The following is a 144179-nucleotide window of genomic DNA, read 5'->3' on the forward strand; positions in this document are numbered from 1 at the left end:
TCAGTGTTCACTCTTGCCATCTCCTGTTTGACCACTTCAAATTTACCTTAATTAATGGACCTAACATTCCAGGTTCCTATGCAATATTGCTCTTACAGCATTGGACTTTACTTCCATCACCAGTCACATCCAAAACTGGGTGTTGTTTTTGCCTTGACTCTGTCTCTTCATTCTTTCTGGAGTTATTTCTCCACTCGTCTCCAGTAGCATATCAGGCAGCTACTGACCTGAGGAGTTCATCTTTCAGTGTCCTATCTTTTTGCCTTTTCATACTGTTCATGGGGTTCTCAAGGCAAGAATACTGAATCAGTTTGACATTCCCTTCTCCAGTGGACCACGTTTTGTCAGAACTCTCCACCATGACCTGTCCATCTTGTGTGACCCTACAGGGCATGGCTCATATTTTCATTGAGTTAGACAGGGCTGTGGTCCATGTGATCAGATTGGTTAGCTTTCTGTGATTGTGGTTTTCATTCTGTCTGCCCTCTGATTGAGAAGGATAAGAAGCTTATAGAAGCTTCCTGATGAGAGATACTGACTGAGGGGGAAACTGGGTCTTGTTCTGATGGACAGAGCATGCTCAGTAAATCTTTAATCAAATTTTCTGTTGATGAGTGGAGATGTGTTCCTTCCCTGTTATTTACCTGGGGCCAGAAACTTAATATCATGGCATCTTGTCCCATCACTTCATAACAAATAGATGGGGAAACAGTGGGAACAGTGACAGACTTTATCTTTGGGGGCTCCAAAATCACTCCAAAATCACAGATGGCAAATGCAGCCATGAAATTAAAAGACGCTTGCTCCTTGGAAGAAAAGTTATGACCAACCTAGACAGCATACTAAAAAGCAGAAACATTACTTTGCCAACAAAGTTCCTTCTAGTCAAAGCTATGGCTTTTCCAGTAGTCATGTTTGGGTGTGAGAGTTGGACTATGAAGAAAGCTGAGCACCAAAGAATTGATGCTTTTGGACTGTGGTGTTGAAGAAGACTCTTGAGAGTCCCTTGGACTACAAGGAGATAAAACCCATCCATCCTAAAGGAAATCAGTCCTGAATATTCGTTGGAAGGACTGATGCTGAAGCTGAGACTCCAGTATTTTGGCCACCTGATTTGAAGAACTGACTCATTGGTAAAAGACCCTGATGCTGGGAAAGTTTGAAGGCAGGATGAGTAGGAGATGACAGAGGATGAGATGGTTGGATGGCATCACCAACTCGATGGACATGAGTTTGAGCAAGTTCCGGGAGTTGGTGATGGACAGGGAAGCCTAGTGTGCTGCAGTCCATGGGGTCACAAGGAGTGGACACAACTGAGTGACTGAACTGAGCTGAACTGCTAATTCTAATTTCAGGGCCAGTTTTGTGTTGCTTTCCTTTGATTAGTCTCTCATTGTGGGTGTGTTTTCTTGCCTCTTTACACACCTGGTAATCTTTTTTTTTTTTTTTTTTCATTTATTTTTATTAGATGGAGGCTAATTACTTTACAATATTGTAGAGGTTTTTGTCATACATTGACATGAATCAGCCATGGATTTACATGTATTCCCCATCCCGATCCCCCCTCCCACCTCCCTCTCTACCCGATCTCTCTGGGTCTTCTCAGTGCACCAGGCCCGAGCACTTGTCTCATGCATCCGACCTGGGCTGGTGATCTGTTTCACCCTAGATAATATACATGTTTCAATGCTGTTCTCTCAAAACATCCCACCCTTGCCTTCTCCCACAGAGTCCAAAAGTCTGTTCTGTACATCTGTGTCTCTTTTTCTGTTTTGCATATAGGGTTATCATTACCATCTTTCTAAATTCCATATATATGTGTTAGTATACTGTAATGGTCTTTATCTTTCTGGCTTACTTCACTCTGTATAATGGGCTCCAGTTTCATCCATCTCATTAGAACTGATTCAAATGAATTCTTTTTAATGGCTGAGTAATATTCCATGGTGTGTATGCACCACAGCTTCCCTAACCATTCGTCTGCTGATGGGCACCTAGGTTGCTTCCATGTCCTGGCTATTATAAACAGAGCTGCAATGAACATTGGGGTGCACGTGTCTCTTTCAGATCTGGTTTCCTCGGTACACAGCTGGTAATCTTGATTGGATGCCGAACATCATGAATGTCACCTTGCTGGGTCATGGAAATTTTGGTATTTTTATTGCTTTCCTTGAGCATTGTTTTAATATGTGGTTAAAACCCAAAAGGAGAAAACTATTTGAAGTAACTCACTTTTATGATTTGTTAGGCAGATTTGCAATTAAGTCTGCCTAGTCTAGGCTAATTATTCCTCTCTACTGAGGCAAGATATTCCTGAGTACTTACCCAAGGCATGAATCATGAGTTTTTCCAGTGTGGCTAGTGGGAACAGAGGTAGTTCCCAGTCCTTCATGATAATGAGTCACTGTTTCCTCTAATTCTCTTGATGGTTCTTTCCCAAATCTGGAGGAAAAGGGGTTTCTTTTCCTAAGAATGTAGGAAATGTATGAATGTATGAAGGGAACCTTCTGTAGCTCCCCAGGTTTTTCTTTCTATGCAACTCTATCCTCTCTGGAACCCTGCCTATGGACTGCAGCTCCTTGGTCTCCCTGGATGCTCAGCTCTGTCTCCTCACCTCAGGGGATTACCTCAGTTACCCCTCCCCACACTACTGTCTAGAAACACTTATAGGAAATAATCTGGAGCAACAGCAATTGTCTGTCTTCCATTTATCAGAGATCTCTGCCCTTTACTGCCTGATGTCCAGTGTTTTGAAAACTGTTGTTTTATGTATTTTGCCACTTGGGGTTTATTGTGGGTGGAAGATAAATCTGGTCCCCGTTACTTCACTCTGTCAGACATCACCAATATTTTGAACTGTATGTCTGTCTGTCACTCTGGGAGGATTTTGCCCTTCAAGGTAGGGGACCATCGTTATATTCAAGATAAGTGTGCCTTTCTTTACACAGTGGGGCTAATGGGCTAGGGTGTGGAAAGAGAGATGGAATGACACTTGAAAGGCATCACTCGTCAGGCTGCTCAAGGGTGAAGAATATTTCCAGGGGTTCTCTGTTCTCTCTACGTGAATCAGGAAGACATCTTATTTAGCATTTGTAAGCCTGAGTGTTTATTCTAGTCCCCACTGAGGTTTGGGGCCTTGGTGAGGACCCATTAGTTAACAAGAGAAGTAAGAATAATTCTCATTAAAGCTGGACATGTGTTGGGAATTAACTTTGAGATGCTAATGTGTCTGAACACCTAAGTGTTTAATAAGTGTTTTCACTTAAAAGTGGTTTGTACACCCCACAATAGGGTTGGCAGTGGCTCCACTTGATATAAGATGAATGTTCTGAGATGGGCAGGCTGATTAATTGGGGATTCTCTACCAAGTATGATTTCTTCAAGGGGAAATCTATGTTCTGCTAGAGAGTAGCTCTCAAGAAAAAGCTACGCTGAAACAGTGCTGTTTGTAAAGTGACTCAGAGCATTTGAGAGCATTCAGAACTCCAGCAGCTCTTTACGTTCTGCCTCCAGGCCCCAAATCCTTGACTACCTCCCATGTCTGCTCCAACTGTTCAGTCCTCCTCACTTCATTATAGCAATGTTAGAAATATAGTGCCATTTGCAGTTTACATCTTCAGCTAACCAGTTACACTAAGATCTTAGAACATTGCATTTAAATTTTTTAGAAGAAGGATAATGCAGTTAGGTTAGAGAGAAAAGAAAATCATGGTGCTAATGCAGACTGTAGAACTCACAGAAACTTATTTGTCTTCACAAAATCCTTTATAATCCTCCCTTCTAAATCCAACATAAAAATGATTCTTTATTTTGTAAAATATTTACATTTTATACTTCTTCATCTGAAAATAATTTTCTAAAGGTAGGTTTTGCCAAAGCCATTTGAGGTCCAGGTTGATGCCAAACACTGGGCATCAACATCATTTGGTGTCTCAGTCATGTGGTCCTGAGACCTCCCTGAAATAGGGGTGCCTTTTGATGGCTGCAGAAAGAGAGCAGATCACAGACTACTTGGCATGCAGTGGGAGCACAAGCAGCCAAATGACTTACAAGGCATCCACTGTGTCCTAACAGGCCTGCAGATTCTCTGCAGACCCTGGAAAAGGGGTGCAGGCTGCTTTTGGAGTAGCTCAGTCTGGAAACCACACCGCTAGCAGTGTGGCGGCTGCTTGATTAAAGAATGAACATTTCACTAGAAATGAAGAAAACAAAAATCAACTATAGATTCTATTTGCTCCTCTGAAGAAACAAAAAAGCATCATTGAACACTATACCAATAGAGAGGGGGTCTTTCTTGTTTGCTGAGAACTTATCAAAATTACTTATTTTTGGCTCATAATTTGGATAATCTCTTTTAGCAGATTAATCTTAATATCTGGATAAGGGAAACTGCCTTCGTGCTGTGAATCATCTACTTTCTTTACATCATTTCTCCACATCCATAATGATGAAGCATTTTATGATTTAAATATATTTTATGCTTGTATTGCAGATCCTGTTCATGATGCCAATTGCCTTGCTGTCCACACTGCACACTGTTCAATGAACCCAGAGTAGGAAAGGCTTAAGTTAAGAGGCTGGAAGAAGATGCAAGGAGCCTTAGCAACTTCAGACACGTTTATTCTCTCCTGGCTGGCATGGCAATCATAACATAGCCTCTCTCCTGGCTGATGCAGCAGCCGTAGCAACAGCCATAACATAACCATAATGTAGCCAAAACATAACCTCATATAACATAACCATGATGCCTCTCCAGTGTTGCCCCAATGCAGCAGCAGCCAGGGCTTTCATGGTAAAGCTTATACAGGCATGTGGCACAAAGAAACCTGTGGTCTAGTGAATACCTCCTGATGTGCATGCACAGAGCTGTAAGTGATCTTACAAATGTAAGCTGTTCAGTTCATTTCAGGGGCTCAGTCATGTCCGACTCTTCACGACTCCATGGACCGCAGCAGGGAGCCCTCCCTGTCCATAACCAACTCCTGGAGTTTACTCAAACTCATCTCCACTGAGTCAGTGATGCCATCCAACCACTTCATCCTCTGTCATCCCCTTCTCCTCCTGCCTTCAATCTTTCCCAGCATCAGGGTCTTTTCCAGTGAGTTGGCTGTTTGCATCAGGTGGGCAAAGTATTGGAGCTTCAGCTTCAGCATCAGTCATTCCAATGAACACTCAGGACTGATTTCCTTTAGGATGGACTAGTTGGATCTCCTTGCAGTCCAAGGGACTCTCAAGAGTCTTCTCCAACACCACAGTTGAAAAGCATCAATTCTTTGATGCTCAGCTTTCTTTATAGTCCAACTTTCACATCCATACATGACTACTGGAAAAACCATAGCCTTGACAAGACAGAACTTGGTTGACAAACCAAGTTGACAAATGTCTCTTCTTTTTAATATACTGTCTAGGTTGGTCATAGCTTTCCTTCCAAGGAGTAAACGTCTTTTAATTTCATAGCTGCAGTCACTATCTGTAACAATTTTAGAGCCCCCAAAAATAAAGTCAGCCACTCTTTCTACTGTTTCCCTCTCTATTTGCCATGAAGTGATGGGACTGGATGCCATGATCTTAGTTTTCTGAATGTTGGGCTTTAAGCCAACTTTTTCACTCTCCTCTTTCACTTTGATCAAGAGTTTCTTTTTTTTTTTTTTCTTTCTTTTTTTTGATCAAGAGTTTCTTTAGTTCTTCTTTACTTTCTGCCATAAGGATGGTGTTATCTGCATATCTGAGGTTATTGATATTCCTCCCAGTTACATAATCATCATTTACAAAATGTGATGTGAAGTAATTAGCCTCCAACTAATAAAAAAATTTAAAAAAAAAAAATGTGAGGCAAGACTGAGAGGCCGTGGTGCAAGAGAGTCTGATGACACCATCTTGGCTAGTTTGCTCTTTCCCTACAATGCTTTAAATATATTTTATGATTCCATATATTGCATCATTAAAACATCATAGCAACCATAAGAAACCTATCTTACAATAAAGAATTGAAATTCAAATATTAAAAATTTTAATAATAGCATTTTAATTTTTATTTTAAAAAGGAGATGTAAATTTTTTTTTTAAATTATAAACACATTTTGGAAAGCAGACAAAAGACTACAAAAAGTGTTGTCTACTTGTGATTGGCTTCATTACCAACTGCATTTGAATTTCTCTTAAAGAAAGAAGGGGTTTCCAGGTGGTGCTAGTGAGAAGGAATCTGCCTGCAATTCAGGAGACTAAGAGATGTGGGTTCTATCCCTGGGTCAGGAAGATCCCCCAGAGAAAGAAGTGGCAACCCACTCCAGAATTCTCACTTGTAAAATCCCATGGACAGAGGGCAGTGCAAAGATGATGAAGGAATAGGATGGGGAGACCACTTTCTCCCCCACAAATTCATCAAAAGATCATTTGGATGTTTAGCAACTTCCACAAAACTACTTCTGGATGCTAGCAGAGGACACCAGGCACCCAGAAAGGCAGCCCAATCTCTTAAAAATGAGATAGGACAAAATATAAAAGACAAAAACAGAAACAAAAGATTTAGGGATACAGACCCATCCTGGGGAGGGAGTAGTGAAGGAAGAGCAGTTTCCACACAGTAGGAAACTCTCTCACAGATTTGTCTGTGGGAGCCCGCCACCAGCAAGTGGGGGCTGGGCAGGGAGGCACAGGTTGCATCATTAGTCCTTAGGGTAAAGGGCCCGCCTGAATGCCCTCAGGACAATCTGAGGGAGCTAATGCGAGATAGCAACCCAAACCATGGGATTGCCTGGGAGACAAAAACAAAAAAAAAAAAAAGACTTTTCCTGCAAAAGGCTCTAATGCTGCATGGTGACCCCTGGTATGCTCACAGAACAAAGGATTGAGCGAATACCAAAGGAGAGCAAGCTGGTGGCAACATAGGTGTGCCTCCCTCCTTGGAGGCACAGAGGCAGGTGAACAACAGCCAGAGCTGGAAAGCAAGGGGCTGCTGCAATCTCAGCCCCAGAGACCACATCTTCCACCAAACTGTGAGCAGGCTGCCAGTTGCTAACCCTGTCTTCCTGGGAATCTGGATGATTCACGTCTGCCAGGAGTGTCACAGCTTGAGATCTGCTCCCCAGAGGAGACACACAGCACACCTGCGACTGCGCTTTCATGGCGCACCCGGGAAACCGAGCGGTGAGGACTGGGGAGGTGAATAAGGATACATGGCCCACCTGAGACAGTGTGCTCACCAAGCACCCAGTCACCTGAGCTGCTTGGACCTAGGTAGGGCCCAAAATGCACAGCCCATCCAGGTCTATGCTCTTTTGGAACACCCAAGATCTGAGCAACTTAGACCTGGGACACCATACACAAAAACAAACTGAAAATGAATAAATTTAAGACCAGAAACTATAAAACTCTTAGAAGAAAACATAGAACACTCTCTGACATAAATCACAGCAAGATCCTCTATGACCCACCACCTTGAGTAATGGAAATAAAAACAAAAATAAACAAATGGGACCTAATTAAACTTAAAAGCTTTTGCACAACGAAGGAAACTATAAGCAAGGTGAAAAGGCAGTCTTCAGAATGCAAGAAAATGACAGCAAATGAAACAACTGACAAAGAATTAATCTCCAAAATACACAAGCAGCTCATGCAGCTCAATACAAGGAAAATGAACAACCCAGTCAAAAAGTGGGCCAAAGAACTAAACAGACATTTCTCCAAAGAAGACATATAAATTTAATAAACAAGTGAAAAGTTGCTTAACATGAATCATTATCAGAGAAATGCAAATCAAAACCACAACGAGGTACCACCTCATGCCAGTCAGAATGGCTGCCATCAAAAAGTCCACAAACTATAAATGCTAAAGAAGATGTGGAGAAAAGGGAACTCTCTTACACTGTTGGTGGGAATGCAAACTAGAACAGCCACTATGGAGAATAGTGTGGAGATTCCTTAAAAATCTGGAAATAGAACTGTCATATGACCCAGCAAACACACTGTTGGACATACACACTGAGTAAACCAAAAGTGAAAGAGATACATGTACCCCAATGTTCACTGTAACACTGTTTTCAATAGCTAGGACGTGGAAGCAACGTAGATGTCCATTGGATAAGGAAGTTGATGTGCATACGCACAATGGAATATTACTGAGCTATAAAAAAGGAATGCATTTGAGTCTGTTCTGATGAGGTGGATGAAACTGGAGCCTATTATACAGAGTGAAGTAAGTCAGAAAAAGAAACACCAGTATAGCATATTAAGGTGTATATATATAGGATTTAGAAAGATGATAATGATGACTCTGTATGCAAGACAGCAAAAGAGACACAGAAGTAAAGAACAGACTTTTGGACTCTATAGGAGAAGGTGAGGGTGGGATGATTTGAAAGAATAGCATTGAAACATGTGTATTACCATATGTAAAATGGATACCAGTGCAAGTCTGGTGCATAAAGCAGGAGACTCAGAGCTGGTGTTCTGGAACAACCCAGAGGGATGGGGTGGGGAGGGAGGTAGGAGGGGGCTTCAGGATGGGGGGACACATGTGCACCCATGGCTGATTCATGTTGATGTACAGCAAAAACCACCACAATATTGTAAAGTAATTAACCTCCAACTATAATTAATGAATTAATTTTTTAAAATCCCATAGACAGAGGAACCTGATGGGCTATAGTCCATGGGATCACAAAGAGACACAACTGAAGTGACTGAGTGTGAGCACAAAGGAAAGACGCACAGAGAAAAGATAAACAGGTTCAGGCAAGTGGGGAATTTCTCTGCTTACTCTTCTAGGTTTTATTTTTCTACTTTTGTTTTGGAAATTTTTGAGATTTTCCCTAAAACTTTTTATCCAAATTGTACTTTATTTTACTTGCACATGGAAACATATCGTCCCTGCTCCTGCCTCTAATGACAAAATTTGAGTAGGAAATGGCTACCTACTCCAGTATTCTAGCCTGGAGAATTCCATGGACAGAGGAGCTTTGCAGGCTACAGTCCATGGAGTCACAAAGAGTCGGACATGACTAAGTGATTGAGCACACAATGAGAAAGTACTTTTTTCTGTTTTCTTTGAATTCACTTACTCAGTTCTTTCTTAATGTGCCAGATACTAATGTGCCAGTGCTAAGCTATAGCATCATATTATACTGAGTCACATACATATAATTACATGAATTATTTTATCTAATCTACACACAAGCCTATGAGGTATTATTATTCCAATTTTACAGGAGACAAAACTAAAGGTGGGTCATTGACTCCAAAGTATTGTTATAATGGCATTAGATATAATCTGTATTGCTAAAGTGGCATTCTAAAGTCTGAAACTTTTCAGGAGAGTGACCAAGATCATGGAGTAGGAAGACTCTGAATTCACCTCCTCCCATGCATACACCAAAATTACAACTTTTACAAAGCCACTTTCAGTGAGAATGCCCTAAAGATTAGCAGAAAAGAAGGAACCACAGTGAGACATGTTGGAGAGGCAGAGACACAGTATAGTTAAGATCCACACACCCTGGTGGGTGGCCACCAAATTAGAGGATAATCAAAATTGCAGAAGTTCTCCCCAAGCAGCAAGAGGTTCAAGCTCCATATTAGGCTCCCCAGTGTTGGGGTCCTGCACCAGGAAGATGAGTCCCCAGAACATTTGGCTCCAAAGGACAGTTGTGCTTGTGTACAGGAGAGTCAGATAGCTATAGGAAACAGATAGTACAACTTTAAATGTCACACATGGCATCTCATACACTGAGTCCCAACACAAAGACAGTCATTTGAAAGGCTCCTAGACCAGATCCAACTGCTGAGACAGAGACACTACCAGAAGACAGGAGGCCACTGGAACTGGGGACATAGACACTGGGAGCAGCATTTGGGGAGCTTGTTTAACCATGAGGACACTTGGTGCTGGTAAGTGCCAGTTTGGAGTTTTCCCACTTGGCTTTTAGTGTTAAAACACAGTCCCACCCTCCAGACAAACTGTACCAGGCCTGGGTCCCACAGGCCCACATCCAGCCATGCCAAGGCCCACGTGGGCCAGAACTAACCCTGGAACCTCCAGGCCCAGCACTAATGTGCCTAGGACCTGGTCCCACCAAACAGCTGGCCAGTACAATGCCCAGGACACCTCAGCTAGTAATATCAGGACTGACATTGCCCACCAGTGACTGTCAGCCTCAAGATGAGGCATGGCCAGGCAGCCAACAAGACTGCAGATCAACCTCACCTACCAGCATACCCATAGTAGTAGCCAGCTCCACCACAAAAGGATGGTGCACACAACCCACAAAGGGAGCATCCCAAAATTATATAGTTCTGGTGACCAGGGGAACAGTGCTACTGAGTCACACACAGGTTGTCTCCTACATAAAAGCACCCATCCAAGGTCAGGAAATGTATCAATCTACCTAATACATACAAATAAACATGGAGAATTAAGCAAAATGAAGCAACAAAAGAATATGTTTCAAACAAAGGGACAAGGTAAAACCCCAGAAGAAAAACTAAGCAAAGTGGAGACAAGCAATCTGTCTAATAAACAGTGAAAGGTAATTATCAACAAAGATACTCAAAGACCTCAGGAGAATAGATGAACACAATGAGAAGTTTAACAAAGAATTACAAAATATAAAGAAGAACCAAACACAGCTAAAGAATATAATAATTGAAATTTTAAAATATACTAGAAGAAATCAATAGTATATTAGATGGTATAGAGGAATGGATCAGAGAACTGAGGACAGAATATTGGAAATCATCCTAGCTGAGTATGAAAAAGAAAAATGATTTTTTTAAAATGAGGACACATTAAGAGATGTTCGGAATAATACCAAACATACTAACATTTGCTTTATAGGGTCCAGAGAAAGAAAAAAGAGAGAAAGGGACAGAAACCTTACTTGATCAATAATAGCTGAAAACATTTACTAACCTGGAAAGGAAACAGACATGCATATCTAAGAAGAAAAGAGAGGCTCAAATGAGATGTACTCAAAGAAGTCCACAGGCTTCCCTTGTGGCTCAGCTGGTAAAGAATCCACCTGCAATGCGGGAGACCTGGATTTGATCCCTGGGTTGGAAAGATCCCCTCGAGAGGGGAATGGCTACCCACTCCAGTGTTCTGATCTGGAGAATTCCATGGACTCTACAGTCCATGAGGTTGCAAAGAGTCGGACACAACTGAGCAATTAACACACACAAAGGAAATTTTAACAAACATACAGGGGAAATTTACATTAACATAATAATAGTAGGGGAATTTAACACTCCACTTACATCAACAGTTTATCAATAAAGGAAAACTGGCCTTAATTGACAGGTTAGACCAAATAGACTTAGTAGATATTCGAATATGTATCTAAATAGATACAGCCCATCCAAAAGCAGCAGAATGCACATTGCTTTCAAGTGGACATAGAATATTTTCTAAGAAAGATTACGTGCCAGGTCATGAAAAAACTCTCAATAAGTATAAAAGATTGAAATCATATCAAGCATTTTTTTATGCTGACAGTGGTGAGACTAGAAATCAACTACAAGGGAAAAAAAATGCAAAAATCACAAACATGTGAATGCTGTGCAGTATTCTACAGAATAACCAATAGTTCACTAGAGAAATCAAAGAAAAAAATTTTTAAAACCTTGACAGGAAAGAAGAAAAACAATGATCAAAAATCTATAAGACAGAACAAAAACTTTTCTTAGAAGGAAGATTTTAGTGATACAAGCCCACCTCAGGTCACAAGAGAAATACAAAATAAGCAACCTAATCTTACACTTAACAAACCAGAGAAAGAAGAAAGCACAAAATCAAAAGTTAGTAGAAGGAGGCTTCCAGTTCAAGATGGTGGAGTAGAAGGATGTGCGCTAATCTCGTTTGAAAGCACCAAAATTGTAACAAACTGTTGAACAACCATCAACAGGAGGATGCTGGAACCCACCAAAAAAAAAGATGTCCCACGCCCAAAGACAAAGAAGAGGTTGCAGTGAGAGAGTAGGAGGGGTGCATCATGATAAAATTAAATCTCATACCCATCAGTCTGTGACCCACAGACTGGAGAACAACCAGGCTTCCCAGCCTGGGAATCTGACAGGGCCAGGGAATCTGGCCTTGAGGGCCAGTGGGATTTGATTATAGGATTTCCAGAGGACTGGGGTAAACAGAGACTCCAGTCTGGAGGGCACTAAATTTTGCCTGCACTAAGACCCAGAGGAGAGGAGCAGGGACCCACAGGAAACTGAACCAAAACTACCCGCTAGTGTTAGAGGGCCTCCTGTGGAGGGGTTGGTTAGCAGGGACTCACTGAGGGACAGTGGCACTAGAAGGTTGCCCTTGGTGTAAACACTCTGGGAGTTCACAATTAACCCTACCATAGAGCTCATACACCCCAGGGCTCTGTCGCTCCAGGCTGAACAACTACTGGGGAGAGAGAGCAACCCCACCCATCATCAGATAATTGGATTAAAATTTTATTGAGCAAGGCCCTGCCCACCAGAGCAAGACCAAGTTTCTCCCATCACCAGTCCCTCCCATCAAGAAGCTTACACAAATCTCTTAGTCTCACCCATCAGAGGGCAGATAGAAGAAATAAGAGGCACAGCCTCACAGTGGCTAACACAAAATCCCTATTACAGAAAGTTAATCATGAGGAAAAAGCAGAAAGTTTTATCCTGATGCAGGGACAAAATAAAACCCCAGAAAAACAACTAAATGAATTGGAGATAGGTAACCTTCCAGAAAAAGAATTCAGAATAATGATAGTGAAGATGATCCAGGATCTCAGGGAAAGAATGGAGGCAAAGGTTGATAAGATTCCAGAAATGTTTACCAAAGACCGATAAGAACTAAAGAACAAGCTGACAGGGATGAATAACACATGAGAAAGAATCAATAGGAAAATAACTGAGGCAGAAGAATGGATAAATGATCTGGAGGACAGAATGGAAGAAATCACTGTCATAGAACAGAATATAGAAAAAAGAACAAAAAGAAGTGAAGACAGCCCAAGAGACGTCTGGGACAATATTAAATGCACCAACATTCACATTATAGGGGTCCCAGAAGGAAAAACAAGAAAGGACTTGAGAAAATATTTGAAGAGATGATAGTTGAAAACTTCCTGAACATGGGCAAGAAAATAGTCCACAAAGTCAGAAAAGCACAGAGTCCTAGGAAGGATAAACCCAAGGAGGAACACACCAAGACACATAGCAACCAAAGTGACAAAAATTAAAAACAGACATAAAATAGTAAAACCAATAATGGAAAAACGACAAATAACATACAAGGGAACTCCCATCAGGCTATCAGCTGATTTCTCAACAGAAATTCTTCAAGTCAGAAGGGAATGGCATGATACATCTAAAGTGATGAAAGGGAAGAACCTACAATCAAGAATATTCTACCCAGCAAGACTCTTCTTCACATTTGATGAAGAAATTAAAAGTTTTCCAGAGAAGCAAAAGTTAAGAGAATTCAGCACCACCAAACCAGGTTTACAACAACTGCTAAAGGAATTTCTCTAGGCAGGAAACACAAGAGGAGAAGACCTACAGAGAGAAAACCCCAAATAATTATCAGTATCGATATCAGTTCAGTTGCTCAGTCATGTCCAACTCTTTGCAGCCCCATGGACTGCAGCACATCAGGCTTCGCCATCCTTCACCATCTCCCCGAGCTTTCTCAAACTCATATCCATTGAGTCAGTGATGCCATTCAACTACCTCATACTCTGTCGTTCCCTTATCTTCCTGCCTTCAATCTTACCCAGCATCAGGGTTTTTTCCCAATAAGTCAGTTCTTCACATAAAGTGGCCAAAGCTTCAGCTGGAGCTTCAGCTTCAGCATCAGTCCTTCCAATGAATATTCAAGACTGATTTCCTATGGGATTGACTGGTTTGATATCCTTGCTATCCAAGGGAATCTCAAGAGTCTTCTCCAACACCACAGTTCAAAAGCATCAATTCTTCAGTGCTCAGCTTTCTTTATAGTCCAACTCTCATATCCATACATGACTACTAGAAAAACCGTAACTTTGACTAGACAGACCTTTGTCAGAAAAGCAATGTCTCTGCTTTTTAATATGTTGTCTAAGTTGGTCTTAGCTTTCCTTCCAAGGAGCAAGAGCCTTTTAATGTCATGGTTGTAGTCACCATCTGCAGTGATTTTGAAGCCCAAGAAAATAAAGTCTATCACTGTTTCCATTGCTTCCCCATCTATTTGCCATGAGTGTTGAGACTAGATGCTATGATCTTTGTTTCCTGAATGCTGAGTTTTAAGCCAGCTTTTCAAGCTCCTCTTTCACTTTCATCAAGATTCCCTTTAATTCCTCTTCACTTTCTGCCATAAGTGTGGTGTCATCTGCGTATCTGAGATTATTGATATTTCTCCCTGCAGTCTTGATTCCAGCTTGTGCTTCACCCAGCACAGCATTTTGCATGATGTATTCTGCATATAAGTTAAATCAACAGGGTGACAATATACAGTTTTGACCTGCTCCTTTCCTGATTTGGAACCAGTCTGTTGTTTCATGTTCAGTTCTAACTGTTGCTTCTTGACCTACATACAGATTTCTCAGGAGGCAGGTAAGGTGGTCTGGTAGTCCCGTCTCTGGAAGAATTTTCCACAATTTGTTGTGATCCAACAGTCAAAGGGTTTAGGGTACTCAATAAAGCAGAAGTAGATGACTTTCTGGAACTCTCTTGCTTTTTCTATGATCCAACAGATGTTGGCAATTTGATCTTGATTCCTCTGTCTTTTCTAAATCCATTTTGAACATCTGGAAGTCTTTGGTTCACATACTTTTGAAGCCTTGCTTGGAGAATTTTGAGCATTACTTTGCCAGCATGTGAAATGAGTGCAATTGTGTGGTAGCTTGACCATTCTTTGGCAGTGCCTTTCTTTGGGATTGGAATGAAAACTGACCTTTTCCAGTCCTGTGGCCACTGCTGAGTTTTTCAAATTTGCTGACATATTGAGTGCAGCACTTTCACAGCATCATCTTTTAGGATTTGAAATAGCTCAACTGGAATTCCAACACCTCCACTAACTTTATTCTTAGTGATGCTTCTTAAAGACCACTTGACTTCGCACTCCAGAATGTCTGGCTCTAGGTGGGTGATCACACCATGGTAGTTTTCTGAGTAATGAAGATCTTTTTTGAATAGTTATTCTGTGTATTCTTGCCACCTCTTCTTATTATCTTCTGCTTTTGTTAGATCTATACATTTTTTGTCCTTTATTGTGCTCATCTTTACCTGAAATGTTCCCTTGGTATTTCTAATTTTCTTGAAGAGGTCTCTAGTCTTTCCCATTCTATTATTTTCCTCTATTTCTTTGCATTGACCACCTAGGAAGGCTTTCTTATCTCTCCTTGCTATTCTTTGGAACTGTGAACTCAGATGGGTCATACAATATAGGATCATACAATACCAATAATTATCATAAATGAAATGCATTATATACACTAACCAAAAGATACAGACTGGCCGGGTGGCTGAAAATACATGCATGTATGCACTTCCACTTACCACACCACTCTTCTTGACCCTGCCATGTTGCATGTAGCTATTTTATATTGTTAGATTAATCATGTTCTCATTATGGCTTGCAATTGTAATTATACTTTATTTTTGTCTTGCTGTTGATTTGAAAACTGACAAACATCTTATTATTATGATTATGTAACTATTATTCACTTAATACCATTGTATCATGATTGGTCAACAGAAAAATAATAAAACTCTATATCACAAAACCTAGGATCTAATAGAAAAACCTGCAATCACTTTTCAAAATCCAGATGCATATCAAAATTATCTTGAAATATTTTGAAAAATGTAAATATTCAGGTGTTGTTTTTTTACTCCAGGGCTCCAGATGTGTATCTAATGAGCAGTCATGTTTAAAAACAACTTGACTATATGATGATCTTTTACTTTTACCTGGTTTGTTTCACTTTATCTATTTCATATTCAGTGCTCACACTTCATTTAGTTTATGGTCTTCAAATTCTCCATCTTTTCATTTTTTTTGATGTTCTTTCTCAAGCCTTATCATGTGTACATATATATATATATGTATAATATATATATATTTTAGAAAATTTATGAATTTTGTCTAACTAAAAAAATTATGACATTTAAAAAAAAGATGAAACACAAAAACATAGCATCGTAATAAGAAAATGAGTTAGAAAGTAAAAATTACAAGCGCAAATAAGATGGGTCCCTTGATCTGGATGTTTTGCCTGAGATCTCTAGACCAAACCTATTTTACAGATAATGAGCCAGAACCAAAAGCTGGGCACTTCTTGCGTTGTTTATTACACATTTCCTGGGTCTTCAGAATGTGGGGCCAGAGCCCCTCAAAGTGAGATCTAGTCTCAAGTACACTACTAACTCACCATGTCGTCTCTCCCTCTAATTGAGTTACAAAAACCACAGTATTATTTATATTGCTTGAACATGTTTTGTTAAACAATAAAATAAAGCTCACAAATTAACATACGGTCAATGATTTATGTCAGTTTCTTAGAAAATAAGTGTTGAGAAAATCTATTTCAAGCATTTTCTTTGACGTGCCAGTTATAACCAATGAAAAAGTTTATTTTTATCACTTTTAAGAAAATTACAAATTGAATTTTGTGCCAGTGAACAACAAGATTTGTATAGGCCATTTTATTGTCTCATAATTGTATTATATTCCACTTTTAAAATAGGACAACATCAGAATACAATTTGTTTTCTCACATTTTGTATTAAAATCTCAAAAATGTCTTTTCAATGTTTAATGCACACTATAGTGTGCCTCACAAAATAAGAGCAAAGAAAACCATCAAATAAGAGAGGCACCTATTATAGATCAATGCAATCCTAAATCATTTGCTTTTTGCTCCTTAAGTGAGATAGAAAAGTGCAATAAATTTTGGAAACTATGTTACATTGTATAAGGTGTCACAAAGTCAAGAAGCTTGGAATAAATTTATTTCCAAAAGTCAATAAAAATTTTTTAAAATAGCACTGCCATTCCTGAATAAACAAATATGGCAAAAAAAAAGGGGGGGTTATTTGTTACATTGTTAAATATTATGCTCAATATACCTTTCTTCATTATCCTAATAACTTTTCAAGAGGAGTACCTTAAAATTTAAAACAATGGGTCTAATTGTTAACCTTAAAAAATACAATAAATAATATTTTACTTGTTACAATACTTCTTTTTCCAGGTTAGCACTTAGATTCATTGCTTTAAATTTTAGAATATTTCACCTGATATTTTATGAAACACTTTTAAATGTAATCAATATACTGTTTAAGCCTAAGTTTTCCCTATGTTCTCCAATTTCTTTTTCATAATGAAAAGAGTTCAGGCCAGTCTTTTCACTTTATTTTTAATACCTAGAACCAAAATGAAGGTATTTTAAAATGAGGGGGAAAGAAGGTTTCACAACCATAATCTAGAGGAAATGTGAATAACAGATGATTCATGTTAAAAATATTCATTGTAACCAGCTAGAAAAAAACCATTGTTTCAAAGAATTATCTGTTCAGCCAGAAAAAAATCACATTTTTTTGGGTTTTTTTAGGCTTTAAATTTCACCATACTTACTCTCTTTTGAATTATTTTATGCCTGTGTTCTCTATTAGTTTCTTTTTTACTTTTCTTTGACTTCTTTTTCTGCACAAGATATCTCTCAAGGCTCATAAGAAGCACTATTATTAAAAAGAATACTAAATGTGGGGTTAAAATTTCTGGATTTAAGACTGAATTTTAAAGGAAAATTACCTTGCCTTACATTTACATCTGCAGTACATTTAGAATTGATATTCGTGTTAGGTAGAGATAAGGATCAAGATTTATTTTTTTTCCCTGTATGTTATGCAAATTGACTCAGCATTACTTTTCAAAAAGTCTACTCTTCCCCTACATTTGTGGTCAATTTTTGTCACAAACTGAATGAGAAAATGTACTTGGCTCTGTTTATGAATTCTTACTCTCTCTATTTGATATATGTCTCTATGCTTGCATCGAGACATAACACTGAAAAGAGTCGTGTCAGACTCTTTGAGACCCCATGGATTGTAGCCTGCCAGGCTCCTCCATCCATGGGATTTTCCAGGCAAGAATATTGGAGTGGGTTGCCATTTCCCTCCCCAGGGGATCTTCCCAACCCAGGGATGGAACCCTGGTCTCCCGCACTGCAGGCAGACCCTTTACCGCCTGAGCCACCAGGGAAGCCCACAAAATCACTGCAGATGGTGATTGCAGCCATGAAATTAAAAGACGCTTACTCCTTGAAAGAAAAGCCATGACCAACCTAGACAGCATATTAAAAAGCAGAGACATTACTTTGCCAACAAAGGTCCATCTAGTCTAGGCTATGGTTTTTTCCAGAAGTCATATATGGATGTGAGAGTTGGACTATAAAGAAAGCTGAGCGCCGAAGAATTGGTGCCTTTGAACTGTGGTGTTGGAGAAGACTCTTGAAAATCCCTTGGACTGCAAGGAGACCCAACCAGTCCATCCTAAAGGAAATCAGTCCTGAATATTCATGGGAAGGACTGATGTTGAAGCTGAAACTCCAATACTTTGGCCACCTGATGTGAAGAACTGACCCATTGAAAAGACCCTGACGCTGGGAAAGATTGAAGGCAGGAGGAGAAGGGAACCACAAATGATGAGATGGTTGGATGGCATCACTGACTCAATGGACATGAGTTTGAGTAAACTCCAGGACTTGGTGATAGACAGGGAGGCCTGGCGTGTTTCAGTCCATGGGGTTGCAAAGAGTCGGACACGACTGAGTGACTGAACTGAACTGAACTGAAATGATTATTATCTTATAATAGGTCTCTGTATCTGATAGTATTAGTGCTCCACCTCTGTTCTTCAAGATTTTCTTAGATATATTTGGCTTTTTATATTTTCATATAAAGTTTAGGACCAACTTGTTGTGTTCCAAGACAAAAAATAGCTTTCAAGGAATTTTATTGAAACTGTGTTGAATATTTAGATCAATGTCGAGAAAAGTGATGTCTTTATTATGGGATATTCCACTATTTATTTCAACCTCTAATTTATCTCCACAATGTTTTGTCATTTTCAGTGTAGAGGGCTTTTACATCTTTTCATTGACTCTATCTCTAGGCATATGATAAAATGTATGTTATTGTAAATAGTGCAATTTCAAGCTTTTCACTTCTGTTTGTTTTTACCTGGTATAATTGTTTCTTTTAAAAATTGATCCAGTATTCAATTTGAATAGTCTATCTACAAAACACTTTAGGTTTTCTTTTTTTACACATACTGTCATAACAACTGCAAATATTTTAGATTCTTTGCCAAGATTTTCAAATGCTAACATTTAACAATGTTTGCTCAATCATTCCCCTTTTAATGTATATATACATATGTTTTTCTGAACCATTTGAGTATAAGATGCAAAACATAATGCCTTTTGGCCCTAAATATGTCACAATAAATTTCTTAAAAATCAAAGGCAGCACAATGATCAAATTCCAGAAAATAACATTGATAAAAATTTTAATAAATATAATACTATCAGCTAAAAAGAAAGTTAGTAGAAGGAAAGATGTAAAAATCCGAGTAGAAGTAAATGAAACAGAGACTTAAAAATCAATAGAAAAAGCTAATGAAACTAAGAGATGTTTCTGTGAAAAGATAAACAAAAAGCAATAAATATTTAGGCTAGACTTATGAAGAAAAAAAAAAGAAAGAAAGAAAGGGAAACAGAGCATCCAAATAAATAAATAAAACTATATTGTCTTTGGGCTTCCCTGGTAGCTCAGTTGGTAAAGAATCTGCCTGCAATGCAGGAGACCTGGGTTCGATCCCTAGGTTTGGAAGATCCCCTGGAGGAAGGCAATGCACACCAGTATTCTTGCCTGGAAAATCCCCATGGACAGAGGAGCCTCATGGTCTATAGTCCATGGGGTCACAAAGAGTTGGACATGACTGACAAAGCACATACTGACTTTAAACTATACTGTAAAGCTACAGTAGTCAAAACAATATGTTACTGGCACAAAAAACAGGCATATAGATCAATGGAACAGACTAGAGAGCCCAGAAATGAACCACACTTAAATGGACAACTAATATATACATGGGAGATAAGAAAACCACTTTAATAAATGCTGTCGGGAAAACTGGGTAAAAGAATTTAATTGAACTACTCTCACACAATATAGAAAGATAAACTCAAAACAGATTAAAGACTTAAATGTAAGACCTAAAACTATAAACTGTTAGAAAAAAATAGGCAGTACACACTTTGACACTGGTCTTAACAGTATTCTATTTTATATGTATATATATGTATATATATGTATATAAACAAGATTCTATTTATATATATTCTATTTTATATATACATATATATATGTTTCTCCATAAACAAGAGAAACAAAATCAAATATAAACAAATTGGACTACATTAAACTAAGAAGGTTTTGCACAGTACAGGAGACTACCAGTAAAACAAAAAAGCCCTCTCTTAAACAGGAGAAGAGTTTTGCAAATGATATATCTGATAAAAAGTTAATATTCAAACTGCATCAAAAATTCATATAGCTCAACATCAAAAAGACAAACAACCCAATTAAAAAGTGGGCAGAAGACTTGAATAGACATTTTTCCAAAGGAGACATACAGATGGCCAACAGGTGTGTGAAAAGGTATTCAACATCACTAATCACCTGGTAAATGTGAATCAAAGCTACAATGAGATATCACCTCATACCTGTTGGAATGCCTGTTATTAAAAAGCAAATAAGTGCTAGCAACAAGAATGTGGAGAAAAGGGAATCCTATTGCACTGTTAGTGAGAACACAAATTGGTACAGTCACTATGGAAAAGATGGTAGAGGTTCCTCAAAAAATTAAAAATAGAACTACTGCACAACCTAGCAATATAACTTCTGGGTATTTATGTGAAAAAAATGAAAACAGTACTTCAAAAAGATATATGTACCTATGTGCTCATTGCAATGTTATTTACAATAGCCAAGGTATGAAAGCAATCTAAGTGCCTATCAACAGAAAAATGGATAAAGAAGATATAGTGTGTGTATGTGTGTGTGTGTGTGTGTGTGTGTGTGTGTGTGTGTGTATAATGGAATATTACTCAATCATACGAAAAGAATGAAATCTTGCCACTTGTGACATGGATGGACATACAGAGTATTATATGAAGTAAAATAAGTCAGACAGAGAAAGACAAATAAAGTGTTATTTTACTTGCTTGTAAGATGTTTAAAAAAAAACTGTAACTAAACAGAAACAGAGTTATAGATACAGACTATAAATATGTGGTTGACTGCTAGAGGGGCGCATTGTGGGGAGAGAAGGAAAATAGGTGCAGGAGGTTAAAAGTGTCCAAATTTCCAGTATCAAAATAAATGAGTTATGGGTATAAAATATACAATGTGGGGATTATAGTAAATAATTATGTAATGTCTTTGTATAGTAACAGATGGTAACCAGACTTATGATGATTACTTTGAAATGTATAGAAATATCAAATCACTATGCTGTGTAACAGGAGCTAACAGTATCCTAGGTCAATTAGACTCAAAAAATATAAACAAATTCATAGGAAAAGATATGTGACCTGTGGTTACCAGGGTTAGGGGATTGGAATTGGACAAAGAGAATCAGGAGGTACAAACTTCCAGTTATAAGATAAATAATTAGTAGGAAAGTAATGTACAATGTGATAAATATAATTAACACTGGTGTATTTACATATGACAGTTGTTAAGAGAGTATATCCTGAGAGTTCTTGTCACAGGGAAAATAATTTCTTCTATTTCTTATATTTTATATCTATATGAGATGATGGATGTTCAATAAACCTGTGGTAATCATTTCATGATGTATTTAAGTCAAATCATTATGCTATCCTCCTTAACCTTATAGAGTACTCTATGTAAATTATATCTCAACAGAACTGGGAGAAAAAAACATAATGGAAAAATAAATAAATAAGTCACAAGGAAGTATGTATAGCACAGAGATGTAGTCAATAATATTATTTGTGTATGAGGCATAATCTACAGAAATATGAAATCACTATTTTGTACAACTGAAGTATAATAATATATACAATAATATAATATTGTAAGCTAATTATATGTTGATTTAAAAAATTGTGATCTTGAATTTTCCAAGAGTCTGATACCATTTTCAATTATATCAGTTCAAAATGAAGTTGTTTTCATTACAAGAAAATAATTATAACTATGTATGATGATGCATGTTAACTAGACTTATTGTCAAGTCCATTTTGAAAAGTACACAAATATTGAATCATGTTTGTACACCTAATACTAATACAGCATTCTATTCGGTTATATCTAAATTTTTAAAAATAAAATATTAAGAGTTATGTTCTAATAAATGAATTTGCATAAGATCAAGTCATAAGAAAACTCTTATGGTTGATCAAATTTCACATTATTAAAGTATTCTTTGTTTGAATAGAATTATGATACTATAACATACTTGTTAAATTATTTTGTTATTTTGCATCACAATTCCCCATACATTTTATAACTAATAAAAATATTTTTAAAGAAAACACCATTACACTTTAATACCTTTAATTACATACTTCCTGCATTTTGAACACAAATGCCTATTTTTTTTATTTTATTTTTTTGCAGTGGTCTGGTACCTAACCGGCAATATCTCCAAAGTATGTTTGTATAATTTGTTTGACTTATCTTTATTTTTTAAATGTTTTATTTATTTTTTCAATTCATTTCATTATTTTAATTGGAGGATAATTACATTGCAGTATTGTGGTGGTTTTTGCTATACATCAATATGAATCAGCCATGGGCACACAGATGTCCCCCCATTCTGAAATCCCCACCCACTTCCCTCCACACCCCATCCTCTAGTTTATCCCAGACATCCGGCTTTGAGTGCCCTACTTCACGCATTGAACTTGCACTAGTCATCTATTTCACATATGGTGATATACATATTTCAATGCTATTCTCTCAAATCATCCCACCCTCACCTTCTCCCATATAATCCAAAAGGCTATTCTTTACATCTGTGTCTCTTTTGCTGCCTTGCATACAGGATTGTTGTTCAGTTCTGTTCTATTTGTCACTTAGACCCAGATAATCACGATGGTGTGATCACTCACCTAGAGACAGACAACCCGGAATATGAAGTCAAGTGGGCCTTAGGAAGTATCACTATGAACAAAGTTAGTGGAGGTGATGGAATTCTAGTTGAGCTATTTCAAATCCTAAAAGATGATGCTGTGAAAGTGCTGCACTCAATATGCCAGCAAATTTGGAAAACTCAGCAGTGGCCACAGGACCAGAAAACATCAGTTTTCATTCCAATCCCAAAGAAAGGCAATCCCAAAGAATGCTCAAACTACCACACAACTGCACTCATCTCACATGCTAGTAAAGTAATGCTCAAAATTCTCTAAGCCAGACTTCAAAAATATGTGAACTGTGAACTTCCAGATGTTCAAGCTGCTTTAGAAAAGGCAGAGGAATCAAGAGCAAATTGTCAACATCCATTGAATCATAGAAAAAGCAAGAGAGTTCCAGAAAAACATTTATTTCTGTTTTATTGACTATGCCAAAGCCTTTGACTGTGTGGATCACAATAAACTGTGGAAAATTCTGAAAGAGATGGGAATACCAGACCACCTGACTTGCCTCTTGAGAAACCTGTATGCAGGTCAGAAAGCAACAGTTAGAACTGGACATGGAACAACAGACTGGTTTCAAATAGGAAAAGGAGTACGTCAAGGCTGTATATTGTCACCCTGCTTATTTAACTTATGCAGAGTACATCATGAGAAATGCTGGGCTGGAGGAAGCACAAGCTGGAATCAAGATTGCCAGGAGAAATATCAATAACCTCAGATATGCAGATGACACCACCCTTATGGCAGAAAGTAAAGAAGAACTATAGAACCTCTTGATGAAAGTGAAAGAGGAGAGTGAAAAAGTTGGCTTAAAGCTCAACATTCAGAAAACTAAGATCATGGCATCTGGTCCCATCATTTCATGGGAAATAGATGGGGAAACAGTAGAAACAGTGGCTGACTTAATTTTTTCGGCTCCAAAATCACTGCAGATGGTGATTGCAGCCGTGAAATTAAAAGACACTTACTCCTTGGAAGTAAAGTTATGACCAACCTAGACAGCATATTAAAAAGCAGAGACATTACTTTGCCAACAAAGGTCTGTCTAGTCAAGGTTATGGTTTTTCCAGTGGTCATGTATGGATGTGAGAGTTGGACTATGAAGAAAGCTGAGCGCTAAAGAATTGATGCTTTTGAACTGTGATGTTGGAGAAGACTCTTGAGAGTCCCTTGGACTGCAAAGAGATCCAACCAGTCCATCCTAAAGCAGATCAGTCCTGGGTGTTCATTGGAAGGACTGTTTTTGAAGCTGAAACTCCAATATTTTGGCCACCTGATGCAAAGAGCTGACTTATTTGAAAAGACCCTGATGTTGGGAAAGATTGAAGGCGGGAGGAGAAGGGGATGACAGAGGATGAGATGGTTAGATGGCATCACCGACTCAATGGACATGAGTTTGTGTAAACTCCGGGAGTTGGTGATAGACAGGGAGGCCTGGCGTGCTGCAGTTCATGTGGTCGCAAAGAGTTGGACATGACTGAGCGACTGAAATGAACTGAACTGAACTGATTTTGGTCATACCCGAATGTTCTAGTGGTTTTCCCTACTTTCGTCAATTTAAGTCTGAATTTTGCAATAAGGAGTTCATGATCTGAGCCACAGTCAGCTCCCAGTCTTGTTTTTCCTGACTGTATAGAGCTTCTCCATCTTTGGCTGCAAAGAATATAATCAGTCTGATTTTGGTATTGACCATCTAGTGATGTCCATGGATAGAGTCTTCTCTTGTGTTGTTGGAAGAGGATCATCATTATCATTTTCCAAAATTCCATAAATATGCCTTAATATACCACTTTGGTGTTTCCCTTTCTGTCTTACTTTACTTTGTATCAGGAAAGAAGTACATCACGGCTAAATATTGACACCCTGCTTATTTAACTTATATGCAGAATATATCATACAAAATGCTGGGCTGGATGAAGCACAAGCTGTAATTAAGATTGCTGGGAGGAATAGCAATAACCTCAGATATGCAGATGACACCACTCTTACTGAAGAAAGCAAAGAAGAACTAAAAAGTCCTTGTAAGAGGGTGAAAGTCTCACATTTTTCGTGAGACTAAAAATGTCGACTTAAAACTCAACATTCAGAAAACTAAGATAATGGTATTCGGTCTCATCACTTCATGGCAAATAGATGGGGAAACAATGGAAGCAGTGACAGACTTTATTTTCATGGGCTCCAAAATCACCAAAGATGGTGACTGTAGCCATGAAATTAAAAGATGTTTGCTTCTTGGAAGAAAAGCTATGACAAATCTAGACAGCATATTTTTTTTTTTTTTAGACAGCATATTAAACAGCAGAGATATCACTTTGCCAAAAAAAAAAAAGTCCATCTAGTCAAAGCTATGGTTTTTCTAGTAGTCATGTATGGATGTGAGAGTTGGACTATAAAGAAAGCTGAGCACCAAGAAATTGAAGCTGTTGAACTGTGGTTTTGGAGAAGACTCTTGAGAGTCCCTTGAACTGCAAAAAGATCCAATCAATCAATCATAAAGGAAATCAGTCCTGAATGTTCACTGGAAGAACTGATGCTGAAGCTGAGACTCCAATACTTTGGCCACCTGATGCAAAGGACTGACTCATTGGAAATGACCCTGATGCTGGGAAATATTGAAAGCAGGAGCAGATGGGGACAGTGGAGGATGGGATTGTTGGATGCCATCACGGACTTGGACATGATTTTGAGTAAGCTCTGGGAGTTGGTGATGGACAGGGAAACCAGGCGTGCTGCAGTCCATTGGATCACAAAGAGTCAGACATGACTGAGTGACTGAACTTCCTCCATATAATAGGCTCCAGTTTCATCCACCTCATTAGAACTGACTCAAATGTGTTCTTTTTCATAGCTGAGTAATATTCCATTGTGTATATGTACCACAACTTCCGTATCCATTCATCTGCCAATTGACATCTAAGTTGCTTCCATGTCCCAGCTATTGTAAACAGTGCTGCGATGAACATTGGGGTAGACACATGTCTCTCAATTCTGGCTTTCTTGGTGTGTACTCTCAGCAGTGGAATTACTGGGTCATCCATCAGTTCTATTTCCAGTTTTTTAAGTAATCTCCACACTGTTTTCCATAGTGACTGTACAAGTTTGCATTCTCACCAACAGTGTAGGAGGGTTCCCTTTTCTCCACACCCTCTCCAATGTTCACTGTTTGTAGACTTCTTGATGCTGGCCATCCTCACTGGTGTGAGATGATACCTCATTGTGGCTTTGATTTGCATTTCTCTAATATGAGTGATGTTGAGCATTTTTTCATGTGTTTATTAGCCATCTATATGTCTTCTTTGAAGAAATGTCTCTTTAGTCCTTTGGCCCACTTTTTGATTGGGTTGTTTGTTTTTCTGGTATTGAGCTGCATGAGTTGCTTATATATTTTGGAGATTAATTCTTTATCAGTTGTTTCACTTGCTATCATTTCTTGCATTCTGAAGGCTGCCTTTCACCTTGTTTAGAGTTTCCTTCATTGTGCAAAAGCTTTTAAATTTAATTAGGTCCCATTTGTTTATTTTTGTTTTTATTTCCATTACTCAAGGTGGTGGGTCATAGAGGATCTTGCTGTGATTTATGTCAGAGAGTGTTCTGCCTATGTTTTCCTCTAAGAGTTTTATAGTTTCCGGTCTTAAATTTATATCTTTAATCCATTTTGAGTTTATTTTTCTGTATGGTGTTAGAAAGTGTTCTAGTTTCATTCTTTTACAGGTGGTTGACCAGTTTTCCCAGCACCACTTGTTAAAGAGATTGCCTGCTCTGCATTGTATATTTTTGCCTCTTTTTGTCAAAGATAAGGTGTCCATAAGTCCATGGATTTATCTCTGGACTTTCTATTTTGTTCCATTGATCAATATTTCTGTCTTTCTTCCAGTACCATAGTCTCTTTATGACTGTAGTTTTGTAGTTATAGTCTGAAGTCATGAAGGTTGATTCCTCCAGTTCCATTTTGCTTTCTTGAGACTGCTTTGACTATTCAAGGTTTTTGTGTTTCCATACAAATTGTGAAATTATTTGTTCTACTTCTGTGAAAAATACCGGTGGTAGCTTGATAGGGATTACATTGAATCTGTAGATTGCTTTGGGTCCTATACTCATTTTCACTATATTCTTTTTTTTTTTTTTTTTTTTTTTTAGTGGAGTGCAGTTTATTATGCTGGCGGGCCCAAGGCAGAGTCTCCTCTTAGCTAAGGACCCTGACCAGTTTTTCTGAAAACCTTTACTATATTGATTCTTACAATCCATGAACAGAGCATATTTCTCCATCTATTTGTGTCATCTTTGATTTCTTTCATCAGTGTTTTCTATATATAGGTCTTTTGTTTCTTTAGGTAAATTTATTCCTAAGTATTTTATTCTTTTTGTTGCAGTGGTGAATGGGATTGTTTCCTTAATTTTTCTTTCTGCTTTTTTGATTGTTACTATATAGGAATGCAAGTGATTTCTGTGTATTAATTTTATATCCTGCAACTTTACTATGTTCATTGATTAGCTCTAGTAATATCTTTAGAATTTTCTATATAGAGGATCATGTCATCTGCAAAAGTGAGAGTTTTACTTTTTCTTTTCCAATCTGGATTCCTTTTATTTCTTTTTCTTCTCTGATTGCTATGGCTAGGACTTCCAAAACCATGTTGAATAGTAGTGGTGAGAGTGGGCACCCTTTGAACACAAATGCCCACATTTTTATTTTGCACTGCATATTATGTAGCTGTTCCAGGTACATTTCTTCTCTATATGGATAAGCTCTGGTGATGTCATTCACCAATTTTCTTTGACTTGTCTGCCCACTAAGGAAGGGGGTTGGATGATCTTTACAGTGTCTCCACAGTGACTTGGATTGAATATCTCCATTTGAGCTCTAGCATGTTAGTTGGGATTATCATAAGACAATTTTCAGATCTACAAAATGCTGTTAGTACATTTGTCTTTCTTGCAAAAGCAGAATTGAATAAGAAAGTGATATTCAGTATGTACAGTATAATTTGTGATATATTAGTGAGTGGAAGGCAATAGTGGAGTTTAGTTAGAGGGAGTGCAAACTCGTTCAGTGTAATATGACCTTCCTCAAGAAGGGTGCCAATTACAGAACAGACCCAACTACTATATCTATATAGAAGGAAGGGCTTTTGTTAGTGGAAGAAGCATAAAGCAAGCAAGTGCTCCTAATGTTTGTTTGCACAGCATTCATTTTCATATGTACAATCACAAGCCTATTTCTGGGACAAGGAAATACATTCATTTTTGTTGCTATTCCTTAGGTGAAAAGCAGAGCTGTGAGTATCTTTTTGAACATAAAGAATTCTGCATTATCTTTAATTCACTTGATAAACAAAAGAGTTTAAATTATAGAGCCTTGCAATTTCATTAAATACCAGTTGATGAATGCCAATTCTTCTGTGAGCTTATCTTCCCCCTCCTTTTTCTGTTAGAATGCCTCTTTAATTTATCCTGTTAGGCTAACCAATGAAAATAAATGACAAAACTGCTTAAGTTAAATTTCTGGAGTCCAATGCTATATATTCCATTTTGTTAGCATGTCATTTCTTCCCTTTAACAGAATTCATAGAATATTTGTGAATAATTTGTTTCACTCTTGTTTTTTAAAAGAGAGAGAGACCTAGCAAGGCAGATTTTCAATAGATTACTGAGCTTCTGAAATTTAATAAGAATTAAACAAGATGATTGTTTAGAAAGTAATACACAAGTCAATGGGTTAAAAATAAATATTTTTGTTAATGATTATAACTGGTTCTACTAGCACCTCCCTGCCAAATGTAATTAGTTTTGGAGTGATTCCAAATGGCTTCCTTTAAGGTTAAAATAATTGCAATGTTATGCCAGCTTTCCAAATTTAAACAATTTATTAGCAATATTAATCTGAATTCAAATGAACTACAAGATAGAGGGTATCTACCAGTTTCCACTTAGGATGAATGTATTTTAAAAGGAGCTATTTACGATTTGGGGTAAATAACCATAACTCTATAGTATTAAAGGATTCGTTTTAGTTCTATTCCCATTTTAAAACTATTTTTGTTTCAGAAGCTCCTTTTTAAAACTCACAGTGAATACACTTAAAATACCGATCTAAAAAATTTCTTTGAGATTATAACTTTAAAAAACATTCTTTCTATTTCCCTTTTTAATACAACAGTGAAATTTTAGAATGCAAAAAGAGACTGAAGACAACACACATGGCAAAGCCAAAAAGAGAGCTTAAAGCCAACATGAATAATGCCACACATAGCTGCAAATATTCTGTAGTTCTAGCTGCAGCTAGATATGAAATTGAAAATGTTTCTATTTCAATTGTTTCCCATGCCCCTAATTTTCTTTTTAAAAAGTGGTTATTATAAAAAATGTACAATCTTTACAGAGGTAGAGAGAATAGCATAAGGAACCCACATGCTCAGCACCCAGGTTCACAAATCGTCAACATCTGTCCAGCCTCATTTCATCTGTTTCCACTCTCCCACCTCAATCCTACATGGTTATTTTGCAGCAAATCTCAGACAACTTATCATCTTATAAGTACATGTGTTAGTATGAATTGCTAAAAGAAAACTCTTAAAAAGTATAATCTAGACAGTTATTACTCTAAAATATTAATGATTTTTAAATATCACCATATATCCAAGCGGTGATTAAATTTCTCTAATAATTATCTTACAAAGGTTTTCAACAGTTGTTTTGCTCAAATCAGAAATTAAACCAAATCAACACATTTAATTTGCTTGAGAAGTCTCTTAAGTCATTTTAGATCTATAGTTCCTCTTACTTCCTTTTGTTTTTTTCTTGCAGTATATTTATTGACATAACTGGGTCATTTTATTTAGAGTTTCCCACGTTCTGGATTGTGCTGATTGTTATGCCAAGGTTATCATTTGACTTGTATTTTTGTTTCCTGTATTTACTATAAACTCTAAGAGGCTAGACCTAGAGGCTTGGTCAGATCAGTCTCTGATTCCCCTCCACCCCCACCCCCCCCCCCCACCTGCCACCCCCCGGCTTGAGTGCTTTGTAAAAGGTTTATTGTACTTCCATCACGAAAATGTCTGCTTTTCTGCTGTGTGACACTAAAGTTGGTTCTGGTGTTGTCAGGCTGATCCATCTTAATCAGCCTTTGAAAATTTTAGCAGCCATTGTGGACCATTGCCCTAGATCCATTATTTCAAAAGAAAGAGAAATGCAACTTTTAAAATACATTTATAAGAAGCAGGCTGTGGGTATGATGTCTGACAAAACTGTGCCATCTCCCTGTAAAGTCTGATCATCACAGGAGTCTTCACTAAGTTGGTAAGCACACAGCATTGGCCAGGACACTGTGCAAAAGCAAGACTTACTGTGGGAGGATGCAAGGATGACCCAGACCCAAAATGGAAAAAGCAACGGTCAAGCCTTCAGCACATGCTGTACTAATTGTAATTTTTAACAATAACATTTGTAGGGGAAAGAATAGAGAAACACCACTGAAATATACCTATCCTTGCTTTCACCCATTTATCCATTGAGGCTCGAGAGTAGTGGGAAAGAATAACCCCACTCCTTGACCCTCAACCTGATCACTGTTGATAACGTTCATTTCCCAACCCTGAAGGAATGGGGAGGAAGGCCAAAATCAGGAGGAAAGAGGTGGGAAGGGCAATTCCAGACTAATAGCTTTGGGTACCTACCATTCACTTGGATTTTAGTCCCCACATTTTTTAAACTAAATTTTGTATGATCTGTGAAAGAATCAAATTTAGTAGCTTTATGAAAAGTTGGGGGTGAGTATGAATTCTTTAGAATCTGGCCTTAACTCATAGTTTAACTTGCCTGCTACATTATAATTGATTTGTAGGAGCAAATATAATGGAGCACTATACTGGCATGTTAGTAAGGGTTTTCTTTGACTCCCTCTCAACTAATCAAGGAAAGTGCTGATCCCCTAGAGATTGTCATGTTGGCCCGATATGTTAAACATGAACTTCATGATGGCAATAGACTCCACACAGGCAAGCCCTTTTGATTCCCAGTGTGATTTTGATAATGTGATAGATGAATGAAAATGTCTTCCGTGGAAGATTATTTGCCTGTGTGTGTGTGTAATTTGTGTCAAAGACTAATGTAGCATGAAAAAAGCAAGAAAGAATTTCAACTGGATTAATAGAAAGATTTATCTCTTCTGTGGTGGCTTTCATTTTTTAAAATTCTTTGCTAAACATTAACTAATCCATCTGGTAATCCAGGGAGGCCAACATGCTGCTACACTTGGTTTTTTTAGAGTTTGGAAAAAGAGATTTAGCTTCCATTTCATGTTTTTGTGCCCTGATTTCTCTCTTTCCCAGTTCTATTTATACATTGGAAGGCTTTAGAAGTCAGAGTCTCCTGATACTTAGTAATTTCTCAAGGGAGGAACAACCATTTTTCTGTGTAAAGATTAATCACTAAAGACATGACTTTAAGTGCTCTGATTCTGTGATAACAAACAGTAAAAGTAAATGCCTATGAAAATAGAAATCCTGATTTATGAGCACTTTTCCTAATAAAAATGAACAATGGATGAGATAGATGCAAAAATGTCAATACAGTAACTATAGCTCTATTGACCTAGAATGTTTTGCAAGTGACATGTGGGCTGTATCGATGAGATTTTCCTTCAAGAGATTTTATAACCCCAGCTATGTCCTTAGATTTTTAAAGAGTAGGTACATACAGCTGATTGTTTTTCAATTGCCAGGTCATGTTTGACTCTTTGCTTTTAAAGGATTCTCAAGACTCTTCTCCAGCATCACACTTAGAAACAATCAATTATTTGGCGCTCAGACTTCTTTATGATCCAACTCTCACATTCATACATGACTACTGAAAAGACTATAGCTTTGACTATAGGGACCTCTAAAGGGAAAATAATGTCTCTGCTTTTTAATACACTGTCTCAGTTCAGTTCAGTACAGTCGCTCAGTCGTGTCTGGCTCTTTGTGGCCCCATGGACTGCAGCATGCCAGACTTCCCTGTTCATCACCAAATCCCGGAGCTTACTCAAACTCATGTCCATTGAGTTGGTGATGCAATCCAACCATCTCATCCTCTGTCTCCCCTTCTCCTCCAACCTTCAATCTTTCCCAGCATCAGGGTTTTTTCAAATGAGTCAGTTCTTCGCATCAGGTGGCCAAAGTATTGGAGTTTCAGCTTCAGCATCAGTCCTTCCAATGAATATTCAGGACTGATTTCCCTTAGGATAGACCGGCTGGATCTCCTTGCAGTACAGGGGACTCTCAAGAGTCTTCTCCAACACCACAGTTCAAAAGCCTCAATTCTTTTATGCTCAACTTTCTTTATAGTTCAACTTCTACATCCATACCTGACTACGGGAAACACAATAGCTTTCACTAGATGGACTTTGTTGGCAAAGTAACAGCCAACCTACACATCATATTAAAAAGCAGAGACATTACTTTGCCAAAAAAGGTCGGACTAGTCAAAGCTATGATTTTTCCAGTAGTCATGAATGGATGTAAGAGTTGGACTATAAAGAAAACTGAGCACAAAAGAATTGAGGCTTTTGAACTGTGTTGTTGGAGAAGACTCTTGAGAGTCCCTTGGACTTCAAGGAGATCCAACCAGTCCATCTTAAGAGAAATCAGTCCTGAATATTCATTGGAAGGACTGATGCTGAAGCTGAAGCTCCAATACTTTGGCCACCTGATGCAAAGAGCTGACTCATTTGAAAAGCCCCTGATGCTGGGAAAGATTGAAGGTGGGAGAAGAAGGGGATGACAGAGCATGAGATGGTTAGATGGCATCACCGACTCAATGGATATGAGTTTGAGTAAGCCCTGGGAGTTGGTGATAGACAGGGAAGCCTGGCATGCTGCAGTCCATGGGGCCACGAAGAGCCAGACACAACTGAGCGACTGAACTGAACTGAGGTTGGTCACAGCTTGCCTTCCAAGAAGCAAGTGTCTTTTAATTTCATGTCCTCAGTCACAATCTGCAGTGCTTTTGGAGCAAAAGAAAATAAAGTCTCACTGTTTCCATTGTTTTTCCAGCTATTTGTCATGAAGTGATAAGACAGGATGCCATGATCTTAGTTTTCCGAATATTGAGGTTTAAGCTAGGTTTTTCACTCTCCTCTTTCACTTTCATCAAGAGGCTCCTTAGTTTTTCTTCACTTTCTGCCATAAGGGTGGTATCATCTGCATATCTGAGGTTACTGATATTTCTCTAAGCAATCTTGATTCCAGTTTGTGTTTCACCCAGCCCTGCATTTTACCTGATGTACTCTGCATATAAGTTAAATAAGCAGGGTGACAATATACAGCCTTGATATACTCCTTTTCCGATTTGGAACCAGTCTGTTGTCCCATGTCCAGTTCTAACTGTTGCTTCTTGACCTGCAGACATCCTGGAATGTGACGTCAAGTGGGCCTTAGGAAGGATCACTGTGAACAAAGCTAGTGGAGGTGATCGAATCCTGGTTGAGCTATTTCAAATCCTAAACAATGATGCTGTGGAAGCACTGCACTCAATATGCCAGCAAATTTGGAAAACTCAGCAGTAGCCACAGGACTGGAAAATGTCAGTTTTCATTCCAACCCCAAAGAAAGGCAATGCCAAACAATGTTCTAGCTACCACACAATTATACTCATCTCACACACTAACAAAGGAATGCTCAAAATTCTCCAAGTCAGGCTTCAACAGTATGTGAACCATGAACTTCCAAGGATCAGGATGGGGAATACATGTAAATCCATGGCTGATTCATGTCAATGTATGACAAAAACCACTACAATATTGTAAAGTAATTAGCCTCCAACTAATAAAAATAAATGAAAAAAAAAAAAAAACAAATGTTCAAACTAGATTTAGAAAAGGCAGAGGAACCAGAGACCAAATTGCCAACATCCATTGGATCATTGAAAAAGCAAGAGAGTTCCAGAAAAGCATCTACCTGTACTTTATTGACTACACCAGAGCCTTTGACTGTGTGGATCATAACAAACTGTAGAAAATTCTTAAAGAAATGGGAATACCATACCACCATACCTGCCTCCTGAGAAATACACTGTCTAGGTTAGTCATAGCTTTTCTTCCAAGGAGCAAGTGTCTTTTAATTTCTTCACTGCAGTTACCATCTACAGTGATTTGGGAGCCCAAGAAAATTAGATCTGCCACTGTTTCCATTTTTCCCCATCTCTTTGCCATGAAGTGATGGAACTGGAGGGCATGATCTTAGTTTTCTGAATGTTGAGTTTTAAGCCAGCTTTTTCACTCTTCTTTCACCTTCATCAAAAGGCTCTTTAGTTCTTCACTTTCTGCCATTACAGTGGTATCATCTGCATATCTGAGATTGTTGATATTTCTCCTGACAATCTTGATTCCAGCTTGTAATTCATCCAGCCAGGCATTTCATAGGACTTCCCTGGTAGCTCAGCTGGTTTTTAAAAAATCCACTTGTAATGCAGGAGACCCTGGTTCTAAATTACCGGGGTCAGGAAGATCCCCTGTAGAAGAGATAGGCTACCCCTACAGTATTCTTGGGTTTCTCTGGTGTCTAAGATGGTAAAGAATCCACCTGCAATGCTGGAGACCTGGGTTCAATTCCTGGGTTGGGAAGACATGTAGTACCCTACATATAATTTAAATGAGCGGTGTAACAATATACAGCCTTGAGGTACTCCCTTCCCAGTTTTGAACCAGTCCATTGTTCCATGTCCAGTTGTAACAGTTGTTTCTTGACCTGCATACAGGTTTCTCAGAAGGCAGGTAAGGTGCTCTGGTATTCCCACCTCTTTAAGAATTTTCCACAGTTTATTGTAATCCACACAGTCAAAGGCTTTATCAAGGTCAATGAGGAAGAAGTAAATGTTTTTCTGAAACTCTTGCTTTTTCTATGATCCAACGGATAATGGCAGTTTGATCTCTGGTTCCTCTGCCTTTTCTAAATCCAGCCAGCACATCTGGAAGTTCTTGCTTCACATACTGTTGAAGCCTAGCTTGAAGAATTTTGAGCATTACCTTGCTAGCATGTGAAATGAGTGCAATTGTGTGGTAGTTTGAACATGCTTTGGCATTGCCCTTCTTTGGTATTGGAATGAAAACTGACCATTTCCAGCCCTGTGGCCATTCCTGAGTTTTCCAAATTTACTGGCATATTGGATTGAGCACTTTAACAGCATCATCTTTCAGGCTGCAGGAATAGGGAACTGGGGTTGGGGGTCCCCCTCCTGGGCTCACCCCAGGGTTCATCATGCACACCCATGCATGCACTCCCCAGTAGCCAGGCCCCTGGCAGGTAAGAAGAACCCTTCCCCACATCAGAGCAGGGAAAGGCGGGATGAGTATGTGTGTGCTTAGTTGCTCAGTCCTGCTCAACTCTTTGTGACACCATGGACGGTAGCCAACCAGGCTACTCTGTCCATGGGGGTTCTCCAGGCAAGAATACTGGAGTGGGTAACCTATCCCTTTGGTAGGGGGTCTTCCCCACCGAAGGGTCAAACCTGGGTCTCACATCTGTATTGGCAAGCAGGTTGTTTGCACTAGTGCCACCTGGGAAGCCTCCATGGCAGTGAGTAAAATGCATCTGGAATAAGTATGTATGTATCAGCTCAGTTCAGTACCTCTGTCGTGTCTGACTCTTTGCAACCCCATGGACTGCAGCATGCCAGGCTTTCCTGTCCATCACCAACTCCTAGAGCTTCCTCACACTCATGTGCATTGAGTCAGTAATGCCATCCAACCATATAGTCCTCTGTCATCCCCTTCTCTTCCCGCCTTCAATCTTTCCCAGCATCAGGATCTTTTCCAATGAGTTAGTTCTTCACATCAGTTGGCCAGTGTATTGGAACTTCAGTTTCATCATCCGTCCTTCCAATGAATATTCAGGACTGATTTCCTTTTGGGTTGACATCTCCTTGCAGTCCAAGGGACTCCCAAGAGTCTTCTCCAACACCACAGTTCAAAAGTACCACAGTTTGGTGCTCAGCTTTCTTTATAGTCCAACTCTCACATCCATACATGACTACTGGAAAAACCACAGCTTTGACAAGATGGACCTTTGTTGGCAAAATAATGTCTCTGCTTTTTAATATGCTGTCTAGGTTGGTCATAGCTTCTCTTCCAATGAACAAGCGTCTTAATTTCATGGCTGCAGTCACCAATTGTAGTGATTTTGGAACAACCCCCCCAAAATAGTCTCTAACTGTTTCCATTGTTTCCCCATCTATTTGCCATGAAGTGATGGGACCAGATGACATGATCTTAGTTTTCTGAATGTTGAGTTTTAATCCAGGTTTTTCACTCTCCTCTTTCACTTTCATCAAGAGGCTCTTTAATTCCTCTTTGCTTTCTGCCATAAGGATGGTGTCATCTGCTTATCTGAGGTTATTGATATGTCTCCTGGAAATCTTGATTCCAGCTTGTGCTTCATCCACCCCAGCATTTCACACGATGTGCTCTGCACATAAGTTAAATAAGCAGGGTGACAATATACAACCTTGACATACTCCTTTCCCAGTTTAAAACCAGTCTGTTGCTCCATGTCCAGTTCTAACTGTTGCTTTTTGAACTGCATACAGATTTCTCAGGAGGCAAGTAAGGTGGTCTGGTATTCCCATCTCTTGAAGAATTTTCTGCAGTTTTTTGTGATCCACACAGTCAAAGGCTTTGGTGTAGTCAATAAAGCAGAAGTAGATGTTTTTCTGAAACTCTCGTGCTTTTTCAATTATTCAACGGATGTTGGCAATTTGATGTCTGGTTCCTCTCCCTTTTCTAAATCCAGTTTGAACATCTGGAAGTTCATGGTTCACTTACTGTTGAAGCCTGGCTTGGAGAATTTTGAGGATTCCTTAGCTAGTGTGTGAGATGAGTGCAATTGTGTGGTAGTTTGAACATTATTTGGCATTGCCTTTCTTCGGGATTGGAATGAAAACTGACCTTTTCCAGTCCTGTGGCCACTGCTGAGCTTTCCAAATTTGCTGGCATATTGAGTGCAGTGCTTCCACAGCATCATCACTTAGGATTTGAAATAGCTCAACTGGGATTCCATCACCTCCACTAGCTTTGTTCACAGTGATCCTTCCTAAGGCCCACTTGACTTCACATTCGAGGATGTCTGGCTGTAAGTGAGTGATCACACCATGGTGGTGATCTGGGTCATGAAGATCTTTTTTGTGAGTTCTGTGTATTCTTGCCACCTCTTCTTAAAACCTTCTGCTTCCGTTAGGTCCATACCGTTTCTGTCCTTTCTTGTGCCTGTCTTTGCATGTAATGTTCCCTTAGTATCTCTAGTTTTCTTGAACACATCTCTAATCTTTCCCATTCTATTTTTTCCCCTTATTTATTTGCACTGATCACTGAGGAAGTCTTTCTTACCTCTCCTTGCTATTCTTTGGAACTCGGCATTCAAATGGATACATCTTTCCTTTTCTCCTTTGCCTTTTGCTTCTCTTCTTTTCTCAGTTATTTGTGAGGCCTACCAAGACAACCATTTTGCTTGCCTTTTTGCATTTCTCTTTCTTGGGGATGGTCTTGATCACTGCCTCCTGTACAATGTCATGAGCCTCCATCCATAGTTCCTCTGGCAGTGTATCTGATCTAATCTTTGAATCTATTTGCCATTTCCACTGTATAATCATAAGAGATTTGATTTAGGTCATACCTGAATGGTCTAGTAGTTTTCCCTACTTTCTTCAATTAATTTGACTTTCTTCAATTTAAGTCTGAATTTAAGGAGTTCATGATCAGAGCCACAGTCAGCTCATAGTTTGTTTTTGTGGACTGTATAGAGCTTCTTCATCTTGGCTGCAAAAAATATAATCTATCTGGTTTCAGTATTGATTATCTTGTGATGTCCATGTGTAGAGTTCTCTTGTGTTCTTGGAAGAGGGTGTTTGCTATGACCAGTGTGTTTTCTGGGAAAAACCATGTTATCCTTTGCCCTGCTTCATTTTGTACTCCAAGGCCAAATTTGCCAGTAAATATGTATAGTTGTATTGAAAAAGTGAAAGTGTTAGTTGCTCAGCTGTGTTTCACTCTTTGTGACCCCATGGTCTGTAGCCCACCAGGCTGCTCAATCCATTGAGTTCTCAGGCAAGAATACTGGATTGGGTAGTTGTTACCTTCTCCAGGGGATCTTATATTTGTATTAGATTCTTCCCTGAGAGTTCAGTTGGTAAAGAATCTGCCTGCAGTGCAGAAGACCCTGATTCAATTCCTGAGTTGGTTAGATCTACTGAAGTGGGATAGGCTATCCATGTCAGTATTCTTGGGCTTCCCTTGTAGTTCAGTTGGTAAGGAATCTGCCTGCAACCCGGGAGACCTGGGTTCAATCCCTGGGTTAGGAAGACCCCCAGGAGAAGGGAACAGCTACCCACTCCAGTATTCTGGCCTGGGGAATTCAATGGACTGTATGGTCCATGGGGTCACAAATAGTCGGACGTGACTGAGTGACTTTCACTTTCACCTTTCTTTTCTTTCATATGGATAATGAGGAGTGAATGGTAACCCACTCCAATATTCTACCTGGAGAACCCCAGGGACTGAGGAACCTGGTCAGCTACAGTTCATGGGGTTGCACATGAACTGCTTCAGGCACAACTGAAGCAACTTATCACGTGCAGCATATATATATATATAATATATATGAAGCATTTACTTATATAAATATTAATATTTGTGTAAATGTTAGCTTAATATTTATATAAATTTTAAGAATTTATATAAATATATTATGTTAAAATAATATATAGTATTAATTTATATAAATATTAACTGTTACTATTTATATAAATACTAACATAAATATTATTTATGTGTATTTACATAGTGTGTGTCAGGTGTTGATTCATACTGTGAAGTAGTCAGGAAAGGCCATGAATATTAGGTAATATTTGAGCAATGGCATGAAGGAAGTAAGGGAACGAGCCATGTGGCTACCTGGGGAAGAACATCTCAGACGAAAAGCGAGTGGCAGAGCCATGAGGAAAGTGTACATAGAACAACAAGGAGGCTGACTTGGCTGGAACAAGGTAAGGCAAAATAGAGCCATTTTAAATGATATCAGAGGTGAGGGAGCATTTGTCCACGTGTGTGTATCTGTGCATGTGTATGTATAAGATCAAACCCCTGTCCTTTTTGTTTTGTTGAGTTTTATTAATGAAGCCTGGGGTATTTTTCAAAGATTATTATTTACTCTGCACAACTGTACATAATATATAACTACAGTCAGCTTTATAGCAGAGATAATGTGACCCCATGCATCTGACCCATGGTTGATCAAACCCTCTTAATGACATAACAAAGAGATGACTGATTTGTCACAAAAAAATTTTCAATATGTTTGTTGGCCATCTTCATGTCTTCTTTAGAGAAATATTTGTTTAGGTCTTCCACCCACTTTTTGATTGAGCTGTTTGTTTTTCTGGTATGGAGCTTCATGAAGTGAAAGTGAAAGTCGCTCGGTCATGTCCGACTCTTTGCCACCCCTGTGATGATACAGTTCATGGAATTCTCCAGGCCAGAATACTGGAGTAGGTAGCTGTTCCTTTCAGGGGATCTTCCCAACCTGGGGATCAAACCCAGGTCTCCTGCACTAAAGGCAGATTCTTTACCAGCTGAGCCTCAAGGGAAGCCCATCAAGCTTCATGAGCTGTTTGTAAATTTTGAAGATTAATCCTTCATCATTTTTTTCATTTGCAATTATTTTCTCCCATTCAAAGTGTTGTCTTTTCATCTTGTTTATATTTTCCTCTGCTTTTAACTTTAATTAGGCCCCACTTATTTATTTTTGCTTTTATTTCCATTACTCTAGGAGGTGGGTCAAAGAAAATCTTACAATGATTTATGTCAAAGAGTGTTCTGCATATGTTTTCCTCTAAGAGTTTTACAGTTTCTGGCCTTACATTTTAGTTCTTTAATCCATTCTGAGTTTATTTTTGTGTATGGTGTTAGGAAGTATTCTAATTTCATTCTTTTACATGTAGCTGTCCAGTTTTCCCAGCACCACTTATTGAAGAGGCTCTCTTTTCTCCATTATATATTCTTGCTTCCTTTGTCAAAGATAAAGTGCCTATAGGTGGGTTGGTTTACCTCTGTGCCTTCTATCTTATTCCATTGATGTATATTTCTGCTTTTGTGCCGGTGCCTACTGTCTTTATGACTGTAGCTTTGCAGTATAATTTGAAGTCAGAAAGGTTGATTCTTCCATCTCTTTTTCTTTCTTAAGATTGCTTTGGCTATTTAGGGTTTTTTTGTGTTTCCATACACATTTTAAAATTGTTTGTTCTAGTTCTGTGAAAACTGCCATTGGTAATATGACAGGGATTACATTGATACCGTAGATTCCTCAAACCTCTGTCTTTTTAAGCCTCATTTATTCTGTTCTCTCCTGCCATGTTTCTTTCCACTTGACTTCTCTGTTGAAAGTCAAGCAGTTCTGTCAGGGGCAAGAGGCCATGGAAGATGGATACTAGGGGAAAAGAATTCAGATTCTGCAGATGTTTCTGGGTGTGTTTGCAGAGATGGGATGGGGATCGATAGGAAAAATAGACTTTGAGTCAATTAAGAGCCTACAAGACATGTAAATCTTTTCTTTACTGATGTTGGTTTTGGTGCATTTTTATGTTTGCAATCTTGTCCCTTTTTCAACTTACAAACATCTTGTTCTGCCATTCTACCTTGCTATGAGTCAGGGAAGTGAGTGACTGAATATTCTATCCTGCTATGATTGTCTTTAATGCTTCATTTCTTCACATATATTTAAACTACATATTATAAAGCTACAGAGCAAGACATTTAAGAAATAAAACCCCAATTAAAATAAAATCCCTGATGCATGAGACAAGTGCTCGGGCCTGGTACACTGGGAAGACCCAGAGGAATCGGGTGGAGAGGGAGGTGGGAGGGGGGATCGGGATGGGGAATAAGTGTAAATCTATGGCTGATTCATATCAATGTATGACAAAACCCACTGAAATGTTGTGAAGTAATTAGCCTCCAACTAATAAAAAAATTTAAAAAAATTAAAAATAAAAAATAAATAAATAAATAAAATAAAATCCCTGGTGCATTATCTTTCCCTTCCCTAAATTCCACCCTCCCAGGACAGGATAGAATATTTGCTCTTGTATATTTTTACAGTTAATAAAGCAAACACAAACTGTGTATGTTTAAGAAGTAAATTGAATTAGATACTATTCAGGTTGCAGAGTAATTCACGACACTTCAACATCAGGAGGATTTGTATAAATACATGATGCATAGCATAGATTTAGGGGTGTTTTTTGCAACATTAAAAAAATTATTGAATTCAGTTCATCCAACAGTTTTTCTGTTGAACACCTATAGCTCATGTCTTTTTATGTGACACTTCAAATCACAACATTGCATCACAAAGAAGAAAAAGATGAAACAAGGAGTGGATTTAGAAATCCATGGTTGTAACAATCCTGAAAGGAAATAGGTCCAGTAGAGTGTACATCAAGTGACCAATGATGTTGGCTATTGAGTAGTATCCCTACTAAAAAGCTATGGAGCCATGGGCATAGCTGTGTTATCCACACCACAGCTTCATCTCCTTGAATGTTACCCTAGAGGGCTTTCCTTATGGACCCAGCCAGATATTTCTCATGACTACCTGTAAACTAGCCATGGCTGAGTAGTGCTATGAGAAGCGACTTAACTAAATGTAGAAACAAAAGCATCTCTGGTATCTTAGTATTGTATTATTGCTGCCATCTGGGTCCAAACACAGAAATATTGTTGTTTTTATTTGTTTGACAGAGCATAGATTTTTTAATTTGTCAAAGTTTTGTCCATAGTTGAGGAAAAAGAGTCAAAATTCAGAATTCAAGGTTTTGTTATCCTAGGGAAATAATCACAAGATGAAGCTAGACATAAAGTGTCCTTGTCTGTTTTCTCAAAGCCTAAGAAACTTTGGCTTGAGTGGTAGTTTATTATTTGTCAGGAAAAAACGTCAGTTTGTATCTCAGAGAAATGTGGCCCTTGTTACCTAATGTAGAATTTGGTCCATCCTATGCCTCTCCATCATCTCCTCCTACTCCTCACAACCCTGTGCACTCAAGCTGAATTAATTTTACATGATGGAGAGATCAATTTATAAATTCACCATTGAAATAATTCCTTTGTCAATAATGATTTTTAAATGATTTTTAAATGAACTAATTTTCTCTCAACACTGTGATTAGGATAATCACTCTGTTTGAATGTATACAGTAGAATTAAAGGATATTTAAGCAGTGAAGGTTAATTATTCTATTTTCTTCTATGAATAGTTAGTGTTTATATCCCAGTAGGATATCAGGCTAAAATGCACTTGGGTTTTCCTTTATGACTCTTGCATATTCACATTGAACTAGGTATACTGGTAATAATACCTAGTAATACCTGTAATAAATAATAATACCTGTAATAAATAGAGACATTAATCAGGAAAATAGCCACTTACATTTTGATTATTTAAGAGAATTAATGCCAAAATCTATTTTTTTCTTTCATTTATTTATATTAGTTGGAGGCTAATTACTTTATAATATTGTAGTGGTTTTTGCCATACATTGATATGAATCAGTCATGGATTTACATGTGTTCCCCGTCCTGAACCCACCTCCCACCTCCCTCCCCATCCCATCCCTCTGGGTCATCCCAGTGCACCAGCCCTGAGCACTTGTCTCATGCATCCAACCTGAACTGGCGATCTGTTTCACACTTGATAATATACATGTTTCAATGCTATTCTCTCAGATCATCCCACCCTCGCCTTCTCCTACTGAGTCCAGAAGTCTGTTCTATACATCTGTGTCTCTTTTTCTGTCCTGCATATAAGGTTATCATTACCATCTTTTTAAATTCCATATATATGCATTAGTATACTGTATTGGTGTTTTTCTTTCTGGCTTACTTCACTCTGTATAAGGGGCTCCAGTTTCATCCATCTCATTAGAAACTGATTCAAATGTATTCTTTTTAATGGCTGAGTAATATTCCATTGTGTATATGTACCACAGCTTGCTTATCCATTCTTCTGCTGATGGGCATCTAGGTTGCTTCCATGTCCTGGCTATTATAAACAGTGCTGCGATGAACATTGGGGTGCACGTATCTCTTTCAGATCTGGTTTCCCCAGTGTGTATGCCCAGAAGTGGGATTGCTGGGTCATATGGCAGTTCTATTTCCAGTTTTTTAAGGAATCTCCACACTGTTCTCCATAGTGGCTGTACTAGTTTGCATTCCCACCAACAGTGTAAGAGGGTTCCCTTTTCTCCACACCCTCTCCAGCATTTATTGCTTGTAGACTTTTGGATAGTAGCCATTCTGACTGGCATGTAATGGTACCTCAGTGAGGTTTTGATTTGCATTTCTCTGATAAAGAGTGATGTTGAGCATCTTTTCATGTGTTTGTTAGCCATCTGTATGTCTTCTTTGGAGAAATGTCTGTTTAGTTCTTTGGCTCACTTTTTGATTGGGTCATTTATTTTTCTGGAATTGAGCTGCAGGAGTTGCTTGCATATTTTTTAGATTAATTCTTTGTCTGTTTCTTCATTTGCTATTATTTTCTCCCATTCTGAAGGCTGTCTTTTCACCTTGCTTATAGTTTCCTTTGTTGTGTAAAAACTTTTGAGTTTAATTAGGTCCCATTTGTTTATTTTTGCTTTTATTTCCAATATTCTAGAAGGTGGGTCATAGAGGATCCTGCTGTGGTTTATGTCAGAGAGTGTTTTCCCTATGCTTTCCTCTAGGAGTTTTAGAGTTTCTGGTCTTACGTTTAGATCTTTAATCAATTTTGAGTTTATTTTTGTGTATGGTGTCAGAAAGTGTTCTAGTTTCATTCTTTTACAAGTGGTTGACCAGTTTTCCCAGCACCACTTGTTAAAGAGGTTGTCTTTTCTCCATTGTATATTCTTGCCTCCTTTGTCAAAGATAAGGTGTCCATAGGTACATAGATTTATCTCTGGGTTTTCTATTCTGTTTTATTGATCTGTATTTCCGTCTTTGTGCCAGTACCATACTGTCTTGATGACTGTGGCTTTGTAGTAGAGCCTGAAGTCAGGCAGGTTGATTCCTCCAGTTCCATTCTTCTTTCTCAAGATTACTTTGGCTATTCGAGGTTTTTTGTATTTCCATACAAATTGTGAAATTCTTTGGTCTAGTTCTGTGAAAAATACTGTTGGTAGCTTGATAAGGATTGCATTGAATCTGTAGATTGCTTTGGGTAGTATACTCATTTTGACAATATTGATTCTTCCAATCCATGACCACGGTATGTTTCTCCATCTATTTGTGTCCTCTTTTATTTCTTTCATCAGTGTTTTATAGTTTTCTATGTATAGGTCTTTTGTTTCTTCAGGTAGATATACTCCTAAGTATTTTATTCTTTTTTGTTGCAATGGTGAATTGTATTGTTTCCTTAATTTCTCTTTCTCTTTTCTCATTGTTAGTGTATAGGAGTTCAAGGGATTTCTGTGTGTTAATTTTATATCCTGCAACTTTATTATATTCATTGATTAGCTCTGGTAAGTTTCTGGTAGAGTCTTTAGGGTTTTCTATGTAGGGGATCATGGCATCTGCAAACAGTGAGAGTTTTACTTCTTCTTTTCCAATCTGGATTCCTTTTATTTCTTTTTCTGCTCTGATTGCTGTGGCCAAAACTTCCAAAACTATGTTGAATAGTAGTGGTGAGAGTGGGCACCCTTGCCTTGTTCCTGACTTTAGGGGAAATGCTTTCAGTTTTTCACCATTGAGGGTGATGCTTGCTGTGGGTTTGTCATATATAGCTTTTATTATGTTGAGGTATGTTCCTTCTATGCCTGATTTCTGGAGAGTTTTTATCATGAATGGATATTGAATTTTGTCAAAGGCTTTTTCTGCATCTATTGAGATAATCATATGGTTTTTATCTTTCAATTTGTTAATGTGGTGTATTACATTGATTGATTTGCAGATATTAAAGAATCCTTGCATTCCTGGGATAAAGCCCACTTGGTCATGATGTATGATCTTTTTAATATGTAGTTGGATTCTGTTTGCTAGAATTTTGTTAAGGAGTTTTGCATCTATGTTCACCAGTGATATTGGCCTGTAGTTTTCTTTTTTTGTGGCATCTTTGTCTGGTTTTGGCATTAGGGTGATGGTGTCCTCATAGAATGAGTTCAGAAGTTTACCTTCTTCTGCAATTTTTTGGAAGAGTTTGAGTAAGAAAGGTGTTAGCTCTTCTCTAAATTTTTGGTAGAATTCAGCTGTGAAGCCATCTGATCCTGGGCTATTGTATGCTGGAAGATTTTTGATTACAGTTTTGATTTCCGTGCTTGTGATGGGTCTGTTAAGATCTTCTATCTCTTCCTGGTTCAGTTTTGGAAAGTTATACTTTTCTAAGAATTTGTCCATTTCTTCCAAGTTGTCCATTTTATTGGCATAGAGCTGCTGGTAGTAGTCTCTTATGATCCTTTGTATTTCTGTGTTGTCTGTTGTGGTCTCTCCATTTTCATTTCTAATTTTGCTGATTTGACTCTTCTCCTTTTTTTTCTTGATGAGTCTGGCTAACAGTTTGTCAATTTTATTTATCTTTTCAAAAAACCAACTTTTAGCTTTGTTGATTTTTGCTATGGTCTCTTTAGTTTCTTTTGCATTTATTTCTGCCCTAATTTTTAAGATTTCTTTCCTTCTACTAACCCTGGGTTCTTCATTTCTTCCTTCTCTAGTTGCTTTAGGTGTACAGTCAGGTTATTTGACTTTTTTCTTGTTTCTTGAGGTAAGCCTGTGTGGCTATGAACCTTCCCCTTAGCACTGCTTTTACAGTGTCCCATAAGTTTTGGGTTGTGTTTTCATTTTCATTCATTTCTATGCATATTTTGATTTTTTTTTTATTTCTTCTGTGATTGGTTGGTTATTCAGAAGTGTTATGTAGCCTCCATATGTTGGAATTTTTTAATAGTTTTTTTCCTGTAATTGAGATCTAATCTTACTACATTGTGGTCAGAAAAGATGCTTGGAATGATTTCAATTTTTTTTTTTTTTTTTTTTGAAATTTACCAAGGCTAGATTTATGGCCCATGATGTGATCTATTCTGTAGAAGGTTCCGTGTGCACTTGAGAAAAAGGTGAAATTGATTGTTTTGGGGTGAAATGTCCTATAGATATCAATTAGGTCTAGCTGGTCCATTGTGTCCTTTAAAGTTTGTGCTTCCTTGTTAATTTTCTGTTTAGTTGATCTATCTATTGGTGTGAGTGGGGTATTAAAATCTCCCACTATTACTGTGTTATTGTTAATTTCCCCCTTCATTCCTGTTAGCATTTGCCTTACATATTGCGGTGCTCCTATGTTGGGTGCATATATATTTATAATTGTTATATCTTCTTCTTGGATTGATCCTTTGATCATTGTGTAGTGTCCTTCTTTGTCTCTTTTCACAGCCTTTATTTTGAAGTCTATTTTATCTGATATAAGTATTGCGACTCCTGCTTTCTTTTGGTCTCCGTTTGTGTGGAATATTTTTTTCCAGCCCTTCACTTTCAGTCTGTATGTGTCCCTTGCTTTGAGGTGGGTCTCTTGTAGACAGCATATGCAGGGGTCTTGCTTTTGTATCCATTCAGCCAGTCTTTGTCTTTTGGTTGGGGCATTCAACCCATTTATATTTATGGTAATTATTGATAAGAATGGTCCCGTTGCCATCTGCTTTGTTGTTTTGGGTTCACATTTATACAACCTTTCTGCATTTCCTGTCTAGAAAAGATCCTTTAGCATTTGTTGAAGAGCTGGTTTTGTGGTGCTGAATTCTCTCAGCTTTTGCTTATCTGTAAAGCTTTTGAATTCTCCTTCATATCTGAATGGGATCCTTGCTTGGTATAGTAATCTGGGTTGTAGGTTATTCTCTTTCATTACTTTAGGTATGTCCTGCCCTTCCCTTCTGGCCTGAAGAGTTTCTATTGAAAGATCAGCTGTTATCCTTATGGAAATCCCCTGTGTGTTATTTGTTGTTTTTCCTTTGCTGCTTTTAATATTTGTTCTTTGTGTTTGATCTTTATTAATTTGATTAATATGTGTCTTGGGGTGTTTCGCCTTGGGTTTATCCTGTTTGGGACTCTCTGGGTTTCTTGGACTTCTGTGACTATTTCCTTCCCCATTTTAGGGAAGTTGTCAGCTATTATCTCCTCGAGTATTTTCTCATGGCCTTTCTTTTTGTCTTCTTCTTCTGGGACTCCTATGATTTGAATGTTGGGGCGTTTCACATTGTCCCAGAGGTCCCTGAAGTTGTCCTCATTTCTTTTGGTTCTTTTTTCTTTTTTCCTCTCTGCTTCATTTATTTCCACCATTTTATCTTCTACCTCACTTATCCTATCTTCTGCCTCCATTATTCTTCTGTTGGTTCCCTCCAGAGTGTTTTTGATCTCATTTATTGCATTATTCATTATTAATTGACTCTTTTTTATTTCTTCTAGGTCCTTGTTAAACATTTCTTGTATCTTCTCAATCCTTGTGTCCAGGCTATTTATCTGCAACTCCATTTTGTCACTGAAATAACGCAAAAGATACCTTACAGAAAAACAGAGATTATCAAACAAACCTCTGTCTTTCTCTCAACATACCCACATCCCAGCAAAAAGTAAAAATAGAATTTGAGCCACTATTAGTTATCTTACTACTGTGTAATAAATTATCACACACTTGGGTTACAACAATCTACATTTATTACCTCACAGTTTCTGTAGGTTAGAAGTCCAGACATTGGCTTAGTTGGATCCTCTGCAAGGCTACAACCAAGGTGTTGGCCAGGGCTGGGTTCTCATCTACAGGCTTGACTGGAGTTTGATCCACTTCCAAACTCATTCAGTTCTTGGTAGAATTCATCTCCTTGTATCTTTAGGATGGGATCCCTGGCTTCTTGCTAGCTATCAGCTAGGAGTCACTCTCAGCTCCTAGAGGAACTGTAGCTCATGGTCCTTGCTACATGGCCCTCTCCATAGGCCTTCTCACAGCAGACAGCTTACTTCCTCAAAACCTGAAAGGGAGAAAGTCTCTAGTACCTGTCAGCTAGCAAGATGGAGAGGTTGTAATCACAGGAGTGATTTCCTCAGCTTTGCCATAACCTAATGGCTAAAATCAAGTTCAGCTCCCATGCCATGGAAGGAAATTGCACAAAGACATCAATCACAGGAGACAAGAACCATGGGGCCACCTTAGAACCTGTCTACCAAGCTACTGTGAAATGATTACTTCATTATATCTCATCTCATTCCAAAACAGATGTGGACTAAATTATGGATATACAGTACAGTACAGAGACCACTGCACTGATATAGATGAGCAGTAAACCAAAAGGCATTTTGCATCTAGCTCAGCTATATCTAAGGTCAAGTGATTTTGCGGTGCATATAACACTTTGTAATACATTTACCAATCCCAAAAAGAACAATCATGAAATTTGGGGGAATAAGCATCATGTCTTAGTACAGCAACCCTGAATACTCATTGGAAGGATGGATGATGAAGCTGAAGCTCTGATATTTTAGCCACCTGATGTGAACAGTCGACTTATTGGGAAAGACCCTGATGCTGGGAAAGGTTGAAGGTAAAAGGTGAAGAGGATGACAGAGGATGAGATGATTGGATGGCATCACTGACTTAATGGACATGAGTTTGAGCAAACTCTGGGAGAGAGTGAAGGACAGGGAAGCCTGGCATGCTGCAGTTCATGGGGTTGCAAAGAGTTGGACATGACTTAGTGACTGAACAACAGCAACAACTTAGTATACAAAATAGAAAATAAAGTTGGACTTAGAGAATGAAGATTGTTTTGGATGGTGAATGGCACTATACCAATGCCAATCATTTTTTTTCCTCTAGATCACATTTCACCTTTCATTTTCTACTCTCCCCAGACACCATGCTCCCCATCCTCCTCCTGACCTCCTGACCTTATTACATGAAAATCCTCTGCATGCTGGCCATTTACTGCCTGTGCGAGCATATTCTGTGTTGAGACCACAGCGATCATTGATAGATGTGCTGGCCATATACCACCATGTTCTGTCCATCTCTGACCACCAGTGAGTGCCCTGGGCATGGTCATTGTCACTCTGTGTCTCTGGCCTCAGTGTTACCACAGTCTCACCTGGGTCAGCCTCTTCTCACTACTCTGAACTGACTCCTAGTTCTGCCACCTGTTTACTTATGATAACTTTCTGCTACATTCTCAGTTCATTTTCCAGATCTGTATCTGCGACTAACTTTGGTACTTAGGTTGTGTTCTAAAGCTTAAATTTGTGTTTACATTATTTTAACAGTGTTTTAAAATGAGCTTACTTATTTATTTGACATGGTGTTAAAAAATATATAGAATTAAGATTTGTACATTACCTTAAAATGAAACATGTTTAAAGGACCATTCCTATTGCTAATGCTTTATCTCAACTATTTTTATATCTCAGATACATTTATGTTATTTCTTTTTTATATAGGATACAAATTGTGAGTCACATTCTGTCATTATAATTTTATTTGATCTCACTTTAAATTTATGACCACCTGCCTCAAGTGGGCCCTTGGACCTGCCATGTGATCCTACTCATTTCTTTGCCAATTCACTGTCTCATTTAATAGATAATTATTTCACACCTCCATCTCTCACTTCAAACTTCCAATTCCTCCTTCCACATTACTCTTAGCTGATGACTGTGCTTTCTATTTCTCTGAGAAAATAGAAAATACAAAAACCGACCATACACATACATCTCCCAACTTACCCTGTGTAGACTCTGCCTTCTCTCCTTTTGATGTGGGCAAACTGTCCACGTTCTTCCATTTTACACCAGACCCTTTCCCCTGTTATCTACTCAGAAATATCATTTCAGCAATTGCCACTCTTTCTATGGCATCACCCATTTTTCTCACGCTACTGAATTATTTTCTCAGTCATTCTTACTCAATACTCAGTTATTTTTGTGCATAATCATTGCATAGTCATGCTGTAATATCTCCCATCTAAAAATTCTCCCTTGCTCCCACATGTCCCTACAGCCAGTACCTCAAACCTCTTCTCTTTCCTCACACACCTGTCCTCTGTTCTCTCTGAATCCTCTCTTGTCAGTCTTCCAACTGCATCACTTCAGCCCATTTCAGATCTTGTCAAAGTGTCCAGTGATTTCCCCATTTTCTAACCTACTGGTCAACTGTAAGTCCTCATCTTACTAGACCTATGCAATATTTGACAGAAGTGCTGCCCCTTCTTCTCTCCTTGGCTGTACTCCCTCTTAGTTCTCTCCTCACCTCATGGTCCACTTCCAGTTTCCTTTACTGGCTCCTCTTCTTTTCTGTTTCCTGTAAATGTTGGAGTACTCCAAGTGCCATCCTTAGAATTCCTCTCTATCGACATTCTTTTGATCCTATTCAGTCTCCTGGCTTTAAATAACACCTATACACTTTCAAATACAAAATTATATCTCTGGCTTGAATTTTTCCTTGAACTACACATTTATATGACCAAATAACTTCCTGACATGTCTGAACAGGTATCTAAAGAACATCTCACACACAACATGTCCAGAACAAATGTTCTGATTCCTACTATCATCAAACCAAGCTTTTGGAAACTCCATAAATAATAAGCTCATTATTTTAGTTCCTTAGGCCAAAAATTTGCCATCATCTATACTCCTATTTCTCTTACACCCATATCTTACTGAAAGGTTGTTGCTGGATCACAAAAGACACCAGTATTCTTGGCCTCCAGAGGAGAACTCAATCCAGGGCCAGGGATGAGGCTTGATGGCTCAGAGCTTTTGTGTAATAGAGTTTTATTAAAGTATAAAAGAGATAGAGAATGCTTCTGACATAGACATCAGAAGAGGGCAGAAAAAGTACCCCCTTGCTAGTGTTAACAATGGAGTTATATGCCTTTTAATTAGTTATTACAATGAATCAAAAGAATGTCTGGAGGTTGTAAAGATCTTACTAGACCCACTCCCATAATTTACATTTTAAGATAACAGGATTAGCCAGAATGTTTTTAGGAAGGAGAAATTATCCTCAAGCAGGATACATTGTTGTTATATAATCCTTAGTACAGAGTTTAAGCTGAGTCTTCTGTTGTGTAATCATCAGTTCCAGGCTTAAAGATAACAACGTTTTACGTGACTAAGACTAAGGAATGTAGAGGGAAAAAAACATTTGTCCTTTTCTCCTCCTTGAGAATTCCAGAGCCCTCTCTCCTTGGAGACCCCCAGATTTCTTATCAACCTGCCTAGGAGTTGACTTTCTCACTCTCCAAGAGTAAATTCCATTGGCTCTACCTTTAAATATGTTCAGAATACATACAGACCTGACTACTTCTTTCCACTTCTCAGACTACTGCTACTGCTGCTAAGTCACTTCAGTCGTGTCTGACTCTGCAATCCCATCCCTGGGATTCTCCAGGCAAGAACACTGCCTACCAGGCTCCTCTGTTCATGGGATTTTCCAGACAAGAGTACTGGAGTGCCTTCTCCGTCTCAGACTACTATCCAGGTCCAAATCATTGTAAAATCCCCCTGACTACTCTCTGCTCTTCCACCATTGCCCCTGGTAACCTACATTCCACACAGAATCAGGGACCTCCTTTTATACAATGTTAGTCAAGTGATGTCACTCTTCTGCTCTAGTCTCTACAAAGGTTTCATCTCATTCAGAGTAAATGAGATGTCCTCCCAGAGGCTTCATGTCCTGCCACTCTTCCCCATTACCATCATGTTCCAGCTTCTTCTAAAACACTCTTCCCCCAGATAGCTATGTGACTTCCTCACTTACTCCAGACCTCTCTCAAATATCATCTTATCACAAGTACCTTCCTAGACTGATGGGTAAAAAACAGCACTCCCCAACCTTGCCACCATCTTCCTTAACTTTCTATCTTTTTGCATAGTATCAATTGGCACCTGATATGTTATACATTTATGTGTTTATTTCTGCCTTCCTCCACTAGAATATAGCCTCCATAAGAGTAGACCTTTATGTTCAGCACTAGAACAAATAGTACCAAGAACATAGCAGCCACTCCATTAATATTTGAAAAATGAAGGAATTTAGTAACATGTTACATTTGAAAGAATATGCCCTTCAAGAACAATAACAAAAATAAACATCAATTGTGCCAAGTCCTTTGCTGGCATGAGGAAACAAAGCTGTAAATTATGTGTCTCTGATGTGAAATTGCTTTGGGTCAGGTTGGAAGGCAGGATATAGAAATAAAGTAATAATTCAGAATGTAGGGGTGCAGAGAAAATTACCAAATAAGTGACATAGGCAGACTCTGCTTGGTTCAGGCTAGAAATTAATCTTCTCCATCAGTGAAATTGTACTTATCCAGTGCCAGGCACTGAGCTGGGAGGGTTTTGATATGGAAGGATTTTATTATTAAAAGGTCATATGAGCTTGCCCCTAGTAAAATTTAAATGAGTCGGGACTAGAGAAATAGCATTTCAGACAGGAAAAGGAAGTGAGCAAAGGCATGAAATTGAAAATGTGTGTGATGTGTTTGGATAAAAATGAGGCCACCGGTTACTCCGGGTTTTGCATATGAAAGTAAGAGATGATGGAGTTGGAAATGTGGGGACTATGAATAAAAGGCTAAGAGGTAGAGACTACACTTCTCATCTAATAGGTTCCTATTGAGAGGGAAGCAGATTCTCTCTTCAGGCTTTCATTGCATCCTGCACACACTTTAATCTCTGCAATTCCCTCTATCACATCAGAAATGATAAGAATGGAGGGTCACATACATGTGTAAGTTTAAATGAGATCAACCCTCCACTCAACTACAGCCTTCCCTAGCCTGGGAACCGTGCTTTTCCTGCAGGTTGGTTGGCCGTTTGTTTTTGCACCACTGCCTAGCACAGTGACAACACCTTAGGAGGTGCTCAGGAAATGTTAGCTGAATGAATGGATGAAGGAATGAGTCTCAATAAGTGTTTGTTCATTCAAATTGAAAGCATCTGAGAACGCTTTGCCTGCAGACTATCTTTTTTATTTAAAATATAGTAAACAAACACACATATACAGCAAAAATAAAATTGAGATACCTTTCAAATTAGCAATATAACAAGAATCTCAGGTTATCTTAGCAGATAAGTGAAGACAAAACCTGTGAGAATTCATCTTCAGCTTAGTGCAGTATGAGTACCATAGTAGGCATTCCCCTTACATTTGCATGAACCATACTGAAAATTGCCCACACAGTCTTTGGAGGTTTTTAATAAAAAACAATGGTTGTGATGGCAATGGCCCAGCTGTTTCATTGCCTGACACACAGCCTTGTCCATAGTAGGTGCTTAGTAAAAGTCAGTGGAATGAAATGGGTAAGAGTGAAAAGAAGTGAATTCCATAAGTTTCCTGTATCTCAGTCTTCCTGACATTTAAGCAGAGCCCCCTGTGCAGGGGAGACTGCAATGACTGAAACAGCCCAGTTGTTTCGGAGAAGGAGGATTCCACTTTTCACTAGGAGGTCTTCAGAGAGGGACTCAGAGCTCAATTAGTACTTAGTACTCATTTGGGTGGTAACTAGCTTCTGCATCTGCTCCCTTAGAAGTAAGAGGCAGATAGAATTGAGGCAGAAGGAAAACTGGGAAGGGACACTTCCTAGGAACATAAAAAGATATTTTGGGAATGAGAGTGAGGAGTCAGGTCAGATGGTGAGTAGGACAGAAACCCAATCTGAGTGCCTGTAAGCCAGGGGCTAGGCTATCCCTTACACTGTGCTGAGCAGAGTTCAAATGCAGAGCTCGGCAAAGTGTCAACTAACTTTCCTACATGTGCTCCTTATTCATCTAGGCAGCTGGACACATTTATCATCATCTTCCCTCCCCTCGATGGACCATTATGTTCTCTGCAGAGTGATTTATTGTCAGGGTGAAAATCCCAGGAAATTGCCTTCACACAAAAAATCTTCTCCTTGGCCTCAAACCAGTCAATAACTCCCCAGCCCCAGGAGACACTTTTTTTTTCCTACTCTTAGTATTTTTTTAAGTGATTTGTTTGATCATACACAATATATGTTATCTCAGAGTTTCTGCTGCCATCTTCAACTTTGGGACTGCTTCAACCTTCCTGTGAATGTCCTTGTAAATCAGTCTCATTCTTTTCCATTCTTTCTAAATTCTACATTTGAATGCTTAATGGAATTTGTTTCTTCTTTTTTTTTTTTTTTTTTTTTTTTTGAAGGAGTAGAGAAGGCAATGGCACCCACTCCAGTACTCTTGCCTGGAAAATCCCATCTACGGAGGAGCCTGGTAGGCTGCAGTCCATGGGGTTGCGAAGAGCCGGACATGACTGAGGGACTTCACTTTCACTTTTCACTTTTATGCATTGGAGAAGGAAATGGCAACCCACCCCAGTCTTCTTGCCTGGAGAATCCCAGGGATGGGGTCGCACAGAGTCGGACACGACTGAAGTGACTTAGCAGTAGCAGTAGCAGAGATTCCTAAGACGATTCTAGAAATCTCCCCCTCCATTCAATTCAAACATTTCTTGATGGTATCACTTTACAGTTGTTTCCTTAAGAGACTGTGTTGGTCCCAGGAGGACTGTTCAGAGCCTGAGGCCACCCTGGGATGGAAGGATCAGAGGAGAGTGGCCAGAGCAACGTCAGGGATCCAGGTGCAGGAGTCCACAGGAAGAAGATGATGAAGAAAAAAAGGGATGAAATTCTGGAATTGGACATTTCAGGAAGTGGAAAGGGTGTGAACAAACCTGGGGAATGACTTCAGGGAGGGAAATTTGTATGAATCACAAAGAGTTGCACAGTCTGACTTGAGCCCAGAAGGCACTCTTAAAAATAAAAAAGAAAAAATTTTAATCAGAAATTTTATTTTTTTAAAAAGGTTTATTTATTTGCCTGTGTTAGGTCTTATTTACAACATGCAAGCTCTTAGTTGTGGCATATGGGCTCTAGTTTCCTAATTTGGGATTGAACCTGGGACCTCTTCATCAGGAGTACAGAATCTTAGCCACTGGACTACCAGAAAAGTCCCCAGAAATTTTATTTTATAAAAAAAATTTTTAACAGCCAGCTCTCTTTATTTGTGGTGGTTATGTTCTATAAAACCAAAGCAAACACTGAGTTACTAAATATTGAAACATTGCTTCTAGGAAAACACGTCTGTATTTCACATGTATACATGCATTTCTCACATAGATTACAAGCTAAAATCCTAAAACAACTCATCCTGGTAAAATCTGCTTTCTTTATCTCACAAAAGGAAACATGATGCAACTATGTCAAAAATTTTCATTTTTTAAGTGAAAATGAGACAAATCAGAAATTTTAAAGTATCTATAAACTCACAGGAGAATTATTTTTAATTTGGCAAAGATTTAATGAACATCCACCCACCAGGGTCCCATCTACTGCAAGGTCCCTGCCTTGTTTCTTCTGTTCTTCCCGTCCCAGTGGGATGCTAACTATGAGTAAGTTACTTTACCGCTGAAGATTCTCATTTCCCCAGCTATAAAATGACGGAAATGGACAATTGCTGGGTCAAGTCCCTTCTAGTTCTTCAGTAAATTGATTTTATCATCACCATTTTCTATCCTAGAAAAATCACAGAAAGTGTAAAAAACCTGTTGGAAATGCCTTACTGCATTGGAGACAGATGTAACTTATCATCAAATCCTTAGTGTTTCAACTTACTCGTAAAGATACTGCCTGAAGTCTCTATAAAAGTGAGATGAACATGATGGACACACTTTCCTGGGGAGAACATACTACCAAAAACAAATCCCCAGAAAGTATTGCTAAAAATTAGTTGCACAAAATATAGGGGAAAACTGCAATTGGTACATTATTTCTGAATCTTCATACAAATTATATGATTTTATATCTGTGAATTTTTTCACACTTTGAAATGTTGATGATAATATCTGCAAACTTTTGTCCAGTTTGTGGAACAAACTGGAAAATTCTTCAAGAGATGGGAATGACAGACCACCTTGCCTGTCTCCTGGGAAATCTGTATGTAGGTCAAGAAGCAACAGTTAGAACTGGACATGGAACAACAGACTGGTTCCAAATTGGAAAAGGAGTACATCAAGGCTGTATATTGTCAAGCTACTTATTTAATTTATATGCAGAGCACATCACAGAGAATGCCAGGCTGGACAGAACACAAGCTGGAATCAAGATTGCCAGGAGAAATATCAACAACCTCAGATACGCAGATGACACCACCCTTATGGCAGAAAGTGAAGAACTGAAGAGCCTCTTGATGAAAGTGAAAGAGGAGAGTGAAAAACCTGGTTTAAAGGTCAACTTTCAAAAAAAAGAAGATCATGGCATCCAGTCCCATCACTTCATGGCAAATAGATGGGGAAACAATGGAAACAGTGACAGACTTTATTTCCTTGAGCTCCAAAATCACTACAGATGGTGACTGCAGCCATGAAATTAAAAGACGCTTGCTCCTTGGAAGAAAAGATGTGACCAATTTAGACAGCATATTAAAAAGCAGAGACATTACTTTGCCATCAAAGGTCCATCTAGTCAAAGCTATGGTTTTCCCAGTAGTCATGTATGGATGTGAGAGTTTGACTATAAAGAAAGCTGAGAGCCAAAGAACTGAAGCTTTTGAACAGTGGTGTTGGAGAAGATCCTTGAGAGTTCCTTGGACTACAAGGAAGTCAAACCAGTCAATCCTAAAAGAAATAAGTCCTGAATATTCATTGGAAGGACTGATACTGAAGTTGAAACTCCAATATTTTGGCCACCTGATGCAAAGAACTGACTCATTTGAAAAGACCTTGACTCTGGGAAAGATTGAAAGCAGGTGAAGAAGGGGACGACAGAGGATGAGATGGTTGGATGGCATCACCGACTCAATGGACATGAGTTTGAGCAAGCTCTGGGAGTTGGTGAAGAACAGGGAAGCCTGGTGTGCTGCAGCCCATGGGGTTGCAAAGAGTCGGACCCAACTGAGGAACTGAACTGAACTGATTCAGCCTGGGGCCTCGGCCTGGTTCCTCTGCCAGGAACTCTCTACTCTAGGGTTATTCCTTCAAGTCTCTGCTGAATTACTCACTTCACAAGAGGCCTTCTCTAAGCACCCTGTGTAAAATTCAAGCAACCTCCACATACCGTGAAGCCCTGCAATCTAGAGACCCTTTGTCAGGCTCTTACTTTTTCCCCTATAATGCTTGCCACATTTTTAACATACTAAATAATTTACTGATTTGTTTGTTATGACTCTTGAAACCCATTTAGTATGTGAGCTCCACAGAAGCAGGGAATGTTTCTCTATTTGACTCATTGCTGTGTCCCAGAGAACACAGAACAGCTCTGGCACATACAAGGCTCCACCTCCAAGTGACTTGAGTGAGAGATGATGATTGGCCCTGCCTGGACTGAGAGAAGCATCAGGGGGCAGGGAAGGAGATTTGTAAAACAATTCACACCACGTGCCACTAGTGGTAAAGTATCTGCCTGCCAATGCAGGAGACACAAGAGATGGGGATTCAATCCCAGGGTCAGGAATGTCTACTGGAGTAGAAAATGGCACCCCACTCCAGTATTCTTGCCTGGAAAATTCCAACCGTGGAGAAGCCTGGCAGACTGCAGTTCATGGGACTTCAAAGAATCAGAAACGACTGAGCGACTGAGGACAGGACACACTAGGTAATTAAGAGGATTTTGTGGTGGTGGTTTCATTGCTAAGTCGTGTCCATCTCTTGCAACACCATGGACTGTAGCCTGCCAGACTCCTCTGTCTATGGGATTCTCCAGGCAAGAATACTGGAGTGGGTTATCATTTCCTTCTCCAGGGGATCTTCCCAACCCAGGAATCAAACCTAGGTCTCCTGCATTGCAGGCAGATTCTTTACTGACTGAGCTATGCTGGAAGAAGATTTTGTTCAGCTACAGCCCTTAACACAGTCTTTCTTGAATTCTAGTTTTATTTGTTCATATGTACATCAGTTTTTAAGTCTGTGGGAGTATTCATCTTTTTGCCCCAAAGTTCCTTCACTCTTTACATATAGTGGGTGTTTGCAAAACATTTATTGAAATGAACCAAAATAAGTTTGGGCTCCAAAATCACAGTGATGATGACTGCAGCCATGAAATTAAAAGACATTAGCTCCTTGGGAGAAAAGCTATGACAAACTTAGGCAGCATATTAAAAGCAGAGACATCACTTTTTCGACAAAGGTCCACATAGTCAAAGCTAAGGTTTTTCCTGTAGTCGTGTATGGATGTGAGAGTTGGACCGTGAAGAAGGCTTGAGCACCGGAGAACTGATACTGCTGAATTGTGGCACCGGAGAAGACTCTAGTACTCAATTGACAAAATAGCCACATGTTCCAGTTATAAAGAATGATTTCTCTTGCTTTAGCTTTTGAGATATGCTGTCACTCTCAAACATGGGGCCATTTTAAAGGATTTTCAGGAGTAATCTTCACTACATGTGATTTTTGCTTTCTGTGCTGATTGTAGCATCTAACACCCATATGACTATATGGTGGTCTCTAAGAACCATGGCATTCCAAGTACAGCCACAAAGAAGATTACCCCTCGCTGAAGATTAAAACTCAAGATATATTTAATGACTATATATTCTGTTGCAGCTGAAGGAATAGATGGGCATTCGTGAGATTTTCTAAGGGAATAATGATTTCTTACAATGAAAATGATAACCCATTGCTCTCATATATACTAGAAACAGGAAAGCAGAAAATTAGTTCAAAATATGGCAAGAAGGATTATTTCAGATAATTTGTCAGATTTTGAGATGGTTCCTTTCTCAAAAGATTTTATGTGGAAACTTTTATTTTTAACCTCATTCTGTCTGTGATAGTTTATTACCAGTTTTTCTCAGTGTATTCTGAATACTGAGGATTTACTAAAAATAGGGATTCTGTCATTAAATACCTTGCATATTATTTGAGAACTGTTGATTTAGACATATTAAAGAAGGGTATTTGTACAAACTTGTAATGACCCCTTCAGTGCATTGTTCAAATTTTTTCTAACTTATGTTATCCCTTCAAGAATAACAACAGTCAAACAAATCTTCACAGAATTATCCCTTTAACATCACTGCCTACATAAGTATATCTTTGGAGCTTTTTATTTTAAAGGTATGGAGAGTTTCTAACCCAGTAGTGAAGAACCCACCTGCCAATACAGGAGCTGCAGATTCAATTCTTGGGTCCAGAAGATCACATGGAGTAGGACATGACAACCCATTCCAGTTTCCCTACCTGGGAAATCTCATGGACAGAGGAGCCTGGTTGGGTACAGTCCATGGAGTTGCAAGAGTCAGACATGACTTAGTGACTAAACAACAACCAGTTGACAGTAAATAGAAAATATTTTGGGAGGAAGGGCAAATTTTCATGTGGTTGACTGTTGATTGAAAAAGAGACACAAAGTAAATAGGGAAGGACAACAGCACAAAATGGGACATTTTATTGTCACTTTAAAAATTAATCAATGTCAACATTGTTGCCTCATGTGAGGTTAGTTAACTTAATGTACAATATATAAATATAGCTGTCATTTTGCTGTACATGAGAAACTAACACAACTTTGTAAATCAACTATACTTCAATGAGAAGAAAAAAGTAAAGCACTATACTCAAGAGTCCTTGCTCTTGAGGGGACTCTACATATTCTTTCAATATTATTGTCAAAATCCATAACAGAGGTTTGTTCTTCACAGAGAGAATTGTTAGAAAATAACTTTGTACTGGTGAGTAAGTTGGGGCAAGATAGGTGGTTCGCTAGAAAATGTGTACATCTCCCTTGAATGAATGAAGCCCAGAAGACTTACTGAGCTAGAACCCAGGCTCTGTTGGGTCCTTTGTCCCTGCAACTCACTAAGGTTCTGAGCTTGACGTGACTGGAAGGTGGCTGCTATGGCTTAGAGTATTTTTACATTGTCCTCAGAGAGAGTGTTCCATGCAACGCTGTGTAGGAGAGTTACAAGACTGACTGGGCACTTCCCTGAGACTCCCAAGAGTTTTACTTGCTTGTTGATAAATGTTTGTATTTCCAGCTGTATTTTTTCAGTGTTATATCCCCTCTGGCTCCAAACATAAGTGGCCACTAGTGTTCAAAAAGTACCCAGAAATCCTCAAGCAACCAAAATGGCTTCAGTCAATTTCCAACACCAGGCCTTTGGCATTTGATATTAAAAAGTGACCCAATGTAAGAAATACTTTTATTTTCAGCCTTCCTGGATCTTTAAAAAATTCTAGTCATTCAAATCTATCACAGTCCCTTTTGATATTAGTAACTCGACCAGTGGATTCTAATCACCTACACACTGATACTATATATAGATAAGACATAATAAGTTGCTTTTAACAAGGACATTTTTTAGGCAACAAATTAATGCCAAATGCTACTGAAAACTAATTTTACCGTGTGTTTTTAACCAAACCATTTGTTTTTGCATTTTGAAGGAAATTTCTAGGAAAAAGCCAGCTCCCTATTAGTGGGATCATTGGGTTGAGTTTTTACTGTCTTTACTACATTTTTGGGCTTCCCTGGTGGCTGGGATAGTGAAGAATCTGCCTGAAATATGAGGGACCAGGATTCAATCCCTGGGTTGGGGAGGAACCCCTGGAGAAGGAAATGACAACCCACTTCAGCACTTTTGCTTGGAAAATTCTATGGACAGAGGAGCCTGAGGTCTGGTGAGCTACAGTCCCTGGGGTTGCAAAGAGTCCAACACAACTGAGCAACTACGTTTTCAAGCCTCATGATGCATATATATCATGCAAGCCTCATGATATATCTATATATATATATGTATGTATAGTCTCTTCTTTCTTAGATATGCTTTAAAGACTTAGGTGAACACCATTTGATGGAAAGCAGTCCCTTTATGGATGCAACTTCCATGTCCTGATGCATGTGCATGTGAATATTTGCTAAGCTAAGCTCACATGAATACAAGTATTTGGTAAAATTTTTAAATACAGAGCTTCTTTTTCTATCCATTGCTGCATTCTGTTAGTCAATTCAAACTGTCCTATTAAATGATCAGTTCAGTCGCTCAGTTATGTACAACTCTTTGCAACCCCATGGACTGCAGCACACCAGGCCTCCCTGTCCATCACCAATTCCCGGAGCCTGCTCAAACTTATGTCCATCAAGTAGGTGACACCATCCAACCAGCTCATCCTCTGTCCCCTCTTCTTCTCCTGCCTTCAATCTTTTCCAGAATCAGGGTCTTTTTCAATGAGTCAGATCTTCACATCAGGTGGCCAAACTATTGGAGTTTCAGCTTCAGCATCAGTCCTTCCAAACAATATTCAGGACTTATTTCCTTTACGATTGACTGGTTGGATCTCCTTGCAGTCCAAGGGACTCTCAAGAGTCCTCAAACACCACAGTTCAAAAGCATCAATTCTTTGGCTCTCAGCTTTATTTATAGTCAACTCTCACAGCCATACATGACTAATGGAAAAACCATGGCTTTGTCTATATGGACCTTTGTCAGTAAAGTAATGTCTCTCCTTTTTAATATGCTGTCTAGGTTGATCATAGTTTTTCTTCCAAGGAGCAAGCATCTTTTAATTTCATGGCTGCAGCCACCATCTGCATTGACTTTGGAGCCCAAAGAAATAAAGTTTGTCACTGTTTCCATTGTTTCCCTGTCTCTTTACCATGAAGTGATGGGACCAGATGCCATGGTCTTAATTTTCTGAATGTTGAGTTTTAAGCCAATTTTTTCACTCTCTTCTCTCACTTTCATCAGGAGGCTTCCTAGTTCTTCTTCGCTTTCTGCCGTAAGTATGGTGTCATCTGCATATCTGAGGTTATTGATATTTCTCCCAGATACCTTGATTCCAGCTTGTGCTTCATCCAGCCCAGCATTTCACATGATGCACTCTGCATATAAGTTAAATAAGCAGGGTGACAATACACAGCCTTGACATACTCCTTTCCCAATTTGGAACCAGTCTGCTGCTCCATGTCCAGTTCTAACTGTTGCTTCTTGACCTGCATACAAATTTCTCAAGAGGCAGGTCAGGTTTTCTGCTATTCCCCTCTCTTTCAGAATTTTCCACAGTTTGTTGTGATCCACACAGCAAAGTCTTTGGCATAGTCAATAAAACAGAAGTAGATTTTCTCTGAAACTCTCTTGTGTTTTTGATAATACAACGGATATTGGCAATTTGATCTCTGGTTCCTCTTTCCTTTCTAAATCCACTTGAACATCTGGAAGTCCATGGTTCATGTACTGTTGAAGCCTCACATACTGTTGGAGAATTTTGAGTATTACTTTGCTAGCTTGTGAAATGAGTGCAATTGTGCAATAGTTTGAACATCCTTGGGCATTGCCTTTCTTTGGATTTGGAATGAAAACTGACCTTTTCCAGTCCTGTGGCCATTGTTGAGTTTCCCAAATTTGCTGGCATATTGAGTGCAGCATTTTCACAGCATCATCTTTTAGGATTCAAAATAGCTCAACTGGAATTCCATCACCTCCACTGGTTTTGTTCATAGTGATGCTTCCTAAGGCTCACTTGACTTCACAAACCAGGATGTCTGGCTCTAGGTGAGTAATCACATCATCATGGTTATCTGAGTCATGAAGATATTTTAAATAGGATATTTAAATTTTTATTTTTAATATTTTAAAGATATTTTTAATATCTTTTATTTTAAATGATATTTATTTAAATGATAAATTTAAATGAGAAATGAAGATATTTTAAGTGATAGAGGTCAACTTTTTAAATGTATATTTAATTATATAGAAAGTGAACTATTCTTTTACGTGAGTTATCTGTGAAAGTAGCTTTTTAAATACCTCTTAAAAAACAAAATAATCCATCATACTTTAGCCATATGTCTAAGAAACAGGAAACCGGATTCTGTCCAAGGAGATTCAACATATTTTGATGATAGAATATATTTTGCCTTGCATAAATCTGGCGTGATAACAGGAATCAAACCTGTTAATAGACGCTCCTCCGAAGCTGTAATATAATTAAATCTTTCACTTCTTTTTAGTTATTAAAACAGAAGCTTAGTGAATTTATTGTTACTTTTATATGTCATGAAGTAAGCCAGAAATTTCTCACCATATTTGTTTGATAAAATATCATGAACATTTGACTCTCTTTAGAATATAGAATTCTAAAATAATTGAATCTTCACCAAGTGAGTGAAATTATATAGATTGTATTAGGTTTCTTTTCCTTATTGATTTCATATTACAGAGCAAAGGCACCATCTTCTAGGTGACAATCAATAATAAGTGATAGAAGAATGAGATAGTATGTCTTGTAATTTTATAAACACACTGATTTTAATCTACCTTCAATTGTCTTTCATTGATGCCTCTTGGGGAAGAAAGTTCAGCCTTGGAAAAGCAAGTTTCAAATTGACTGGGAGAAGACCAAAGTATATAAATCTACTTTTGTCTCCCAGATATTTCAGTACTTCATTTAAATTTTATCATTACATTTCAGAGTTTACAAAATTTATCAAATGAATTGCCAACTTGAGCCAAGTAGTGCATGGGCTGGCAGCCATGCTGTTTGATGTCCTGTAACAACAGTTTTCTCCTCCAGTTCAACTTTCTTCTGTTGTTTTCAGAGGAAAGAAAAAACTAACTGGGTCATCTGGTCGACCATGTCTACATTTGAGAAACAGATATGGTCTGTGTTCAAGTCATAGGAGATCTGTCCTGTTCCTTCTGTGGCATAATACTATGGCAGTTCAAACCTCAATGAGAGACACAGCCAAATACAAAATCATTAAGAGAAAAGGCAGAAGTGACTGCACTTTCAGAATCAGCTTTTAACTTTTATTACTTCCCTGGTTGCTTACATGGTAAAGAATCTGTCTGCAATGTAGGAGATCCAAGTTCAGTTCTGGGGTCAGGAAAATCCTCTGGAGAAGTGAATGGCAACCAGCTCCAGTATTCTTGCCTAGAGAATTCCATGGACAGAGAAGCCTGGCGGGTTATAGTTCATGGGATCACAGTAAGTTGGACACGACTGAGGGACTTTCAGTTCACCATAAGACTGCCCCTCAGATATTCCTGCCCCACATTGCTTCCTGTGTCTGTGTACATGTCTGTGTCCACTTGTATCTGTATGAGCATCTTTGTTTCCTCACCTATGCCCAGTAAGGAAGCTGAGCTCAGAGTAAAAGAAGAAGGGACAGGCAGGAGCTCCCAGGTTACACTTCAGCTATCTTTTCTAGCACTGAATAAAACTACTGTTCTTCCATTAGTGGCTTAGCAGATGTGTGGCTGTGCAGAAGCTGAGTGACTTGGCCTACATTAAGTCACCATGGAGACTCTTCTCAGGTGTTGGGAGAAGGTATTTACCTCTTTGCACCTCAGGAGGAAGCTTTTCTGTATCTTCCCAAGGCAGAAAAGAAGACTCAAGCTAGTAATAGCTGCCATGGAGAATGCTTTGATATTCCACCTCTGTTTTCACAAGTATATTGTAAGATAGGCTACATCAGATATCAACACCTTTCTTTTTAGCTGATCATCCAGCTAAAGCACGAAAAAAGGAATTTTCTTGAAGTCATGCAGTTGCTTATGGGTAAAATAATATATGCTGTTAGTAGCTATATTATTAGGTATTTTAATTCTAATCTCTATTCCCTTTCCTAGTTAATTAGAATAAGCCAGTTTTTTTTTTTAACTCTTTTCCTAAAAATTAAATTAGTCTTCTAGGAAATTAAAGTGCTTCCTTTGGAAAATATCCCCAAATCCCTACTTGAAAAATGAAAAAAAAATTTCCTAACTTCCCATTTTCTGCTTGGCATGTTCACTCATGTTTTAAAGAAGTACCTTCTGACATATTTTAAATCTAACTAAGCTGGTTGAAGAGGAGGGAGGACAAATAGTAGCATGGACAATTAAAGTTTAGGTTAAAGAATCATTTGTGAATATTATTGTTTTAAAAATTATCTTCATAGAAGTTAGATAGATTGCCCTGAGCTTAAGTGAAATGTTTTTTATTTTTGTTTTTTATTTTATTTTTTAGTTGGAAGATGATTGCTTTACAATATTATGTTGGTTTCTGCTGTACAACAATGCAAATTAGCTATAATTACATGTACTTGTGTGTGTATAGATATATATATATATATATATATATATATATATATATATATCCCCTCCCTGTTGAGCTTCCTTCCCCAATCCCATCCCACCATTCTATGTCATCATAGAGCACCAGGCTAGGCTCCCTAGCCTAGCTTTATATAGCAGCTTCCCACTAGCTATCTATTTTACACATGATAGTGTATATATGACAACACTATTTTCTCAATTTTTCCCACCCTCTCCTTCCCCTACTGGGTCCACAAGTCCATTCTATTTTGTAGCAATATTTACAATAGCCAGGACATGGAAGCAACCTAGATGTCCATTCACAGATGAATGGATAAAGAAGATGTGGTATATTTAAACAATGGAATATTACTCAATCATAAAAGGAACAAATTTGAGTCAGTTCCCACGTGGTAGATGAGCCTAGAGCCTGTTACACAGACTGAAGTAAGTCAGAAAGAAAAAAATAAATACCACATATTAACCTATATATATGGAACCTATATACCAGCCTCAAAAATGACAGAATGATCTCAATTCATTTCCAAGGCAAGCCACTCAACATCACAGTAAACCAAGTCTGTGCCCCTACCATTGATACTGAAGAAGCTGAAGTTGATCCATTCTGTGAAGACCTAGAAGACCTCCTAGAACTAACAACAAAAAAGGATGTTCTATTTATCATTGGGGATTAGAATGAAAAGTAGGAAATCAAGAGATACCTGGAACAACAGGCAAGTTTGGCCTTGGGGGTAGAAATGGGCAAAGGCTAGCTGAATTCTGCCAAGAGAATGCACTGGTCATAGGAAATATCCTTTTTAAATAGCACAAGAGACAACTTTACACATGGACATCATCAGATGGTCAACACCAAAATCAAATTTGATTACGTTCTTTGTAGCCAAAGATGGAGAAGCTGTATACAGTCAGCAAAAACAAGACCTGGAGCTGATTGTGACTCAGATCATCAGCTTCTCATAGCAAAATTCAGGCTTAAACTTAAGTGAGGAAAATCATTAGGCCAGCCAGATGTGACTTAAATCCCCTATGAATATGCCCTAAATATGCCTTACATCCCCTATGAATGTAGGTGATGAGTAGATTCGAGGGATTAGATCAAGAAAACAGTGTGCCTGAAGAACTATGGACAGAGGTCTGTAATACTGTACAGGAGGCAGTGAACAAAGCCATCACAAAGAAAAAGAAAAGCAAGAAGGAAACGTGGTTATCTGAGGAGGACTTACAAATAGCTAGATGAAGAAGAGAAGCAAAAAGCAAGGGAGAAAGAGAAAGGTATATCCAACTAAATGCATATTTCCAAAGAACAGCATGGAGAGACAAGAAGGCCTTCTTCAATGAACAGTGTATAAAACTAGAAGAAAACAACAGAAGGGGAAAGACTAGAGATCTCTTCAGGAAAATTGGAGACATCAAGGGAACATTTTGCCCAAAGATGGGCACAATAAAAAATGAAGTTGTAGAGATCCAGTAGACACTGAAGAGATCAAGAAGAGATGGAAAGAATACATGGAAGAACTGTACAAAAAAAATCTAAATGAACCAGATTACTATGATGGTGTAGTCAAGTCACCCAGAGCCAGACATTCTAAAGAGTGAAGTCAAGTGGGCCTTAGGAAGCACTGCTGTTAACAAAGCTAGTTATGATGCGATGGAACTCCATTAGAGCTATTCAAAACCCTAAAGGATAATGCCATCAAAGTATTGCATTCAATATGTCAGCAAATCTAGAGGACCCAGCAGTGACCACAGGTCTGGTAAATGTCAATCCTCATCCCAATTCCCAAGAAAGATAGTGCTAAAGAATGTGATAACCACTGGACCATTACACTCATCTCCCATACTAGTAAGGTCATGCTTAAGATCTTCCATGGTAGGCTTCAGCATTATGCAAACCGAGAACTTTCAGATGCCCAGGCTGAGTTGAGAAAAGAAGAACCAGAGTTCAAACTGCCAACATTCACTGGATCACAGAGAAAGTGAGGGTATTCCTTCCCACTGTTTCATTGACTATACCAAACCCTTTGACTGTGTGGATAATAATAAACTGTGGAAAGCTCTTAAAAAGATGAGAATACCAGACCATCTTACCTGTCTCCTGAAAAACCTGTGTGCTGGTCAAGAAGCAACAGTTAGAACTGCACAGAACAACAGATTCATTCAAGATTCAGAAAGGAGTATGACAGGGCTGTCTGCTGTCACCCTGTTTGTTTAATTTATATGCTGAGCACATCATGAGAAATGCCAGGCTGGATAAGTTACAAGCTGGAATCAAGACAGGCAGGAGAAACATCAACAACCTCATTTGTGTGGATGACATCAATCTAATGACAGAAAGCGAAGAGGAACTAAAGAGTCTCTTGATGAGGGTGAAGAAGGAGAGTGAAAGAGAGTGGGCTTAAAACTAAATATTAAGGGGGGGAGGTTCAAAAGAGAAGGGTTATATGTGTACCTATGGCTGATTCATGTTGAGTTTTGACAGAAAACAGCAAAATTCTGTAAAGCAACTATATTTCAATTAAAAATTAATTAAAATTTTTTAAACTAAATATTAAAAAAAAACTAAAATTATGCTTCCAGCCTCATTACTTCATGGCAAATATAGAGGGAAAAGGTGGAAGTAGTGACAGATTTCCTCTTCCTAGGCTCTAAAATAACTATGGATGGTGACTACAGCCAAGAAATCAGAAGAAGTTTGCTTCTTGGCAGGAAAGCTATGACAAACCTAGACAGTGTGTTGAAAAGAAAAGACATTACACTGCTGACGAAGGTCCATATAGTCAAGGATATGGTCTTCCCTGTGGTCATGTATGGTTCTGAGAGCTGGACTGTAAGGAAGGCAGAGGCTGCCAAAGAATTTATGCCTTCAAATGGTGGTGCTGGAGAAGGCTCCTGAGAGTCCCTTGGACAGCAAGGAGATCAAATCAGTCAATCTTAAGGATAATCAACCCCTGAATACTCGTTAGAAGGACTGATACTGAAGCTAAAACTCCAGTATTTTGGCCATCTGATGGGAACAGCCAACTCACTGGAAAAGTCCCTGATGCTGGGAAAGATTGGGGGCAGAAGGAGAAGAAGGCATCAGAGGAGGAGATGGCTGGTTGGCATCACCGATGCAAAGGATGTGAACTTCAGGAAACTTGGGGAGATGGTGAGGGACAGGAAGGCCTGGCATGCTGCTATCCATGAGGTCACAAAGAATCAGACACAACTGGGCAACTGAACAATAACAAATGGAATCTAGAATAATAGCACTGATGAACCTATTTGCAGGGAAGGAATGAAGATGTTTTCAAAATAAAGAGAAACACAGGCCTGCTTCCTGCCTTTTCAGATCAGCACACCCTATAAAAACAGGGAGGGTACCTCTCCTCTCCTGTCAAACCACATACTCTGGAACCCCCCTTTTCTTACTGCCCTTCCTCCCAATGACCTAAAATCACAGAGTAATATAACAACCTGTCTGAGCTGGAGGAATCTTTGGAACCGGCACTGTTGGGCAGAGCTCTGAGCCTTAAGCCTCACTTGTCACATTTTACCTTCTGCCTGGAAAGACCCTCACTTTGAGCCCCTCCTCAATTTTTTCTGCCATGTGAGCATTCACTCACTTAGTTTTCAACCCCAGATTGTCCCCTCCATCAGGAAACCCTCTCCATCCTCTCCCTTTCTCACACCCAGTTTTCTGTCTCACCTGGAACATTTATTCATTTATTGATTTACTCAACAAATGTTTCTAAAAACTCACTAAGTGCCAGGCACTGAGCTAAGCAGAAACCACACACCTCTGAATACAGATGACCAGCTCCTGTCTTCATAGAGCTCAGAGTCTGGTGAAGACATTAGTAAACGTGAGGCCACAGAAAAAAATATAATTACAACTGGGATGAGAGCCAGGAAGGGAATAAGGGCGGTGCCTGGAGACTGCAGCCCCATCTCTGCAATTCCACCAGCAGCAGCACCCTGATCACCTGCTGCAGGGGCTTCAGAACCGAGCAGTGAGGCAGCCGATGGGGCCTCTGCGAGCCTGGGACACGCGCCTCCTACCCACCTACTGGCTCCCGGAGGCATAAGAGCATAAACATGTGCCACCACAGTGAGGAAGGCCTTTGTCAGGCAGCAAGGTGTGACACTGGGACTGTGAGGCAATGACAGAGCCACGATGAGGGCGGTTCACCAATAACCGCGATGAGGCGGGGAGGCAGCTCACTGGGCAACTCACATGATCCAGGGCCGTGGATAGTGAGCTGGTCAGAATTTGTCAATCCCTGCCCTTGTCTTCTTAGGATTAATTAATAGGGGGTGTTACAATCTCTTAAAAGTCTCTCTGGGAAGACACAATAATACTTTTGTGAAACTATTTCCGTTTTTGAAAAAGAGTCCAAAAATGTCAACTCTCTCTAGAAAATAAAAGTGCATATATAAAAAAAGAACATCACTACTAGGCCAAGCGTTCATGGGGAACACTCCACATTCTCTAGGATTTATTCTCAACTTTTTCAGGAAATATTTCCTTTATGTTACAGGATTCTTGGACTCCAAGGAGATCAAACCAGTCAATCCTAGAGGAAATAAGTCCTGAATGTTCATTGGAAGGACTGATGTTGAAGCTGAAACTCCAATACTTTGACCACCTGATGCGAAGAACTGACTTACTGGAAAAGACCCTGATGCTGGGAAAGATTGAAGGTGGGGGGAGAAGGGGACAACAGAGGATGAGATTGTTGGATGGCATCACTGACTCGATGGGCATGAGTTTGAGCAAGCTCTGAGAGTTGATGATGGACAGGGAAGCCTGGCATACTACAGTCCATGGGGTTGCAAAGAGTCAGACATGACTGAGGGACTGAACTGAACTGAACTACAGGATTCTTCTAAGCTCTTATAAGGGTGTTTGTTGTTGGTGGTGGTGGTGTTTTAATTAAGTACTTTAAATTCTTGAATTTAGATGTAGTTTGTAAGCTCAAACTATAAATTTTGAAGACAGCTCAGAGCTTTTAAATAAACTCACTTGCTCTTTTTTCTTTTTTTCAATTTTGGAGGGACATAGAAATGTAGTTCCACAGATGGAGTATCCGTGGACATAACTACATGTGTTGGATCATAGAAAAAGCAAGAGAATTCCAGAAAAACATCTGCTTCACTGACTACACCAAAGCCTTTGACTGTGTGGATCACAACAAATTGTGGAAAATTCTTCAAGACATGGAAATGTCAGACCACCGTACCTGCCTCCTGCCAAACCTATATGCAGGTTAAGAAGCAACAGTTAGAACCAGACATGAAAAAATTGACTGGTTTAAAATTGGGAAAGGAAGTACAGCCACTATGGAGAACAGTGTTGAGATTCCTTTAAAAACTAGAAATAGAATTGCCATATGACCCAGCAATCCCACTGCTGGGCGTACACACCGAGGAAACCAGAACTGAAAGAGACATGTGTACCCCAGTGTTCATCGCAGCACTGTTTACAATAACCAGGGCATGGAAGCAAACTAGATGCCCCTTAGCAGACGAATGGATAAGAAAGCTATGGTACATATACACAATGGAATATTACTCAGCCATTAAAAAGAATGCATTTGAATCAGTTCTAATGAGATGGATGAAACTGGAGCCCATTATACAGAGTGAAGTAAGCCAGAAAGATAAACACCAATACAGTATACTAACGCATATATATGGAATTTAGAAAGATGGTAACAATAACCCTATATGCAAAACAGAAAAAGAGACACAGATGTATAGAACAGAATTTTGGACTCTGTGGGAGAAGGCGAGGGTGGGATGTTCTGAGAGAATAGCATTGAAACAACTATGTTATCAAGTGTGAAACAGATAGCCAGCCCAGGTTGGATGCATGAGACAAGTGCTCAGGGCTGGTGCACTGGGAAGACCCAGAGGGATCAGTTGGGGAGGGAGGTGGGAGAGGGGACCAGGATGGGGAACACATGTAAATCCATGGCTGATTCATGTCAATGTATGGCAGAAACCACTACAATATTGTAAAGTAATTAGCCTCCAACTAATAAAAATAAATGAAAAAAATAATAAAATTGGGAAAGGAGTATGTCACAGCTGTATATTGTCACCCTGCTTATTTAACTTATATGCAGAGTACATTATGTGAAATGCTGGGCTGGATGAAGCACAAGCTGGAATCAAGATATCTGGGAGAAATACCAATAACTTCAGATATGCAGATAACACCACCCTTATGGCAGAAAGCAAAGAAGAACTGAAGAGCCTCTTGATGAAGGTGAAAGAGGAGAGTGAAAAAGCTGGCTTAAAACTCAATATTCAAAAAACTTAGATCATGTCATCTGGTACCATCACTTCATGGCAAATAGATGTGGAAACAATGGAAACAGTGGCAGACTTTATTTTCTTAGGCTCCAAAATCACTGCAGATGGTGACTGCAGCCATGAAATTAAAAGACGCTTGCTCCTTGGAAGAAAAGCTATGACAAACCTAGGCAGCATATTAAAAAGTAGAGTCATTACTTTGCCAGCCAAGGTCCATATAGTCAAAGCCATGGTTTTTCCATTAGTCACGTATGGATGTGAGAGTTGGGCCATACAGAAAGCTGAGTGCCGAAGAATTAATGCTTTTGAACTGTGGTGTTGGAGAAGACTCTTGAGAGTCCCTTGGACTGCAAGGAGATCAAACCAGTCAATTCTAAAGGAAATCAATCCTGAATATTTATTGGAAGGACTGATGGCTGAAGCTGAAGCTCAATACTTTGGCCACCCAATGCGTAGAGCCATTTCTTTAAAAATGACCATGATGCTGGGAAAGATTGAAGGCAGGAGAAGAAAGGGACAACAGAGGATGAAATGGTTGGATGGCATCAGCTACTTGATGGACATGAGTTTGAGCAAGCTCCAGGAGATGGTGAAGTATAGGGATGCCTGGTGTGCCACAGTCCATGGGGTTGTAAATAGTCAGACAGGACTGAGTGACTGAACAACAAGGATAGAAATGTAACATCTTATTGTATCTGAGATAAAAGCTTGTTAATATTAGCTTTTTTTCTTTTTCTTTTTTATTTTAAATCTAAAAGATATAGTTCTTTTCGGTAAAAAATAGCATAATTACTTACAAAACCATTGTTTAAAAGAAACTATCCAAAGCACAATTGTTCAAATGTAATTCCTTTTAGAAATTTTATTACTCTATAGTCAAAAACAAAATTTTTAAAGAAGATTCAGGTAACAAATATCCCAAAATGTTTAAAATCTTTCCTCTTGTGTTCTTAAAGTATTAATAGTTTGTATTAAGTGCTCTTTTTTAAATTTTTTCATTCTTCTGTAATTATTAATTGCAATTAACTATTTTAAATGTTCTTGGGAAATACTTTCAGTGGAAACAGAAAGTTCTATATGGTTTTATTGTTAAACAGTTTTAAACTAGAAAACAAGACCATTCAATATATTAAAGTCTATTTTACATAGGCTTTCCTTTGACTGCAATATATTATAGATACACATGGAAATACAAACTATTTTTTATTGTCCATTGCAACATATTACTAATAATAAATAGACGTTTTTCTCTTACCTAAAAATGATAGGAAAACCCCAACAAATTAATATATACACTATCAGAGAAAGTTCTTCCTCAATTTAATAAATTATTGTAAAGTTTTTATTCCAAAAACAATTGTCATGGAACAAATATTTGCTTACTGGTTAAATTCAAGAGGTACTAAGAACTGGGCTCCAGTGAGCTCCCTCACTAACACCAGATTTCACCATTAGTGTTTAATTTCCTTCATGATGAGCTTTGTTTCTCCTGGTGGGTTTTTGTTTATGCTGCTGCTGTTGCTGTTTAAATTCATTCTCTTTCTGAAAGGACAATAATTCTCCGTGATGTCTTAGTGAGCTTGATCCTACCCAACTGCTTTGCTCTGGCATGAGTTGCCTGGGGGCACAGGGACTCTAAAAGGAGCCAGACCAAGAAACAGGACTGTTGTAGGGTCAGCCCAGAAGGAGAGGTAATGGTCACTGACCATTTTATACAAATAGCAGATGCTTCTGGGATGCAAATGTGTGTCTGGGGCACATGCAAATAGCTCCACAAGCCAGAGGTTTTAGCCTGAGGGCTTTCTCTGATGAATTCAGCACACTGATCAAAAGGTTTACATTGGTCTAATTTATTCATTCCTTCAATAAGAACTTGAAATTAAAGAGATGGTTAAGTAATGACTGCAGTGGAATTAAAACCAGATTAATTGGTCCTCCACTATTATGTGTTTAGGCTTCCCAGATGGCTCAGTGGTAAAGAATCTGCCTGCCAGTGCAGGAGACACAGGAGACACGGGTTCAGTCCCTGGGTCAGGAAGATCCCCTGGAGAAGGAAATGGCAACCTTTCCATTATTCTTGCCTGGGAAATCATATAGACAGGAGAGCGTGGTGGGTTACAGTCCACGGGGTCGCAGAAGAGTTGAACAGGACTTAGCAACTAAAACAATAATGCTTCAAGTTTCAGAGACCAGAACACAGGGAAGTTTTTTGGGCTTGTTGTTTCCAGTTTTCCAGTTCATCCCAGCCTGCAACCTCCTCTTCAATATGGTTTTCATGGTGGCCAAGAGAGTTCTATACATGCCTAGGCAATTGCTGCTCCTGGATTCCTCTTTTTTAATTAACTTTATTTATTTTATTGAAATATAGTTGATTTACAATGCTGTGTTAGTTCCAGGTATATAGCAAAATGATTAAGATATACGTGTATATATATATACATATTTATTCTTTTTTAGATTCTTTTCTATTATATGTTACTATAAGATATTGAGTAGCATTCCCTATAGTATACAGTAGGTCCTTGTTGGTTATCTATAGTGGTGTATACATTTTAATCCCAAACTCCTAATTTATCACCCCTTTCCACTTTGATAACCATAAATTTGTTTTCTTTGTCTGTAAGTCTATTTCTTTTTTGTAAATAAATTCATTTGTATCACTTTTAAAATTCCACATATAAGTGATATATTTGTCTTTGTCTGACTTACTCCACTTAATATGATAATCTCTAGGTCCATCCATGTTGCTGCAGATGACATCATTTCATTCTTTTCTGTGGCTCAGTATTATTGCATTGTATGTATATACCACATCTTCTTTATCCTTTCATCTGTCAATGGGGTGCTTCCATGTCTTGGCTCTTATAATCAGTGCTTCAATGACCATTGGGGCGCATGTATCTTTTCAAACTGTAGTTTTCTCTGGGTATATACTCAGGAGTGGAATTGCTGGATTATATGGTAACTCTATTTTTTTTAGTTTCTAAAGGAACCTCTGTACCTAAATGTAAGACTGGATACTACGAAACTCCTAGAGGATAACATAGGCAGAATACTCTTTGACACGAATTGCAGCAAGATCTTTTTTGACTCACCTTATTTATTTTGAAAATAAAAACAAAAATAAACAAAGCTCAAAATCAAGCAACCCAATAAAAAATGAGTAGAAGTTTAAATAGACATTTTTGCAAAGAAGACATTAAGATGCTTATCATTGCTATTATTATTAGAGAAATGCAAATCAAAACCGCAATGAGGAATCACCTCACACTGGTCAGAATGGCCACCATCCAAAAGTCTAAAAACAATAAATGCTGGAGAAAGTGTGGAAGAAAAAGAAATCCTCCTACACTATTATGGGAATGTAAATTGGTCCTGATCTCATCTTTACGAGACCTGCCCTCTGTCATCAGCACTGATGACTCCAGAGAGACTGTTCTTTCCATATATAATGACAGTTACATCCTTGTAGAGCTAAGGTGTTTACCTCAGCTTAAAAAACAGCCACAGAGGAAGCTAGATGACATCAAGTTTGCACATGTTCACTCTAGCTTATAGTGCTTACTTCCAGATGAAAGCTTGACAGCTCCACATGAAATATTGACTGGAATTTGTTTGGGATTTTAGCAGCAATAATTTACAACGACTTCTTTGTCCAAGTGTCTGTGTTTATTAAGCATAATTACAGTAGTAACTTCCTAGAAATATTTGTTGATCTGCATAAAAGTATTAACTATGTTAAGTAGAATGATTATAGTTAACTTCTTATCTTCTTCCTTTCCCTCTTTTTTATTTAATTTAAAAATGGGAAACGAACTGAGAGTAGATGCCCATCAGCAGATGAATGGATAAGGAAGCTGTGGTACATATACACCATGGAATATTACTCAGCCGTTAAAAAGAATTCATTTGAATCAGTCCTAATGAGATGGATGAAACTGGAGCCCATTATACAGAGTGAAGTAAGCCAGAAAGATAAAGAACATTACAGCATACTAACACATATATATGGAATTTAGAAAGATGGTAACGATAACCCTATATGCAAAACAGAAAAAGAGACACAGAAATACAGAACAGACTTTTGAACTCTGTGGGAGAAGGTGAGGGTGGGATATTTCAAAAGAACAGCATGTATACTATCTATGGTGAAACAGATCACCAGCCCAGGTGGGATGCATGAGGTAAGTGCTCGGGCCTGGTGCACTGGGAAGACCCAGAGGAATCGGGTGGAGAGGGAGGTGGGAGGGGGGATCGGGATGGGGAATACGTGTAAATCTATGGCTGATTCATATCAATGTATGACAAAACCCACTGAAATGTTGTGAAGTAATTACTTCCAACTAATAAAAAAAAAAATAAGATAATAATAAAAAAAATAAATAAATAAAAATAAAAATGGGAAACAAACTGAGAGTAGATTTCAGGGAAACTTATCACACAAAAATGATAATTATGTAAAGAAGATATGTTAATTAGCTTTTCTGTAAAATCCATTTCACTATGTATGTATATATATTAAGTATCATGTTGTATAACTTGAATATACAATTTTATTTTAATATATATAAATAAATGAAAATTTTAAATAATTAAAATAAAATTATAAAGGGAATAATCTCAAGAAATCTGTCTTTCAAAGTATTGATTTAAAAATTATAAAGACATTCAAACATGTGAGATTGCATAATACCACTTAGCTCTGAATACTTAAATTGTACTAACGCTTATCTCTTCTCTTCTTTCCTCTTCCCTTATCTTCTCTTCTCTTCTCAAGTGTCAGCATTCCAAGACATTTCCTTTTGGATACCTGGAAATGACCCTCAATCAAGGAATACAGTCTTTGTTCTGGCAGTTTTCAGTCACATGTCCAGGAGCAAGACATGAAGCTTCTTTAAGCCAAAGTTTTCTCATTTGACTAAATGATCTCTGGAATTGCCTCAACAGACTCTGAAATAATATCATTTTAGAAACGATGTATAAGAATAATCATTTTCTGAAAATCAATTATCAGTAGCCAAAATATTATCAAGAAATCATTACTTTGTATGATTTTGAGCTAGCAGTATAATGAACAAAATCAAATGTTTTAATTATAAATGGATTTCAAAATTGTCAAGCCCTTAAGGACCAAGATCTTAGTAGTTTAATTGAGATATCTCAAAACACTGTTTTCAACTGACTATAGAAACAGTCAGCCCATTATGTGCTTTATAAGTCTAGCACAATTTGAGAAACAGCTTATTATTTTTCAATAAAAGTTATTTGAAAGTATTTTTGATGTTTTAAGAATAAAAATAAGTCAATAATTATAGATATTTTATGTGTGCTGTCTGTTTTCTCTCCATTTTAACCTCAAAAGTATCCCAATATTACCCTCCTCTCAGTTGCACTCAGAAATCTGGATGGAGAATGGGAATGGTTCCTTGGTATTGACCACCTACTTAGCACTGTATAGTTTTTGAGTCAGAATTTCATCAGGAAAATATATGGGAATAATCTTTTATTTTGATGACAAGTGCCAGTTTACGAGTATCCTTTTTGATTAGGCAAACAATTACAAAATTTTTGTTCTCTTATTTTTATCCAGAAGGGTACATATAATTTAACTACTTCTTTTTCCATGTTCCACTCAAATTTCAACTGACTAGAATTTTTTACAAGTGAAGAATTTGGAATGGTTAATGAGAGATGTCAAAATAAGTAATAGATTCTTATTATTCACATACCAGAATAAGATAACTTTTTTTACTTTAGTACTAAAGAAGAAATCCTAAACTAATATAAAACATGAATGAATTGGAATGGGGGAAAAATAGAATTAGCAACGGTAGAAATATCTTGGATAGAAATTTTTAGGATAACTGAGAGTGTTGCTGTATTGTTGCAGTTTAGTCACTCAGTCATGTCTGACTCCTTTGTGACCCCATGGACTGTAGCCCTCCAGGCTCCTCTGTCCATGGGATTTCCCAGGCAAGAATACTGGAACAGGTTGCCATTTCCTTCTCCAGGGTATCTTCCTGACCCAGGGACCAAACTCATGTCTCCTACATTGGCAGTTGGGTTCTTTACCACTGAGTCACCTGCTGCTGCTGCTGCTGCTGCTACTGAGTCGCTTCAGCCGTGTCCAACTCTGTGCAACCCCATAGACGGCAGCTCACCAGGCTCCCCCGTCCCTGGGGTTGGAAACCCCTGACTGAGAATACAGAGAAATCGGATAGTCAGGGAAACAAAGGAAAAACTTAAAGTGACTGTAAACTTAAAAAGAGATGCTCTTTATGAACTTATGAATGCTTGAGAATGAGGAATTCAGAGTGACCTTCTGTTATTTTCTATTATGAGTAAAAATTTCAAATCCTATTTATTAATATAAGATGAAAATTTTTAATCAAATAAAAATCTCAATAAAAATAAAGTTCCATATTTATTTCTTGAGGAATGTTACATACAATATGTGAGATCCATTCTGTTGTGTTCTCTGTGCATGTGAATCTCTGGTGCTTCAGAGTCACTGGAGGATAGAGATGGTTAATTGAGCCTGAATCTAATAGTTGCCAATGTTGTCATCACCAGGTAAGGTTTTTATGCTATCAGAAACTTAATTTAGCAAAAGTAGTAAAAATAGCATTGAAGTAGCTGGTAACCTTGGAAAAGCATTGAAATTTGCCACATGACTACTTTCTGATATAATAAATGAGAAGGTTGGAGTCCCTCAGTGACTTCCAAATAGAGTTGAAGGAACATTGTGGACTGTTGGGCCATGACAGTTTTTACTGACTTGTGGCCACATGGAAATTAAATGAAGATAATACAATAAATTTTTCATAAAACTAAATCTAGATGGTTTTTAAATCTTGAAATTATGTAGGTTCTGTTTTGTTGCTGTTAGGAAATCCTATCTTTTGTGAAATGATAATAAAGGTCAATGGTAGTTTTATTTATAATATTTTACTTTACAAAATTAAAGCTTCCTGATAGCTAATTATTTATATCCTTACTTAACACCCCTCTGACAGTCTCCCACAGTGTTTTTTAAAAACCTAAAATTCAGCCTCTGTATGGCAAAAACCACTACAATATTGTAAAGTAATTAGCCTCCAACTAATAAAAATAAATGGGGGAAAAAAAAACTAAAATTCTGGTGCCACTAAATAAGCAGTGCTGCCTGTCTTTTTCTCCCCCACATTTGAAACATTTGAATGGATCTTTAATGAGAATTTTAGTTCAGTTATCTAAAATATACACAAGCATAATTTAGTAATATAATATGAAGATCCATCAGAAAGGTAAGGACATTTTGAGAAATGCAAAGAAAATGTGACTTTATTCATAATATATACACCATGAAATGGACACTTTCCATTATATTGGTTACTTCAAAATTTAAATCCTACTTGTTTTTTTCAGTTAATATTTCTCATGGCAGATACTGAATATTAACCAGTTTCTTTCCTGACAATATTAATTGGTTGACCATGATACAACTGATTTTTACATTTAATTTGAAAAACTATGGTTCAATGTTTACAAAATCAGGTTAAATGATTTCTAAGATTTCAACTACCTCTAAATTTCCATTGATTTGTGAGTCAAAATAATGTCATAGAAAATATATGGAAGATTCCCAAAAAAGCATTTGTGCAAAGATTTCCACATTTTGAAACATGACTGCCTAAGTCTGCTTAGTAAGAAGAATGGGTCCAGTAAGGAAAGGTAGATGCACCCCTGGAGTTGGGTGAGTGGGACCAGAAAGGGAGAAGTGCATATGCCATGAGGACAAGCTCTCTAATGAGGGAAAAGGGCAGTGGTCAGGCATGAGTATGTGACCTCCTCTGTGAGGTAGTAAGATGTCTTCAAAAGCAACAGGAGAAGCTTAGGAGTTCACATTGGCAAGAAACATCAAAGAATGTGTGTCAGGAAGAAATGTGGTCTTGATCACAGAGGTGACAAGACCCTGCTCTTCAAGAGGTGATAGTACAAACAGCTTACCATGAGAGTTTACAGTCCATGAGAACAGGAGAAATCAGCTAATATTGTATTGACAATTTAGCAGCTATACACACTCCCCAGTTCTTTGCCTGGTTGTGGAAAGAACAGACAGCTGAGAAAAATCAGCTGAAGATATTCCAAGTGGAGTAGGAGAGCTGACAGAAACTCCTCCGGGCAATCCAGACTCTCAGATGGCAGGGAATGAAAAGCAGCCAGGAGGGCAAGTATGACCCCTCACAAGCATTTCCAGAAGAATGACATCTCCCTGGATGCAGAAAATTTAGGGCAGGCCTGAAGATCAAAGCAAATTCCCCAATCATGAGCTCTAAAGCTGAGAAGTATTTCCTACAGTTTGGAAAGTTTCTGCTTGGATGTAAAGCACAAAGATAATGCTGGAATTTTGGACTTCCCTGGTGGTCCAGTGGTTAAGAATCCACCTGCCAATGCAGGCAACACAGGTGCCATCTCTGGTCCAAGAAGATTCCACATGCCTCGGAGCAACTAAGCCCACGCCCTACAATTACTGAAACCTGTGCGTCCTAGAGCCTTGCTCTGCAACAAGAGAAGCCCCTGAAAGGAGAAACCCAAGAAACACAGCTAGAGAATAACCCCTGCTCCCTGCAACTGGAGAAAACCCATGCATAGCAATAATAGGTAAATAAATAATTTTTTTCCATTTATTGTTATTAGTTGGAGGCTAATTACTTTACAATATTGTAGTGGTTTTTGCCATACATTGACATGAATCAGCCATGGATTTACATGTATTCCCCATCCCGATCCCCCCTCCCACCTCCCTCTCTACCCGATCCCTCTGGGTCTTCCCAGTGCACCAGGCCTGAGCACTTGTAATACTGGAATTTCGTGAGAGCTTACATTCAAAGTCTGCAAGAGAAAAGTTCTGATCCTAGTCTTAAAACATTTGAAACCAGTGATAAGCTGCATGAACTGAAGCTTCAAGAAAACCTAGACACAGACTAATCACAGATGAGTTTGATTCAGTTCTTCAATGTCCTTCAAGAAGGAAAATGATTTCTATAGAGATAAATAGTATTTACCGCAGCCTCTACTATTCTATTACACAAAATGCCTAACATAAAATTGTAAGTTATAGGACACAGAAAGAAGCAAGAAATGTGGCCAGTGGTAAAGAGAAAACAGTCGATAGAAGCAAAAAAGGAAGCTATATATTGCCAGACCAAGATTTTTAAATGACTGTCATAAAAATACCAAAGGATCTAGTGGAAAGAGAGTAAAATGAATGTGAAGAGATGAATAATTTCAGTAAACATAAAAACTATAAAAAAGAAATTTAAGTTGTAGAAATAAGAAATACGGAATTATAAAAATTCACTACATAGGTTTTATAGCATACTGGACACAATAAAGAATGAATAAACATCAAGACAGGACAACAGAAAGTTTTTAAACTGAAACACAAAAGAACAGAGAAAAAAACAGAGCACCTAAGATATTTGGGACAATAAATAATCTAGCATATGTGTAATTGAAGTTTCACAAAGACAGGAGAGTGAGAGAGAGAGAGGAGAAATACTTGTAAAGATAGCAGGTGAGAATTTTCCAAAATTTTTTAAAGGCAGTATCCCAAATATTGAAGAAGTTCAGTGGACCATAAATGATGATGTAACAGCTAAATATCCCTATGGAACAAAACAAATTTTGACCTTTATCTCACACCTTTTATAAAAATTAATTCATGATATGTCATAGAAATAAGCATAAAAAACAAAACCATAAAGCTCTTAGAAGAAAAAAATGACATATCTTTTCCACCACAAACTTTCTTAAACAAGATGCAAAAGTATTAAACACAAGAAAAAATCTACATGAAGAAAGTAATAAGTGACCCATAGACTGAGCATTGTGCACACCAAATAGCAAAGGATTATATCCATTGCATATAATAAACTATGACTCAACAACAAAATATTAACAATTTTAAGAAACTATTAAAAGATTTAAATGGACAAGTCACAATAGAAGTTATATGAATGCACTATGAGTAAATGAAAAGTTCTTTGTTAGTTATCAGAGAAGTGGTAATTAAAAACAAATTATAATTTATACATCTGTGTCTCTTTTTCTGTCCTGAGAGAATAGCATTGAAACATGTATGTTATCAAGTGTTGAAACAGACCGCCAGCCCAGGTTGGATGCATGAGCCAAGTGCTCAGGGCTGGTGCGCTGGGATGACCCAGAGGGATGGGATGGGGAGGGAGGTGGGAGGGGGGTTCAGGATGGGGAACACATGTAAATCCATGGCTGATTCATGTCAATGTATGGCAAAAACCACAATATTGTAAAGTAATTAGCCTCCAACTAATTAAAATAAATGAAAATATATATATATATATATATATAATTTAATACCCACTAGAAGAGCTAAAAATTTTGGAATACAAAAATCACTGCCAGAAATTTAAAATGATACAAGTTAGGCTCAGTTCAATTCAGTCGCTCAGTCAGGTCCAACTCTCTATGACCCCATGGACTGCAGCATGTCAGGACTCCCTGTCCGTCACCAGCTCCCAGAGTCCACTCAAACTCATGTTCATTGAGTCAGTGATGCCATCAAACCATTTCATCCTCTGTCATCCCCTTCTCCTCCCACCTTCAATCTGTCCCAGCAACAGGGTCTTTTCAAATGAGTCACTTCTTCATATCAGGCGGTCAAAGTATTGGAGTTTCAGCTTCTGCATCAGTTCTTCCCATGAATATTCAGGACTGATTTTCTTTAGGATTGACTGGTTGGATCTCCTTGCAGTCCATGGGACTCTCAAGAGTCTTCTCCAACACCACAGTTCAAAAGCATCAATTCTTCCGCACTCAGTTTTCTGTATGGCCCAACTCTCACATCCATACATGACTACTGGAAAAACCATAGCTTTGACAACATGGACCTTTGTTGGCCAAGTAATGTCTCTGCTTTTTAATATGCTGTCTAGGTTGGTCATAGCTTTTCTTCCAAGGAGCAAGCGTCTTTTAATTTCACGGCTGCAGTCACCATCTGTAGTGATTTTGGAGCCCAAAAAAATAAAGTATGCCACTGTTTCCATTGCTTCCCCATCTATTTGCCAATCCCAAAGACAGGCAATGCCATACAATACTCAAACTACCACACAATTGCACTCATCTCATACACTAGAAAAGTAATTCTCAAAATTCTCCAAGCCAGGCTTCAACAGTGTGTGAACTGTGAACTTCCAGATGTTCAAACTGGATAGAAAAGGCAGAGGAACCAGAGATCAAATTACCAACATCCATTGGGTCACCAAAAAAGTAAGAGCGTTCCAGAAAAACTTCTACTTCTCCTTTATTGACAATGCCAAAGCCTTTGACTGTGTGGATCACAATAAACTGTGGAAAATTCTTAAAGAGATGGAAGTACCAGACCACCTGACTTGCATCCTGAGAAACCTGTATGCATGTCAGGAAACAACAGTTAGAACTGGACATGGAACAACAGACTGGTTCCAAATGGGAAAAGGAGTATGTCAAGGCTGTACATTGTCACCCTGCTTATTTAACTTTTATGCAGAGTACATCATGAGAAACACTGTGCTGGATGAAGCACAAGCTGGAATCAAGATATCTGGGTGAAATATCAGTAACCTCAGATATGCAGATGACTCAACCCTTATGGCAGAAAGCGAAGAAGAACTAAAGAGCCTCTTGAGGAAAGTGAAAGAGGAGAGTGAAAAAGTTGGCTTAAAACTCAACATTCTGAAAATTAAGATCATAGCATCTGGTCCCATCACTTCATGGCAAATGGATGGGGAAGCAATAGAAAAGTGGCAGACTTTACTTTGATGGGCTCCAAAATGATAGAATCACTTGGAAAATTGCTTGGCAGCTTTTTAAAAGCTATGTGTGCATCACAGCACTGTTTATAATAGCCAGGACATGGAAGCAACCTAGATGCCCATCAGCAGACGAATGGATAAGGAAGCTGTGGTACATATACACCATGGAATATTACTCAGCCATTAAAAAGAATTCATTTGAATCAGTTCTAATGAGATGGATGAAACTGGAGCCCATTATACAGAGTGAAGTAAGCCAGAAAGATAAAGATCAATACAGTATACTAATGCATATATATGGAATTTAGAAAGATGGTAACGATAACCCTATATGCAAAACAGAAAAAGAGACACAGATGTACAGAACAGACTTCTGGACTCTGTGGGAGAAGGCGAGGGTGGGATGTTTCGAGAGAACAGCACTGAAACATGTGTATTATCTAGGGTGAAACAGATCACCAGCCCAGGTTGGATGCATGAGACAAGTGCTCGGGGCTGGTGCACTGGGAAGACCCAGAGGGATGGGATGGAGAGGGAGGTGGGAGGGGGGATCGGGATGGGGAATACATGTAAATCCATGGCTGATACATGTCAATGTATGACAAAAACCACTACAATATTGTAAAGTAATTAGCCTCCAACTAATAAAAATAAATGGAAAAAAAATAAAAGCTAAGTGTGCATTTATCTTTTGACCTAAAATTTCTACCCCTAGGTATTTTACTCAAGAAAAGTAAAAAACTACATGTCCACAAAATATTTGTACAAGAAACTTCATAGAAGTCTTATTCATAACAGTAAAAAACTGGGAAAAGTCCAGGTATCCATCATTAAGAGGATGGATAAACAGTAGTACCCCTATGTAATGAAATACTACTCAACTATAAAAAGAAGAAAACTATTAATACCAATACATAAAAAATGTTGCAGAATCTCAGAAACATTACACTGAGTTATTGAAGATATATAATACATACTGAATGACTATGTACATACATGGGTATGTGTAACTGACAAATCAAATTCTTATGATCTATTTATTTTATTATATGAAAATAATATTTCAATAAAAAGTGCTTTTAAATCCCTCCAAGAAAGTAAAATATATACTGGGCAGTATTTCACTGCAGAATAAAGTGAGTATCTATAAATCTGAGTGAATGAGGCAAAGATATAATCTAGAAACTATAAAGTTTTATCAAATACTACTCAGGTTTTATTAAGCATGTTAATGATGGGAAAACAGCAAAAATTCTCATTGTTGGAAAAATGAAAAGGAAAAATATCATTTAGCACAGAAAAAATGCTATTCTAGTTCTCTACTCCTGTAAGACAAACTGCCATAAATTTTAGCAATTTGGGAAAAAACAGTGCTTATTATGTTGTGTGCTTTTTGGAGGTCAGAAATCTGACTCAACTGATGGTTCTGGATCAGGGTCTCCAATGAGTTTGTAGTCAAGCTGTTGTGTGAGACTTCATTCGTTTAAAGACTTGATTGGGACTGGAGAATCAGCTTGCATGAAGGTTCACTTATGTGACTGCTGGCTGAGTTATCCGTTCCTTGCAATGGGGGCCTCCGCATAGAATTCTCAAGGTATGCAGCTGGCTTCCGTCAAGAGTAAGTAATACTCAAGGGAGAGCAGAAGCCACAATGTCTTGTATAGCCTAGCCTCAGAGTGTAACACAGGTTTGTTAACCTACTCTTCAGGCTAAGACATAGATTAAAACTCTAGCTTAGAATAGCACATGATAAGGATGGGAAGATTTGACTTCAACTGTTTGCCTCCCTGCTCTTGCTGTGAACTGTTCCAACTCTTTGAGACCTGAACTCAGAGTCATATTAGACATGAAAGATAACTGTATATATCCATTAAGCCCTAGATTGTGAGTTAAAAATGTCATGGTAATTCTAAGAATTAAAGAAAAATTTGAAAAATATTATGAATTCAGATGAGCATAAGTGAAAATAACAAATAATATTTCATACAATATTATTTATATGTGCAATTTTAAGGTAATATTTTGGTTTATTAGTGCAAATGAGTTGATAAATTAGTCTAAGTTAAAAGAAGTCATACTAGGCCCTGGCACTTGTCTCTCTTTCTTCTTTTTGTCTCTGCTGCTGCTGCTAAGCCGCTTCAGTCGTGTCCAACTCTGTGCGACCCCATAGGCAGCAGCCCACCAGGCTCCACCATCCCTGGGATTCTCCAGGCAAGAACACTGGAGTGGTTTGCCATTTCCTTCTCCAATGCATGAAAGTGAAAAGTGAAAGTGAAGTCGCTCAGTCCTGGCCAACTCTTAGCGACCCCATGAACCGCAGCCTACCAGGCTCCTCCCTCCATGGGATTTTCCAGGCAACAGTTCTGGGGTCCGGTGCTATTGTCTTCTCCTTTGCCTCTGCAAAGCTCTTCATTTCTTTTCTAACTTCTTTTGCTTTTAGTGGTTAACAAAGAAGCTTTGGCAGTTTCAGATTCTGAAACCCCTCAGAGTGGAAGGTTATGAAATGTGTTTCTCTGGATGGATGAGATAAGCTAAAAAGCAGGTGACACCCAGCAGGCTTAAAGTCGACTGTGGCTTTAGTCTGAGGCTATGAATGGATTTAGCACTGATATTTCCATTTCTTTTCAATTTTATTTTCTTGTCATTATTGACAAATGTGTCATTTCTTTTTCCACCAGAATCTGCAAAGCAGATACAGAGATTTCCTAGACAAAGTAAGAATTTTTAAAACACAAAGACATACAAATTATACAAACTATAATCTCCAATATGGAGAAGGAAATGGCAACCCACTCCAGTATCCTTGCTTGGAAACTTCCATGGACAGAGAAGCCTGGTGGGCTGCAGCCCATGGGGTCGCAAAGGGTCGGGCACAACTGAGCAACTAAAACACAACACAATCTCATATATGTGTGTGTGTGTATATTTATACACACACACACATATATATATGGAGAAAGAAATAGCAACCCACTCCAGTATTCTTGACTGGGAAATCAAATGGAGAGAGGAGCCTGATCTGCTACTGTCTGTGGGGTCCCAAGAATTGGACATGAGCTCATATAAAATATGAACTCACTATACACAATATTTTGTTCTTAGAAAAATTGTGTATAAATCAAAACTTTTAAAATAAATAATATTCCATAAGGGAGTTTCTATTTTTTAAATATTTTTTGGAAATTCTCTTAAAAAGCTAGCTAGTTTTGGTAAGTCCAGGCATTCATAAATGGAATTTATGTATGTATTCACTTTGAATGTATTCACAGATCTAGTCCCATGTTTCTTTGACAGTTTAGCTAATAATCATATCCCAAATACATATCTACACACATGACCTGGTTTGAAGACATTGCACTTTAATTCACAGAGTGGTCACTTTAAGTATATTTCAAGTGTTTCAATAACTCTGTGAAGTACATATGTTTGGAAATACTATGTCCTTTTGAAAGAGTAACGAAGACTCAGAGTGTTTGAATGAACTTCCTGTCGCCACAGAGCTCATAAGAGACAAACAAGAACCTAAGTCACCTAATTTCTAGTTCTCTGGGCTATTTGCTGTTTATTCTCCACTGTTTTCATTTTTCTATGTTTAACGTGCAATAGTAAGCCCTGACTAGAAGCTTTTAAATTTTTAATTGTGGTAAAATGCACATAATATAAATTTACCATTTTAGCCATTTTTAAGTGTACACTTTAATAGCATTAAGGATATTCACATTTTTATTTTGCCAGCATCACCATCATATGTCCACAGAACTCTTTTTATCTTGCAAAACTGAAACACTGCCCACTCTAAACATTAAATTGCCAATTCCCCCTCCCTCTAGCCCATGGCAACCACCATTTTACTTTCTGTTTCTATGAGTTTAATTATTCCAGATACTTCATATAAGTGGAATCATCCAATATTGTTTTTCTTGTGACTGACTTATTTCACTTAGCATAGTATTCTCTAAATTCACTCATGTTGTAAAATGTACTAGAATTTCCTTCTTTTTTAAGACAATAATATTCTATAATAATAATAATTTATAATTTATAATAATTTATAATTTATAATAATAATTTATAAGCTATTATGAATAATGCTGCTATGAACATAGGTGTACAGACATCTCTTCAAGACCCTACTTTCAATTCTTTTGGATATAGGCCTAAAGTGAAATTGCTGGATCATATTATATTTTTAATTTTTTTAGGCACCACCATATAAGTTTTCAAGAGCAGCTATAATGCTTACATTCCCACTAATAGTGCACAAAGTTTCCATTTTATCCACTTCCTTGCCAACACGTGTTTTCCATTTCTCAGTAGCAGTTGTCCTAATGGGTATGATAGCAGAAGTTTTTTTATGACTTCAATTTTTTATGACTTCAATTTTATTGAGATATAATACACATGCAGAAACAATTCACCCATTTAATGAATACAAATCAATGATTTTTACTGTATTCACAGAATAGTGCAACTAAAACCAGTATCTCATTCCAGAACACTTTTATCACTCCCAAAAGAAATCCCATGCTTATTAGCTGTTATTCCCCATCTACCGCAACATTTCCAGCCATTGGCAACCACAATCTCATCTGTGTCTCCATACATTTGTCTGTTCTGGACATTTCTTATAAACAGAATCATACAAAATGTGGTCTCTTGTAACTGGCTTCTTTCACCTGTATTGCTAAATAATGCTCTATGAACATTTGTGTACAAGTTTTTTATGCACATGTATTTTCATTTCCCTTTGATATTTTCTTCATAGTAGAATTGCTGGATTCTGTGGTAACCCTATGTTTAATCTTTCAAGGAATTGAACTGGAACATTTTTATTCCATTGAATTTTATAGTACCTTTGCATCCTTAAAAAATGAATACACTTCTAGTAGATTGAATTCATGACAACCATCTACCTTCTACCCATAATACACAAATATTTCACTAATTCTCTGCCTCAGAAAAATTAATGCTCAACAGTAAACATGATCACACTGTGATGGTTAATTTTATGTGTCAACTTGCCTGGTTCAAGGAATACCAGATATCTAGTTAAACATTATTATTCAGTGTGTCTGTAAGGATGTATTTGGAAAAGATTAGCATTTGAATTGACAGACTGAGTAAACCAGATTGCCATCCCCAATGTGGATGGGTATCTCCCAATCCTTTGAAGGCACAAATGAAACAAATAGAACTGGGACATCAGCCTTTGCCTGCACTCGGACTGACGTATCCCCTCAGCATCCCTGGTTCTCATACCTTCAGGCTAGGATAGGAACTATACCACCAGCTCTCCTGTGTCTCCACCTACAAAGGGAAGACTGTGGTACATCTCAGTCTCCATAATCATGTAAGCCAATTCTTTATAACAAATCTCTCTCTACAGATAGAGACGTTGAAATATAGAGATACATTATATACAGATATACCTGCTGGCTCTGTTTCTCTGAAAACTCTAATATCATAAAAGTATTTATTGTATACTATCATCATTTATTAAATATTATATATGCTCCAGATGTTATCATTAGCAAAACCACACAGGCTCAGTCATGTCCGACTCTTTGTGACCCCATGGGCTACACAGTCCATGGAATTCTTCAGGCCAGAATATTGGAGTGGGTAGCCTATCCCTTCGCCAGGGGATCTTCCCAACTCAGGAATCGAACTGGGGTCTCCTGCATTGCAGGCGGATTCTTTACCAGTTGAGCTACCAGGGAAGCCCAATATAATACAATGTAATACAAGTATTACATTGTATTCTATTATCATTTATTAAGCATTATATATGCTCCAGATGTTATCATTAGCACAACCATACAAAATAATTGCTATTATTGTCCCCACCTACTAGTTGAGGAAATTAAAATCAACTAGAACAGTACTTTCAATAGAGTCATAGTGTAAGCTATATTCATAGTTACTCATGACACCACATGGGGAATTTTTAAGTTTCTAGTAGTCACATTAAAAATAAATAAAAAGAAAACAGATGAAACTAACTTCAGCATATATTTAACCCAATGTATCCAACATATCATCATTTCAACATAGAATCAGTATTTTAAAAAAAAAAACCATTAATGAGATATTTTATATTCTTTTTTCTTATCAAGTCTTTAAAATGTAATGTTATTATTTATACTTACAGCATCCCTCAATTCAGATATGTGTGTGTGTGTGTGTGTTCAGTCATGTCTTTGCGGCCCTGCGGACTGTAGCCCTCCAGGCTCGTCTGTCCGTGGAATTTTCCAGGCAAAGAACACTGGAGCAGTTTGCCATTTCCTACTCCAGGGGATCTTCCTGACCCAGGGATGGAACTGGAGTCTTCTGCATCTCCTGCTTTGGCAGGTAGACTCATTACCACTGTGCCATATGGGAAACTAATACTGAACCACAGTTCAAAGGTTCAGTAGCCACAAGTGGCCAGTGACTAAAGTAGTTGACAGCACAGGCCTAGAAACTTAATTTGACTTCCTCACCCAAGAACCTGAACCCTTATTCATAGCTAGGCTACACTGCTTCTCATACCTAGAGATGTCACATAGAGCTGATAAGAAATCAATAAGGTGAAAAGTGGTGTTTCATATTAAAAGGTAAATTAAAACCTAGATAGTTTCTCAGAAGATAAAATGAATGACCTTGCTCTTCAGGTTGCTTTGCGAATATGTTAAAATGAATGCAGGAAAAATATATAGCTACATTTCTATATCTGTCTATATGAAATATGAAGTTCTTCGGACCCTGTTTATAGGATAGGGAACTAGAAAATTACTTGTTAGATGGTTCTGAAAATTTGGGGAATATGAAGAAGCTGTAGATTGCAGTTGTATACAATCTTCTAGAAATGTTTCAATCCATCAGATCTCTGGATTAAAAAAATCACAAGGATCCTTTTTATCTTAGCTCACAGAAGCCAGCAGCTTCCAGATTAAATCTGACCCAAGGAGTCTCCACTGCACAGAAGTCGCTGGGCCCCTGATCCTTCCATGCTTCGGCCTCAAATACCTGCTTGGCTGCAGCATTCAAAGACTTTACCCTGTAACCAACATCCATGAGGCCAAATAAGAGCTTATCACCCAGTCAAGTGCATGTCAATGTTAGAACTCAACAGATCAGAATCAAGGAAAGGATATTTTCAGTCTAGACTCTTTAAATTAAATTTAAATTTTGGTAAATCTGAAGCCTGCTTTAGAAATTTTATGTTGCTTTGTCTAACTTTTTTTTAAGTTCTAATTCATGGAGTATAAAATCAACCTTTCAACAGAAGCCTGAAATTTTGTAGCTAAACTGAGGTTTTGATAATTGGGAAGCAGAAGCAGCAGCAGGTGAAAAAGGAGGAGAGTGGTAGGGAGGGGTGAGGGGAAAGAATAGAGGAAAAAAGGAAGAGGAAGAGATACTGTGACAATTCTAATAATGTTTTTCACCCTATAAAATGGTTGCATATTAAAGAAAAATTTTTGACAAAGCCTGAAGTTAAAACACTGATGATTAAGGGAACTAAAAATGCTTTCTTTGCATGGTGTCTTCTTGTTATAAGTACCATGTGCAAGTCACTTTTTCACCAAGCTGTTCTAAAATTAGAGAAAATACAACCCTTCACATTAAAGAAATGCATCTATAACTCACCATTTTAGGCAGATGGGATAAAAATTAGATAGACTATTTTTTAGGAAGGAAAATATGATACTTATTTGGAATTCAGTCTAAAAGATATTTCACACTCTCTGCATATGGAAAACATACCTGCTTTAATTGTACATTGAACCAGAGTTCCTCTTTTTTTCTGTTCTTTCCTTCTTTTTTTCTTTCTTTCCTTCTCCCTCTCACTCTCTCTTTCTCTCCACCTTTCCTTCTTTTACCACCAAGTTTGATACATACAGTTCTTAATAAAATATACGGAGGCTTTTGGGTCAATAGTAGGGCAACTGGTTCAATGCAAGAAAAATAAACAATAAGGCATGTGCTTGCAGATCCTGCAGTACCAGACTCCTCAGGACTGTAGCCTTAAGAAGCCTAAACAAGAGACTTCTGTGGCCAAGTATAACCTTCTATTAAATTGATACTACTTTTTACAAAAACTTTGGAGACATGGAGGAAAAAACTTCCCCCAGAGCACAGGTGCTATGTGAATAATTGATATTTGTTACCTAGGTGGCTCTGTGGATAAAGAATCTGCCTGCAATGCAGGAGACACAGGCAGAAGCGTGTTCAATCCCTGGGTCAGGAAGATTCCCTGGAGGAGAACATGGCAACCCACTTCCTGCAGAATCCCCATGGGTGGAGGAGCCTGGTGGGCTACAGCCCATAGGGTCGCAAAGAGTCAGACACAACTGAAGTAACTGAGCACACACACACACCATATCTTACTTGTGTCCTCATCTTTATCCCTTGTATCAGTTTCCTTGAGATGCTACAAAAAATTACTAAAACCTGGGTGGTTTAAAATAATGGAAATTTGATCTTTCATACACTGGAGGCCAGAAATCTGAAATTAAGGTGTCAGGGCTTTGCTCCCTCCAAAGACTCTAGAGAAGAATCCTTCTCTGCTTCTTCCAGATTCTGGTGGCTCCAGGGGTTCCTAGATTTGTGGCTGCATAATTCCAATCTCTGCCTCCATCTTCACATGGCCTTCTCTTTTCTCTGTGTCTCCACTCACACAGTCTCTTTCAAGAACACCTGTCTTTGGATTTAGGACATATCTAAAAAATCCAGAATGATCTCATCTGAAGATCCTTAATGTAATTACATCTGAAAAGCTCCTTTTCCAAATAATGTCAAAACTATAAGATACATACTTGGATGTGTCTTGGGGGTACCAGTAACCACCACCCCCAGCAAATCTCAATCCCCTGAAGGAAAGATTCAAGTGGTTCACTGGTACCTGGAATACGAATTGCCACTTAAGTTCTAAGTAAATATTTGAGAAAGAATAGTGATTGAAAAGAATCAGTTCAGTTCAGTTCAGTCACTCAGTCGTGTCTGACTATTTGCGACCTCATAGATTGCAGCACGCCAGGCTTCCCTGCCCATCACCAATTCCTGGAGCTTCCTCAAACACGTCCATAGAGTCGGTGATGCCATTCAACCAACTCATCCTCTATTGTCCCCTCCTCCTCCTGCCTTCAATCTTTCCCAGAATCAGAGTCTTTTCAAATGAGTCACTTCTTCACATCAGGTGGCCAAAGTATTGGAGTTTCAGCTTCTGAATCAGTCCTTCCAATGAACACCCAGGACTGATTTCCTTTAGGATGGACTGGTTGGATCTCCTTGCAGTCCAAGGGACTCCCAAGAGTCTTCTCCAACACCATAGTTCAAAAGCATCAATTCTTCAGCACTCAGCTTTCTTTATAGTCCAACTCTCACATTCATACATGATTACTGGAAAAACCATATCTTTGACTAGATGGACCTTTGTTGGGAAAGTAATGTCTTTGCTTTTTAATATGCTGTCTCTGTTGGTCATAACTTTTCTTCCAAGGAGCAAGCATCTTTTAATTTCATGGCTGCAGTCTCCACCTGCAGTGATTTTGGAGCCCAAAGAAATAGTCTGTCACTGTTTCCACAGCTTCCCCCTCTATTTGCCATGAAGTGATGGGACCGGATACCATGATCTTAGTTTTCTGAATGTTGAGTTTTAAGCTGACTTTTTCACTCTCCTCTTTCACTTTTCATCAAGAGGCTCTTTAGTTCTTCATTTTCTGCCATAAGGGTGGTGTCATCTGCATATCTGAGGTTACTGATATTTCTCCCAGATATCTTGATTCCAGCTTGTGCTTCATCCAGCCCAGTGTTTCTCATGATGTACTCTACATATAAGTTAAATAAGCAGGGTGACAATATACAGCCTTGACATACTCCTTACGCGATTTAGACCCAGTCTGTTGTTCCATGCCCAGTTCTAACTGTTGCTTCTTGATCTGCATACAGATTTCTCAGGAGTCAGTTAAGGTGGTATGGTATTCCATCTCTTTAAGAATTTTCCACAGTTTATTGTGATCCACACAATCAAAGGCTTTGGCACAGTCAACAAAGCACAAATCGATGTTTTTCTGGAATTCTCTTGCTTTTTTGATGATTAACAGATGTTGGTAATTTGATCTCTGGCTCCTCTACCTTTTCTAAAACCACCTTGAACTTCTGGAAGTTCTCAGTTCACTTACTGTTGAAGCCTGGGTTGGAGAATTTTGAACATTACTTTGCTAGCATGTCAGATGAGTGCAATTGTGCAGTGGTTTGAGTATTCTTTGTCATTGCCTTTCTTTGGAGTTGGAATGAAAACTGACCTTTTCCAGGCCTGTGGCCACTCTGAATTTTCCGAATTGGAAATTGGGAAATTGGCATGTTGAGTGCAGCACTTCCCAGTATCACCTTTTAGGATTTAATATAGGTCAACTGGGATTCCATCACCTCTACTAGCTTTGTTCATAGTGATGCTTCCTAAGGCCCACTGGACTTCACATTCCAGGATGTCTGGCTCTAGGTGAGTGGTCACACCATCATGATTATCTGAGTTGTGAAGATGTTTTTTGTATAGCTCTTCTGTGTATTCTTGCCACCTCTTGGTATTATCTTCTGCTTCCTGTTAGGTCCATACCATTTCTGTTCTTTCTTGTGCTCATCTTTCCATGAAATGTTCCCTTGGTATCTCTAATTTTCTTGAAGAGGCTCTAGTCTTTCCCATTCTATTGTTTTCCTCTATTTCTTTGCATTGATCACTGAGGAAGGCTTTCTTATCTTTCCTGGCTATTCTTTGGAACTCTACATTCAAATGAGTATATCTTTTCTTTTCTCCTTTCTCTTTCATGTCTTTTCTTTTCTCAACTATTTGTAAGTCCTCCTCGGACAACCATTTTGCCTTTTTGCATTTCTTTTTCATAGGGATGGTCTTGATCATTGCCTCTTGTACAATGTTATGAACCTCTGTCCATAGTTCTTCAGGCACTCTGTCTATCAGATCTAATTCCTTGAATCTATTTGTCACTTCCACTGTATAATCATAAGGGATTTGATTTAGGTCATATCTGAATAGTCTAGTGGTTTTCCCTACTTTCTTCAATTTAAATCTGAATTTGTCAATAAGAACTTCATAATCTGAGCCACAGTCAACTCCCGGTCTTGTTTTTGCTGACTGTGTAGAGCTTCTCTATCTTTGGCTGCATAAAAATATAATCAATCTGATTTCTCTTTCGACCATCTGGTGACATCCATATGTAGAGTCTTCTCTTGTGTTGTTTGTGAGAGGGTGTTTGCTATGACCAGTGCGTTCTCTTGGCAAAACTCTGGTAGCCTTTGCCCTGCTTCATTTTGTACTCCAAGGCCAAATTTTCCTGTTACTCCGGGTATTTCTTAACTTCCTACTTTTGCATTCCAGTCCCCTATAATAAAAAGGACATCTTTGGGGGGGGGGGGCGGTGTTAGCTCTAGGTCTTGTAGGTCTTCATAGAGCCATTCAACTTCAGCTTCTTCAGTATTACTGGTTGGGGCATAGACTTGGATTACTGTGGTATTGAATGGTTTGCCTTGGAAACTAACAGAGATCAATCATTTATTTTTGAGATTGCACCCAAGTACTGCATTTCGGACTCCTTTGTTGACTATGATGGCTACTCCATTTCTTCTAAGAGATTCTTGCCCATAGTAGTAAATATAATGGTCATCTGAGTTATTCACCCATTTCAGTCCATTTTAGTTCACTGATTCCTAAAATGTCAATGTTCAGTCTTGCCATCTCCTATTGACCACTTCCAATTTGCCTTGATTCATAGACCTAACATTCCAGGTTCCTATGCAATATTGCTGTTTACAGCATCAGACTTTACTTCCATCACCAGTCATATCCACAACTGGCTTTGGTTTTGCTTTGGCTCTGTCCCTTCATTCTTTATGGAGTTATTTCTCCACTGATCTCCAATAGTATATTGAGTACCTACCAACCTGGGGATTTCATCTTTCAGTGTCTTATCTTTTTGCCTTTTCATACTGTCCATGGGGTTCTTAAGGCAAAAATACTGAATTGGTTTGCCATTCCCTTCTCCAGTGGACCAATTTTGTCAGAACTCACCACTGTGACTCATCTTGGGTGGCCCTACATGGCAAGGCTCATAGTTACATTGAGTTAGACAAGGCTGTGATCCATGTGATCAGATTGGTTAGTTTTCTGTGATTGTGGTTTTCAGTCTGTCTGCCCTCTGATGGAGACTTATGGAAGCTTCTTGATGGGAAAAACTGACTGAGGGGGAAATTAGGTCTTGATCTGATGGGCGGGGCCATGCTCAGTAAATCTTAAATCCTATGTTCTGTTGAGGGGGGGGGGGGGGGCGGGGCTGTGTCCCTCCCTGTGGTTTGACCTGAGGCCAAAAGATGAATACACAGTAGCATTTTATTATCATATGAGATAATATGGTTCTGTTTGTGGGGATGAAATTTATTTTTCCTCTACCCATGTTAGGTTCTTTGCCTGAGGCTCTAAACACTAGATTGGTAAAAAGGAGGATAAGAAAAACATTTATTAACACATTTTCATGCCTATGTGTGGGAGCACTTAGTGATGAGTAAGCTAAAGTGATGATTGGAACTTGAGCTTATGGAGCATCTTAGGAAAGGACAATTTATAAAGAAGTGACAAGGTAAAGGCAAAAGACTTAAAGCTTCTAAGGGGGCAGCATTCATGGGAAGGCAAATATGTGGAGAAACTAATGATGAATAAGAACTAGTGAGTATGATTTGTTATACAGATTACTCTGATGCTGATCTTGGGTGTCCTTGGCTGCAGCAGCTTAAGGTTTTTGGTTCCCAGTCAGAGACTGGGGTCAGGCCACAGCAGTGAAAGCACTGAATCCTAGGCACTAGGCTACCAGGGACCAGTGGCCAGTGACAAGGAAAATGAATTTCCACACAGAAATGGAAAGTGCTGAAACAAGTAAAGTGTTTTGTTTATTAGGCAGAAAAATAGTACATGTAGATAGATACACTGGTGGGCTCAGAGAGAGTCATCTTAGTTTGAATCAGTTTTATGGGGCATTTCTTCCAGGTTTCCTTTGGCCAATCATCTTTCTTTGCCTGGTTCTGAGTCTACATTTGGTTTATATCAGGATCCTCTCATGTGTGCATACACAGCTATTAGCCAAGATGGATTCTAGCAAAGAAGTCTATGAGTAGGCTGACATCACTTACTATGAAGTGATTTGATTTCTGAGGAGCATCTCTGCACATGTGTAGTTGGAAAGGTCTCCTTGACCTTGAGAATGAAGAATATGTGGTTTCTGTCTTTTATCTGGGCAGTGCTCAGCTCTTCTCTCACTTCTGCTAGAGTATCTATCCATAGGGGACAACTCCAGTTGCCCAGGCTAGGGACCATCCAGCTCCTGCCTCAAAACCCAATCAGTTGCTTTTCATTTTTAAGAATGTTATTTTTCAAAAAATGCAAAAGGTATTAATTTACTTGCAACTTTGAATTTTCTTAACAAAAACATTAAGATTGTGTCTGTCCCTGTCACTATGGTTATTTATAGATACTCTTAGAAAGCTGCTATGTATATTTACATGTGGAAAAGGCCCAGTTTCATTCTTTGTAATATAAAAGAAGCTCTCATTACTGTGTGTAATTAAAATAATAAATGATGTAAGAAACTTTTTGCAGGAAAGAGCTCTTTGCAAAAAAGAGTCCTCTGCATGAGGCCGCTTTTGTCTTGTCACTTACCAAAGTATCTTAACTAACCTCTGGCCCAAACATACCTTTCAAGTCTTTTGATCACACAATACCTCACCTCACCTGTTAGTTCTTTCCTTAGATCAAAGAAGTAGAAATGAAGAATAAGTAATTAACAGATGACCAGATCTCTTCCCCAGCTTCCCCTTCAGTAATCTCACAAACAAGCCTTGTGAACAAGATAGCAGCTAAAGAAAAATCACAAGAAATCAACAAGCCTACACATAAGCCTGCACACAATGGGAGATGGTAATGACACTCCCGCATCTCAACGATTAGCTGAGATTACTTCCCCTTTGTCTCTTTAAAAATCTTCATGCCTGAGCAGTATCTTCTGAGTTGTTTTGGGGACATGAGTCCAACCTTCTCCTCAGATTGACCACTTTCTGATTAAAGCAACTTTCCCATTCCTACTAACACTTGTCTCTCATATTGACTTTCAAATAGCTAGCAACTGGATCTGAGTTTTGTAACAGTGATTCTATAGTAAAGAGCAAAATAATTGCCTCAAAATTTGAAAATTGTAATTTTTATAAATTAGAATAGAAAATAATGCCACGCTACTTAAAAACTACTGGGGGTGGTTAGCAAAAGTATACTCTTTAGGTAGTAACTAAACAAAATTTAAAAGTTTAATAAGACAGGTTTAACGCTTTGCTAAATATTGTTGATTTGCATTTCCTGATAAATTTCCACTAGTCATGCATCAGAAAACTATGAGTGAAAAATACCAGTGTCTTTAGTTGTTATAGGCATTACATGCTTAACAGCTTGTCCAAAAAAATCACATTTGTAATCAGACATACCATCAGGCTTTGAATGAAAGAGTCTTGGTGTTCATCCTCTGCAATAACAGTAGTGCTCCTCAAACAGGTCTTCAGAAAGCATCTTAAGTGTGACTTCTTCATACTGAGCTAACGTTGAGTTTGGCTTTTGGATCTCTGGTTATTTTGTCAAATATCAGTAGTTCACAGTGGCACCACTGAAAAGTTCTCTGGTCAGTAGCCCAGAGCTTTTCCCAGAGTCAGGCCAAGCTGGCCTCTGATTTCATCTTCTAGAAGGCCAGAAAAGCACATGATTCTCATGCACTTTATTTACCACTCTTAAAAAGAGGATTTGCCCTACTCTGATCAGTGAAGTAAGCACACCTCTCAGAATACCCTGGCACAATCCTGACTCTTATAGTCTGCATTAAAGCAGATATTGAAATTAAACATCTTGACTTCTGAGATATTTGTATCAGGTTTTTAAGTCACATGATTCCTGCCAAGAAATTTTCAACCATAATTAGTGTCATTTTATATGGGCTCTCAGTTCAAACTACATCTCAGAGCAGTGGCCTTTGAAAGAATTATCTTGATTTTATTTAATTCAGATGCCTATGGAAGATTCATTAATTGGAAGGCAATAGTTCTTTCTTTCCTTTCAGTTATAGCATCACTGGGTTATAGAACACTGAGTCAGATAAGCCCATCAGATTCACCTGATGCGTATGTTATTTAACTCCTTACTGTAAAAGGTAATGATACTAGTAATTCCTTCACAGGGTTTTTATAAGAACTATAATTCTAAATTATATAATAAATGCCAATCCTGAGGCCTATGAATCTGAGGGCTCTGGACCTCCTCATCAATACCTTTCCTAATGGGGTAAGAGGAACCTGGCGCAGGTGAGGCTCCAAGGGATGTGGTCACTTGAACTCAGGTCTCCACTTCCTAGTCCAAGTTCTGTGTACTCAGCACCCCAGAGCCCTATTCCATGTGACCCTGGGCCCACTTCCAGAGCCTATGCAAGCCTCCTTGCTGCATTTTTCCTCCTGAGATCTGACCACAACTGAGAAAGGGCCAAGGAGCAGCTGCTGGCAAGTGTCTTCACCAATAAAAATATAACATTAAAAGTATTGACTTGTAGCTTGAGGATGAACTTAGATAATATATGGAAGCTCCTCAGTGCCTCACATGTGTTCAGAAAAAGATCTGCTCTTAGTGGTATTACTGTATACAGGGAAGGGCTTTGCAGTTGGCGCTAGTGATAAAGAACCCACCTGTCAATGCAGGAGAAGTGAGAGACACAGGTTTGATCCCTAGGTCGAGAAGATACCCTGGAGTAGAGGATGGCAACATACTCTAGTATTCTTGCCTGGAGAATCCCATGGACAGAGGAAACTGACAGGCTACAGTCCATAGGGTCATAAAGAGTTGGACACGACAGCACACACGCACGTACACAAGTAAGAAGGGAATGAATTGGCCTCAGTGCCACGCAGGAATTTGTAGAGTTTGCTCCCCTCCTACTTCAGGGCTTTGGACAAAACTCATCATCTACATGAGCCTGCTCTTACCAGCCTATTTAAAATTGCAATCTCCTCTCCATCCCCACGTTCTCTAAAGCCCTTCCTTGCTTTATTTTCCTCCAGAGCATTTCATCATCTTGCAGTATACTATATGCTTTCTAATTTGTTAATTATGTCTTCTCCCCAAAATACATTATTAGAATATAAGTCATATGAATATGTAGTAGTAGGAAAATGGTACCTCCCCTAAAAGATACATCCACCAGAATCTTACTTGAATGTGGCCTTACTTGGGAAAAGGGTCTTTGCTGACAAAATTAAGGATCTTGAGATGAGATCATTCTGGGTTAGAGTGGGCCCTACATCCAAAGTGTTTTGAGAAGAGGGGAGGAGAGGAGAGGAGAGAAGGAGACAAGACCTGGGACCAAATGACATGAAGATGGAGACAGAGATTGGAGAAAGGTGTCTACAAGCCAAGGGACACTGAAGATTGCTGGCAGCCGCAAAGTCAGACATGACTGAGCAACGGCGCACTGCCACTGACAGATGGAAGAGACGCACGAGATGGATTCTCTCCCAGAACCTCTCAAAGGAACTGATCCAGCCAACACCTTGACCTCAGGTTTCTGTCCTCCAGAACTGTGAGGGAATAAATTTTTGTTGTTTTAAACCATTTATAAACCATTTATAGAGATTTGTTATTGGGAACATAACTGGATGTATTAGGAAACCAGTATAGAAAGTACAAATTTTTATCTATTTTTATTCTTTTACATGATCTCAGTGCCTACAAGAGGCCAGACTCATAATAGGGGTTCAGTGATTTTTGAATGGAAACCAAGGACTCAAAATGTCTCAACATGTCTGTGGGAGCACCTTGTAGCAGGCATCAACAAACTGTTCCTGTGAAGACCCAGATTGCAACTATTTTTAACTTTGTGAGCCACGTGATCTCTCTTCCTATTATTCAACTCAGCTGTTAGAATGAGAAAGTAACCATCAATAAAACATGAATAAATGAGTACCACTCTGTTCTGTAAAACTTATTCCAAAAATCGATGACAGGCCAGATGTGCTGACTCCTGGGTATTGATGAGTAACCTCCGAATCTCAGGATCAACTTCTCATCCACCCAAGAACCATTTGGCTGCTATCTCAGTTCTGGTGTGCACAGGACTCAATGCAAGGTACTTTTGACTTTAGTGGGTGGTACAGGGTGAAGAAAGGGGCACCAAACTCTTCAGTCAAGCTGTTGTTGCCCAGCAGTAAGTAGGGTGGTGACCCCTTCAGTCAGCAGTAAACTCTGAAGCCTCAGGATGCTGGAACCCTCCCCCCAGCTTACAAACAACTTGAAGCCTGGAGTTGGAGCTCACTTGGTTTACTTCCTGGTTCCCTGAGGCCAGAATTTTCAACAGAAGAAACTTGTTAAACAGAAGTGGAAAGATATGTTTTAGAAGGAGTATACATGTTTAGGAATGAAGACATTTAAATGTTCTCTTTAATCACACCAACCTCACTCAGTTCTTTGATAACAGGGTCTTTTTTTTATTCATAATTATATCCTTAGGATTTAGCATGCTAACACACAAATGAGAGTGAATGACTGAAAGAATGAATAATCTAATAGGCTATACTCAGATAGATAGGTGCACATATTCACACATATACACACACATATGTTCCCATATATATGGTGACTTAGTTTTTTATGTAATATAGATGTCTTTACTGCAGCTTTCTTCATTCTTAAACTGTTCTATAATTATTGTTTTCACTTTTTCAAAGAGCCCAATTAATTGTACACAGTTACGTACTAAAATCACTCACATGTTCTTCTGAGTCCAGGAAGTATCTCTGCAGATACGGTGATGATAGGAAGGAGCACATTCTATCCCCCAAGCCAAAAGTGTTTAGATATGTGATGTCAACATGCCAGAGGTCCATTCAGACACCATGTGAGCTCTTTGTGTCTGTTGGAAAACCTAGGCCAGAGCCAGAATGAAAATTGTATCAATACAGCTTGCCTGTGATGAGCTCCGAGTTGGTCTTTGGATGTATTTTCCTTTAACTTAAGGACTTGACTGGCCACAGTGGGGACATAGTAGGCAGCACATCCCTGGAGAGAGAGATCAATTGTAACCAGTATCTCTCCCAACACCAGCTATGGAGCCCCAGGGACTGTCTACCCCACAAAGCCATGATAAGACCTGCTGCAGCACAGAGTCCAAACTCAAACATGCAGTGCCTGTAGTGTACAATGCCAGTGACGTGATGTGTGGGAGCAAGGGTCAAGGGGCTCATTCAGGATCTGAGAATATGCTAGTGAGATTTGTCATGATGCCCGAGCTGCTGAAATCCAGGGCAGTTTGGGCACCCAACACAAACCTCTCATGCTCTCTGTGACAATGAAGAACTAGAAGACACGCAGTGTAGCCTGTAGTGAAATATGTGAGCTTCTCTCAAGGATCAGAACGAGCTTTTACAAAGTTCCTTACACAGGATGAAATGCTCAGGGGCCTCTGTCACACCCTCAGACTCATTTGCTTCTTCACCTCCTTTTGCACCATGGGCTACTGCATCCTTTTCGTGCACGACTGAGCAAATGGTGCGCCTAGCTGAATCGCCGTGGGGTCCCCACCCCCCGAGGTGGTGTCCACAGCGCTGCGGCCGCTGCTTTTCTCCTGAAAAACTACGAAGCAGGGTGATATTGGGCTGTCAAGAGAGTCCCACTCTACCCAAGTATTATTAGATGGATAAAAATGATCTCTTCCCATTTATTTCTTGCACACGCATCCATTTCTAAACAAATGAGGTAATAGGGATCTAGTAATATTCATTAATTCAGGAGAATTTAGCTGAATAGGAATGTACTCTGAATAGGAGACATAATTTATTTGAGGCCTTAACTGTAGTTTTTTTTAAATGATATTATTATATGAAATCAAATGTGGGCTGGTTCTAAAGAGAATTTATGAAAATAACGCTTGTGGGAAGGTTTCTAGTCTATGAATTCAGATGGAAACAGTGTAAATAATGAGCTGGGCTGTAAAATCAGCTATAAACAATGTCATTGTTCAGTCAGGCAATTGGCAAATGTGTTCACACAGAAAGAAGAGAAGTGTAGCACATTTTTAAGACTATTTCAGGATATTTCAGCTGTGATCTGTAGTCTTGTTGCTTCATACGGAAATGAAAAACTTTTTCATGTCTTGACAGGCTTTTACATGGTAGAATATAACAATGTCAATTCACAGCCCAATACTTGTAGTAAAAAATAAACATTTTTTGGGACTCACTCACCATGCTGTGTGAGCAGGGTTTTCTGTTCCAGCAACAGGGACCCTCACTTGGCTTCTGTTTTTTATCTTCTGTTTTTATTTTTAACTGACCCAGCTCTTGAAGCTGCCAGTTTATACTCTTCTACAGTTTCTTATTCCTGCTAAATTAGCTGTCTGTCCTCGATTCTATCAGTCTCTTTCCTCTTCCTCCCCTTCTCCAGCCAGTGGTTGGTCATTTTAGACATGCACCCGTCATTCCATCTGGTACCCTCACTTCCCTCCCTTGACTTCCTTTGTGCTTAATTGGCTAATCCTTACCTTGAAAAGAATCCTCTTCCCCTTCCTTAGACACAGGCTACGCATAGTGTCTTCCTTCTAAAGAGAACTGTAAGGAAAGGGGGAAAAGTGTAACTTTGAAATAGGGAAACCTGACAAACAAGCCAGGTGAGTAGGTCAGCATCAGTATTCATAAATTATTTGCTGATAGTATATACACCATGATTCGTTGCTGACTCAGCAGTAAAGAATTCACTTGCAATGCAGATGAGGTTCCATCCCTGGGTCAGAAAGACCCCCTAGAGAAGGAAATGGTAACTCACCTCAGTATTCTTGTCTGGGAAACCCCATGGACAGAGAAACCTGGTGCGCTACAGTCTATGGGGTCACAAAATAGTCAGACACAACTTAGTGGTTAAACAACAACAACAGCAATGTACTCTATATGATGTAATAAAAACGACATTTTATCTTTGTTGTCTTCCTCCCAAAAACCCACAACACGAGTCTTACCATGAGAAAAACACAAGACAAACTCCAATAGTGGGGCCTCTTACCAAAGAAAAATCCTCTAATTTGTGTTTCTTCTCCTATTGAAAAACCATGAGGTTTGCTGGTGAATGTCTTAAAAATGAGCTGTTCCCTCACACATGTTCCCTTTGTCCTCAGCTGTGTTGTGATGGAAATTTGCTCATTTCTAGTTGGTGGCCCTGGATACGTCTCCTTGCAAGCTTGTTCCTCATCCCCCTTCGCCTCACCCTGTGAGTGACCTTGATTCCTCCCACAGTTTGGTTATCAGCATTAAATGAAATAAAAGTACTTGAGTTGCCTGAAATCTGTAAGGACAGTTCACAGGTGCATCTTTTCTCTGCTGAAAGGATGGAGTCCTGTGGGGTGACTGCCCTTGCACACTCTCTGTTTCACAAGTGCTCTTTTCATATTCCTCCTTCCTTACTGTCTTAGAGGAAGAGTTGTGTCTAATGTGAATGGTGTAAAAAGTCAGTGGAAGTTTCTGAAAAGAAAGGTTTTATCATTTACACAGATAACTGACAAAATTCACTCATAAGTGCAAATGTTGAAGAATAAAATTTTATTGGTAGTTCCCATCACAGCATCTCATTAGTTCACCCCAATCATTCCAGCCTCTCAGGGTCTCTCTCACTAGTTGCCTTTGAAGGGAGATTTTGATTCAAAAACTTTGTGTGTGCGTGAATAATACTAGTTTTCTCTTCAAGCTTTATTCAAAAATAATTAAAGTATAGCACCATATAAGTTTAATATATGGGTGCTCCATCGTTCAGGCATGTACAACTCTTTGTGACCCCTTGGACTGTAACCTGCCAGGCTCCTCTGTCCATGGAATTTTCCAGGCAAGAATACTGGAGTGGGTTGCCATTTACTTCTCCAGGGGTTCTTCCCAACCCAGGGATCACACCCGCATCTGCTGCATTTCCTGCATTACCAGGCAGAATCTTTACCATTGAGCCACATGGGAAGCCCAAGTTTACTGCATAAAGCATAATGATTTGACTTACATATATCATGAAGTGATTATCACAATGTTGGTGAATATTCATCCTCTTATGTAAATAAAAAATTATTTTTAAAAAAGAAATATTAAAATAAAAAAGGGTGTTTTTTTTCCTTGTGATAACTCTTACGATTTACTCTGTTAACAATGTTCATATGTAACATACAGCAGTGTTAATTATATTTATCATGTTTTACATTACATTCCCAGTACTTATTTATGGTCTAACTGGAAGTTTGTACCTTTCAACTGAAAGGCTAAACAAACTTTAGACAGGAAAAGAAGTTCCTAAAGACTAACCCTTTCTATGTCAAACTGTTCCAGCACATCAGGGTTTACATAATCCCACAGGAATGTTTGTCAGTCTACCTGATGCTGGGTGTACTTTATGAAATAACAAAAAATGACTTTGGGTAACTTAAATAAGAATATGCAGTGAAGGGTGTAGGGAGCGCACAGAATTGAATGGAATGTGGAGGAAGGTAGCTTGGAGTAAACAAGAAATGAGAGATGTTATGGGTTGAACTGTGTTTCCCCAAGTACGTATGTTAAAGCCCTAATCCCCAGTATCTCAGAGCATGACTGTATTTGGGCCTTTAGAGAAGTGGTTAAGTTAAATAAGGCCATAAACTGGGGGAAGTGAAGTGAAGTGAAGTCGCTCGGTCGTGTCCGACTCTTTGCGACCCCATGGACTGTAGCCTTTATCCATGTAATTTTGCAGGGAAGAGTACTGGAGTGGGTTGCCATTTCCTTCTTCAGGAGATTTTCCCAACTCAGGGATCGAAACCAGGTCTCCCGCATTGCAGGCAGACACCTTACTGTCTGAGTCACCAGGGATTTTTCAAACTGGGGGAGGTGGGAAGTTAATTCAATTTGACTGGTGTCTTTATATGAAGAATAGAGTAGGATGCTAAGAGAGACACCAGAGATATGACACAGAGGAAAGAGTACATGAAAATCCAGGGAGAAGGCAGCCAACTGCAAGTCTAGGAGAGAAACCTCAGAGAAACCAGACTCGCCAATACCTTGGTTGTGGATTTCTAACTTGTAGAACTACAAGAAAATGTAATCTGTTGTTTCAATCACCCAGTCTGTGATATATTGTTATGTCAGCCCTAGCAAACTAATATGAGGTATTGACAGTAAGATCTGAGAATCATCACTGAAATAAATGATAAACTTTCTCCATTTTTGTCCCACCTGATATTGAAATCCTGGTAGAAATAATCCCATGAGCAGAGCTTAATTTCAGGTCATGAACTCTCATTCCCCCAAGCTTGGTGAGATGACTGGCTTGTCCAAAGTTGCTTTGAGGACCCATTTGAGCCCCTGATGCAGAAAGCAGAAAACCTTGAGTTCTCACCAGAACTTCACTCAGTGGGCATAAAAACAAACTCCAATAGGAAATCCAGGTGTGTATAGTTAAGGGAAGATTCCAGAATGCCCAAAACGTGACAAATATTCTACATATTCCACTGTGGTAAGCCATTTTTAAATAAAATTATCTGATTTTAAAATGACCATTTTACTTTTTTGATAGAAGATATTCAGTTTTGCATGCATGCCTTATATTTTCTAATATGGAAATTTTATACGCGAAATAAATCAACCTTTGCTTTTGAGTTTCATTCTGTCTCCATCACACCAGTCTGCCATCAGTATCATTATCAATGCCAAAAACTTGGCCTCTGTACACCAGTGCTGAATCAAATCTTGGAGACAGAGTTTTGAGTGAGGTAGAAACGAATAGCTTTATTGCTTTGTCAGACAAAGGAGGACACTGCAGGCTTGTGCCCTCAAAAACTGTATGTCCCAACCCGGGGTGCATGAGGTTGTGAGGAGTTTTATAGTTGAGGAGGGGGCCAGGGTTGCTGATAAGGATTGGGGTGCATGCAGGGCCTGCAATCCTTTCAATCTTCAAGACTACCTGATGCCAGAGATCAGGCCCCACCTGGGGCCAAGTCTTTCTGTAAAAACAGACATCAGCATTCACTACTGTAATGTCTTTTTTTAAGTCTTCTTTTTGATCTTAAAATATTCTTTTCACATTTCCAGAACTTTTATAAAGAACTTCAATAGAGTTCCTCCTTTTGTTAAACCTTTGCCTGAACAGCAACTGTGTCTTAATCTAAGTGACCTTAGGGAGTGGATCTTTTAAAAGACAGCAGCTTATTTCAAGAATAATGAGATGGGGTTCAAACCCTCACATTGAAACCAAGTGCCCTTAAAACTGAATTCCACTGCTGAGTTTATGATTAACTTCTTTATCCAAAATTTTATTCTCTTTCTTGTCCAGAACTTTTCCCCTTAAGATTAAGGCATATCAAAGAAAAGGAGAGATTAAAGCCAAGCAGGATCTTGTGGAGCCTGTCCCCCTGTTTCTTGTTCATAGGAAAAGGCTTTAGCCTCTTAGACCTTCCCTAAAATCCAAAGAGCAGGCACAGACAGTTAATTAGGAAATGAAGGAATTTAGAAACAAAGAAAAAACAAATAAACAGAAAAATAATGATGATAGTTCAGCAATAGAACACAATCCCAGTTCCTCCTTAAGGAATATACGTAACAATCTGACAGATATCTTTCAGTTGTTCTTCAAGAACTAAGATAGTCACTGATCCCCACCAACCCAACCCAGGTGGTGCATGGTGACTACACACTTTCCACACACACACAGATCCCAGACTGGTTGGGACTCAGTTCAGTTCAGTTGCTCAGTCCTGTCCAATTCTGTGACCCCATGGACTGCAGCATGCCAGGCTTCCCTATCCATCACCAACTCCCAGGCTTACTCAAACTCATGTCCATCAATTCAGTGATGCCATCCAACCATCTCATCCTCTGTCATCCCCTTCTCCTCCTGCCTTCAATCTTTCCCAGCATTGGGGTCTTTTCCAATGAGTCAGTTCTTCGCATCAGCTGGCCAAAGTATTGGAGTTTCAGCATCAGTCCTTCCAATGAATATTCAGAACTGATTTCCTTTAGGATTGACAGGTTTGATCTCCTTGCTGTCCAAGGGACTCTCAAGAGTCTTCTCCAACGTCATAGTTCCAAAGTATCAATTCTTCAGTGCTCAGCTTTCTTTATAGTCCAACTCTCACATCCATACATGACTACTGGGAAAACCATAGTTTTGACTAGATGAACATTTGTTGGCAAAGTAATGTTTCTTCTTTTCATATGCTGTCTACGTTGGTCACAGCTTTTCCTCCAAGGAGCAAGCATCTTTTAATTTCATGGCTACTGTCACCATCTGCAGTGATGTAGGAGTCCAAAAAAATAAAGTCTGTCACTGTTTCCATTGTTTCCCGATCTATTGCTATAAAGTGATAGGACCAGATGCCATGATCTTAGTTTTCTGAATGTTGAGGGGGTTTTTTTGTTTGTTTTTTTTTTTTTAATTATTTTTTTTTATTAGTTGGAGGCTAATTACTTCACAACATTGCAGTGGGTTTTGTCATACATTGATATGAATCAGCCATAGATTTACACGTATTCCCCATCCCGATCCCCCCTCCCACCTCCCTCTCCACCCGATTCCTCTGGGTCTTCCCAGTGCACCAAGTCCGAGCACTTGTCTCATGCATCCCACCTGGGCTGGTGATCTGTTTCACCATAGATAGTATACATGCTGTTCTTTTGAAACATCCCACCCTCACCTTCTCCCACAGAGTTCAAAAGTCTGTTCTGTATTTCTGTGTCTCTTTTTCTGTTTTGCATATAGGGTTATCGTTACCATCTTTCTAAATTCCATATATATGTGTTAGTATGCTGTAATGTTCTTTATCTTTCTGGCTTACTTCACTCTGTATAATGGGTTCCAGTTTCATCCATCTCATTAGAACTGGTTCAAATGAATTCTTTTTAATGGCTGAGTAATATTCCATGGTGTATATGTACCACAGCTTCCTTATCCATTCATCTGCTGATGGGCATCTAGGTTGCTTCCATGTCCTGTCTATTATAAACAGTGCTGCGATGAACATTGGGGTGCACGTGTCTCTTTCAGATCTGATTTCCTCAGTGTGTATGCCCAGAAGTGGGATTGCTGGGTCATATGGCAGTTCTATTTCCAGTTTTTTAGGAAATCTCCACACTGTTTTCCATAGTGGCTGTACTAGTTTGCATTCCCACCAACAGTGTAAGAGGGTTCCCTTTTCTCCACACCCTCTCCAGCATTTATTGCTTGTAGACTTTTGGATAGCAGCCATCCTGACTGGCGTGTAATGGTACCTCATTGTGGTTTTGATTTGCATTTCTCTAATAATGAGTGATGTTGAGCATCTTTTCATGTGTTTGTTAGCCATCTGTATGTCTTCTTTGGAGAAATGTCTGTTTAGTTCTTTGGCCCATTTTTTGATTGGGTCATTTATTTTTCTGGAATTGAGCTGCAGGAGTTGCTTGTATATTTTTGAGATTAATCCTTTGTCTGTTTCTTCATTTGCTATTATTTTCTCCCAATCTGAGGGCTGTTTTTTCACCTTACTTATAGTTTCCTTTGTAGTGCAAAAGCTACTAACTTTCATTAGGTCCCATTTGTTTATTTTTGCTTTTATTTCCAATATTCTGGGAGGATCCTGCTGTGATTCATGTTGGAGAGTGTTTTGCCTATGTTCTCCTCTAGGAGTTTTATAGTTTCTGGTCTTACATTTAGATCTTTAATCCATTTTGAGTTTATTTTTGTGTATGGTGTTAGAAAGTGTTCTAGTTTCATTCTTTTACAAGTGGTTGACCAGTTTTCCCAGCACCACTTGTTAAAGAGGTTGTCTTTTTTCCATTGTATATCCTTGCCTTCTTTGTCAAAGATAAGGTGTCCATAGGTTCGTGGATTTACCTCTGGGCTTTCTATTCTGTTGCATTGATCTATATTTCTGTCTTTGTGCCAGTACCATACTGTCTTGATGACTGTGGCTTTGTAGTAGAGCCTGAAGTCAGGCAGGTTGATTCCTCCAGTTCCATTCTTCTTTCTCAAGATTACTTTGGCTATTCGAGGTTTTTTGTATTTCCATACAAATTGTGAAATTATTTGTTCTACTTCTGTGAAAAATACCGTTGGTAGCTTGATAGGGATTGCATTGAATCTATAGATTGCTTTAGGTAGAATAGCCATTTTGACAATATTGATTCTTCCAATCCATGAACACGGTATGTTTCTCCATCTGTTTGTGTCCTCTTTGATTTCTTTCATCAGTGTTTTATAGTTTTCTATGTATAGGTCTTTGTTTCTTTAGGTAGATATACTCCTAAGTATTTTATTCTTTTTGTTGCAGTGGTGAATGGTATTGTTTCCTTAATTTCTCTTTCTGTTTTTTCATTGTTAGTGTATAGGAATGCAAGGGATTTCTGTGTGTTAATTTTATATCCTGCAACTTTACTATATTCATTGATTAGTTCTAGTAATTTTCTGGTAGAGTCTTTAGGGTTTTCTATGTAGAGGATCATGTCATCTGCAAACAGTGAGAGTTTCACTTCTTCTTTTCCTATCTGGATTCCTTTTACTTCTTTTTCTGCTCTGATTGCTGTGGCCAAAACTTCCAAAACTATGTTGAATAGTAGTGGTGAGAGTGGGCACCCTTGTCTTGTTCCTGACTTTAATGGAAATGCTTTCAAGTTTTCACCATTGAGGGTGATGCTTGCTGTGGGTTTGTCATATATAGCTTTTATTATGTTGAGGTATGTTCCTTCTATTCCTGCTTTTTGGAGAGTTTTAATCATAAATGAGTGTTGAATTTTGTCAAAGGCTTTCTCTGCATCTATTGAGATAATCATATGGTTTTTATCTTTCAATTTGTTAATGTGGTGTATTACATTGATTGATTTGCGGATATTAAAGAATCCTTGCATTCCTGGGATAAAGCCCACTTGGTCATGGTGTATGATTTTTTTAATATGTTGTTGGATTCTGTTTGCTAGAATTTTGTTAAGGATTTTTGCATCTATGTTCATCAGTGATATTGGCCTGTAGTTTTCTTTTTTTGTGGCATCTTTGTCTAGTTTTGGAATTAGGGTGATGGTGGGCTCATAGAATGAGTTTGGAAGCTTTCCTTCATCTACAATTTTCTGGAAGAGTTTGAGTAAGAAAGGTGTTAGCTCTTCTCTAAATTTTTGGTAGAATTCAGCTGTGAAGCCATCTGGTCCTGGGCTTTTGTTTGCTGGAAGATTTTTGATTACAGTTTCGATTTCCTTGCTTGTGATGGGTCTGTTAAGATCTTCTATTTCTTCCTGGTTCAGTTTTGGAAAGTTATACTTTTCTAAGAATTTGTCCATTTCATCCAAGTTGTCCATTCTATTGGCATAGAGCTGCTGGTAGTAGTCTCTTATGATCCTTTGTATTTCAGTGTTGTCTGTTGTGATCTCTCCATTTTCATTTCTAATTTTGTTAATTTGGTTCTTCTCTCTTTGTTTCTTAATGAGTCTTGCTAATGGTTTGTCAATTTTGTTTATTTTTTCAAAAAACCAGCTTTTAGCTTTGTTGATTTTTGCTATGGTCTCTTTAGTTTCTTTTGCATTTATTTCTGCCCTGATTTTTAAGATTTCTTTCCTTCTGCTAACTCTGGGGTTCTTCATTTCTTCCTTCTCTAATTGCTTTAGGTGTAGAGTTAGGTTATTTATTTGGCTTTTTTCTTGTTTCTTGATGTAAGCCTGTAATGCTATGAACCTTCCCCTTAGCACTGCTTTTACAGTGTCCCATAGGTTTTGGGTTGTTGTGTTTTCATTTTCATTCATTTCTATACATATTTTGATTTCTTTTTTGATTTCTTCTATGATTTGTTGGTTATTCAGAAGCGTGTTATTTAGCCTCCATATGTTTGAATTTTTAACAATTTTTTCCCTGTAATTGAGATCTAATCTTACTGCACTGTGGTCAGAAAAGATGACTGGAATGATTTCAATTTTTTTGAATTTTCCAAGATCAGATTGATGGCCCAGGATGTGATCTATTCTGGAGAAGGTTCCGTGTGCACTTGAGAAAAAGGTGAAGTTGATTGTTTTGGGGTGAAATGTCCTATAGATATCAATTAGGTCTAGCTGGTCCATTGTGTCATTTAAGGTTTGTGTTTCCTTGTTAATTTTCTGTTTAGTTGATCTATCCATAGTTGTGAGTGGGGTATTAAAGTCTCCCACTATTATTGTGTTACTATTAATTTCCTCTTTCATACTCGTTAGTGTTTGCCGTACATATTGCGGTGCTCCTATGTTGGGTGCATATATATTTATAATTGTTATATCTTCTTCTTGGATTGATCCTTTGATCATTATGTAGTGTCCTTCTTTGTCTCTTTTCACATCCTTTATTTGAAAGTCTATTTTATCTGATATGAGTATTGCGACTCCTGCTTTCTTTTGGTCTCCGTTTGCATGAAATATTTTTTTCCAGCCCTTCACTTTCAGTCTGTATGTGTCCCTTGTTTTGAGGTGGGTCTCTTGTAGACAGCATATATAGGGGTCTTGTTTTTGTATCCATTCAGCCAATCTTTGTCTTTTGGTTGGGGCATTCAACCCATTTACATTTAAGGTAATTATTGATAGGTGTGGTCCCGTTGCCATTTACTTTGTTGTTTTGGGTTCACGTTTATACAACCTTTCTGCATTTCCTGTCTAGAGAAGATCCTTTAGCATTTGTTGAAGAGCTGGTTTGGTGGTGCTGAATTCTCTCAGCTTTTGCTTATCTGTAAAGCTTTTGAATTCTCCTTCATATCTGAATGAGATCCTTGCTGGATACAGTAATCTAGGTTGTAGGTTATTCTCTTTCATTACTTTCAGTATGTCCTGTCATTCCCTTCTGGCCTGGAGGGTTTCTATTGATAGATCAGCTGTTATCCTTATGGGAATCCCTTTGTGTGTTATTTGTTGTTTCTCCCTTGCTGCTTTTAATATTTGTTCTTTGTGTTTGATCTTTGTTAATTTGATTAATATGTGTCTTGGGGTGTTTCGCCTTGGGTTTATCCTGTTTGGGACTCTCTGGGTTTCTTGGACTTGGGTGGCTATTTCCTTCCCCATTTTAGGGAAGTTTTCAGCTGTTATCTCCTTGAGTATTTTCTCATGGCCTTTCTTTTTGTCTTCTTCTTCTGGGACTCCTATGATTTGAATGTTGGGGTGTTTCACATTGTCCCAGAGGTCCCTGAGGTTGTCCTCATTTCTTTTGATCCTTTTTTCTTTTTTCCTCTCTGCTTCATTTATTTCCACCATTTTATCTTCTACCTCACTTATCCTATCTTCTGCCTCTGTTATTCTACTCTTGGTTCCCTCCAAAGTGTTTTTAATCTCATTTATTGCATTATTCATTTTTAATTGACTCTTTTTTATTTCTTCTAGGTCTTTATTAAACATTTCTAGCATCTTTTCAATCTTTGTCTCCAGGCTATTTATCTGTAACTCCATTTTGTTTTCAAAATTTTGGATCATTTTTATTATCATTATTCTAAATTCTTTTTCAGGTAGATTCCCTATCTCCTCCTCTTTTGTTTGACTTGGTGGGCATTTTTCATGTTCCTTTACCTGTTGGGTATTTCTTTGCCTTTTCATCTTATTTAGATTGCTGTGTCTGGAGTGGGCTTTCTGTATTCTGGAGGTCTGTGGTTCCTTTTTATTGTGGAGGATTTACCCAGTGGGTGGGGTTAGACGATTGGCTTGTCAAGGTTTCCTGGTTAGGGAAGCTTGCGTCAGTGTTCTGGTGCGTGGAACTTGATTTCTTCTCTTTGGAGAGCAATGGAGTGCCCAGTAATGAGTTTTGAGATGGGTCTATGTGTTAGGTGTGACCTTGGGCAGCCTGTATGTTGACGTTCAGGGCTATGTTCCTGCGTTGCTGGAGAATTTGCATGGTATGTCTTGCTCTAAAACTTATTGGCTCTTGGGTGGTGGTTGGTTTCAGTGTAGGTATGGAGGCTTTTGGACGGTCACTTACTACTTAAAGTTCCATGTAGTCAGGAGTTTTCTGGTGTTCTCAGGTTTTGGGCTTAAGTCTCCTGCCTCTGGATTTCAGTTTTATTCTTCCTGTAGTCTCAGGACTTCTCCAACTATACAGCACTGATAAGAAAACTTCTAGGTTAATGGCAAAAAGATTCTCCCCCGTTAGGGACACCCAGAGAGGTTCACAGAGCTACATGAAGAAGAGGAGAGGGAGAAGGGAGATAGAGATGAGCAGGAGGAGAAAAAGGGGGACTCAAGAGGAGAGAGACAGATCTACGCAGCTGTCTGTTCCCAGAGTGTTCTCCGTAGCCCAGACACCTACAAAGATTCACAGAACTGGATTGGGAAGAGAAGGGGAAAGGAGGAAATAGATGTGTTCTGAGGTAGAAAACAGACAGTCAAGATTGGGAGAGAATAATCTTCAGTTTAAAAATGCGGCTTCTCTTCTTTTTTTTTGTAACGTTATAGTGTATTGAAAATGAAAATTAAGGAGTAGTAGAGGAGTACTAGAGGACTTTAAAAGAAATAAGAGAAAAAGAAAAATAGAAAATAGAAGAGAAAAAGGAAAGAAAAAAAAGAAGAAAAAAGAAAAAAGAAAGAAAGAAAGAAAAAAAATTTTTTTTTCCCTAATTAAAAAAATCATAAAAATCTATGAAAATGAAAGTTAAGGAGTAATGGGGGAGTAATAGGGAATTTTAAAGGAAAATAAAAGAGAAAAAATAAAAAAGAAAAAAATTTTAAAAAAAAATTTTTTTTCTTACTTAAAAAAAAAAAAAAGTAAAAATATATCTAGGAATTTCTCTGGAGCTGTTGCAGTCAGTGTGAGTTCGGCTCAGTTTCAGATAGCTCCTCGTTCCAGCTTACACTTCTCCATATCTACAGGCCCCTTCCGGTGTAGTCGGTGTTTTCTACAGGGATTTTAATCTGTTGCACCAGTCCCTTCTGAAGCGGTTCCCTTTGTTTATTTGGCTTCTGTTTGCCGGTCTCTTCAGAGCCTCATTTCCACTCTGACACAGGCGGGCGGAGGTGGACTCTTATTCAGGTAGCCAGTTCAGTTGCGCTGCGGTGAGGGGCTGGCGCTGCGGGGACGGGCTGGCGCTGCGGGGAGGGGCTGGCGCTGCGGGGAGGGGCTGGAGCTGTGGGGAGGGGCTGGCGCTGCAGGGAGGGGCTGACGCTGCTTTCTCCGTCTGCTCTGCTCAGGCTCCCTGCTGCTCTATATGGAGCGCGCCCCGCGCTGCGCGAGGTTCCAGCCCTCGGGTGTTACACAAAAGCGCGGAAGGAAAAGCTGCGCCTGCTCTCTGTGCCTTCCCCGTCAGAGCGGTCCAGGCAGCGAGGGGCTTGATGGGCGCGCTATCCCCAGGTGTGGTGCGCACACTCCCTTCCGCGGACCCAGTCTCAGTTTCCGCTGGCGCCAGTCGGGTGCGTGCGCCTTCTGCCCTCCGCGTCCCCAGCCCCAGTCCCCGCCCGTGCCAGTCGTGTGCCTGCGCCCTGTGTCTCACCGCGACCTTCCCCTCCCCCCGACCTTCCCCTCCCCCCTGCCTCCTGCCTCCCGCGGGGCTGGGCCGGTCTGCAGCCTGCGAGCTCTTCTCTGGACTTTCTCGGTCCCTTTGTTCTGCGAACGGCCGGCAGTGTGTTCGGGCCAGTTAATTTTCTCTCTCTCTTTTGGTCTCCCACAATTCAAGTTGGCAACTCACAGAAGCTCCCTCTGATTGTCCTCAGGGCACTCAGGCCCGGACCCTAGCCCAAGCAAGGCCGCCTAAGACTCCCTTCCCGGGACGGATCTCCGTCCTTAGCTCTTTTGTCTCACTTTTTATCTTTTATATTTTGTCCTACCTCCTTTTGAAGACAATGGGCTGCTTTTCTGGGTGCCTGATGACCTCAGCTAGCGATCAGAAGTTGTTTTGTGAAGTTTGCTCTGCGTTCAGTTATTCTTTTGATGAATTTGTAGGAGAGAAAGTGGTCTCCCCATCCTACTCCTCCACCATCTTGGCTCCTCCCTGAATGTTGAGTTTTAAGCCAACCTTTTTAGTTTCCTCTTTCACTTTCATCAAGAGGCTCTTTAGTTCTTCTTCCCTTTCTGTCATGAGGGTGGTGTCATCTGCACATCTGAGGTTATTGATATTTTTCTCAGCAGTCTTGATTCCAGACTGTGCTTCATCCAGCCCAACAATTCACATGATATACTCTGCATATAAGTTAAATAAGCAAAGTGACAATATAAAGCCTTGATGTACTCCTTTTCCTATTTGGAACCAGTCTGCTGTTACATGTCCAGCTCTAACTGTTGCTTCCTGACATACATACAAGTTTTTCTCAAGAGGCAGGTCAGGTGGTCTGGTATTCCCATCTCTTTAAGAATTTTCCACAGTTTGTTGTGATCCACACAGTCAAAGGCTTTAGCATAGTCAATAAAGCAGAGGTAGATGTTTTTCTGGAACTTTCTTGCTTTTTCAATGATCCAATGGATGTTGACAATTTGATCTCTGGTTCCTCTACCCTTTGTAAGTCCACTTGAACATCTGGAAGTTCATGGTTCATATACTGTTGGAGCCTCACATAGTGTTGGAGAATTTTGAGCATTACTTTGCTAGTGTGTGAGATGAGCGCCATTGTGTGGTAGTTTGAGCATTCTTTGGCATTGCCTTTCCTTGGGATTGGAATGAAAACTGACCTTTTCCGGTCCTGTGGCCACTGTTGAGTTTTCCAAATTTGCTGGCATATTGAGTGCAACACTTTCACAGCATCATCCTCTAGGATTTGAAAGAGTTCAACTGGGATTCCATCACCTCCACATGCTTTGTTTGTAGTGATGCTTCCTAACACCCACTTGACTTCACATTCCAGGATATCTGGCTCTAGGTGAGTGATCACACCATTGTGGTTATCTGGGTCACAAAGATCTTTTTTGTATAGTTCTTTCTGTGTATTCTTGCCACCTCTTCTTCATATCTTCTGCTTCTGTTAGGTCCACACAATTTCTGTCCTTTCTTGTGCCCATCTTTGCATGAAATCTTCCCTTGGTATCTCTAATTTTATTTGAGAGATCTCTAGTCTTTCTCATTCTAATCTTTTCCTCTATTTCTTTGCATTGATCACTGAGGAAGGTTTTCTTATCTCTCCTTGCTATTCTTTGGAACTCTGCATTCAAATGGGTATATCTTTCCTTTTCTCCTTTGCCTTTCGCTTCTCTTCTTTTCTCAGCTATTTGTCAGCCTTCTTCAGACAACCATTCTGCCTTTTTGCATTTCTTTTTCTTGGGGATGGTCTTGATCACTGCCTCCTGTACAATGTCATGAACCTTCATCCATAGTTCTCCAGACACTCTATCTATCAGATCTAATCTCTTGAATCTACTTGTCACTTCCACTGTATAATCGTAAGGGATTTGATTTAGGTCATACCTAATGGTCTAGTGGTTTCCCCCACTTTCTCCAATTTAAGTCTGAAGTTTTCAATAAGGAGTTCATTATCTGAGCTACAGACAGCTCCCAGTCTTGTTTTTTCTGACTGTATAGAGCTTCTCCATCTTTGGCTGCAAAGAATATAATCCATCTGATTTCGGTATTCACCATCTGGGTACATCCATGTGTAGAGTTTTCTCTTGTGTTATTGGAAGAGGGCATTTGCTGTGACCAGTGCATTCTCTCTGGTAGCTTTTGACTTGCTTCATTTTGTACTCCAAGACCAAATTTGCCTGTTACTCCAGATATTTCTTGACTTCCTACTTTTGCATTCCAGCCCTGTAATGAAAAGGATATCTTTTGGGGGTGTTAGTTCTAGAAAGTCTTGTATGTCTTCATAGAGCCATTCAACTTCAGCTTCTTCAGTATTACTGGTTGGGGCATAGACTTGGATTACTGTACTATTGAATGGTTTTGCCTTGGAAACGAACAGAGATCATTCTGTCATTTTTGAGGTTGCATCCAAGTACTGCATTTTGGACTCTTTTGTTGACTGTGATGGCTACTCCATTTCTTCTAAGGGATTCTTGCCCACAGTAGTAGATAAAGTGGTTGGAACCAGAAGGCTGATAATTGAGATTCTTGAAACACAACCCTGTTACCTCACCACCAACCAGTCAGAAGGAAGTCAGGAATCCTGTAACCTTCACCCCAAATGTTGCCTTTAGAAACCCTCCCCTGGAAACCATGAAGGAGTTCAGGTCTTTTGAGCATGAACTTCCCCTACTTCTTGCTGGACCCCACAATAAATGCTGTATTCCCCTTCAACACAGCCCAGTGTCAGTAATTTGGCTTTGCTTTTTGGTTGGTAAGAAGACCCAAGTTCTATTCAGTAAAACAGCAGATGCCAGTAATTCAAAGAAACCTCCCTCAGTTCTCATTTGAAAAGATGCTCTTCTTTTGAGAAAGTGTGTCCAGTCCCATCACTTCATGGCAAATAGATGGGGAAACAGTGTCTGACTTAATTTTGGGGGGTTCCAAAATCACTGCAGATGGTGATTGCAGCCATGAAATTAGAAGACACTTACTCCTTGGAAGGAAAGTTATGACCAACCTAGACAGCATATTAAAAAGCAGAGACATTACTTTGTCAGCAAAGGTCTATCTAGTCAAGGCTATGGTTTTTCCAGTAGTCGTGTATGAATGTGAGAGTTGGACTATAAAGAAAGCTGAGCACAGAATAATTGATGCTTTTTAACTGTGGTGTGGAGAAGACTCTTGAGAGTCCCTTGGACTTCAAGAGAATCCAACCAGTCCATCCTAAAGGAGATCACTCCTGGGTATTCTTTGGAAGGACTGATGTTGAAGCTGAAACTCCAATATTTTGGCCACCTCATGCAAAGAGCTGACTCGTTTGAAAAGACCTTGATGCTGGGAAAGATTGAAGGCAGGAGGAGAAGGGGATGACAGAGAATGAGATGGTTGAATGTCATCACCAACTCAATGGACATGAGTTTGGATGAACTTTGGGAGTTGGTGATGGAGAGGGAGGCCTGGTGTGCTGTGGCTCGTGGGGTCTCAAAGAGTCAGACACGACTGAGCAACTGAACTGAACTGATAGTAAGACAAGATTCAATTATTAAAACACCAAACATGGGGTGGGATGAGGTGGGGTGGGAAATGGGAGGGAGGTTCAAAAGGGAGGGGACATATCATAGCTGATTCATGTTGATGTATGGCAGAAACCAACACAATACTGTAAAGCAATTATTCTCCAATTAATAATAAATAAAATTTTTTTAAACACAGCCATTACACTTGTGTGATGAAAAACACTTTCCAATCTGAGAGACCAGTGGAGTGCCTCTGAAAGAATTTTGTTCTGTGCAAAGAAAAGTTATCACTATTTTAGAAACCATGACATCATCAACTTTTTTTTTTCCATTTATTTTTATTAGTTGGAGGCTAATTACTTTACAATATTGTAGTGGTTTTTGCCATACATTGACATGAATCAGCCATGGATTTACATGTGTTCCCCATCCCGATCCCCCCTCCCACCTCCCTCTCCACCCAATTCCTCTGGGTCTTCCCAGTGCACCAGCCCCGAGCACTTATCTCATGCATCCAACCTGGGCTGGTGATCTGTTTCACCCTTGATAATATACATGTTTCGATGCTGTTCTCTTGAAACATCCCACCCTCGCTTTCTCCTACAGAGTCCAAAAGTCTGCTCTATACATCTGTGTCTCTTTGTCTGTTTGCATATAGGGTTATCATTACCATCTTCCTAAATTCCATATATATGTGTTAATATACTTTATTGGTCTTTATCTTTCTGGCTTACTTCACTCTGTATGATGGGCTCCAGTTTCATCCATCTCATTAGAACTGATTCAAATGAATTCTTTTTAATGGCTGAGTAATATTCCATGGTGTATATGTACCACAGCTTCCTTATCCATTCATCTGCTGATGGGCATCTAGGTTGTTTCCATGTCCTGGCTATTATAAACAGTGCTGCGATGAACATTGGGGTGCACGTGTCTCTTTCAGATCTGGTTTCCTCGGTGTGTATGCCCAGAAGTGGGATTGCTGGGTCATATGGCAGTTCTATTTCCAGTTTTTTAGGAAATCTCCACACTGTTTTTCATAGTGGCTGTACTAGTTTGCATTCCCACCAACAGTGTAAGAGGGTTCCCTTTTCTCCACACCCTCTCCAGCATTTATTGCTTGTAGACTTTTGGATAGCAGCCATCCTGACTGGCGTGTAATGGTACCTCATTGTGGTTTTGATTTGCATTTCTCTAATAATGAGTGACGTTGAGCATCTTTTCATGTGTTTGTTAGCCATCTGTATGTCTTCTTTGGAGAAATGTCTGTTTAGTTCTTTGGCCCATTTTTTGATTGGGTTATTTATTTTTCTGGAATTGATCTGCAGGAGTTGCTTGTATATTTTTGAGATTAATCCTTTGTCTGTTGCTTCATTTGCTATTATTTTCTCCCAATCTGAGGGCTGTCTTTTCACCTTGCTTATAGTTTTCTTTGTTGTGCAAAAGCTTTTAAGCTTACTTAGGTCCCATTTGTTTATTTTTGCTTTTATTTCCAATATTCTGGGAGGTGGGTCATAGAGGATCCTGCTGTGATTCATGTCGGAGAGTGTTTTGCCTATGTTCTCCTCTAGGAGCTTTATAGTTTCTGGTCTTACATTTAGATCTTTAATCCATTCTGAGTTTATTTTTGTGTATGGTGTCAGAAAGTGTTCTAGTTTCATTCTTTTACAAGTGGTTGACCAGTTTTCCCAGCACCACTTGTTGAAGAGATTGTCTTTTTTCCATTGTATATCCTTGCCTTCTTTGTCAAAGATAAGGTGTCCATAGGTTCGTGGATTTATCTCTGGGCTTTCTATTCTGTTCCATTGATCTATATTTCTGTCTTTGTGCCAGTACCATACTGTCTTGATGACTGGGGCTTTGTAGTAGAGCCTGAAGTCAGGCAGGTTGATTCCTCCAGTTCCATTCTTCTTTCTCAAGATTACTTTGGCTATTCGAGGTTTTTTGTATTTCCATACAAATTATGAAATTCTTTGTTCTACTTCTGTGAAAAATACTGTTGGTAGCTTGATAGGGATTGCATTGAATCTGTAGATTGCCTTGGGTAGTATAGTCATTTTCACAATATTGATTCTTCCAATCCATGAACACGGTATGTTTCTCCATCTGTTTATGTCCTCTTTGATTTCTTTCATCAGTGTTTTATAGTTTTCTGTGTATAGGTCTTTTGTTTCTTTAGGCAGATACACTCCTAAGTATTTTATTCTTTTTGTTGCAATAGTGAATGGTATTGTTTCCTTAATTTCTCTTTCTGTTTTCTCATTGTTAGTGTATAGGAATGCAAGGGATTTCTGTGTGTTAATTTTATATCCTGCAACTTTACTATATTCATTGATTAGCTCTAGTAATTTTCTGGTAGAGTCTTTAGGGTTTTCTATGTAGAGGATCACATGACATCATCTTTTGTACTCCTTATACTAAATAGTATCTAACAACCTAAGACTTTAAGTTTATACTTATTTCCTCAAGTACAGATGTCTTTATAAATTTGTCTATACTGAATAATGTTTGGATGAGTTTAGCAGTCACTGCTATGAGTCAGCACAGTGCTTTGGTTTATGTAGTATCTGCATAAAACCACATCTCTTCAGTTCTTCTCCTGGGTTTACCATTTACTATGTATATGACTTTGGGCAAGTTAACTATGATATTGTGATTTATAATAAGAAATATACATATTTAGTCTTCATCCCTGGTCCAGGAACAAAGCTTCTAAAGTATTGAGAGGAATAAAGCTGTCTTTTGTTATGTCAGTGTGGTGACAGTAACCTAAGAAGTGGGAGACGGGTGGTGCTGGTTGCCAGGGAAACCAATGGTGTGATAGAAGAGTGGCAACTTCACTTCCACCCACTCCCCACCACCTCCTGAATGGGAAAAGAGGCTAGAGATTGAGATCAATCACCAATGGTCAGTGATTTAATCAATCATGCCTATGACATGAAGCCTCCATTAACAAACAAAAGGGTAGGGTTCAGAGAGCCTCCAGTTTTGGTGAACACTTGGGGATTGGAGGGAAATGCACTCCTGCAAGAGGCATGGGAACCCCACATTCTTTCCCCATACCCTGGCCTATGCATCTCTTCCATCTGGCTATTCCTGAGTCATATACTTTTAAACTGGTAATCTCATAAGTAATATTTTTACCCAGGTTCTGTGAGACATCCTAGCAAATAAATAAAACTCAAGGAGCAGGTAGTGGGAACCTCCAATATATAGTAGTTCAGAAGCATGGATAACAATCTGGACTTGTGATTTGCATCTGAAGTGGGTGATGCAGCAGTATTGTAGGACTGAACCCTTACCTGTGGGGCTTAATAGGACATTCCGCTGGTGTCAGTGAATTGCTTGATAGTGTCAGAGACATGTTGGAGTTACTTCAGAATTATCTACCTAACCATTCTGGCTTCCATTTCCTCATCTGTATATTGGGTATGAGGATAAAATAAGACAAAGCATGCCAGCTGTTAGTGTCATTACTATGAATTAAGGAGTAAGGGCTTCTCTCATAGCTCAGTTGGTAAAGAATTTGCCTGCAATGCAGGAGACCTGGGTTCAATTCCTGGGTCGGGAAGATCCCCTGGAGAAGGAAATGGCAATCCACTCCAGTATCCTTGCCTGGAAAATCCCATGGACAGAGGAGCCTGGTGGGCTACAGTCTACAGAGCCGCAAGAGTCAGACACGACTTAGCAAGTAAACCACCACCAAGGAGTGAGGTACAGAGACAGCAAGACTGGCTCTGCCTTGGAGGGGTTGCAGCAGGGGCTACAGACCCCTGAACACAAGTCTGCACAGGAACTATGCGGTCAGAGCATAAAGTCAGGCCTCCAAATATGCTTCTCTTTCAGACCTACATCAAATTTCAAAAAATAAGTCCCTAATTGGCCATAATGGGTAAAACCCAAGAGCTAACTGTACATAAGGTCAGCCATGGCTCCCAGTCAGTCACTTGATCACACAGGTACATAGCCAATACACCTACAACTGCTCTGTACCCAGACAACCATTCTGTTTTTCACTTCCAGTACAGTATTCCATAAATTACATAAGAGATTCAACACTTTGTTATAAAATAAGCTTTGGGTCAGATGAGTTTGAATTACAACCTAATATAATGAGCATATGCAATGTAGGCTATAATGTTTGATGGGTTAAGAGTCTTAAATGCATTTTCAAGTTATGATATTTTCAATTAATAATGGCCTTATTGGGATGTAACCCCATGGTAAATTGAGGAAGATCTGCAGTGATTTCATCCACTTGCACATCAAAGGTCTAACTGCCAATCTCAACAAGATCTGCTTCAGCAAATTCGGAGAAATGTCAACAGTTTGGGTGAAGATAATGTTTTGACAGAGGTCCTGTCCTCAGTTCCAAACTATAAACCCACTGGACCATTCCTAGGACATATGGCTTCACCAGCGCCTGTCTAATTATAAGGGATGGTTTTGGCTGGCAATACAAGAAGAAGTCTTACAAAATACTTTACTATAATCCTTTGTCTTGGAGAAAATTCAAATTTTGATCAAGTTCCAGCCTTTCTTAAAAGAGTTTCTTTGCTTTTAAAGAGTCCCAGTGTGCAGGGCATTTCAGGATTACAGTTCTCCCCACAGTTTCCACAGGCAAGAACCTTACACATGAGGAGTGTAAATACCTAGCACCATGTCTCACAATATGGCTGATGAGGGCTTTCATTTATTGGGATGCTGTGCTCAATGGTTGACATATTTTAATTCAGTCTTTGTAGTTCCACTTTACACTGAGAAATCTGAGGCTCAGAAAGAGTGAGTAGGCTGTACAAATTGACCCAGCTACCAAGAAGGGAGCCAAGATTTGAGCACACATCTGACTTAAAAGCCAAAGAATTCATCAATACTTGCTTTTATGTTCCGAACCTGAACTAGACCCAGTGTAAGCCAAAGAAAAAAGTTCATAATACTGCTATAAGGAGTTTTCTTCAATTCCTATTAATAAGAAACCATATGATGTCCATACCTGAAGAGGATGATGACTGCATATTTTCACCTGGGTGTAGTTACAGTCCATGCCACGTTATTCTTGTCTGGATTAAAACAATTTAACTCAAACTCATCAATGTTTCCTCCAAAGTCTTCAAAATACCAAGAAATACATAAAAGAAAATACCTTTTCTCGTATCCAGTTTTTAGACTTCCTGAAACTTGCTTATGAGTGCCCACAGACCACAGGTTAAGAACCCATGACCTTGATCAGGAGGAAAAACTAAGACTAGGGCCACATCCCTGCCACCTAGGAGGTCTGGTTATTTGTTCATTAGGATAAAATTGATGTACTCTGAGATAGTTTATCTCACTATAGTTCAAGGACAAAAAAATAGCACTTCATACCAGGAGTTGGCAAACTACCATCTCTGGGTCAAATCCAGCCCTTGGCCCCCACCCCAACCATGTTTATGTTTTCTCTGTAGCTGCATTCATGCTGTAGTGGCTGAGTTGAGTGACAGAGATCATATGACCTGCAGACCCAAAAACTTCTACTCTCTGTACCTTAATAGAAAGTTTCCCAACCCCTCATCTAAATCATCCTCTCCTTCTGCAGGAAAAAAGTTCCTGTTTGCTGTTCTTTAAATTCCTGAACCGGGGAAAGCAGCAGACCTACTGCAGAGAATATAAACTCTGGGAGAGCAAAATCCTCATCTGTTGATTTTCCCATGGTGCTTCTTGGCTTCACATAGCAAACTGGCTTGGGACCTCAGAACTGATTCTGTTCATGTACAAGAGATAGTTAAATGTAATCTCTAAGACATCTAGTCAAAGCTGCAGTTTTTCCAGTAGTCATGTATGGATGTGAGAGTTGGACTATAAAGAAAGCAAAACACTGAAGAATTGATGCTTTTGAACTGTGGTGTTAGAGAAGACTCTTGATAGCCCTTTGGACAGCAAGGAGATCAAAGCAGTCAATCCTAAAGGACATTAGTCCTGAATATTCATTGGAAGGACTAATGCTGAAGCTGAAACTCCAATACTTTACCACTCTGTGCTTCAGATTCTTCATCTTTAAAATGGAGATGATAATAATACCATCCACCTGACAGGGACATTGATAGAATTAAACAAGTGAATCCATGGAGTGTGTTTAGACCAGATCTTGAAGAGCTTCTCAAATGGCACAATGGTAAAGATTCCGCCTGCAAATGCAGGAATTGCAGAAGATAGGGTTTGATCCCTGTGTTGGGAAGATCCCCTGGAGAGGGAAATGGCAACCCACTCCAGTATTCTTGCCTGGAGAATTCCATGGACAGAGGAGCCTGGCAGTTCATGGCATCACAAAGAGTCAGAAATGACTGAGTACAATGATAGCAATTATGTAAGAACTATCTCTTGTAAGTATAGTCATTGTCAAAACTAAGAGTCAGGTCAAAGGAGGGACCAGAATATAGAAAGAAACAAATTATCTCTTTCAACCTCTAGTTGAACACTATTTTTTAAATTTTTTTAACTTTGTTTACTTTCTTAGAGATGTCCTCCTGCTCTACTGTCTAGTAATGTTAAAAGAATAGTCTAATATTTTTAAAACTTGAAATACAACTGACAGAATTTGCTTTTCTATCACTCGTAGTTCTACAGTGTTGTGATTTAGAAATGGGAATGAAGATTCTAAGTTAAAAGGAAGGCTTTAACTATAACCTTAATTTGCTGTAATTATTATAACAATTTTGTATTTGCCAAAATAATTTATGATCTTTATGTTTCCTTGTGGAAAAAAAATATTAATAACTGCATATTTCCATTAAAACCCTTAACCTAGGGCAACAAGAAAGCAAACACAGAAGCCCAACTCTGGAGAGAGAAGCAATCTTGGAATTTGCAAGTTTGTGGAATGTTTTCATTTATCTCATTTTATTTTCTTTTTGTTCATTGTATAATGAATGACAAGAATATAGTAAGGGAAACTGTTATAGGAGCTTACAGTAGAATCCAATAGAAAAACAGTGCTTTCCTGGAGTTGAGTAATTCCATCCATCTCTGGTGGTTGTGGTTTACTCACTCAGTTGTGTCCAACTCTTTGCAACCTCATGGACTGTAACCCACCAGGCTCCTCTGTCCATGGGGATTCTCCAGGCAAGAATACTGGAATGGGTTCCCATGCCCTCTTCCATGGGATCTTCTCCACCCAGGGATTGAAACTGGGTTTCCTGCATTACAGATGAATTCTTTACCAACTGAGCTATCAGGGAAACCCTCCACCCATCTCTACTTGGCTCTGACACTGACAAATACTCTGCTCTTTTCACACTTCCACAGGACCATTTGTATATTCCTCATTTGAAACATAAATCAGAGTAACTATACTAACTGAATAAGGATAAATTCCAATAAGAAGCCATCTATATCAGTGCAGTAACAGACATGCTTAAACACATTAAGAAGAAGATAGTCTTCTAGCCTATGCTGTCTTTGATACCTACATCTTAGCAAGCACTTTTTGCATTTAGATAGATAGGATTTTTCTGGATAGAAAACAACAGAAACTTTTTTCTGTCACAATTCTGGAGGCCTGAACTTAATCAGGAGCAGGTTTGATTCCTTCTGGAAGCTCTGAGGGGCCATTCATTTCACACCTTTCTACTGTCTTCTGGTGGCTGCTGACAATCATTGGAGTTCCTTGGTCTGTAGCTGTGCTGTGCTATGCTGTCACTTCCGTCACCTCTGACTCTTTGCAACCCTATGGACCGTAGCCCACCAGGATCCTCTGTCCATGAAACTACGTAACTCCAAACTGGCCTTCACCTTCACATGGCCTTCTCCTCTGTGTCTCCTCTTTTTCTTATAAGGACGCTTCTCATTGAATTAGGACTCACGTCGTTAATGGGTTTCCCAGGTGGCACAGTGGTAAAGGATCCACCTGCCAATGCAGGAGACATAAGACACAGGTTTGACCCCTGGGTTGGGAAGATCCCCTAGAATAGGAAATGGCAACCCGCTCCAGTATTCTTGGCTGGAAAATTCCATGGATAAAGGAGCCTGGCAGGCTCCATGGCGTCACAAAGAGTAAGACAGGATTGAGTAAACACACACTTGGATAATCCTGGATGATCTCACTTCAAGATAACTTAATTACATCTACCAAGACTCTTTTTTCCAAATAAGGTCATATTCACAGTTTTAGGGTAGACATATCTTTTTGGGAGGCTATCATTAAATCCACTACAAATATTAAGTGAAACGTTTTCTTGGAGAAATTACAGTTGTCCAGAAACTAGGCCATCATCAGTCATTTCTTCCTCAGGCCCTTTCCAGCTTCCTACTTGATCACTCATCTCCAATATAATCAACAAGAGGTCCAGGCAATCTTACCCCAAAGAGATCTCAGCCCATCTTTTTAATCCCCCTGTCTCCTCCCATGGCTATTCCCTTAGTTAAGTGAGGAAGCAGGGACTGAACCAAAGTACTTTATTTAAATCCTGACTTTGCCACCTATTAGCTGTGTGACCTTGAGCAAGTTACTCAATCTCACTGTTCTTTAGTTTCCCATGCATAATTTGGGGTAATAAGGTTATAATGATTAAAGGGATTAATATATGTAAAGCTCTTGGCACATCTGGCACTTAGTAGCTATTCATGAATGCTAGCTGCTTTTCTTATTCTATTGTAAAGTCTAACAATGTAAATGAAATTTTAAATGAAAAACATAGTTCTAGCCATTTTTATTTTAAATTCACTATATTGCCAACTTTAAATTCCAAATATAAGTTTAATAAGAAATAGCAAAACATAAATATTGATATGACCCTTTAGAGAAAAAAAAATCACCAAAATCACTTTCAGAATTCAAAAACTGCAGTATTAACTGCTGTGTTTTTGCTTGAAGACTATAATGTAAACTAACAATTCAAGTTTCCAAATGGAATGAGGTGAAAAAAGAAGTTAAGAAGAAGAAAACCTTGTTTTCTTCTTAAAGTACTATATGTCTTAGTATTAACAAATATGGACTTAAAAACAATAGTGTTCATTTTTCTATTGTGTCTTTTATACATGAAAACCAAAGCAAAGAACAATATTCTATCAATGCCACAAAAGGTAGGAATAAATAAGAATACCAATTAGTTGAGAGTAATCCTTCTGAAAAATAGTTCTTAAGTGAAAATCAGGGACTTTGAGAGATGCAGTAATGCTCTTCTAGGCCCCTGGAAGTTGCATTTTTAAAAACGAGAAAGGAAGAAAAGAAGGGAGGAAGGTATGGAGGGGGAAAGGAAAGAGCTGACTGAGCATACAGAGTTTTTTTCTCTAAGGAATCATCTATTATCAAATCTTGTCATTTCTGCTTCCTGAATATTCCCTGAATCCTTACACTTCTCTCTGCACCCACTGCTATGGTTCTGGCTCTGAGCCTTCCCTTTCCTCTCTACTAAACAACTCCCAAAGAAATCATCCTAAAATGTTAAACTGTTGGTCTCACTTCTCTGTTTAAAACATTCAGTTATCGAACTGTACTTGGATCTGCTCACCTGAGTACAGTAAAGTCGATCTACTGACACTGGATTGTGGTGAAGCAAAGCCCAGCATTAGGTGTCAACAAAGGTCCATCCAGTCAAAACTGTGGTTTTTTCCAGTAGTCATGTATGGATGTGAGAGTTGGACCATAAAGAAGGCTGAGCACAGAAGAATTGATGCTTTCGAACTATGATGCTGGAGAAGACTCTTGACAGTCCCCTGGACAGCAAGGAAATCAAACCAGTCAATATTAAAGGAAATCAACCCTGAATATTCAGTGGAAGGACTGATGCTGAAGCTGGAGCTCCAATACTGTGCCCACCTGATGAGAAGAGCCAATTCACTGGAAAAGATCCTGATGCTGGGAAAGATTGAGGGCAAGAGGAGAAGGGAACAACAGAGAATGAGATGGTTGGATGGCATCACTGACTCAATGGATATGAGTTTGAGCAAACTCCAGGAGATAGTGAAAGACAGGGAAGCTTGGCATGCTGCAGTCCAAGGGATTCACAAAGAGTTGGAGATGGCTTAGCTACTGAATAACAACAACAAAAAAAAAAAAAAAACAGGGCATTTGGCTCTTCTGAGCAGTATCCACTGGAATTCCTTGTATGGCATCTGCTATAAATACTGCACTTGCCTTCACCACAACCTGGTGTCAAGAGCTTTCCAAGTTCCCATGAACACTGCTAGGTCTGGAATGTGTCTTTTTTCCAACAGGCACCTAAGAACACTGTGCAGAGAAATGGAGAAAAAGCGACTTTGCAGGCTGGGAAGGGATGGGAGAAAGTCTTGCACACAAGCCATCTGCATAGCTTCCCACATTGAAAGAAGTGAGGCTGGTGGCAAAGAATAAAAGGAAGAAGCAGAGAATAAAGAGACACCACACAGTGTACCTCATCTCATGCTTTGTAGAGGAGGTTGTGGTTATAGATTATTCTCCTTTTATGAAAACCACTAATCTTTTCTTCCTTTGGTTCTTTATCATGCTCACAAAGATCAGCTTGGGCTATTTCATCAAATTTCTGTGATGAAAAAGCCTGCCCCCTGTAGGTGGATAGAAATAAAAGGAAGAAATAGAAAGTCACTCAGTCATGTCTGACTCTTTCGGACCCCATGGACTGTAGTCCATGGACCTATCCAGGGCAGAATACTGAAGTGGGTAATACTCCCTTCTCCAGGGAATCTTTCCAATCCAGGGATCAAACCCAGGTCTCCCGCATTGCAGGCAGATTCTTTACCAGCTGAGCCACAAGGGAATACTAGAGCGGGTACCCTATCCAATACTAGAGTGGGTAGCCTTTCCCTTCTCCAGCAGATCTTCCCTACCCAGGAATCAAACTGAGGTCTCCTGCATTGTAGGCAGATTCTTTACCAACTATTAGGGAAGCCCAGGAAGAAAGGAGGAAAGGGCTTGCCTAATACCAGCTTCCATGGCAGGATGAGTGCCTGTCATTGTCCTCTGCAGCATCTAGCTTTGCAGGAGAGCAGCCTGAGGGGCACCTCATCTTCTGCCCACCACACCCTAAATTAGGAAAGCCAGACTGGTCTGATCACTGAGAGCTGCATGAGTCCCTGGTTGTGCAATGTGCCCTTGGGTTGTCTGATGGCCCCTGCTATGCTCCAGGAGACACCTCAGGTGAGATGACCCAGCTGTGCCCAGGTTCCAGGTGTGTCTCTGGCACATACAAACCCTTATGATTACATGCTAAGGGTATTTTATTCATATGCAGGTAACATGCTTGTTCAGATCTGCACACCTGCCTTATTCATTATTTGCCATGTAAGCATGTTTATAGATGCTTATATAAATCCAAAAAATCACAAAGTATCCCGTAGAATTCACAAATCTTGAAGGTCCTAACCATTAGAAAGAAAAAAATAGAAACTGATAGTCTTTCAAGTTTACACACATTCCGTAAGATCTACTTTTTTTTTACTCTCTCTCCCACATTTTGTGGTTTTGATGTCATATTTTACATCTTCATCTTTATCCCTTAACTGTTTATTGTAATTTTGACTGATTTTACAATTTTTGCTTTTTGATCTTCATACTAGCTTATTTAAGTGATTGATCCACAACATTTACCATATATTTACCTATACCAGTGGGATTTTTCATTTTCCTATAAATTCTTACTTCTTGTTGTAGCCTTTTCATTTTCACTTAGAGAAGGGTCAGTTTAGTTTGATGAACTCTCTTAGCTTTTGCTTGTCTGAAAATTTCTCTATCTCTGCTCTCATTCTGAATGGTAACCTTACTGAGTAGACTATCCTAGGGTGTGGGGTTTTCCCTTTCATCACTTTAAACATATCATTGCACTCCCTACTGGCCTGCAAAGTTTCTGCAGAAAAAAAATTGTTGGCTTTCTGTGGGTTCCCTCATACATAACTGTTTTTCTCCTGCTGCCTTTAGAATTCTCCCTTTATCCTTAACTTTCATCATTTTAATTACAATACATCTTGGTGTGGATCTCCATGCAGTTCCCAGGAGTAAGTGTGTGTGCTCTTCACAAGTGAAGTCGGTTTCTTCAGCCCTCCTGTTAGTCCCACTCGTATAAGCTACCTAAGAGGATTCATCTTCCCAGACTCAGAACCCAGGACTGGGGTGCCCAATATGAACCTCTCATTCCCCAGGAAGGATCTCTAAGCCCGTGTAGTCTGCCTCCTCTACTGGCGGGTCTCAACCTGATCACTTCTCCTCCCTTCCTACAAACTCTGTGTCGATCTTTCTTTACAGCTTTGGTTGTGCAAGATTCTTTCTGCCAGTCTGCAGCTTGTTTTCAGTGAGAATTGCTCCACATGTAGATGTCGTTTTGATGTGTTTGTCAGGGGAGGGAGTTCAGCGTTCCCCTGCTCCAGTATCTTTACCTCCTCTCCTGGGAAAACCATTTCAGAATGTGAAGGAAATTGACAACATTCCTCAACACTACTCTTTACTGCCTCTTTAAAAAAAAATGTATTAATTTTGGGGTTCAAACTGCCCCACAATGACTTAGGTTCACTTATTGTTATCTTTTATTGGATTATGTTGACATTTGTTCCCTTAAAATGCTGTGCTTTAGCAATCAGAAAATATTATCTAAACTTCAAGGCTTGAACAATGAATTAAAATTTAACAACTTTGCATAGTATTCTTGTGGGGGACAGGGAATTAGCACTAAGTTTACTTAGTGAAAAAATATAGGGTAAAAAAAATGTTTTCGTAAATACTTTCTTATCCTTAAAATTTATTTTCTGTCAGGCTCAAACAGAAAACCCAAGCAGACGTTAAGCCATTTGGGATAAGTATATAAAGTGAGTGCTATTCACTAGTGGTTAATTTTAAAGGATTACAGTAAGTAGTTGGTTGGACACTTTGAATTTATCTCCAGTGAAACAATAAAAATAAGTGCTGTTCTATTAATGTTTTTGCACTTTTGTGAGAAACATTTCTCTTGAGAGATGAAAAACAAAATAATTAAAGCTACAAATACACCCCACAGTGATTGATGAAATATTTTATCCTCTCAGACCAGGCTCAAGAATCTGGCTGGTTGGAAACTATCTTCCTTACTGTCTGGAGGCACCTGTTGTGAATACTGAATGAATGTTGGTGTCCTTTGAAATAAGCTATTTCTCTTTATCAGCACTAGGGAAAAAAGGAAAAACTACCAGGTTATTCATTATTTTGGTGATTACTTATTGTAGATGATCAAATATTGCTTTTATTTTGTTAGTGCTACTTTTACATAGAAGTTATTAAGGGAGGAACTCCTGTCCCTTCTAAGCACCTATTAATCTCCTCTTCTTAAGTATATCTAATTTTTTCAGTATCTGCACATAGCAAGAAAGAGAATGATAGGGAAATGCAGGTTTAAACTATCTGAAGTCAGCTCTAACAATCATGGTTCCAGCTGTAACGACTGTGTAGATTCCAAAAGCAATAGTGAAGTTAGTCATTCAAATTGTACTTATTACCAGTCAATCACTTTTTGGCTGGATTATATTTCTCAAACTGCCTTAATAAGCATAATTATATACAACATGACTATTTCACTTGTTTTAAATTTTTATTTTATTTTTGCAATATTGCAGAATTACCTGTTCCTCTTCCCTCTGGTCATGACCCATTTAAATATACTTGTATAGTATGGGAAATTTTCTCCCGGAAAAATGCTGTATTTAAAGTTACAGTGTCAGTTTAAAACCTGAATCATCAGGGAGGAAAAGTCAAAACATTTCCCTTCACTCCAGCAAACACGATTGTTAGCTTTTCTTTGCTGAAGGGCAGCTCTCATGTTTGTGCTTATTCTGGGTTATGTAAAGTTTGGGATTATGTATAATGGATAATTAGAAAACCACTGGTGAATCTGCCATATGTCTCCAAAGCTTTCAGAACACTGAGTTGCCCTGGAGAAGGTTCCTACCATTCCAGTTCCCATTTTGGGAGCAGAAAGTCGAGATCACCCAGTCTCAGCTCTTCCTGCGCAACCACTATGTGGTTCAATGAAATACCTCATTGGATAAATCCAAAAGGAGCACCATGACCCTCTCTGGTTTAGACAGGAGGATGTGCAAAGGATTGTTTTCAGCAGACTTCTAATTGGCCAATAGTTGATTGATTAATTTAAAAACTTAGTTTAAAGCCAAGAATCATAAAGAAAATAATATTTAACTTCAAACATTTTATTTTAACCTGAAACATAAAAATATACATTCATCCATATTTTAAAGTCAGGTCAAGGTCTTTTAATAAAAGGCTATGTATTAGAAAACTAATCATCATCATAAAGCAGATCCAAAATATGTCACCTATGCTAGCATCAGTTTTCATATCTTTAAAGTGGAACAAAAATCTAAACATACTTGTAAGTATATTGAGTAAAGAATCCATTTTCAGGATTTTACCCCCCTCCAGTCTTTTACAGTTGTCTCATCCATGCTTTGTTGAATCAAAGCCTTCTATTCTTCAGCAATTTCACTTCTTTTAGATTTTCCAAAGCATACATTCGGTTGTCACAAAGATACAACTCTTTCACAGTCAAATCAAATGATTTAGCCACTTATAGAATATTTTACTAAATTACACAATTACAATAGACAGTGCAACTGGATAAACTGGGAATAATCATTAAGTGACTCAGCAAACAACCAACTCAGTCAGGTGAAACAGGGGTGCACAAATATAATAAAGAGCAGAGCACTCACTCAAGTGTTTGTTAGGTCATAACTCAGTGCATCTCACAAAAGGAGCAGAGAATGTCTGTTAATCTGGTGACTTTTCCACCATGCCATATGGTGTTTGACATCTTAGTTCCCAAACAGGGCTCAAACCTGCATCCCCTGCATTCAAAATGCAGAATCTTAAACACTGGACTACCAAGGAAGTCCCCCTAGTGACTTTTTTTTTCATAGTTTTCTTTATTTATTTATCTTACTTTACAATATTGTATTGGTTTTGCCATACATTGACTTGAATCCGCGATGAGTGTACATGTGTTCCCCATCCTGAACCCCCTTCCTACCTCCCTCCCCATCCCATGCCCCTAGTGACTTTTTAAAGTGGAAACTGTTTAAAAGAGTTTCTGTTATAGGTGAACTATATCTCCTACAGATAAAAATAGTAAATATATATATATATATGTAAATATGTGTGTATATATATATATAGCTTCTACTATTGTTCAGACTCACTGTATGAAATTATTGGTCATTTTCAGCAGGTCATCAAGAGCTGCACATTTGGGGATGCTACTGCCCAGTGAGTTAGACTGACCCTCTCCAATGTCACTAGAATATCAGCCCATGTTCCATGCAATATTTATTCACCTAGATGTCCTGTCTACCTTTCCACTCTTGTAATGCCCCAGGTGTTTGGATATCAGTCACATGCAGGATTTAGTCCTGATAAGGGGGTTGATCATCACTCACCAGACATTCATTTTCTTCTTCACAAGTAAAACTTCAGCACAAAATAAACATTAAATTAACTAAAATTCATTTTCTCTTTTAATGTTTCGATCAAGCGGAAGATGTGCTACCCTGCCCTCTGGAGGATTCAAGTGCACCTAGGTACCCAGGGGACCTTACAATGGCCTTCTATGCTCCTGACGTCCCTGTTATCAAGGTTTTAAGCGAACCTCTGAAAGGAAAGAAAACTGCAGAGCAGAGTTGAAGTTCCTTGATCGTGTTGTTTTCAATCAGAATATAACTTTAAAAGAGGACTATGTTTTTAATGATTCTGTACTCACTTTGTAATTGGCTAACACATGGCAAAGGAAAGGTCTGCCCTTATTTTTGTTAAAATTCACTTAACACAGAGACTTGTTATCGTAATTGTTTCTTTTTGTTCAGTCGCTAAGTTCTGTCCCACTCTTTGAGACCCCATGGACTGCAGCATGCCAGGCTTTGCTGTTCTTCACCATCCCCAAGAGTTTGCTCAAACCCGTGTCCACTGAGTCAGTGATGCTATCCAAACATCTCACCCTCTGTTGCCCTCTTCTCCTCTTGCCCTCAATCTGTCCTAGCATCCAAGCCTTTCCCAATGAGTCAATTCTTCACATGAGGTGACTGAAGTATTGGAGCTTCAGCTTCAACATCAGTCCATCCAAGGAATATTCGGAGTTGATTTCTTTTAGGTTGATGGGATTGATCTCCTCGCTGTCCAAGGGACTCTCTAGAGTTTTCTCCAGCACCACAATCCGAAAGCATCAATTCTTTGGCTCTCAGCCTTCTTTATGGTCCAATTCTCACATTCCTACAAGAATACTGGAAAAAATCATAGCTTTCACTATATGAACTTTGGCAGCAAAGTAATGTCTCTGCTTTTTAATATGCTGTCTAGGTTTCTCAGAGCTTTTCTTACAAGGAGCAGAAGTCTTTTAATTTCACGACTGCAGTCACTGCCCTCGGTGATTTTGGAGTCCAGAAAAATAAAATCAAACACTGTTTCCACTTTTTCTCCATTTATTTGCCATGAAATGACAGGACTAGATGCCATGATCTGGTTTCTCTGCCTTTTTTCAGTCCAGCTGGAACAACAGTTCATGGTTCATGTACTGTTGAAGCCTGGCTTGGAGAATTTTGAGCATTATTTTATCAACGTGTGAGATGAGTGCAATTGTGTGGTATTTTGAACATTCTTTGGCATTGCCTTTCCTTGGGATTGGAATGAAAACTGACCTTTTCCAGTCCTGTGGCCACTGCTGAGTTTTCCAAATTTGCTGGCATATTGAGTGTGGCACTTTCACAACATCATCTTTTAGGATTTGAAAGAGCTCAACTGGGATTCCAACACCTCCACTAGCTTTGTTCACAGTGATCCTTTGCATTCCAGGATGTCTGGCTCTAGGTGAGTGATCACACCATTGTTGTGATCTGGGTCATGAAGATCTTTTTTGTATAGTTCTTCTGTGTTTTCTTGCCACCTCTTCTTAATATCTACTGCTTCTGTTAGATCCATACCATTTCTGTCCTTTATCGAACCCATCTTTGCCTGAAATGTTCACTTGGTATCTGATTTTATTGAAGAGATCTCTAGTCTTTCCCATTCTATTGTTTCCCCTATTTCTTTACAATGATCACTGACGAAGGCTTTCTTATCTCTCCTTGCTATTCTTTGGAACTCTGCATTCAAATGGGTATATCTTTCCTTTTCTCCTTTGCCTTTCACTTCTCTTCTTTTCTCAGGCCTCCTGTCTAAGGCCTCCTCAGACAACTTTTTTGCATTTCTTTTTCTTGGGGATGGTCTTGATCACTGCCTCCTGTACAATGTCATGAACCTCCATCCATAGTTCTTCAGGCACTCTGTCTATCAGATCTAATTCCTTGAATCTATTTATCACTTCCACTGTATAAACATAAAGGATTTGATTTAGGTCATACTTGACTGGTCTAGTGGTTTTCATTCACCATTGCAACAAAAAGAATAAAATACTTAGGAGTATATCTACCTAAAGAAACAAAAGACCTATACATAGAAAACTATCCCTAGTTTCTTCAATTTAAGTCTGAATTTGGCAATAAGGAGTTCATGATCTGAGCCACAGTCAGCTCCTGGTCTTGTTTTTGCTGACTGTATAGAGCTTCTCCATCTTTGGCTGCAAAGAATATTATCAATCTGATTTTGGTGTTGACCATCTGGTGATGTCCATGTGTAGAGTTTCCTCTTGTGTTATTGGAAGAGGGTGTTTGCTATGACCAGTGCATTCTCTTGGCAAAACTCTGGTAGCCTTTGCCCTGCTTTGTTTTGTACTCCAAAGTCAAATTTGCCTTTTACTCCAGGTATCTCTTGACTTCCTACTTTTGCATTTCAATCCCCTATGATGAAAAGGACTTCCTTTTTTGGTGTTAGTTTTAGAAGGTCTTATAGGTCTTCACAAAACCATTCAACCTCAACTTCTTCAGCATTACTGGTTGGGCCATAGACGTGGATTACTGTGATATTGAATGGTTTGCCTTGGAAATGAAGAGATCATTATGTCGTTTTTGAGTTTGCACCCACGTACTAAATTTCACTCTTTTGTTGACTATGTGGACTACTCCATTCCTCTAAGGGATTTTTGCCCACAGTAGTAGATATAATGGTCATCTGAATTAAATTTGCCCATCCAGTTCACTTTAGTTCACTGATTCATAAGACTTATATGTATAGTTTTTAATAAGAATGAATATTTTAAAGATAAACTATGACTAGTAAGGAAATGTTATTTCATTAGGGCTGCAATGAAATATAACCAAACCTAACTGCAGGTGCAAACCAACTGACTTTTTAGTGCTACTCTAAGGGCATCCAATAGAATTATTTTATTGTTTTTCTTATGTAAATTATGTTCAATAAAACATGTTCACTTAGAACACTGTAAAAACTAGAATCTCCTGAACAGGAAAAACACCACCATTTTACACAGCTTATTTTTAGTGAGCTTTTAAAAAACTTCGTAACTATAGATGGAGCCAGATGCCAACTGGCAGGTGCTTCTGAAAGAAATTATAATTCCAGCAACTTTTGTTACCTAATTTTAACACATGGAGAAATTTCCTCTGCTGGAATCAAGTTACTACTATATTGGTGTTTACATTTAGAGTCCTGAATGTGTTAAAGTCTAGCAGTCTTGGTCATTAAATCTAAAAAGCATTATTTTACCTAAAATAATACAGTTATTTCATCCACCTAGTAGTCACATGTATGTAGAAAGCATCACTATGAACAAAGCTAGTAGAGGTGATGAAATCCCAGTTGAGCTATTTCAAATCCTAAATGATGATGCTGTGAAAGTACTGCACTAAATATACCAGCAAATTTGGGAAACTCAGCAGTGACCACAGGGCTAGGAAATGTCTGCTTTCATTCCAATCCCTAAGAAAGGCAATGCCAAAAAATGCTCAAACTACCACACAATTGCACTCATCTCACATGCTAGTAAAGTAATGCTCAAAATTCTCCAAGCCAGGCTTCAACAGTATGTGAACCATGAACTTCCAGATATTCAAGCTGGTTTTAGAAAAGGCAGAGGAACCAGAGATCAAATTGCAAACATGCACTGGATTATGGAAAAAGCAAGAGAGTTCCAGAAAAACATCTATTTCTGCTTATTGACATGCCAAAAACTTTGACTGTGTGGATCACAACAAACTGGGAAATTCTTCAAGAGATGGGAATACCAGACCACCTGACCTGCCTACTGAGAAATCTGTATGCAGGTCAGGAAGCAACAGTTAGAACTGGACATGGAACAACAGATTGGTTCCAAATCGGGAAAGGAGTATGTCAAGGCTGTATATTGCCACCCTGCTTATTTAACTTATATGAGAGTACATCATGAGAAACACTGGGATGGATGAAGCACAAGCTGGAATAAAGATTGCCAGGAGATACAGAGTGAAGTAAGCCAGAAAGAAAAACACCAATACAGTATACTAACATATACATATGGGATTTAGAAAGATGGTAACAATAACCCTATATGCAAGACAGAAAAAGAGACACAGATGTATAGAACAGAATTTTGGACTCTATGGGAGAAGGCGAGGGTGAGATGATCTGAGAGAATAGCATCGAAACATGTATATTATCAAGTGTGAAACAGATCGCCAGTCCAGGTTGGATGCATGAGATAAGTGCTCAGGGCTGGTGCACTGGGATGACCCAGAGGGATGGGATGGGGAGGGAGGTGGAAGGTGGGTTCAGGATGGGGAACACATGTAAATCCATGGCTGATTCATGTCAATGTATGGCAAAAACCACTACAATATTGTAAAGTAAATAGCCTCCAACTAATAAAAATAAATGAAAAAAAAAAAAAAGATTGCCAGGAGAAATATCAATAACCTCAGATGTGCAGATGACACCATCCTCATGGCAGAAAGCAAAGAAGAACTAAAGAGCCTCTTAATGAAAGTGAAAGAGGAGAGTGAAAAAGTTGGCTTAAAGCTCAACATTCAGAAAACTGAGATCATGGCATCTGGTCCCATCACTTCGCGGCAAATAGATGGGGAAACAGTAGAAACAGTGGCAGACTTTATTTTGGGCGGCTCCAAAATCACTGCAGATGGTGACTGCAGCCATGGGATTAAAAGACACTTACTCCTTGGAAGAAAAGTTATGACCAACCTAGACAGCATGTGAAAAAGCAGAGACATTACTTTGCTAACAAAGGTCCAGCTAGTCGAGGCTATGGTTTTTCCAGAAGTCATGTACTGATGTGAGAGTTGGACTATAAAGAAAGTTGAGTACTGAAGAATTGATGCTTTTGAGCTGGGGTGTTGGAGAAGATCCTCGAGAGTCCCTTGGACTGCAAGGAGATTGTACCAGTCCACCCTAAAGGAGATCAGTCCTGGGTGTTCATTGGAAGGACTGATGTTGAAGCTGAAACTCTAATACTTTGGCCACCTGATGCGAGCAGCTGACTCATTTGAAAAGACCCTGCTGCTGGGAAAGATTGAAGGCAGGAGGAGAAGGGGACGACAGAGGATGAGATGGCTGGGTGGCATCACCAAGTCAATGAAGATGAGTTTGGTAAACTCCAGAAGTTGGTGAAAGACAGGGAGTCCTGGCCTGCTGCAGTCCATGGGTCGCAAAGAGTCAGACACGACTGAGCAACTGGACTGAACTGAACTGAGTACATGTATAGCTATATTTTAAAATCATAGCACTATTATTTTCATTAAAAAGACATTTTTTCCAAGAAAATATTGCTACAATTTACGTCAAAGAGCATTCTGTCTATGTTGTCTTCTATAAATCTGTTTTATGACTTACATTTAGGTCTTTAAACTACTTTGAATTTATTTTTCTATATAGTGTGATGGAATGCACTAATGTCATTGATTTACATGTGTCTTTTCAGCTTTCCCAGCACCACTTGTTGAACAGATTGTCTTTCCTCCATTTTATATTTTTGCCTCTTTTGCCATAGATTAATTTACCAAAGGTACATGGGTTTACTTCTGGGTTTTGTTTTTTTTTACATAGGTCTATGTATCTGTTTTTGTGCCAATACCATCCTACTGTGATTACTGTAACTGTCTAGTATAGTCTGAAGTCTGGAAACGTTATGCCCCCAACTTTCTTCTTTTTCCTCAAAACTGTTTTACTAACTCTGAGTCTTTCATGATTCCATATAAAGTTTAAGATTATTTGTTCTAGGTCTGTGAAAAATGTCATGAGTATTTTGACAGAGATTGCATTAAATCTGTAGATTGCTTTGGGCAGTATGACCATTTTAATTATATTAATTCTTCCAATCTCCAAGTATAGGGTATCTTTCCATTTGTTTGTATTATCTTCAATTTTCCTAATTAATGTTTCATCATTTTCAAAACATAGCTCTTTCACCTCCTTGCTTTATTCCTAGGTCTTTTTTTAATGTAACTTTAAAAAGGATTTTTTCTCAAAGTTTCTCCATATTGTTAGTATACAGAAATATAACAGATTTCTGTATATTAAACTTAGATCCTCCAATCTTGCTTAATTCATGTATCATTTCTAATAGTTTTGGGGCTCCCTATATAGAGCATCCTGTCATCTGCACATAGTGACACTTTTACCACTTCTTTTCCAATTAGGATACTTTTTATTTCCTTTTCTTGTCTGATTGGTGTGGACAGGACTTCCAAACCTATGTTAAATAGAAGGAGTGAGAGTGGGCATCCTTGTCTTGTTCTTAAACTTAGAGGAAAGAATTTCAGCTTTTCACTGTTAAGTACAAACAACTATCTATTAGCTACAAGGACATATTGAACAACATTAGGAATACAGCCAATATTTTATAACAACTTTAAATGAAGTATAATCTATAAAATATCAAATCACTTTGTTGTACAACTGTAACTAGCATAATATTGTAGATCAACTATTTGTGTGTGTGTGAAGTCACATTAGTCATATCTGACTCTTTGAAACCCTATGGACAGTAGATCTCCAAGCTCCTCTGTCCATGGAGAATCTTGCCTGGGATTCTCCAGGTGAGAATACTGGAGTGGGTTGCCATTTCCTTCTTTAAGATCAACTATACATCAATTTAAAAAAAGGAATATAGGGGATTTCCCAGGTGGCTCAGTGATTGAGAGTCCACCTTCCAGTGTGGGGAATGTGGGTTCAATGCCAGGTCAGAGAACTGGACTCCCACAAGCAGCAGGGCAGCTGGGCCTGCATGCCTTGGCTGAAGAGCCTGGACACTGGAACTACTGAGCCTGCGAGCCCTGTAGCCTATGCTCAAACATCTGTGCACTGTAGCTGGAGAGGCCCACACACCATGGCAATAACCCAGTGCAACCAAAACTTTTTAAAAAGGAATATAATGCAAGTAAAAAAAGATTATTTCTTTTCTCTGTGTAGCTCATCAGACTATTTGTAGCTATACTTATATTTGTGTTTTTAAATGAAACAAAAGTTTATTACTTGAGCATACTATATACAATCTCATTAAAAAATTTTGTAATTCATCTTATGCTACTGCTACTGCTACTGCTAAGTCACTTCAGTCATGTCCAACTCTGTGCGACCCCATCCCTGGGATTCTCCAGGCAAGAACACTGGAGTGGGTTGCCATTTCCTTCTTCAATGCCTAAAAATGAAAAGTGAAAGTGAAGTCGCTCAGTCATGTCTGATTTTTCGCGGCCCCATGGACTGCAGCCTACTAGGCTCCTCCGTCCATGGGATTTTCCAGCCAAGAGTACTGGAGTGGGGTGCCATTGCCTTCTCCGAATTCATCTTATAGGAAGAAATAATTTTTTTAAATGGTGAGACCAACTAAATGCAGCAGCTGTTCACCCCATAACTGAAAAACATCAGGCGTTTCCAACTCAGTGAAGTATTTTTTTTTATACCAATGCAACTCAATTTCTTTCACTGAAGTAAGGAATAACTATGAACAGAAACTTCTGTATAATACACCTGTAGAAGTAAGAGTCAAGTTTATTCTGGTAATTGATGTGGAAACATGGACATCTCTTAAACTATACATCTCTCCAGTAGAAATAAACCCCACTTGATTTTTCCAAAGATTTCAAGCTCCAAAATAATTTAAACGTATATTTAATTAATGAGAAAGACACAAAGTAGGCCTTATCTTTGCAAGAGTCTTTGATAAACAGGAGAAAACAATGTGTTTTCTAAAACTAAATTTGTAAAAAAAATCAAAAGTATTTTCCACTTGGTTTTTGAAGAATATTTTTAATAAAATTCAGCTTTATTTTATTAATGATGTAGTGCTTGCCCATGGTTGGGTGAAGCCGACAGGAATTGTCACCAATCAGATCCCTAAATGGAAAGAGGATATTTCTGCAGGCCTTTGTCATTAGAGAAATTTTTTTTTTAATGTCATTATCCAGATGAAGGACTGAAGCTTGGTAATATTAATAGAATCAGTAAATTGCAGTAAATGCCAACAAGCGAACTGTAGTTTGGAGCTATTTATTAAAAACAAGATCTCTTCTTTGCTCACAGCTCATATTTTTTTTTTTCCTTCTTCCCTGTTGATGTTTGTTTCTGATTGTGAGAACTCAGGGGTGAATTTATTTCCTGTTATGGATCAAGAAGGGGAAAAAAAAAAAAAACCAGTTCTGCAGTCACTGAGCATAACTATTTAAAGAACAGTTGGAACCGTGAGGATGAAGTCCCAGAAGGTGAACTGAAAGCAGCTGGTGAGGGCAGCCGTGTGACCCAGCAGAAGGACATCTTACAAACATGTGAGCCCCTCATGGAAGCTCTCCCTGATTTCAGCCTGACCCTCCTTCTAGTTAGTGCCTTCACCTCACATGTTTATTTCCAGGGCCCACAAGCCAGAAAAATAAGAAAAAGGTAAAGTTTTATGAAATTACCTCTTCTGGGATAAAAGGGGGGAAATATCCCAGACATGCCTTATATTGCTGCTTGTCATCTTGGAAACATTGGGCATGGGAATGCCCTCACCACGTTCCCTGGACACACCCACAATCTATCAGAAGTCACAGCGCTTTACTTAAATCAATAAATCCTGGCTGAGATATGTTCTTTGTAAACGTTTCCAGGGAGTAACAAAGAAGTTCTTCTGTCTAAGCTAAGGATTTTTCATAGGCTTAGAACACAAGTTTTTGTGTTTGTTTGTTTTTTTCAGGACAACAGTATTTTTTGCCTCCTATCATAGGTATAATAGCTTCTGGCTCCATCCAGAAACAGCATGAAAGCTGCATGGCCCTGTTACTGCTCCCACTGTGTTTCGTCATAGGGGAGGTCTCCCGAACTGTCCGCCCGTTTAAGAGGCAACATGGAGCCACAGGACAGGGCCAGTTCTGCGTGGTTTCTCTGTCCAGCTGCCTCTAACAACGTGTCTCTTCAAAGTTTCCCAAGATATTGTGTGGACCTTTATAAGCTACTGCAAAGTGACTTCCTTGGCCTTTCAATAGGAACTCCTCCTGCTCCAAATTTAAATTGATCTTCTTAGATAGGACAGAACAAAGGGCAAGTGCACCATTTAGTTGTCAGAGGATTTGACAACCGCAGATTATTTTTATTCCTAGGACATGTTCTGTTTTTCTATATTAAAGCCAGCTTCACAGTTCTATGGATGACAGAGACGAAAAGAACCTATTAAATTGTCAAATATGACCGCTCTAAATGTAGCAGAAATATCTGAATTATGTACTTGTGATCATTTGGCTTATCATTTAGGAAGTAAGCAGATTCCCGCACTTCCTACATCAGCACAAATATTCTTTACTAATATACATCCAGACTTCTTTTGCATTTGCATTTGAACCTTAGGAATGCTGACCTTTTTCTTTTTTTTTAACATAACGTGCATTAATTAAAATTTTATATGTATCTGGCTAGGATTTTCTACATCAGACCAGATAGGATCTCATGGTGAAGAAGGGGGGAATTAAACAACTGATGAATCCTAAAGAAGAACCATTTTAGTGATATGATGTATTTTTATGTGCATATATTATATGTAACTTTCCTTCTTCAGAATGCTAGCTTTGCTGATAACCTGATCTAAACACATTTACGTAAATCCCTCATATACAAGTCAAAGAATTCACACCATCTTGCGTAAAAAGAGGGCGCTATGGAGCAGGCTGTCAGCAATCCCTCCATGTCAGAAACTCAACATCTCATGAGAATGTCCACGAAAACAACTTGAAAGTAACTCTATAAGCCATAAAAACTTGGGGTTTATTTAACCACTCTAGCTTTGCATGCTATTTCTAAATTGTACTACTTAAGAGTTAGATTCACTGCATGTGTTAGTCACTTAGTCGTGTCTGACTCTTTGTGACCACATGGACTGCAGCCCTCCAAGCTCCTCTGTCCATGGAATTCTCCAGGCAAGAATACTGGAGTGGGTTGCCATTTCCTTCTGCACAGGATCGTCCTGACCCAGGGGTTGAACCCGGGTCTCCTACATTGCAGGAATATTCTTTACCATCTGAGCTATAGGGAAGTCCCTTAGATTCACTACTATGTGTCAAATCTATTCTCTCCTGCCAGATTTGTGTATCTCAAGAAGCAAAATTTATGAACAACTTTAAATTACTTTTTTTTTACAAAAAAGAAACTGATCAGAGAGACTGGAACAGTCATAACGTTTTTGATGAGAAAGTAAAGGAAAATTTGATTGTTTTGTTTTCATTGTTTTATTTTGGTTTTAGAATACTTGGATTTAAAAACAAGCAAACTGTGCCAAACTTAGAGGAGTTTGACAATCAAGGCTTAGCATTTACATTATTTCAGACTGTATCCACACCATGAAATTGTGCTGAAAAACTTTGAAATACTGATCAAAAACACAGGAGAGGCAACAAACATGTACTATCAGAAGGCGCTTCAGCTATATCCACAGCACAATTCAGTTCAGTTCAGTTCA

Source organism: Cervus elaphus, chromosome 22 (genome assembly GCF_910594005.1).
Source record: "Cervus elaphus chromosome 22, mCerEla1.1, whole genome shotgun sequence".
NCBI lineage: Eukaryota > Metazoa > Chordata > Mammalia > Artiodactyla > Cervidae > Cervus > Cervus elaphus.